Source organism: Corythoichthys intestinalis, chromosome 9 (genome assembly GCF_030265065.1).
Source record: "Corythoichthys intestinalis isolate RoL2023-P3 chromosome 9, ASM3026506v1, whole genome shotgun sequence".
NCBI classification, from domain to species: Eukaryota; Metazoa; Chordata; class Actinopteri; order Syngnathiformes; family Syngnathidae; genus Corythoichthys; species Corythoichthys intestinalis.
The window spans coordinates 1216107-1335006 of record NC_080403.1 but is presented as its reverse complement, the minus strand read 5'-3'; the positions used below and the strand labels follow the sequence as shown (position 1 = coordinate 1335006).

General features: G+C 40.5%; 2 protein-coding genes and 1 long non-coding RNA gene across 7 annotated transcripts; all 3 read left to right on the top strand.

Annotated features, from left to right (window-relative positions):
• The first annotated feature begins 16707 nt into the window (after positions 1-16707).
• On the top strand, positions 16708-18215 carry LOC130922062 (P2Y purinoceptor 1-like). Its single transcript, XM_057846561.1, has one exon. It carries the CDS (start codon positions 16764-16766, stop codon positions 17799-17801), a length of 1038 nt encoding a protein of 345 aa, XP_057702544.1. The 5' UTR covers positions 16708-16763; the 3' UTR covers positions 17802-18215.
• Positions 18216-40442: 22227 nt separating this feature from the next.
• LOC130921994 (uncharacterized) lies at positions 40443-43588 on the top strand. Of its 2 annotated transcripts, XR_009064440.1 has the most exons (4): positions 40443-41046; positions 41116-41177; positions 41558-41661; positions 42837-43588. It is a non-coding gene; the product is annotated as an uncharacterized LOC130921994 (long non-coding RNA). The 2 variants fall into 2 exon arrangements; XR_009064441.1 differs by lacking the exons at positions 40443-41046; positions 41116-41177 and having other exon boundaries at positions 41202-41661; positions 42837-43021; positions 43084-43588.
• A 9411-nt stretch (positions 43589-52999) lies between these two features.
• si:ch73-267c23.10 (serine incorporator 1) lies at positions 53000-117868 on the top strand. 4 transcript variants are annotated; one of them, XM_057845988.1, is made up of 12 exons: positions 53000-53020; positions 59680-59820; positions 81048-81209; positions 81438-81628; positions 85594-85670; positions 85755-85889; positions 85988-86157; positions 92494-92584; positions 101922-102123; positions 102273-102497; positions 110511-110618; positions 117234-117868. In XM_057845988.1, the coding sequence occupies exons 2-12, from the start codon at positions 59782-59784 to the stop codon at positions 117367-117369; spliced, it is 1536 nt and encodes a 511-aa protein (XP_057701971.1). In that variant the 5' UTR covers positions 53000-53020; positions 59680-59781; the 3' UTR covers positions 117370-117868. The 4 variants fall into 4 exon arrangements, with proteins under 4 accessions (XP_057701971.1, XP_057701972.1, XP_057701970.1 ...); XM_057845989.1 differs by lacking the exon at positions 53000-53020 and adding an exon at positions 57601-57691; XM_057845987.1 differs by lacking the exon at positions 53000-53020 and having other exon boundaries at positions 59574-59820.
• Positions 117869-118900: the final 1032 nt, after the last annotated feature.

Genomic DNA, 118900 nt, shown 5'->3' with positions numbered 1-118900 from the left:
CCTTTCTCGCACACACCATATAACTGTTTGCATTACTCTAACACACTTAATATAATCAATCAGGGAATAGTACCGTTTCTCATATGTACTGTAGGATTGTTTGTACTACTCTAACACACCTAATATAAAATAAATAGCACACCATAGTTCAATTAAAAGAAGCAGAATAAATACACAACGCCATCTTATCAAAGAAGCCCAACGGGTGCATCACGAGTAAGATTGAAGCACCACCTCTCGCAATCAGTTCTCCCGGCCACTCCAAGGACAAAGAGCAGGGCACCCTGTCCTAAAACAAGTAGCGACTTGCCCAGCCCGGATAACAAGTTGATAGCGGGCGCTTGGGACGTCAAGACCAGCGTCGGTCGCTGTGGCAACCACGTCTCAGCCACGAAGGATGACGCACGAACCTAACCAAAGCCGGCCACAGAGGGATGATCCCAAGACAACACCCAGCCACACATTCGGCCCGGCCCACTCCACCGCAACTTTAAAAAAGACTGGACACTGAGATAACAAACGGTTCGCTGCTCGGAAACATTGCTATGTAGCCGTTGTTTTGACGACCCTGGATCCAGAAATGCCTGTTTTCGGTGAGCCTTCTTCAGACTTTAGGTACATGGAGTCAGTACAAAGGGTAAACACAAGAGGGGAATGCACGGAATATTGGCCCCCACCTGTTGGCTTGCGGGAGCGGTCTCAGCGGAGCACCGTTTCTGTTCGGCTGTCGCCTTTTCTGCGACTTGGCGGGGGGGCTGAATTCCTTCAATACTTAATCACTGATTGAGAGTGCCTCGGTGCCTTTATGATAATGTGTTTCCCATCAAGACTTCCAACGCAGTTTGGAAAGTTCCATAGCAACCAGAAATCTGCTATGGCTGCCCACTGGCTGGTTGTAGGACACGGCAAAAAAATCGGACAAAACGCTGGACAACACAGCTTGCTGGCTTCCACCCCCGATACTAGAATTTGCAATGTGACTGCCAGTATCTGTGCAGCATCAACAGTTGGACAGACCACCTCAACAAACGTCTTCGGTGTCGCCTGTGCCTTAACATTTGTATGATCAACATTTGTATGATCAATTTTGATGAGCTGAAGATCCACATTCAAGCGTTCCATCTCCGCTGGCATTGCTGTGTAACCGGAAGAAAACTAGAGGACGTTGACAAGAGGCCCCTAAAACCATACAAACATCAACACCACACCCCTCTAGTGGCTTGTTGGTGAATTACAAAGCGGCACATTCCCTTGCCGCAAAACTATCGAATGCTCATTGATGCCGTAGGGTTTACATCGCACCGCAGACGCATAACTCAGGCTTTACTGTAACAAGGCATACATGACGAACTGATTTTCATTCAAAATTGTATATTTTTTAATGATGTGCAAAAAAACATACATACAAAACATACACGTACATACATTAACAAAAAATAAGTACAAATGACTTAAAATATGCACAGTAAAATGGAATATATTTTGAATATAACGCAAACATTGACTTTTTTTTTTTTTTTTTTAATGTTCCATTTATTTTATTATGCTTAAGGAACACATAAACCTTTCACATTGGAAACATCCAAATGTTCTGTTCATTTTTCTGGGGTCAGGCACTATAGTGTTAACATGGAAGATTTTTTGAACCTCCACACCCGTGAAAATAAAATGAATGTCTTCAGCTCTTTCCTTTCTCCTAAAGAGCTGATCAATTTTCCGTTGCATTACCCTTTTTTATTGCATTAATTCAACAAGCTTGATCTTGTTTTCTTTTTTGCTGTCCCAGAAAACATGGGCATTTGAACCAATCAGGGCTAACTATCTATGCTGATCACATGTCAGTATGTCAGCTGATTGAACGGACAACTGGAATCCAGGCTAGGGAGGGTGGTTAGCTTAGCGCACTCGTCAGACATACGCTGAGAGAACTCCGTGCTGTCCGGGCAATAAATAAATCATAAATATTGGTGGAAACGGATGATGTTACACAAGCACTTTATTAGGCTTGTTGTTATCACTTGTGTATATACTAAATCCGACGTTCGTAAATTGTTTTTTTCTTGGAGATGCATGTGTGGAAGCCGGGCATTTTTGTTTGTTTTTTTTCTAACTTGGAGGTTTGACAGTTGCCGGCATAGACAAGTGAAAAAACAAGTATTGGCACTCCTTTTGCGTGCCTAAACCTGTTATTCCAGAATAATCTTTTGGTCGTGAAAAATATGAAAATAACAACAATCCGGCGTATCACTCAATAGCAATTGGTTGTGTGAAGGAAGCTTCGTCATCCACTTGACATCACATCAATTCCTAATATGGTGGCACGCATAAAAACTGACCATAGGGATAATTTCTTAAATTAAATGTCTAAAATCTTAGAGCCCTGTATTTTTGGAAGAAGAAACAAGCAGAAGCTTTTAGCTTCTGATTCTATCAAAGGCCTCTGATTGGTCTGTTTGCTTGATGAAATTGTATTTGTCTGTTTGATAAAGTTTGGTGACTTTTCAAGCATGTTTATGTTCTCAGAATTACAATTCTGTATGGCAAATTATAAATTTCTACGGATACAACTCGCACCTCACAGTGGTGCTCAGGACCTAATAATAGTAAATGCCGATTGGTTATATCACCTCAATTGCTTTACTTAATATATTTAAGACAGGTGTTTATGGGAGAGGAGATAATTTCTCTCTATAGACAGACAGACAGTGCATAGGTCAAATTGTCCCATAAACAGTAAGTGAGGCCTTACATAACAGTCAAAATCATAACAGTAGGAATGTTAGGCAGTTGGGGTTCGATATGACAGTTATTTTATGGTCTGGTTGCCATTTTAGAAAATCAGATTCCTCTTGACCTCAAGGGAGAGAGCAATCTCCACAGGCCTGTGAATAAATCTCTCTGGTATTAAATCTGTTAAATACTGAATTGCAGTTCTCCATTTTGGCACTAACAAGCATTCAAGAGAAACGAACTGGGAAAGGTTCAGGTGGAACCTAGAAGTGTTTATGGACATGTATATACAATGAGTCCCCATGGGAATATGCAATTCGGCAATCGCGAAATTTACCATAGATTTCAATGTGTTGCACAGAATCAAAACAGTCCGCGCAATGCTGGCCATGGTAAAGAATATTACATTTTATCTGTAGATTTCATCAGGGTCGCGAGACATCGTTAAATAGCATAGACCAGGGTTCACCAAATCTGGACCTCGATGCCATCTATCCTGTCGTGTATTCCACGTCTCTCTCCCCTAACACACCTGAATCAAATGATTATGTCATCAGCAACCTCTCCAGAAGCCTGATAATGATCCTGATTATTTTGATTCAGGTGTGTTGGAGGAGGGAGACATGGAAAACACGACAGGAAAAGTGGTACTGAGGTCCGGATTTAGTGAACCCTGGCATAGACCTTTTATTTGTAAAATAGACTAAATAAGTGCAAAAATGGAATTTTAATCTTTGGCTGTGGAAGATATGTATTAAAATGGGGGCTTTTTCCTGGACAGCGTGCTCATCCGTGTCATTTCATACGTTTGCAAAGGGACGGTAGGGACATAACACAACCAACTTTTCAGGATGGTCAAATTGTCTTCAGCAACTCTTAAGTAACCTTATACAATGAGTTCAGTTATACAGGTAATTTAGATTGTCCTCTCAATGAGTGAATTATTTTCATTATGTTCAGACTTAAATTTACCCCACCCTTTTCACTTGCTGAATGTGTCGGCCATCAGCAGCCACTGTTAATTAATGTAAAAAAAGATGTTAATCGTGTGGAGGTGGGGAACAGCCACAAATTTTGCTGCTGAAAGTCCGACCTGCATCAGAGTTAGCAAAGCATTAAACTGTGTGAACTTGCTAACCTGCAAAACCCGAGTAGGAAGATGCTTAGTGTATTCTCTTCCTGTACCTTTAACGTTAATTAAACTGTGAGAAATGTAGTGAACTCTGTTTTAAAATGTAGAGCCAGCAAAACGAGAGCAAGAAGCTGCTTAAAGAGAGAGATGTCCCATCAGTGCTGCAACTACACGCTGAGCAATGAATTTGTAGCATATGGGCGTAACAGCTATGAGCAGTCAAGTTTGGGTCTCTGTGTGTAATGTGAGTCTGCGCGCGGCACTGATTATAGCAAGCAAGAGAGAGTTCACTGCTACACTCAGGTTGTGTTGCTAAATCCATATTACCAAGTGTCGAGAGTAACCCTGTCTTGTATGTTGTTAGATCCAGTGTGCCTACGTCAGAGTTGAGTAAATGAAGCCAGTTGTACTGTTTGTAATCTTGTTGATGAGACGTTACTGCTTAGCATGGTAATCTAGTTAGTGATTATGCTACTCAGTGTCTTAAAGGCCGATTTATGCTTCCGCGTCAGACCTGCGCCATCAAGGTAGATCCGATTTACGACCCTCCGCCGTTGCCGGACGTGCACCTCCAGAATTTAGTGACTTCACGTCACGTCGACGCATATGACTTGGCGGAAATGGACTGTGATTGTTCCGCTCAGACTGTTGTTTCCGGTTCAGCTCGAAATCACCGTCATTGTCAAACATGATTTTGCTACACGCAAAATTGGACCAAGCTGACATGACATCAGTATCAACGAAGTACGACAACTTCTACAATGTCTCGTCAACACATTATGAAGATTGCCAAATGGCAAAATATTCGTGGGAGGAGATTGCTGAAAATGAGGGCTTTGCAGACCTCGAACTAAACGCTGGAATCCGTACTCGACGCCAGTTTGAAGCTAGCCGCCACAGCTTGCTGGTTTCCACCCGAGGGTCGAACTCTCTGTGCGGCATCAAAAGTCGGACAGACCGTCTCGAAACAGTCTTCTGCGTCGCCTGCGCCTCAACATTTGTATGATCAACACTGTTCAATGTTGATGAGCTGAAGATTCACATTCAAGCGTTCCATCTTGCATTGTTCATTTATTTTTTTTCTCGTTAAACAAGAGCTAAAATGTCTGCTTCAGAATAAAGGGAGAACATTGCTTTGCCCCAGTATCCCGCAAAGTAGTGATAGAGAGCGGCTTTGTTAATTCTAATTTTACTGAACCTTTTGAGACAAAGGGTCAGAAATCGGCGTCTTCCTGGTGTTTTGGTGCAGCTAACTTCATGCTAGGAGGAGCGGATTGTCTAGTCTGAACTGATGCAATTGAGGATGGTGGTTTGGTGCTTTTGGATTCTTTTCAAGTAGGGACAGGAGCCAATCACATGTCCCTGCTCATGGCAATAAAAACATTCGTGAGTTTTTTTTTTTTTTTTTTTTTGCCGAAGAGAAACCGACAGGGTTACAGCAATTAGTTTTAGGGGATCTGGGTTTTCGATCAACGGGAGCCGAATCACGACGAACTATTTGAGCAGACATGTGTTTGTGTGTCAGAGCAAATTCATCTGGCAATACTGCGGCATCAGTAAGGCAGATGGTTTTCTGCTCATTCAAACAAACGACAATTCTCTCAGGAAGACGATTCTAAAATTCTTCCATAAATACAAATTCACGCAAATTATCACATTTTTAATCTTGTTGGCACAGCACCATCTGTCAAACAAAGTGGTTCGCGAACTCTACATATGTTTGGGCGGCAGTTTTTTCATAATGGCTAAATTTTTGTCGATATGCTTCTGGCACTAACTCATTGTGAAAGTCACTGTCCTTCGAGCATATGTCTTAAATCAAACTGTATTTTACCGACAGGGAAGTTTACACTTCATTGGCTTTAACGACAAATCTGCATTGAAGAAATAAGGGCCACACAGTTAAGGCCACTTCCCTGTAGCTGCAACACGTTCACAAACATGTGCACTCGGAAAGGCGGAACTAATGCGATGTGCCAGCTAACATCAAAACCTTCGTGGAGCATACCGGTAAGTGGTGACTGTGGGACTGACTGTAGCAGCCGCACTCGCTCTAGTTCCAGAGCTTACACCCCCAGACTCATGGCTTCCACCTACAACTCCTTGTGTCTCACCTCCACCTCTTTTATGTAAAGTGTTATTCTCAGTTCTTATGTCGTCATGGCAGCCTGAATTGGGGAGGTACGGAGAGGGGGAATACCAGACACAGCACCTGGTCCCTCTATCGGGGCTGGCTCACCAATCAAACCCCTATCTGATAATACGTCAAACAGGAGCGCACGTAGCTCAGGCTTCTTGAGCCACCTTTCAGAAATAGAAATAAGGGACACCCCCCTCGCGCCCAAAGTCTTACAGGCAAAAAAAAAAAGGGAATACCCAAAACTCCTAAAATGCATAGAAATGTATCTATTTTTAGATGAGAAAACGGTATTGTGCACTATGTGGGCATGGCAGTTTCCTTGCAGCAGATTTTTTGTTTTTACTGCAGGTTAGTGAAAACGTAGTTGTGAACACCGTAATTAACATTTGTGTTGTCAGCACTGAATGCGGTCATGTGATCCATTGACAAGCCAAATTTCTCAAGGGAATGTTCCAGGCGAGCTATAATTCCAGCAGCTGACTCTTCTGCATTCTCTATAAAGTTTAGCATTTCGTTGGCGACCCCAGACTCTGGGCTGAAGTACTGGACAGCAAGGGGAAACATCTTTCTGCTCAATTTATTCGAGGCATCGATCTGTATGGAGAATGGGGTGAGTGACGTTAAGATCTTGAGCACATCACCCACTGCCTTTGGACCCAGGACTTATTTCAACAGTGCTTCTTGCTTTGTTCCACCCAAAGTCATTTTGTTCACCATTTTGGAATCACATAGAATCTTCTGATTGAGCTTGTGTCCACTGTTGTTGCTCTGGCCATGTTTTACTGTGTGGTATACCCAGGGCTGGCCCAGCATATACGCAGACTATGCAGCTGCTTAGGGCCCCTGACCACTAGGGGGGCCCCAATCTGGAAATTGTTTAATTTATATTCTATTTTGTTTACTACAGTTTGCTTTATTTGACTTCTGTGAGTTTTGATACTTGATTACAAGCTTAAAAAAATTAAAATTCTTCCTTAACTTCTTTCTTTCCTCTTTTAGAAAAATGTTTAGCACTATCTACTGTAAGTACTGACAATCATTTGGGGTGAGAGGTTTGAAGTATGCAGTGCAACAAAATCTGATTAATATACAAAATATGGACGTATGGGTTGGATTGCATGTATGGGTTTCACAGTACACTGTGACAAAATGGCGGGCCAAAATTATGGGCCCCTTTGCATTATTTTGCTTAGGGCCCCCAAATGACCTGGGCCGGCCCTGGGTATACCTGTGTCACCTAAGCTGCAGTAATTTAGAGGGTAGGAGTGGGATGATGTCAAATTATTGCTTTAATTTTGGTGTCACTATTATTCAATCAATAGATAGTATATATTCTAGGGCTGCAGCTATCGAATATTTTAGTAATCGAGTAATCGACTGGAAATTCTATCGATTAACCGAGTAATTGGATAAAACAAATAAATTTTTAGGTGAAGAGCAATTATAAATATACAGGTACATGAGAAAACAAGACATTTCATCTAATCTTGAACCATTTTCAGTCAATCAATGTCTTTATTTTCGATGTATATTGTTGAAAACAGCCAACAATTGCATCTCAGATGTAACTAGAATGAAAAAAAAAAAAGAGTAATTCACTGCTTTCACTCAAAAAACCTTTAGACCTTATCAGGAAAAAAAAAATATATATATATATATATATATACACATATATACACCTAAAAATGCCTTCACGCTTGATAACACACATCACTTAAAAGTTAGGATTTTTTCCCACGTGTTTCAATTGAATTTCTCTTTGTGTCAAGCCATTTTTAAGTTCTAGTTAAGTTTTAAGTTAGTCTAAACTTTAAGTCCTGATAGGATTTTGAGTTTTTGCGGTGTTCAAAATAAATGTATGATACAGGCTGTATTGGATCACATTAGGGACTAGTGCTACTTGGTGTTTTATCCAGCAATGACTACTGAGCTAAAATTGATAGTTAGCATTTTTGAGTTTTTATTTTACATCCTCATCACTCCACAACGCTATGTTATGTTAAAGACACGTTAGCCACGCATCGAAAGTGGTCATAATTAATAGAAACCTAGCCCTCCGCAGGGCTAACGTTACGTGAGCTAGTCACAGTAACGTTAATCTAATTTATTAGCGCTTTAGCGCTCTACTGCTTTAAGATGGCGGCTGTTTACTAACGCTGCCCAGACGCGGCCGAGTCTGTCAATGTGCATCTAGTTCAACACACATGTGATCTCTATGAGACTCATCAGACGCTACCTGCTACCAATCATCGTGCGGGCTAGTATTTAGCAACGTCGGCGTCGTTTGTAGGGGCTGTCGGCTGCAGTAAGTTGTTTTTTTTTGCTTCTTCCTCTATGCACGAGACATCAGCGCGTTGTCCCGCATTAAAAGCAAAACGTGATGATTAGAGCTGTCAAAATAAACGATTACTCGAGGTGAATAAAATTACTCGGATCAGTTTTTAAACTCGAGTTACTCGAGTTGCTCGAGTATTCGTTTCAGCTCTAATATATTCGCAGTAGGACTATATACTCACAGTATTTATTTGCTGTTAATCTATCAGAAATAATTCTAAATGAGGACTATTAGTTAGCATAACAAAATAAGATGTTCTTTATGGGTACCTAAATTCATTCCATATTGATTAATAATAAATGCATGATTAAAAAAATAAAAAAAAGAATCAACAGTCCAGAAAATAATCAACCATAGTTGCAACTGAAATAGCCTAGCTATGCAAGATGTATGAAGGTAAATATAAGTATAACCTATATGTCAGGGTTCACCAAATCTGGACCTCGATGCCATCTTTCCTGTCGTCTTTTCAACGTCTCTCTCCCCTAACACACCTGAATCAAAGGATTATGTCATCAGCAACCTCTCCAGAAGCCTGATAATGATCCTGATTATTTGATTCAGGTGTGTTGGAGGAGGGAGACATGGAAAACACGACAGGAAAAGTGGCTACCAGGTCCGGATTTAGTGAAGCCTGCTATATGTCATCCGTATACAAGAGCATAACAACATACCAAATCAAGCTCAGGGGGATGTTTCAGGTACAAAGAATTGTGACAAAGGTGCCTGGCTCCTCTGGGATCTTATATTACTTTTGTGGAGGTCCCCTGCAGCATGTTGTACACATCTGTCACACCTCCGTGAGAGATTGAAAAAGCTTTCCTGCATGCTTGCAGTTCGCTTTATAATCATCGTCAGTGACTGTCGAGCCACGGGTTACCCTCTTCCCACTCCAATTGTTTTTGGAGACGTTTCCTCTTTTTAGGACAAGGTGGGGTGTCCTGAGCGTCTGCTGTTGAAGACATCTTTGTTTTGAAAACATGCGAGGCGGTGCACTGATCAGAGCGAGCGAGGTAACTAGGCTACGAACCCGGAAGTGGAGCGCAGCGCAGGGCAGAAGCACGCAGTCAGACAACTATTTTGCTGTCTTTAATATTTCCTGCTTTTTATTTTGTTCAATATTGTTGGCTCAGTCTTCACTTATGAGCGCGGGTGTGTGTTTGTGTGTGACATACGTGCAGGTGCTGGGCGCACCGCCGCCCGTCCCTCCCCGGAGCCGCGGGTCGCCCCATGGGACATACAGAATAAACTGTGTTCCAATACGGAACGCAACTTTTAATTCCCAATTACACAACAATTCCGTATTTCAAGGGACGGGTGACAAGCCTAGGTGGAACAGTCACATCAAAAGCGTGTGCAATTAGAACAAGATCGTCCCTTTTACATCACCCAAGAACCTGTACAGTAGGATTGCTTTCAAAATCCTCTACTTTAAACTCCATAGCCGCCACCACCACCACAAAGAAAAAAACTGCCAACCAAAAAGCAGACAACGAGGCAGAAAACAAAAGGACTCACCAAAAGGGCAACAAACGATGAAAAAAAGGCAACGGACGAGCCCCCAAAATCATGTTACGGCGAAACAGGACGCAACATGTGTCGGTGCTCCTCCCGTCAAACACTCACCCAGAAAGGCCAGCGAATTCAGAATTTCTAGAGAAGTTTCTCTTTATTTGCTTCAGAGGGAGACATGCACCAAAACAACAAACAAAATAATCTAACAAAACCCTTCGTTCCCTAAGAAAAAGGGAAATTAAAAGACATGTCACTAACCTAAGTCCTAAAAAAAAATAACAGGAGAAAACTATACAACAAAAATGGTTTCTCCCTCTTACGTTACTGCTCTACTATTTACACCATATACAAGGGTCAGCCAAAGAGAGAATCACATGAGCGCTGGCATTTCTGAGTGGTGGTATGCCTGGAGAGGAGGCAGAGTGCTTGTGGCGAGCATGTTAAATAGGCCAGGAAGTTCACACCTTGGCCAATCAGGTGGCACTAATCTGGAGCGGCTGAACAAGTAACACTTGCACCTAATCTATTCAATCAGCAACCCAACTCATGTTTCACAAGAAAGTGTTGACAGGCCAAAAACACACATGCTGCTGCTTTTCTTCTAGTAAACAGCCTGGTGTAGAAGGAAAGAAGGCTAAAGCATGTTGTGACTTTACACTTGTGAAACCAAAGACCTATTAGGCTAGGTTCAGACTGCAGGTTGTAATGCACAAATCTGATTTTTTTTGTGTTTTTCCGACTAGAGTGAGGGGAACTTTCTGTTCAATCGGGTTGTTTGCTGTGGGGGAGGAGAGTGATTGTGCCACCGTCACTGCGTGCTAAAATGCTTGCGCAACTGCATGCATGTCACAGTAGTATTGTTAAAATGAAAGAAATGGCAAGAAGTTATTTTTGGTGGCCAGGATTAGATAAACAGATCGAAGAGACGGTAAAAAATGGTTCATCTTGCCAGAAGATTCGTAACAATCCACCTGCAGCCCCACTTCATCCTTGGGATTTTCCTCAGGACCCTTGGCACCACATTCATATTGACTTTGCTGGCCATTTCGAAAATCGAATGTTGCTGGTTGCTATCGATGCTCATAGTAAGTGGCCAGAGGTAGCTATCATGAAATCAACCACATAGGAAAAGACAATTGAGAAGTTAGGAGAGATGTTTAGACGTGTCGGAGTCCCTGCGCAACTTAAGTCAGATAACGGGCCACAATTTGTGTCAATAGAAATTCAATTCAATTTTATTTGTATAGCCCTATATCACAACAAGGTTGTCTCAAAGGGCTTTGCAGAGGCAATATGATACACAGTCAGAAACAGCAGATGAAATAAATAAAAATGAAATAAATAAAGGTCAAGTCCTCGGCATCCCCCATCCTTAGACCAGTACTTCTCAAATAGTGGGGCGCGCCCCCCCAGGGGGGGCGCAAAGAGATCCCAGGGGTGGCGCATGTGACCTCGGGGAACATGCTTTTTTTTTTTTTTTTTTGCCGTACTAGAATAAAGTGTACTTGCACATCCACTCAGTGGGTGGCAGTGGCGCTCTCATTTTCAAAGTGCGCGCAGTATTTTTGAAGTAAGCAAGAGCACACAGAAGAGAGATATGAAGAGCTGTGCGCCGTTTTCCGGCCGGACTCACGCAGCGACCCACTGTCTTCTCCGGTTCTCACATGTCCGCCCGAGAAGTGCCATTTTTGGCTTGGGATCGTCACGACGATTGCCCTCACCTACGGTTCTCCCTCGGCCGCCGAGCTTTTTTCGGGCCGTTTGCCTTTCGGCTTTGACATTTAATACAGTGGTAGATGAGGAAAGATCACTGTTTACTGTGTCTAAAAATGATTATAGCGGACAGCCGGAAGCCAAATCAATTAAGACGCCACTTAAAGACATTGGACCCCAATGTCATTGATAAGCCGCTTGGTTGTTTTTCAGCAAAAACGTGCCGAATATTGCCAACAATCGTCCCACTTTGTCAGTGTTATATCAGTAAACCAGTGAGCACTGTTAGCATGCTCAGTGCAAAATAACCCCACACCATTGCAAACTGGAGGTGATACTGTGGGCAGCAAAAATAAAAACTGTCCTTCTGTCCAAAGACACTCTTTTTTTCTTCTATTCAGTTATGTTTTTCGGTCAAATTTTTTGGCATATTTTCCTCATGAGTTAATCTTTCTAATCAACCTGAATTAGTTATTATTTACTGATTTTATTACATTTTATTCTTCATTATCAAATGGTCAAAAATGTACCTTGAGTGTATTTTTACAGTTTGGATGTGACTTTTTTTTTTTTTTTAATTCAGGCAAATTGATGCACATTAAGTCTTTTCTGTTACAAACAAAGCAATGTTAATAAATTTATACTTTATAAGTTGATCTGTTATTTTCTCTAATAGAAAAAAGGACACAATGTGAGGCAGAGGCGTACTTATAATAGTAATATTATAGACAAATGATACTATTTACAGTGGCGGCAGAGTTTGGGGGGGCGAGAAACATTTACGTCTTCCTTGGGGGGGGCGTAACAGAAAATAATTGAGATGCACTGCCTTAGACCCTCCATGTCGGCAAGGAAAAACTCCAAAAACTCTTTAGGAGAAAATGAGAAACCTTGGGGAGTACCACAGTCAGGAGAGATCCACTCCCAGGACGGATAGACAGGATGCACCAGGACTGCTAATGGGAATTAGCAGACGGAGTTACAGTTTGTAAAAATGCAATGGAGTAAGGGAACAAGAAGAGGTCCATCTAGCCAGATGAGACGGGGTGGGGCAACGAGGACGTCCATCCACTATCCACCGGATAGTCAGGAGGCTGCAGCTGAAAAATAGCCCCTCCCCAGAAATGGTTGAATTCCTGCAAGCCAATGGGGTTCAACACATCAAATCGGCTCCCTATCACCTGGCAACCAACGGCTTGGCAGAGAGGTTTGTGCAGATCCTCAGACATGCTCTCAAAGCATCACAAGGGCAAAGAACACTCGATCAGAGACTACACGAATTTCTCCTCAAATACCGAACATCTATGCATGCAACTTCCAAGGTATCTCCAGCGTGCCTAATGTTTTCTCAAGCGCTAGGTAGTGGCATGGACCTGCTGAAACCACCAACCCTGAGAGACATTGTTCAAATGGATCAATGGAAAAAGTCAAGTACAGAGACTTGCATTCCAACACCCGAGTTTTTCCACCTGGTGACTCTGTGATGGCCCAGAGTTATCAGAGTAAGGAAAAATGGGCCCTTGCAACCATCATTGCTCAAACTGGGCCTGTTTCCTACACAGTTCAGACAGCTGATGGTATTTGGCGTCGCCATGTGGATCAATTGTTGGGAAGACTAGACACTACTCCAGAACTGTCTATTGATTGTGATGATTCTAGCAGTGTAATTATACCAGAACTTTCTAGCTTACCAGATGTGCCAAAAATACCAGAAATGTCTAGTTTACCGGATGTGTCAAAACCAAATAATCCTGCTGTAATTTTGTCTAATTCAAACCAACGCACAAACAGAACCTGAAAAGGTTTCCACAAGTGGAAAATCTGAAGTGACTGTTGAATGTTGTTATCCTGCATGTGACAGGCGACCGCCCACTAGATTGGATTTTAAGTAATATGTAAGATGGGAAAAGCAGGAGGTTCTTTTGTGTTTATTTGTGGGACATGTTATGTAAGGGGGGAGGCGATGTAACATATTTATGTCACACTGCTGTTTGCCATAGTGTGCACTTCCTCTTACAGTATAAAAGGAATTTCTGTGATATGTCAGAGGCACATACGCTGAGAAGCACGCTGAATAAAGGAGTGTTGTTCCATTCAAGTCTCGGCCTGACATGTACTTAGATTAAGGAAGTACGTAACAAAAAGTTGACGGTCTGAACGGGACAAGTCGCATAGAAGTGGATCATTTCAAATCCGATCTGGGTCACTTTCGTATGTGGTTTAAATCCGATCTGTGACACATTTTTCCAGAATGTCGCGGCAGTCTGAACTGTCAAGTCTCTCAAATCGGAATTCACGCAGCAATTACGTCAGCAAAGAGTGAGAGAGAAGGTAGCGGTGCAGCTGTGCGTTAGCGCCAAGCTTGCCTTGAACATGGCCCGCTTGACAACAGTCATAAAAAAATTAATTGCGTTTAGGATAAGCCTGAGAATGCTCGATTTTCTCTCTGCTCCATATGATCCTGAAAGAATTGGACCGCTTGGATGTGTGTGGAAGCGATCGTGTTATATAATCAATTTTTGAATCCCGCACCATGAAAATGAGTGACTTCCGGATTCAGTCTCGGGTTTAGGACGAATGTGAATGTGACATCACCTGGGTCAGCATCTCACGATATAGCATTGCTTTATAGCAGGGGTGTCCAAACTGGTCCTCAAGGGCCGCTGTCGGTCCTGGTTTTTGTTCTTACCGATCGAGCACAGACCATTTAACCAATGAGGTTTCTGCTAAAACAAGTAGCACCTGACTACAATCAACTGATTACACTTGTAAGACACCAGATTGGTGCAAATGTGTCATCCTGTTTTGTTAGAAATCCAGCACCCACTGCGACCCAATGTGGAATAGTTTGGGGACCCCTGCTTTACAGCATGCAGATGGACTGCGGATTCTGCTGATTTTGTGGATTAATGCGTTTATTTTTCGCATCACGCCAGCCAAACGGCTGCAGAAAATTGTTACTGCACCAGGGAGAGGCGTGTGACCCTTTTTGGATTTCAAAAGGTTCCACTTCACCACGGATATTGGCCAAAACAAGTCCTACTACTATGGGACCATTGGACTTACGAGGAAGTGAGTAAACATTGTATTTTGTATCATGTCAAACACTGGGATCATGGTACACGTTTTAATACTGGGGTGGCTTGCATTTTGTGGCTAACATGCTCCTTTTCTACCGACAATGGCACTCGGCCAACAACCGACAGCCTGTCGAACATCCCCCCGCCAGGAGAGCACTATACTCGGATTATTGCCCTCTTTGTGTGCCCGGCGTTCTGTCAAATTTTCCACCCGATCAGAAATTGCAACTTTGTGTTAAAAATGGCCATGAATATAGCGATTACAAAGTAAACACAACAAACTAGCTGCACGTCTAGTTTCGCCGTGTAGTTAAGCATAAATTTACGCCATATTCGTGTTGACCATGTAGGCAGCTACGCGCTCCTCCGACGTCGGCCAGTTTGTCCGGCGGTAATTCTCCAACTGCTTCCCCGGCAAACATGCTCTCCTCCCGCAGTAGGTGACGAGTTGTAACATGCTCGCCGCCGGGCGGGTTGCCAATCGGCAAAGACAATCGACAACCCCGCCGCCATGTGATATGACCCGGGTAGTTTTGAGTGATTTTTCGCTTCGAAAGCCGAAAATAGACTTTGAAACATCATTCGGTTTGGGTTGCATGTCGGCTAGCTGTCACGCCCCCTTGTTTGTTTACGATCTCCGAAGCCAGGCCAGGAAAATGACAGAAGCCGAACTACTTCCGGTGGCATAAAATATTGTTCGGGAGGTGCGACAGTAAAGGAAGAAGTCGACAGTTTTGACGATTATGAATAAATGCATTTTGAATATTTCATATTCCACTTAGCACAAGACTATTATTTGTCATGACCGTACCATTTATTTAGCAATTGGGGAAAAATAGTTTGATAAAAAGAATATCCTGTAAAAATTTTGGAGTAGAGCGACTGAAACAATGACATTTTGCGGCTCTCTTCGTTGCATTTTCCTCGTTCTGAACAATTCCCTCTCGATGGGCTGAATTCTGAATCACATGAAACCATGACCCTGCCGTCGTCATCCTCCTGTTGGGGACGCTAGAGCCCTATAATGGTAGGCGTGGCTAAACGACAGATTAAAATACAAATTTCTCGTCATCTGCGCTTTGCCAAATTGTTGTATATAGTCGAATCGTCTCAAAATATGATTCTGATTTAACACTTTTTTTATCCTGTCGTACGCACTTTAAATTATATTAACATACTTACATACATACTTATTACCTCGTCCATGATTAATTTATGATTATCTGAAAAATGTATGCATAGGCTGCAAATAAAAAAATACTTTAAAATAAATAATGTAGATAATAAATACATTTTAAATAAATGCAAGTCATCAGCCAATCAAACGTGCATCTGAGGGGTAAAAATGGACCGGCACATTCAGCAAGTGAAAAATATCAGTCTTAAGATAAGGCACAATTCAACACAAGGCAATTCAAAGTGCTTTACATCACATGAAGATCATAAAAATCACATTAAATCAACAGAATGTAAAAACAAAGACAATCGAATCAGGAAATAAAATCATACATAAAAATCGCATTTAATCAAGAATAGAATAAAAAAACAAAATTAAAAAAAAAATACTATTACTACTAATAATAATAATTGAAATCAGCAATGGAGATAAAGCACAAGCGGAATAGAAAGCGAATAGATTGAAATATATAGACAGTTATGGATATGCTGTGCTAAACAAAAGCGTTTTTAGACCTCATTTAAAGGAGCATACTTCAGATAATGAAAATAATTCACTTAATAATGGTAGGGTCAATTCTATCTTTGCAGCATTTGGGAAGACAAAATTTCACACAATTACCTATATAAATGAACGCATAGTATCATGCAACTAAAGTTGCTTAAGAGTTGGTGGGGACAATTTGAATATCCTGAAAAGTTGGCAGTGTTATGTCCCTACTGTCCCAATGCAAACCTACGGCCTTGATGGGAGGATACCTACAGTACTTGAAAGAGTAAAAGAGGTGTGTTCAGTGAAGCGTCTTTCCTCTGATTTCCACGCCTACAGTTCAGCAAAGATATGGGAGGGAGGGAGTCATTTTGCTTTCACTTTTGCTTGGACTTGACTTGCTCCCCAGCTCTTGTAGGCTACAGCCTGGATTTATTTAACAATTTAAGATCATGTTTGGACACTTCACTCGACAAGGATTCAACAACACGCCCGGAGCAAATAGTTCCGCCTGCGATATCAATCTGAACTTTACGCACGGGTTTCTGCCACCTGCCTTTATTGTCGTTTTTGTGGTCGGCACGCTTGCCAACATCTGGGGCTTGAGAAGCGTGTGCAGCGGTTGGAACAGCAAGGGAAACATCAACATCTTCATGCTCAATCTGGGGCTGGCGGACCTGTTGTATTTGTTCACCCTTCCTTTCCTCGTGGCATACTATGCGCAAAACAGCTACTGGCAGTTCGGTCAGCCTTTCTGCAAGCTGACTCGCTTCTGTTTCAACCTCAACCTGTATGGCAGCATTGGGTTCCTGACTTGCATCAGCATCTACAGATACTTGGGAATCGTACACCCAATGAGAGTGATGGGGAGAATCACCAGTCATCACTCTCTTGTCATCAGCGCCCTGGTTTGGGCTTTGGTCATTCTTCAGATCACCCCGGACATGTTCTTTGACAAAAATGATGCCAAAAATCCAAATGCCTGCTATGATACGACCGCTGATGAATGGATCCGAGAATATCTGCCTTACAGTGTTGGATGGACAGTCATTGGATTTGCCATCCCATTAGTTGTTATCGTACTGTGTTATAGCCACATCCTTTGGGTTGTTGCAAAAAACTCCAACGTTAACCCTCTGCTAAAGCAGCGCTCCCTAAGACTCGTGGTCATTTTGATATTATTGTTCGCCATCTGTTTCATCCCTTACCACATGCTCCGAAATGTTAATCTCAAAACCAGAATTTTGAAACAAAAAGGCATCTGCCGCGACAGCTTCCGCAATGTATATATTGCGCACCAAATCAGTAGATTCCTCGCCTGTCTGAACAGTGCTATAAATCCTCTGATATACATTGTTGGAAATGAGGATTTCCTGTTAAAGCTTCAACGTCTAAGTGAGCGGGCTAGGATGTCTTTGGCCAACCTGACGCATATGGTCATGTATCGCAAAACATCTAATATGGACACGGATTCGGCGACATGTTCGTGAGATGGCAAGCTTTGCTTTGCATTTAAATCTCACCACTGTATGGATCGAAGATTCCTTGAAAGATTATTTTGATAGATCTAAGTGTCTGTATGTACCCTCTCAATTAATTTTAATTGGATATTAGCTGTAATGTCTTCAAGGAAGATATTGAGGGAGTTAGAAAAAGAACTGTTCCTCATCAACATATATTAACTCGGCAGTCAATCAGTATTCAAGCAAGCGGGTTAAAGTGTATTGATGTTTACTGTAAGCAGCACCTTTCTTTGATTAATGGTTTACTTTCAACAGATTTGTTGTTTTTTTTTTGCTCTGTCCTGTACATTGTGTGTTTGTGCTACTATTTGAATTCCCGATAAAAGATGTCACAAAATGTCCTCACTAATAAATGCACTTGTAATTTATTTATTTGTAAATATACTCCTATCCATACTCCTAAAGCTGTCGAGTAGTGAAGCAAAATGTTTGTCGATGTACCTCAATACTTCAGACAAATACAGTATACCAGGGGTGGCCAACCCTGGTCCTTGAGAGCCGCAATCCAGCTTATTTTCCATGTCTCCCTCCTTTAACACACCTGAATCAAATGATCAGCTCATCAGCAAGCTCTGCAGTTGCCTGATAACAATCCTGATAATTTGATTCAGGAGGGAGGGAGACATGGACAACAAGCTGGGTCGCGGCTCTCGAGGACCAGGGTTGGCCACCCCTGCAGTATACAGTGGTATGAAAAAAGTATCTGAAGCTTTTGGAATTTCTCACATTTCTGCATAAAATCACCATCAAATGTGAGCTGATCTTTGTCAAAATCACACAGATGAAAAAACTGTGTCTGCTTAAACTAAAACCACCCAAACATTTATAGGTTTTCGTATTTTAATGAGGATAGCATGCAAACAATGACAGAAGGGGGAAAAATAAGTGCAGTGTATCACAAAAGTGAGGACACCCCTCGTATTTCTGCTGATATTTAAGTATATCTTTTCATGGGACAACACTGACAAAATGACACTTTGACACAATGAAAAGTAGTCTGCGTGCAGCTTATATAATAGAGTTAATTTATTTTCCCCTCAAAATAACTCAAAACGTACATCCCTAAATGTCCAAATTCAGTACTGCTTGTCATTTTCCCTCCAAAGTGTCATGTGACTCATTACAGGAGTGCTGTCATGCATTGCTACAGAGATTGAAGAAGTGGGGGGTCAGCCTGTTAGTGCTCAGACCATACGCCGCACTCTACATCAAATTGTTTGACATGGAGGAAGCCTCTTCTGAAGAAATCCCGCAAACAGTTTGCTGAAGACATGTCAACAAAGCACATTGATTACTGGAACCATGTCCTATGGTCTGATGAGAAGGGCAGGCTTTCTTGTGTGCCGTCTTCAGAAGAGGCTTCCTCCTGGGGTGACAGCCATGCACACCAATTTGATATAGAGTGTGGCGTATGGTCTGAGCACTAACAGGCTGACCCCCCACCTCTTCCATCTCTGCAGCAATGCTGACAGCTCTCCTGTAACGAGTCACATGACATTTTGGAGGGAAAATGACAAGCAATGCTCAATTTGGACATTTAGGGATGTATGTTTTTTTTTCAAAGGGGTGTACTCACTTATGTTGCCAGGGGTTTAGATATTAATGGCTATATATTGAGTTATTTTGAGGGGAAAATAAATTAACTCTATTATATAAGCTGCACACAGACTACTTTTCATTGTGTCAGTGTTCTTTTGTCAGTGTTGTCCCATGAAAAGATCAACTTAAATATCTGCAGAAATGCGAGGTGTGTACTCACTTTTGTGAGACACTGTAAGTGAACCCTCTGCCTAAGGTGACTTAACGAGCAATTTAAACTAATTTTTACCAAACAATTTAAGTCAGATGTGTGCCCAATCACTGATGAGTGGTTTAAAGCTGCCCTGCCCACTATAAAACACGCACCTGGTAAGAATTGTCTTGATCAGTGAGCCTGATGTGCATCATGGTTCGGTCAATAGAGCTGTCTGAAGACCTGGGATCAAGGCTTGTTGATTTGTATAAAGCTGTGAGAGGATACAAAACCATCTCTAAAAGTCTGGATGTTCATCTATCGACAGTGAGAGAAGTTGTCTGCAAATGGAGTTTGGCACTGTTGCTTCTCTCCAAAGAGTGGCAGTCCACCAAAGATGACACCAAGAGTTAAAAAAGAACCCTAGAGCGTCTGCTAAGGACTTAGAGAATTCACTGGCACGGTCCAATATCTACAGTGGGGAGAACAAGTATTTTATACACTGCCAATGGGAAACCCAGTGTATCAAATACTTGTTCTCCCCACTGTATGTGCACACATCAATTATATGTAAAACTATGGCCAAGAATGGTGTTCATGGGAGGACTCTACAGAGGAAGCCACTGCTGTCTAAAAAAAAAAACATTGTTGCTTGTTTAATGTTTGCAAGTAGGCACTTGGACTCTCCGCAGAAGTTTTGGCAAAATATTTTGTGGATTGATGGAACCAAAGTTGAATTGTTTGGGAGTAGGACACAATGTCATGTGTGGGAGGAAAATGGAACAGCGCACCAACATCAAGACCTCATCCCCACCGTCAGGGCCTGAACAACTTCAATCGTTAATGGAAGAATGAATTCAAAAGTTTATCATGATGTTTTGCTGTTGACAGTTGAAGCTAAAAAGAGGATGGATGCTGCAACAAGACAATGATCCAAAACACAGAAGTAAATCAGAATGGTTTCAGAAGAAAAAAATACACGTTCTGGAGTTGCCACAAGATATTAAATGTGATGGTTCAGTTACTTATCCCCCCCTTCTGTCATTGTTGCATACTGTCATCATTAAAATATGAAAACCAACAAATGTTTGGGTGGTTTTAGTTAAAGCAGACACTGTATTTTCATCCGTGTGATTTTGACAAAGATCAGATCACATTTGATGGTGATTTTATCCAGAAATGTGAGACATTCCAAAAGGTTTAGATACTTCTTCATACCACTGTATAAATGAATATAAATTATATGCATGTGTGTGTGCGTGTTTGTGTGGGCGGGGGGGTGCTAGTTAGTAACAGCAATTGAATGAATTTCTTGTAAAGTATGTAATTACTGGAAAAAATCAGACCAGTCATCCATTCTGTTGAAATGCAACAATGCTGGCGCCAAGCCAGTAGATTGAAACAGGACGTGAGACAAAGTCACCAACAAGGCACTAATTCCATACGAAAGTAATTAGAATAATATTAGCCTTATTTTCCAAATGGTACATATGTATAAAATGTGCTTCAAAAATTTAGCAGACATCAGTGTGTAGTGTGTGTATTTTCATATTGTTTCGTACAATATTTCTGATATCTCGTAACCAGTGTTGTTTTGGTCAACGATGACGATACCAAAAATATTACATCAACAAACAATTTTTTCATGACGATGATTAGACAATAACGAGCTAAAAACATGTTCGGGAAGCAAAAACATAACAATGCAAATGCCAGTTTTCATCTGATGAGAACGAGACCAAAATGTGCACTAATGTCCGTTCACAATGTGTGACGTTTTACATGTAGTTAGCCTGCATTGTAGGTCTGGTTCTGTCATTTGTGACATGCCCCCCCTCCCCCTTAGTTCTGGTAACTACCACTTGTCAAGTCGAAAATGGCATGTGAGCACCAGACTCAAGTCATATTTTCGACTGGGAAGGAAGGATTTTATTATGTTACCCGAGATGGGACGACCTTTTACTTTTCAAAATGGCGGCGCTTTATCCTTAATTTTCAGGTTTTTTGTTTTTTCTTTGTGTCATATACAGTGGGGAGAACAAGTATTTGATACACTGCCAATTGGTTTTCCCATTGGCAGTGTATCAAATATATATACATATATATATATATACATATATATATATATATATATATATATATATGGCGGAAAACACTCAGGTGACTTGAAGTTCCGCTCTGTGACCCATAATTTGGCCAAATTTCAAAATTGTCCTACATGCATGTGTGATAATACATCATTGGAAAGCTTAAAATCTGAATTTTCAGGAGCAAGAAAATTTTTGAACAGGAGGGCATTTAAAGAAAAAAAAAAAACATTATTTTTTCAAACAGCAAAACCCTAATTGGAGGTGAGAGCACTCGAGAGCATAATTATAGATGCCATGATTATAATGAGGTGTTATCGCGTAATTACCTTGTTTCGATCCAAAAACTCCCTGTAGCATGTATCATCGAGTGTCAAGACACAGATGTGAACGGCCACAGCCGGATTTTTGGGGGATTTTATGGGTGAAACATGGTAATATAACAAGGGTCGCGATGCAGAACTCAAACATCGAGGGGTGGTCTAGATGTTCTTTTTCATATATTTACCCTTTTAAACATTTTTTTTTTTCAATTTTTCTTTGTTGGGACCGATTATCATCCAACATATCGGAGAAAATGCGACAGTAACAAAAAAAAATAAAATAAAATTAAGCCATAGTTATGAGGTAGATATCCATGACTTATTTACAGACACCATTTTTTTCCATTGTGATGTAATTTGTTTAAAAGTTTTAAATATGCGAGTGAATAATTTTAAAAGTCAATTTTTTAAAAAACGAAATATTAGACATCAAATAATGATTCTAAGATAAAAAATGACAGACATTTAGAATAATAAATATAGTTACTTACCATCTTTTTATGGCTGGGTTGAAACAAAAGCGGTTGGGCGATGTCTGTAAACGGGGGTTTCCAGGGTAAAACGGACAAATTAAAAATAGTTCAGGGCCTAATGTGCCATGAATCTGCTATGGCAGCATATAGACATATTGTTCTATCAAACACATCAGTTCTTTTGACTTAAAATGCAGCAGTTTTTATCATCTAACATATCGGGGAAAATGCGAGGGTTAAAAAAAAAAAATACAACAAAGCGATAGTTATGAGGTAGATATCCATGACCAATTTACAGATGCTATTTCTTCAATTGTGACATAATTTGTTTAAAAGTTTAAAATATGCAAGTGAATAATTTTAAAAGTTTTTCTTAAAAACTAAATATTAGTCATCAATTAATGATTCTAAGCTAAAAATGATCGACATTTCAAATTATAAATATACTGTAATTACTTACCTTCTTTTTGCGGCTGGGTTGAAAAAAAAGTTTTGCAGTGTCTGTAAACGAGTGTCTTCAGAGTAAAAAGAACAAATTAAAAATAGTACGGGGGTATAATGTGCCATGAAACTGCTATGGCAGCATATAGACATATTGTTCAATCAAACACCGCAGCTGTTTTGGCTTAAAATACAGCAGTTTATTTTAAAAAAGGGGTGCAAGAGCAGAAACTGCTTCTTCGACCTTGTCTGTGTTTTCCGCCACATATTTATATATTTATTTCCAAATCAAATACATTTAAAATATTTTTTAATATATTTATTTCTACTCCCGCTGCTGAAAAAAATTACAAATACTATACACGGACGCATGCACATACACACACGCACACAGACAATCTCACTCTAAATAATTTTCATAAATTGAGACCTTGTTTATAAAATACAAGTAAAGAGAATAGCATACAATTATACTGTATTTCGTGGATATACCCAGAACAGCCACAACATTATGACCAAGTGATCAAACTTTCTGCAATCACAAAAGCTTTGTTCAGAATTCTGCTATTGCCAGAGAGGTATTCCTTCACAATACAATATTTATTTTTGGTCCAATTTGACAGAGAATCTGAGATTCTGAGCTGAACTTGAGAATTTGAGGGTTTGAGTGACTCAAAACTGTTCCAAACTATGCAGTATAGTTGTTATCTTAGGTTTTGGTCTCAAAATAGTTGGTGGTTCTGTTTAATATTTTTTGCAATACATTGCGCAAATTCTATATCAAAAGCATCGAGGAATGCTGAATATGGGAATCAAAATCGACTTGGATGCATTTTTTCAGTGTCCGCCCTTTGAGTGTAATGTTCCACGGAGGATTCTTTAATAGCATCTCTCCAGAAAAACATGATCACAAGCTAATGAACATCTACAACAGATGCCTCTTATTAAGGAAATATCAAGGTCATCAGTCCAATTAGTAGTCTGAAAATAACCCAGCCTAGTGGGGCTGCAGGATTTGAGGCACACATTTAGAGGGATTGTTTGTGTAAATGTATATTCTCCAATATTATTGTGGATTATTACATTTAACAAGGACCCAAATGCAGGATTTCTCAGTGAAAAGTGTTCAAAAGGTGGCAATAAAAAAAAATAAAAATAAAAAAAAAATAGAAGGGGCTGTTCCGTATTGTATTACATGAACATCCAGATTATTTTTTTTGTCAAACTCGATTTTTCGAAATCGATTACGATTTCTTGGCAAAATAAAAAATAATGACGAAAAAAGTAATGTTGGACTATTTTCTATTTAACCTTGTTTTTTCTTTATTAGAACTGAAAGTGCCAGTGAATTTAACTCTGTTAATACACACAGAACAACCCCTTGGGATTAAGAGCATTTTATTTATACAACAGACTCTAGCTGTGTTCTTAATTGAAGGGATGATGAAAAAGTCAGTCTGTAAACCAAATAGTCTGTCAGCAAGTCAGTCTGCCAACCAGCTAGCAGCCAGTCAATCAAGTCAGTCAGGTGAAGCAGGGAGGCAGCCAGGCTCAGGTTGATGTTCTGTCATATTTCTCTCTGGACTTAATGATTCGCGCAAAACTGTCACTCCATAATAACAATATGCAAGGTGGCAATCACCTTGTTTAAACAAACACATATATGCACCCGAGTGAAGGTAATAAAAAGAATGATCCCTAAGTTTATGACCACCTCATCTTTACAAATGACATCAGGTCAAACACATTAATAGGCCAATGAATAATGTGCATATATCGGAGATTCAATTTTGAAATGTAGACTTATGCATTTTGCCAAAATATGTTATTGTATTACAACAAACAACAACATGTTACGCTTTTAGTAACTGTAATCTAGAAGCAGCAATCCTGACAGGAAAACAAGACAGAGGGACAGACACGCACGCGCATACAGTGGGGCAAATAAGTATTTAGTCAACCACCAATTGTGCAAGTTCTCCTTCTTTAAAAGATTTAAGAGGCCTGTAATTGTCAACATGGGTAAACCTCAACCATGAGAGACAATGTGGGAAAAAAATACAGAAAATCACATTGTTTGATTTTTAAAGAATTTATTTCCAAATTAGAGTGGAAAATAAGTATTTTTCCCCTACAAAGATTTCTGGCTGTCAAAGAGGTCTAACTTCTTCTAACGAGGTCTAACGAAGCTGCACTCGTTACCTGTATTAATGGCACCTGTTTTAACTCATTATCGGTATAAAAGACACCTGTCACTGTGAGTCCAGTCACACTCTAAACTCCACTATGGCCAAGACCAAAGAGCTGTCGAAGGACACCAGAGACAAAATTGTAGACCTGCACCAGGCTGGGAAGACTGAATCTGCAATAGGTAAAATGCTTGGTGTAAAGAAATCAACTGTGGGAGCAATTATTAGAAAATGGGAGACATACAAGACCACTGATAATCTCCCTCGGTGTGGGGCTCCATGCAAGATCTCACCCCGTGGCGTCAAAATGATAACAAGAACGGTGAGCAAAAATCCAAGAACCACACGGGGGGACCTAGTGAATGACCTACAGAGAGCTGTATGCAAACAAAGACAGAAGGGGGAAAAATAAGTCAGTGAACCATCACATTTAATATTTTGTGCTCTCCCTCCTAAGCAGCAATAACAGACGCTTCCTGTAGCTGCAGATCAGTCTGGCGCATTGATCAGGACTAATCTTGGCCCATTCCTTGCAACCAAACTGCTGTAGTTCACGCAGATTCCTGGGACGTCTGGCATGAATCGCTGTCTTTAGGTCATGCCACAGCATCTCAGAGGGGTTCAAGTCTGGACGGAAGAAAAAAAGTCATTCTAAAGTTGGTTTACTTCTGTGTTTTGGATCATTGCCTTGTTGCACCATCCATCCTCTTTTTAGCTTCAACTCTGACAGACAGCCTCGGGTTTTCTTACAAAACAGCCTGATAAACTTTTAAATTCATTCTTCCATTAATGATTGCAAGTTGTCCAGGCCCTGAGGCAGCAAACAGCCCCAAATCATGATGCTCCCTCCAGTATGCTTCACATTGGGGATGAGGTGTTGATGTTGGTGAGCGATTCAATTTTTCCTCCACACATGACATTGCGTGTTACTCCCAAACAATTCAACTTTGGTGTCATCAGTCCACAAAATATTTTGCTAAAACTTCTGCGGAGTCTCCAAATGCCTTTATGAGAACATTAAACGAGCAACAATGTTTTTTAGACAGCAGTGGGTTCCTCTGTGGAGTCCTCCTATAGACACCATTCTTGGCCATAGTTTTACAGATACTGTAGTTGATGTGTGCACAGAGATATTGGACTGTGCCAGTAATTTCTGTAAGTATTTAGCAGACACTCTAGGGTTCTATTTTACCTCTTTGAGTATTCTGTGCTGAACTCTTTGGCGTCATCTTTGGTGGACGGCCAAACGCTCTCCATTTGTAGACAACTTTTCTGACTGTCGATAGATGAACATCCAGACTTTTCGAGATAGTTTTGTATCCTTTCCCAGCTTTATACAAATCAGCAATTGTTACGTCCCACGGACGGCTCGCTATGGGCATAACATAAAACAAGTCACACGTGTACAATTGGACACAAATCGATGTATTTACACAAGCAAAAAGTAATACAAAGTACGAACAAAGCTGGCTTCAGGGTAAGCCCAGGCCAAAACAATAAACAAAAGAAATCTACACCTGGGCTGCGTTGCGTTCCAATCACAGTTTGAGTTGCCCTCGCTCACTTGCCCTAAGCACTTGCTATGACGTCACACGGAGGCCACTTGGAGGGCGGAGGGAAAGTGGGCGGAGGGGGAGCGAAAGACGTAAATGGAACACACCTGCCTTCGTTCACTCACAGGCAAGAAAATCATGAAGAAATTCTTCATTGGGGTGGCCAAATGGGGCCACTTAAAACCTTGAGGTGGCACACCAAAAAATAAAAGCCATAATTTCAGGTTTTTACTACTGTATGTTGTAGGAGTAAACAGGCCAGTAGAAAACTGTCAGATTGACTTAAGGACACACCTACTGATATACTTTTGTTGATTGTGTTATATTGTATTTTGTACACTATTATATTGTGTTAATGCGCATAGTCCATAATAGACTAGTCAACATTTTGAGTTCTGCAGCTACTACAATTTAACGTTACACTAGCGCGTGGGGTGGCCAACAAATTCATTGGGGGGAACCGTGGCCAGGCCTGGCCACCCCCTGGTGGCACCATTATTCTACATTGCACAAAATGCACGGCGACTCATGTCACTAAGCCGGAGACGTATTCCGCGCTTGATGGCAATACGTCGGTACCTGGGAATTATCAAATTATTAGTTTTGTATCAAATTTTATTTGAGCAATTCTTTATTTACGGTATTTGTCCATACCTTATAATTTGTAGACAAATTTGTTGTTTAAATGCATTTAACCTATTTGAAGTTTAGTTTAAGTCTCTCCCAATGCCATTTGATTGACAGACCATTCCTTTCATTAAAAGCAAAATAGAAAAGCGAAATAGGAACAAAAATATATATATATTTTTTTTTTTTTTTTTTTTTTTTAGGGCAAAAGTGAAAGTCAATAAAAAAGTTACTTGATTATTATTTATTCATTTATTTCTCTTTATATTTATCATTCATGTGTTTTTTTTAATTTTGGCACTATTGTGATTTCATACATTCTGCCATAACTGCCACATACAGTTTATTTTTTATATTTTGATTTTTTAACAGCAATGATGAATTTTACAATTCGAAAAGCAGTTTGGTATAGCATTCAAACAACGTGCTGGCAGCTTAATTCATTTTGTTCTTCTTTGGTGGTATATATACAGCAGCCAACGGTGTTTGAGCTTCATTATCACCACCGCATGGACATATTTTCCATGCACCATTGCAATGCATTGTGGGACACAGGGAGCTCCGGAGTGACAATCGTTTTTCACTCGATCACTGAGCCCTCTGAGGGTCCATCTCACCAAGTTCACTTTGTTGTTTTGGGAATTGGAACGGCCCTTAATATGGCGGCAGGGATTCCCCCGGGGGGCGGTGGCTAGGGCAAGTGAGCGAGGGCTCATTTAAACCGCGATTGAAACGCAGCCCTAGACCCCACCCGCTGACTAAACCCTGATCGTAAAAAGGAAATGACAAAAAGACAGCCTCTACCCTGGTTTCCTACACTAAACAAAACAGGAGAAAATGGGTTGAACAGAAATGGCAGCATACCTCTTCCGCTTCCGGTGATCTCTATGTACAGTGAGAACAAAAAATGATCCTCTAACGAACAAACACAACAGACCTCACCGAAAAAAAGCTGGAGTGTAACTAACAAGTGATTAAATGCACAATGGCGAGCAAATAGCTGGCGAGGAGGACGGCGGCACGAATGCAGTCAAATGCAAACTCCCTGAGAGTTTTGAACTTTTGAAGTTGGCGGCGTCCTTCGGTGGCCAATCAGCGGCGGCTCGACGTCTGCCCATTCATGTGTTGAGCAGCACACGTCACGCTGGGAGGGGAGGCAGCCAGCTGGCATAGGTGATGGTCAGCTGACTGGAGCTTCTCAAAATAAAACAATTAAATGGCCAGGGCTATCACAACAATCCTTGATCGCAGGTCTTCAGACAGCTCTTTTGACCGAGCCATGATGCACATCAAACAATGCTTCTCATCAAGACACTTTTTACCAGATGTGTGTTTTTTAGTGGGCAGGGCAGCTTTGAACAGTGATTGGGCACACACCTGACTTAAATTGTTTGGTAAAAAGTGGTTTCCATTGCTTTTTAAGTCTCTTTAATCAGAGGGTTCACTTACTTATTTCCCCCTTCTGTCTTTGTTTGCATGTCATTATAATATGAAAACCTATAAATGTTTGGGTGGTTTTGGTTAAAGCAGAGTTGTTGTTTTTTTCATCTGTGTGATTTTGACGGTGGTGGTGATTTTATGCATAAATGTGAGAAATTCCAAAAGCTTCCGAAACTTTTTCGTACCACTGTTGCTCATCATATCTCCAGTGCTCTTTGCTGTCTGCTCTTGTTTGGTTAAAAAATATTGTCTGGATCTGAAAATGAGGGCGCCACTGCCACCCACTGAGTGGGTGTGTAAGTAGTACACTTTATTCTAGTACGGCAAAAAAAAGTATGTTTCCCCGAGGTCACATGCGCCACCCCCATGGCTCTCTGCTCACCCTGTGGGGGTGCGCCCCACAATTTGAGCAGTACTGCTATAAGTACATCATAAGATAATACACTAAGTCATGGCATTATGCAATTTGTGTCCAAAGTTGGCTGGGCAAAAGTAGCACAATTGCTGGTAGCCATGGTTGTTGTTCTTCTTCTTCTTGTTTAAGACGGCCCGAGCTCGTGGGAGGAAGCAGAAATGCTGAGGTAACTATGGCGGTTTTGATAAAAAATTGTGTGGTTTTGAAAATGGAACGTAACCATTTCAATGTTTTTAACATTGTTTCATTCAGACAAGTCAGTTTTGGTTCTAATTTGATTAATCAAAACAGCCTTATACCAGAGCAATGGCTGGAAACAAAAAACTATAAGTGTAACCAACAAAGTAATAGAAAAAGCACTGGCTCCAACATAAACCTTGGCAAAAGCTTACAAAAGGATGTCACACGATGTACTGACAATGGACAAGGGCAGACGCCAACTATTTGCACCTGGGTGGAAACAATCAGCATGATTAGGAAACATAAGGGCAGGAAGTAAAAGTGAAACAAGAAGGAACGTAACTAACAAATTCATAGCAGGCAAGCCTACATTAAAAAAAAAAAAAAAAAAAAAAAAACTGTGAAACCCGAATATAAATGACGAGAAATTAGTCTCGACTTCAAGGAAAATGTAGCTTTAGTTCACTATTATCAAGAAAACAACCATTATGCAAATGTGATCATGTTTTCGTATCACATTTTGTGACTTACCGGAATACATTTTGCTTTCCCTTCCTAATATTTTGTAGTACTTTTTAAATAAAGCAGTGCATTATGGGAAACGTGTAGCTTCACTGTCCAGGATCTTTGATAGTACTTGTACTTTGCACTTCACTTATATTTATCCTGCCCTACTTTTAAGAGTGAGTGAACCTTTTCAAATGCAGGGCAAGCTGATATGCGTGCATTTTATTTCATGGCACGTTGTCTGTGGGCTGTATGAGATAGGCTTTCTGGTGCCACCGACTATCTGTACGATTCTTGTAGTGTTGTCAAAAGCCAAATGAAAATTGATTTTTTTTCTTTTGGGAAAGCTTGACACACAGTTTGACTCTGAAACTGAAACTGCATTGAATCAATCACGACTTCAATGAGCAGGATGTCTTAAATTGTTGATTTACCTCTGTATATGCTTCATCAGGTTATGCTCAAAGGACTGCCCATAATTCTTTTCCAAAGTAAACGGAAATAACAGTCTGTCAAACGCATAGGCCATCCTGGCATGAATGCAAGGGCGTGGGTTTGCTTAGGGACGGTACAGACAAAACCCTACCAACTTATTAGGATGCGCAAATTGTCCCCACCAACTTTTAAGCAACCTTATTTGCATTATATAATGTGTTCAGTTATATAGGTCATTTAGACACTCTTTCCATATGTTGTAACGGTTGACCCTACAATTATTAAATGAATTATTTTCATTGTTCAGACTTACATTTACCCCTTTTTAGCTTGCTGAATGTGCTGCTCCATTTTTTCCCCCTCAAAAACACGTTTGATTGGCTGATGACTTGACATCCACCCACCCCCGCCTCTCGCTGTACAGAATTATGTTACATGTCTACATGCCACCTCCTCTGCCCTCTTCGAAAAGGAGGCATTAATTTTCAGCCAGCATCCGCTGTAAGTAATGTGAACAGTCATTGCTGCGAAGGTGGGAAACGGTGGGCACCACTAATTCTGCCTGCATCACAGTTTAGCGTCACCATTACATTAAACTGTGAACTTGCTAACCTCAGTAGGAAGCTGCTTCAGGAGAAGTATCCTCCTGTACGTGTATTGTACTATGTTAACATTAATTAAACTGAGAAATATATTAAACTCTGCTCAGCTGTAAGAAATGTAGCAAACCAAGGTTTACACCTTTCTCCCCAGTTTTCATTTTTATTTTGCTAATGTCAGAATGTCCAAAGTCCGGCCCGGGGGCCAAATGCGGTCCGTGGTCAAATTTCATCCGGCCCCCAGCTTCTGTCACAAAATCAATAACATCTGGCCCACACACAGACTTAATTAAGCAACATTACCCAACCCTCGCAGTTCAAATGGATTCGACATCTAGCGCCTTTGCGTTAAGGTCGTATTAAACTGACTATTTTGCATTCTATTGAACACTGTCATTAAAAATATGTCTCTGTGATGATGGCTCTGACTTGATTCACTGTGAGAAGTAGTTAAAAATGCTGACAGTGATGCAAGCAACTTCAACTGTAACACGTCTTCATCCGTCCACACAAAGAAATGTCGTTTCTTTTCCACAGCTATTCTTTTAGTATGTGTATCTTGAACCCCGAAAATTTCCGATCCTGGTTCAGAGGTAAACCACATGGACGATGATGCAACATATGAGACTGCTTCTTTTTGTGGATGCATAGTGTGCGCAAATGCAGGCGTGCCTTGCAGAAGTGTGAGGGTGTCATAAACCCTCAATCGTAGATATAAAAAACTGTGAAATACAATGTAAAAATGTATTTGTCCTAGCGTTGACGTAGTCTAAAGGCTGGTTTATACCTGACGCATCCATGTAGTCTGCACAGCTTCAATATGACATCACGTCAGCACACTTTCCGCGTGGTGCGCGGACGCACCGGATTTCCGTACCGCGTACCTGCTGCAAATTCTAAACCGCGCGGATGCATGGCGTACGAGCTGCTATGGGGGAGCGAGTGGAGCAGGCTTAGAGGATTCATCAACCCCAATGAAAAAACTTGGCAGTCGAACTAAAGTGAACTGAAGTTGACAAGTACAAACCAGTGTTGATTTATTCAACGATGACGATAATGATAATATTTCGTCAACGAACAATTTTTTTCATGACGAAGACGTGTCGGGATGATGACGTGCTAAAAGTGTGTCTTGGGGGATGAAAACATAACGAGACGCATGTTAGTTTTCGTCTGAGGAGAAGGGAAAGATAAAAATGAGTTTCCGTCATAAGTTCACAATGTGTGAAATTTTCTTATCGTATGGTGGTTGAAAAAGTATCTGAACCTTTTGGTATTTCTCACATTTCTGCATAAAATTACCATCAAATGTGATCTGATCTTTGTCAAAATCACACAGATGAAAAAACTGTCTGCTTTAACTAAAACCACCCAAACATTTATTGGTTTTCATATTTTAATGAGGATGGTATGCGAACAAAAACAGAAGGGGGAAAAATAAGTACTGTAAGTGAACCATCACATTTAATATTTTGTGGCCCCCCCTTTGGCAGCAATAACTTCAACCAGACGCTTCCTGTAGCTGCAGATAAGTCTGGCACATCGATCAGGACTAATCTTGGCCCATTCTTCTCTACAAAACTGCTGTAGTATAGTCAGATTCCTGGGATGTCTGGCATGAATCACTGTCTTATTTAGGTCATGCCACAGCATCTCAATGGGGTTCAAGTCTGGACTTTGACTTGGCCACTCCTGAACGTGTATTTTGTTCTTCTGAAACCATTCTGAAGTTGATGTACTTCTCTGTTTTGGATCATTGTCTTGTTGCAGCATCAATCCTCTTTTTAGCTTCAACTGTCTGACAGACGGCCTCCGGTTTTCCTGCAAAACATCCTGATAAACCTCTTAATTCATTCTTCCATTAATGATTGCAAGTTGTCCAGGCCCTGAAGCAGCAAAAAGCCCCAAATTATGATGCTCCCTCCACCATGCTTCAAGGTGGGGATGAGGCGTTGATGTTGGTGAGCTGTTTCATTTTTCCTCCACACATCGTGTTGTGTGTTACTCCCAAAAACTTAAAAATTGGTTTAATCAGTCCACAAAATATTTGGCCAAAACTTCTGTGAAGTGTCCAAGTGCCTTTTTGCGAACATTAAACGAGCAAGAATGGGGTTTTTTGACAGCAGTGGCTTCCTCCGTGGAGTCCTCCCATGAACACCATTCTTGGCCCTAGTTTTACATATAGTTGATGTGTGCATACGGTGAGATATTGGACTGTGCCAGTGATTTCTGTATGTCTTTAGCTGACACTCTAAGGTTCTTTTTTTTTACCTCTAAGTATTCTGCGCTGAACTCTTGGTGTCATCTTTGGTGGAGAGTCACTCATTGGGAAAGGAGCAACAATGTCAAACTCTCTCCATTAGTAGGCAACTTCCCTGACTGTCAATTGATGAACACCCAGACATTTAGAGATGGTTTTGCATCCTTTCCCAGCTTTATACAAATCAACAATCCTTGATCGCAGGTCTTTAGACAGCTCTTTTGACCGAGCCATGATGCACATTAGACAATGCTTCTCATCAAGACAATTCTTACCAGCTGTCTGTTTTACTGTGGGCAGGGCAGCTTTGAACCACTCATCAGTGATTGGGCACACACCTGGCTTAAAATGTTTGGTAAAATTGGTTTCAATTGCTCTTTAAGTCTCCTTAGGCAGAGGGTTCACTCACTTATTCCCCCCTTCTGTCTTTGTTTGCATGCTATCCTCATTATAATATGAAAACCTATAAATGTTTGGGTGGTTTTAGTTAAAGCAGACACTGTTTTTACATCTGTGTGATTTTGACAAAGATCAGGTCACATTTGATGGTGATTTTATGATGAAATGTGAGAAATTCCAAAAGGTTCAGACACTTTTTCATACCACTGTATGTGATTGCTTTTGATGATGTGCGGACGCTAACAGTTACATGCTTATCATTTGTGTGGATTGTTATTGCTGTATCAGCAACTACAGTAGTTATAAACGCAAATTGGAATTGCTGTTACTGAAGATGAAACTAATTTCAATTTTATTTTAGTTTCATTTAGCAAGTGTTGATGTCATGAGCAGCTAAATAAAGTTAGCAACTGACATCGTCATTTCAGGGCTTAGCTCGCTGTCTAACTAGGACTTAGCACCAAGGTCTTGGCGAGGACAGTACAATGACGTATAATACGTGGTTTTGGATAGTTATTTTGAGATTTGGGGTATATTTAGGAGGTACTTAAAGGGTTCATTTCGATTGACACGGAGGTTCGGGTTACGTCGCCAGCATAGGAGCGGAACTCATTCGTAACAAGGAGACACACATACATACATTTACTAGTATTACAATAAATAAGCTATACAGTGGTCCCTCAATTACCACGGTTAAACGAGGGCGCGAAAGTCGATCCACGAAGTAGCGAGGGATCATTATATATCCTGAACATTATGGGTGTTCATCCTAAGAAATATCATTACAGTACTTCTTAATGCTTAAAGCACCCACCTGTGACCTGCTTTTACATGTGGTTGCACCGTTTTTTTTTTTTTTCTGTTTTGTATTAACTAATTTAGCATTTCCTTCCCTACTTCTTCATTCGTGTGGCTTCCTGCTTTGCGGCTGTACCCAAACGACTATCACTTTTCACCTCACTTGTATGAACGATTGCAACGTTAATACAATTTATCAAGCATGCAATAAATTTATTGAAAATGCTAAACTGCCCATATATGTTAGTCAAAAAATGCACTGTACCAAATAGGGAAGCAACTGGGGATGTTCCTTTTCACTCACGATTCACAATTGTTGGGGTTTCAGACACTTATAATGCACTTATAATTTTCCATATTCAGGTTAACGTACCTTCCTGTATATTCAGGCATTCCATATTTAGAACTTGTTCAGACTGGCAACCAAAATCCAATTATTAGATGATCTAGATTGAAACTGGATGTCTGTAGTATGTATGTATTTTGTAGTTTGAATAGTCACAAAGCACAGAAATCTGATTTTTGCGAGATGGATTGAAACCACATACGGCAAGTAGTTTGTCATATCAGACACGGAGAAGAAGGTTATCAGTCTGGACAGCTCAGATAGGTTTTTGACTGTCGGTGATGTCACTCCATGCTGGATGACACCTTTTGTGTGTCAATAATGTGGCCCAGACTGAACAGGCCCACATCGGATTTGGACACATGCTAGAAATAGTGTGAACAGCCAGTCCTAAAAATCAGATTTGAGGAGGAATGCCATTGGAATCAGATATACCAGCAGCCTGAATGCAGGCGTGGTTTTGCTGCTTACAAACCATAGCAAAAAGTATGGAATCACCAGTCTCGGACGACCACTCACTCTAACATTTTATTATGTAGAACAAACTCCGATAAAAAGCTTGAAAAAATAATGAATTAGTTCAAAGTGCAAGTCCTTGGCATTCAGAAACACTAAAATACATGAATATAAAACATTGTGGTGGTCAGTAAATGTTACTTTATAGAGCAAGTGCAGGGAAATAAATTAAGGCTGTCAAAATTATCGTGTTAACGGGGGTTAATTAATTTTTTAAATTAATCACATTAAAATATTTGACGCATTTAACGCACATGCCCCGCTCAAACAGATTAAAAAGACAGTACATTGTCATATCCACTTGTTATTTGTGTTTTTTGGGTGTTTTGTCACCCCCTGCTGGCGCTTGGGTACGACTGATTTTATGGGTTTCAGCACCATGAGCATTGTGTAATTATTGACATCAACAATGGCGAGCTACTAGTTTTTGTTTGAAAATTTTACACATTTTATTAAAACCAAAACATTAAGAGGGGTTTTAATATAAAATTTCTATAACTTGTACTAACATTTATCTTTTAAGAACTACAAGTCTTTCTATCCATGGATCGCTTTAACAGATAATGTTGAATGTTGATAATAATGTTAATGCCATCTTGTTGATTTATTGTTATAATAAACAAATACAGTACTTATGTACAGTATGTTGAATGTATATATTATATTAAATTATTTATATTATTTCTATATAATATGCTGTCTTGTGTCTTATCTTTCCATTCCAACAATAATTTACAGAAAAATATGGCATATTTTATAGATCGTCTGAATTGCGATTAATTACGATTAGTTAATTTTTAAGCTGTGATTAACTCGATTGAAAATTTTAATCGTTTGCCAGCCCTAAAATAAATATAGAATCACTCCATTCTGAAGAAAAAAAATGGAATCACTCCATTTTGAGTAGAAAATGCAGACACACCCAGTCAATTTCATTTCCCTAATTGGGCCCCTGCCTCAGATTAGATCTGCTTGTCAGCAGTTAAAAACAGTGCGGTTATCTCACCTTGGAGGGCTGCTGGACCAAGTGGATTCACACGAATCATGGCTCCAACAAGAGAGATGTTTCTTGAGACCGAGGAGAGGAATATCAAACTTCTTGAAGAAGGTAACGCTACATGTATGGTTGCCAAAGATGTGGGCTGTTCACAGTCATCTGTATCAAAAATCTGGATCAAGTACGAACAACATGGTAAGGTTGTTAAAGTTAAGCGTACTGGTAGACATCCAAATGTCATGACAAACTAAAGGTCATATGTCTTGAAAACAGAAGATGTACAACAAGACAAATGAAGAAATGGGAGGAAGCTGGAGTCAAGGTATGTGACAGAACTGTGCAAAATTGTCTAAAGGAAATTGAATTTTCATACAGGAAAGCCAAGAGGAAACCATCATTGACACTTAAACAGAAAAGAACAAGACTGCAATGGGCTAAGGAGAGGCAATCATGGACCGTGAATGACTGGATGAAGGTTATTTTCAGTGATGAGTCAAAAATCTGCATTGGACAAGGTGATGATGCTGGAACTTTTGTTTGGTGCCGTTCCAGTGAGATTTACAAAGACAACTGCCTGAAGAAAACATCAAAATTCCCTCAGTCCTTGATGATATGGGGCTGTATGTCAGGCAAAGGCACTGGGGAGATGGCTGTGGTTAAATCTTCAATAAATGCACAAGTTTACATTGAAATTTTAGACAGCTTTCTTATCCCTTAAATTGAAAATATGTTTGGGGATAATGAAATCACTTTCCAAGATGACTATGCATCATGCCACAGAGCTAAAAGTGCTAAAACATTCCTTGGAGAAAGACTCATCCTGTCAATGTCACGGCCTGCAAATAGCCCAGATCTCAACCCTATTGAAAACCTGTGGTGGAAATGGGGGAGGGGGGGGGGGATAGTCCACAGCAAGGCTCCGACCTGCAAGGGTGATCTGGTAACTGCAATCAAAGAGTGTTGGCACCAAATTGATGAATACTCATCAAGTCCATGCTTTAGAGACTGCAAGCTGTCATAAAAGCCAGAGGTGGTGCAACTAAATACTAGAGATGTGTTTTGATTGTTATCTCTTTGTTTCCCATGATTCCATACATTTTACCTCAGAATGGAGTGATTCTATATTTTCCTGCACTTGCTCTATAAAAGTAACATTTACTGACCACCGCAATGTTGTTTATTCATTTCTTTTACTGTTTCTGAATGCTAAAGAGTTGCACTTTTGAACTAATTCATTATTTTTTTCAGGCTTTTTATCTGAGTTTGTTTTACATCATAAAATGTCTGAGTGAATGCTCGTCCGAGACTGGTGATTCCATACTTTTCCCTAGAGGTTGTACATAAAACTGCAGTTAAAGCTGTAACAGATTCCTCTGTAACTGGTGTTACTTCGTACATCTATGGGGGGCCGTTAGGGACATAATTCAGGATTACCTTTCACACACACTAATCAAACGTTCTCACACACTCTATTGAAACATTTTCTGCGCATGTATAGATGTGAGATTCTCGCACGCATACATGTGATATTCACGCACACATACATACGAGACGCGTGCACGAATACATGTGAAATATTTTTTGCGCGCGCATATATATGAAATCCTTGCACGCTTACATGTGAGACCCGCGCGCGCATATATATGAAATCCTTGCACGCTTACATGTGAGACCCGCGCGCGCATATATATGAAATCCTTGCACGCTTACATGTGAGACCCGCGCGCGCATATATATGAAATCCTTGCACGCTTACATGTGAGACCCGCGCGCGCATACATATGAAATCCTTGCACGCTTACATGTGAGACCCGCGCGCGCATACATATGAAATCCTTGCACGCTTACATGTGAGACCCGCGCGCGCATACATATGAAATCCTTGCACGCTTACATGTGAGACCCGCGCGCGCATACATATGAAATCCTTGCACGCTTACGTTTGAGACCCTCGCGCGCATACATATGAAATCCTTGCACGCTTACATGTGAGACACTCACGCGCATGAATGTGAAATCTTTGCGCTTATACATGTGAGACACTTACGCGCATACATGTGGAATACTTTTTGCGCACGCACACATGTGAAACAATATTTTGGGTGCCATGTTTGTACTACATGTCGAATCCATTTTGACTGGGAGTGGATGGAAAGGAAGATCGGATGTCTAACACTGTCATTACCAGCCGTGAAGTTAAAGCTGGCAGTATTTTTATGCTCCTAAATGTTTCCCATTCAGAAACAGCTCTAACTGTCAACACGTTGCAAAAATGAAACCTGGATGGCTCAGGGTGCGTCATTGAGATTCGGCGTCTGTTGTTGTACGGCTGGCGCTGCATTAACTTACCATCACTTCCAGCGAATGTCGACGGAACGTGGGTCCAGAGCATAGCTGCAATCAGCACGAAGTACCGCAAAATATTTGCATAAATATATAGAAATAATGTATATATATACACATACATATATACACACGTACACTATACAGGGTGATGAAAAAAGAATGGGCCAAAACCATTGCGGTAAATTGGGGGGGCAATAACTACATTGACACAAGTATTGTATATTTTTGTTTTTATTTCATGCTTTACAAGTGCTCAATGTGACCACCAGCAGCATCATGGACAATCAAGCCGATATGACTTAATTCGTTAAGATTACTTACTTGTTAAAGTAAAAAAAAAAAAAAAAAAAAAAGTAAGTACTTTATTTAATTAAAAATTTAATAATTTCAGTCTATTTCAATAATTTTGAAATGAATAAATGCGTGATGATTTTGGCACATTGATTTTTAATCACCCTGCACATACATCATATATATATATATATAAACATATTATATACATTACATACATTCACTATATAAAATTATGTACACATAATATGCGGTCAATAAACTATACTGCGACATTTTATTCATAAACTGTAATACTGTCTTGCATCTGTGAATAAACACACAATTTGCACTTCAGCCTCCAAGGCATATTTATTTGGCAATTGGAAACGAGGTGGGGGGGGGGGGGGGGTGCAACACTTTTATTTTTTTTTAATATTTCAAAATACAGTTCCAATGGACTTCTTCAAATTTGAAATTTTACCTTTTTCATCAATCATATGCAAACTGATATTGACTATCAAACCATACTCGGTGTAGTAGCTAAAGTTAAAGATACATTTTTATATACATACTCATTAACTTAAGTACTGGGGATGGGGCAAGTTAGTAGCTCACATGTCGTTTACTGAATTCTCATCTCAGAAGCGAAACAAACATTATTTCTTTTACACATTTTAAACAACAAACCAACCAAAACAATACTGCGCTCAAACCAGTGTGGTATAAATAAATATAATAAAAATTCTTTGTTGTTGTGTGGGACATTTCCAACACCGTATATCCAGGTCTGCTCGCGTTGTCGTAGAAGAACTGGTTCCACGATGCTAGGCTAGCTGCAAAGGCTACCCCACGATACATCGGCGTGCCCGGGCATCTGTCTCGGAGTGCCCGCGCGGCGTGCGAGAACTATACCACCGAGCCACCAATACTTGCAATGGAAGACGGGCGGCACGCTGAAATGAATAATCAAAGGGAACACAAAGAAACAGACGAGCATTGGCACCCACATCGTATTCATACCGTCATTGAGTGACAATTCATCCCGCGCTTCCTTGGTCGAAATCGACAAGAAACCTGGATTCGTCCACAATAGCGTCCCGAGGCCTCCATTTCAATGGGCCAAACACCGGAGGAACAGTCGACGCCCACGTCAATTGCGTCAGAAGCTACAATGTAGCTTATTGGTCAAACTAACGTCACCCCCTCACGATTTTACAAAATAAAAGCAGGCACATTATGTTAAATAGGAAAAGGGTGATTTTACACACACAAAAAAAGGTCCACGACACATATTTAGATGATATATATGTATTTATTCTATTAAGAATGTTGCCAAGCTTGAATGATGCTTTATACAAGTAAAAATATATCGCTTCCGCCGTAAATACGTTTATTTTGAAAAGGACCAGTACTGCTTCCTACTATAAAATGCCTCGTATACTATCTACTGAAATGCCGTGCACTGTCATTTGTGAGATGCTCTTCTACACACAAGTGAGATTCTGTGCAGTCTCATAACTGAGAGCCTCTTATACACACAAGTGAATAACCTCTCACACATAAGACTGAAAAATATCTCACATTCCTTGGTCAAACTTGGTATAAATGCATGTGAAAACATCTGTACAGATACGTATGACTTAAAAAGCTATCAGACATAAGTCTCGGTAATTATAAGTATCCACATTGATGCATGCCATTGAATTATAATAAATTGAATGGTTGAATAATCAAGAAAGCAAGATATTTTCATTAGCACATATATTTTAAGCTTGATAAAGATAGATCTAAATAAAGTTTAAGATTTTTTTAGCATTATTGAATAAATTATATTGTGTGTTTTAAACGTGGCATTAAAAAACAACAATAATATTACATTTTATTTTTAGGTGTCTGAATAAATATGTTTCAAGATGTTACTTGGCTGAGATTGTAAGGAAGTCCAAAGTATTGTGCGGCCTCATCTACATCAAATTATAATCGATATAAGGGTCAGCAGGGATGAAATCGAACTACATATTCACACACATTCAGTACTAGCCTACATTCTATAATGAAGTGGAACACTGATAAAGGTATAGTTTATGGTTTTTATTTAAAACTGTATTTTTGATGACTGCTGTTAGTTAAAACGTCCACTAGATGGCATTATATGATCTTGCATTGCACTAAAACCAGGTATATGAGCGTTGCATTTTGGGAAATGAAGATGCTATGAACGCTAATGGAGAAAACGCTAACGCTAGCGCGACCTCTTTCAAACCAAAGAAAAACTGGTAATGGTTTCGAAAAAACGTATTTCAATTTCATGTACGCGAATCCATAAAAGGTTGATTTTGTTGCAGACGAGTTCCAGACTGCTCTAATCAGCGAATTACATCTGAGTTCTGTGTGATTCAAGTGTCTGGTGAGTTGCTATGCTGTATGCTACTATGCAAGAGGATATGTCATAGACACGTTTTCCTGTAGAGTTGAGTTACAAGATATTGTGTCTTTTCTTTGTCTAAAAAACAATTGGAGGAAATTGGAAATATAGTAAGATGTTATTTTTTCAAATACAAATAAGTTAATGTTGTATGTTGATGCATTTTTGGAAAGTATTATCGATAGGTGGGCTAGTATCAGTCACTGTACAATTCATGAACAAATAGTTAAATGTGGGAAACGACCAATTTTGACCAGTATTGTAGGTTATACTTGCCATGCTGTACATTCTATGGTTGGTTGAAAATTAAGTTCTTGATATGCAGATTGTTTGTTTTTAATTGCTGGATCTACATCTGACAGACAGAATTGATGTCAAGGAGGATTCGGCCTGATTCAATGAGGGATTGAGGACCAATTTTTTTCAACTTCAGCCAACTGTTGGAGCATCACCCAAAGCAGATAAGGTCACCTTCACTACAAAATTCTTCACACAATATACAGTCACACTATCCCGATAGTACACACATACACTGAATAGTACAACAGACATTGAGGCACAGCAGCAAAAGACTTTGAAGGGACTGTTCAAATTCAATATTTTTTATTTAGATAGTTTGTGTATATTTTTGGGATTATATGATTTTGTGAGTTCTGTAGTACTTTGAATAAATGTTGTTGTTGTATTTTCTTACTAGCTGCCCTTGCTCCTTGAGTTGAACCTGTGTATATTACTATTCCATACTTAGTAACATCAAAACAAAATTCTTGTTCACATAAGCAAAAGAAATTACTAGTGGGATGAGCAAATTATTGCTTGGATAAAATATTCTATCACATGCATTAATAACAATAGCAATTTATCTGAAAACTACCAGACTTGCTTTTTTTTTTTTATTACATTGTAACAAAGCTATCTGTGACAAGTCTCTGTCTTTGGTTTTTAAAAATTAAACGTTAAAAATATCCTTTCCAACCCTAAAAAAAAAAAAAAAAAAAAAAATCATGTTATGTCTTTACAAGTTTTTGTTTTTTTCACCAACATATCAATACCTCTGGGGTTCTAAGTGGCCTTACCTTTTTGAAAATGTTTCTGAATATTCATAGGAAATGTATTATCTTTTAAAAAGTGTGCAGCAATGTATAACACCAAATCTTTCCAATCATTTTTTTCCTGGATAAAACTGTTAAATGAATCTAGAAATGATAGTGTGTATTTCTCTATCATTTTTTATACCGAAATGTAATTTTTGGAAAATTCTATTATTTTTAGCATTACTTTCGGGAAAAAAAAAAAAAAGACTTGTGTAGTTGTGTGAGGTTCTCAGTTATGATTGTGCACGGTATTTTAGTAGACAGTGTAAAAGGGCTGCATATTACGATTCATTATTGGGCCTTTTCCAAATAATACGTTAGTGCGACAGAAGGGATATATACAGTGGGGAGAACAAGTATTCGATACACTGCCAATGGATTTTCCCATTGGCAGTGTATTTACTTGTATGAAGGATCAGTCAAGTTTGGCAATATTCTTAAAAGTATAAATACATACATAATATAAATATGGGTCATGGACCTGTTTATTTTTGTATAATCACCTTTTTTCCTCTTTAACCTAATTTGCCTGCTTTTATTTTCTAAGGTCGTGGAAGAAAAGACGTTAGTTTGACCAATAAGCTACATTGTAGCTTATGACACAATTGAAGTGGGCGTCAATTGTTCCTCCGGCTTTTGGCCCATTTAAATGGAGGCCAGTATCCGGACGAGTCCAGGTTACCTGCTGATATCGACAAAGAGAAGCACAGGATAAATTGCCACTCAGTGACGGTATGAATGTGGGTGCCAATGGTCGTCTGTCTCTTTGTGTACCCTGTGATTAATCATTTCAGCGTGCTGCCCGTCTTCCATTGCAAGTATTGGTGGCTCGGTGGTAGAGTTTTCGCACGCTGCGCGGGAACCCCGAGACTGATGCCCGGGCACGCCGATGCATCTTGGGGTAGCCTTTGCAGCTAGCCTCGCATCGGGGCAACAGTTCCGCTACGACAACGCGAGCAGACCAGGATATACGGTGTTGGAAATGTCCCACACTACAACAAATCATTATTTTATCCACACTGGTTTGAGTGCAATATTGTTGTGGTTGGTTCGTTGTTTAAAATGTGTAAAAGAAATAATGTTTGTTTTGCATGTGGGATGAGAATTCAGTAAAACGGCATGTGAGGGACTAACTTGTCCCCCCCCTCCACAGTACTTAAGTTACTGAATATGTATATAAAAATGGATCTTAAGCTACTATACCGAGTGTGGTTTGATTGTCAATATCAGTTTGCATATGACTGATGAAAAAGGTAAAATTTCAGATTTGAAGAAGTCCATTGGAACTGTTTTGAAATAATAAAAAAACCCATCCCACCTTGTTTCCAATTGCCAAATATATATGCCTTGTAGACTGAAGTGCAAATTGTGTTTATTCACAGATGCAAGACAGTGTTAAAGTATAAGAATAAAATGTCGCAGTAAGGTTTATTGACCACATATTATATGTACATAATATAATTATATATAAGGAATGTTTGTATATATAATTTATGTTTGTACATATGATGTATGTGTGTACGTGCAGGGTGATTCAAAAACAATGTGCCAAAATCACACATTTATTCCTTTCAAAATCATTGACATAGACTGAAATGATTAATTAAATTGTTAATTTGATAAGAAAGTCTCTTTATCAAGTAAGTTAACAAATTAAGTCATATCAGCTTGATTGTCCGTGATGCTGCTGGTGGTCACATTGAGCACTTGTAAAGCATGAAATAAAAACAAAAATATACAATACTTGTGTCAATGTAGTTATTGCCCCCCCAATTTACCGCAATGGTTTTGGCCCATTCTTTTTTTATCACCCTGTATAGTGTATGTGTGTATATATGTATGTGTATATATATACATTATTTCTATATATTTATGCAAATATTTTGCGGTACTTCGTGCTGATTGCAGCTATGCTCTGGACCCACGTTCCGTCGACATTCGCTGGAAGTGATGGTAAGTTAATGCAGCGCCAGCCGTACAACAGCAGACGCCGAATCTCAATGACGCACCCTGAGCCATCCAGGTTTCATTTTTGCAACGTGTTGACAGTTAGAGCTGTTTCTGAATGGGAAACATTTAGGAGCATAAAAATACTGCCAGCTTTAACTTCACGGCTGGTAATGACAGTGTTAGACATCCGATCTTCCTTTGCATCCACTCCCAGTCAAAATGGATTCGACATGTGGTACAAACATGGCACCCAAAATATTGTTTCATATGTGTGCGTGCGCAAAAAGTATTCCACATGTATGCGCGCGCGGGTCTCACATGTAAGCGTGCAAGGATTTCATATGTATGCGTGCGCGGGTCTCACATGTAAGCGTGCAAGGATTTCATATGTATGCGCGCGAGGGTCTCAAACGTAAGCGTGCAAGGATTTCATATATATGCCCGCGCGGGTCTCACATGTAAGCGTGCAAGGATTTCATATGTATGCGCGCGCGGGTCTCATATGTAAGCGTGCAAGGATTTCATATATATGCGCGCGCGGGTCTCATGTAAGCGTGCAAGGATTTCATATGTATGCGCGCGCGGGTCTCACGTAAGCGTGCAAGGATTTCATATGTATGCGTGCGCGGGTCTCACATGTAAGCGTGCAAGGATTTCATATGTATGCGCGCGTGGGTCTCACATGTAAGCGTGCAAGGATTTCATATATATGCGCGCGCGGTCTCACATGTAAGCGTGCAAGGATTTCATATATATGCGCGCGCAAAAAATATTTCACATGTATTCGTGCACGCGTCTCGTATGTATGTGTGCGTGAATATCATATGTATGCGTGCGAGAATCTCACATCTATACGTGCGCAGAAAATGTTTCAATAGAGTGTGTGAGAACGTTTGATTAGTGTGTGTGAAAGGTAATCCTGAATTATGACCCTAACGGCCCCCCATAACATCCGCCACACAGTGGCACAGCTGTACTCCCAGTGAGAAGTGGTTGAACTGGATTTTTATTTTGTGCAATAAACTGCACTTGTGGAACTCTGCTCCCTTTTTCCTGCTATCTGAAGTCAAATGCCATTCAGCCTGCCATGCTACGTGTTACAAAGCGCAAGATGAGGCAGAGAGCATTCTGCCTCTACACTGTAGTAAGCTAACATAGCACCATTTAAAAAGTAACGACATGCTAGCTGTGTGAGCAGCAAGTACCTATAGACAAATTAGCAGCTTTTACAGTCAGTGATGTTGCACTGTTTTAATATGATAAACCCCCTCCCCCAAAAAAGCGCTCTGTTGCGACCTTTATGTCAGGGATTTCCGGCAAGAAATTCTAGCGTTTTTCATTCCTGCAAATTTGTAGTTCTACAAATAATACAAAATATTAACTGCAGTTTATTTCTTTGCATCTGTTAATCAGCGTTTTACTAAAAAATTAATAATCTCACGCCCCCCCCCCCCCCCCGAAAAATATTAGTGTTGTTTTATTACAAAAAAAAAAAAGCTGACATATTCTCCATGAAGTTGCCAGAATATTAGTTTAATTCAATAATCAGGTAACCTGTCATTATTAATTTAAGTACGATCATAAATCTGTGCGTTTCCCCCTCATTGGTAGAGAGCTCGCTCCATCAGTGCGTACGCATCAGATCCATTCCACTTGTTCATATAGAGAACGCCCACATCACTAAAAATCCAGGCCGCGTTTTCCATGTGACTTGCTCGGGCCGGCGCTGTTTGCGTGTGTACCACAGGTCCACAGTAGACCGTGAACGTGAATAGATGGAGAAAGATTGACATTAGATGGATTCAAGAAAGTGAGTATTTATCACTGCTGGGAGTGACAGTTAGCTCCAACCCCCAGCTAACAGCAGAAAGTCCCATGTAATTACTAAACCAAATGCTTCGTGTTTGACAAATCAAAACCTGGCTTCCACACTACGCACAATCCCTGCGCACGTCTTATCTTTGTTTTGTGGTCAAAAGTTACATCCCAGCGCGCTAAAATAACACTGCTACATAGCTACTGCTAGCTAGGGTTAGGGTTAATGCATTGTGAAGGTCCAGGTTGTTTATACATGTAGTGGCCAGAAATGGCACAACAACATAATAATTTAATACATGCAGGTATGTTCCGAATAAACTGAACAAGAGGCTAGGACTGGATCAAAACAATGTATTTATTTTGAATAAAAAACAAAAGACCGAAACGGGAAAGTGCATGTGCAAGAAATCCTAGTTAGTGGGGCTGGTATAATTTAAAAACAAACAATTTTAATAATCAGTGGCCTGCTTAAAAGAACACTGGAAACACTGCAACACTACAAGCCACTTTGGCTAAAATCACAGCAAACGCCAGCCCCACAAATTGCACAATCCCATTAACTTCATAAACAAATAAATAAAAATTAAACTCTTAAAATACTAATTAGAAAGGGGAAAAAAACAGTGACACATGCCAGGGTCCTATTAGATTAAGCAGAAATCATTAAGGCATGTACACAAACTTAAAATACATTGCTAAAATACCTCGAATCGAGGACACACTCTTTACTGATGAGGCCAAACAGGTGCCTGGATGCTAAAATCGAATGCCCAGATTAAGTTAATAATGACTGTGACAACAATTTCAAATAAAATATTACCTTCTGCTATGTCTATAGTGAGCATAGATCCACCGTACGCCACACGCAGCAGTCTTTGGCGTCCGAGCTAACGCACCTGAGGTGAATTGCTCCTGATCATGGGCTTGCCTCTAGGAAAGTGAGTCAGCGCCCCTTGCTGGTAGCTCTCTTTTTAACTGTTCCCCTGGGGCGCTTACCGCCACAAGGTTTTCCCGAAAGCCCTAGTGCCCTTCCCACTACATTCGCCCTCATTTTAAAAGGTCACTGTCCCAGTGACCCATTACAGCCAAGGTCTAAACATTGACTGGACGCTTAAGTGATTGGCTGCATGTAGCCCCTGTAGATGAGGCTCTACGGTAGCAGATGTTTTGTTTACAGATTTTGGGAGATGGAAGGGATTACTATGCTGCCCTGCTGTACTTCTTTTGGGCCGTGAATGTGATTGATCTGGTTCTACGAGTGCCGCCCTGGACCCAGCCTGACCCAGTCCCTCATCTAACTCGTGCGATTGACTGCCCTGACGATGGGCCCCCAGTCTCTGCCTTTCCTGCTTCGGCACAGAAGAAATGGGTGGTGCTTGGCTATTCTGGCACTCTGTTGCAATCAAAAATATACAGTCTTCTGAATCGCTGTCTTCTTTGTGGTTTAGGGTCAGCTGATAGGGTTGATCATCCACCAGACCATGATCAGGTAACTGTTGATTTTGGATACTTGGCGACATAGTGGTTGTAGGCAGCACTCTGAGCTCTGACCGATGAAGGTTCTCTTCTTGTCCAAAGGCATCTTTTGGTCGAATTTTATAAACGCGTCCTTCTTTGTCCAAGTTTTTCAGTACCTCATACACGACTGGGTCCCACACATCCTGGATTTTATTGCGCCCAATGGGGTGACTTTTCTTGTATACCAGAGTACCAGGAGCGAGGATGGCGTTTTCCGTCGGATGATAATTTCGATTTCTTCGTTCTGCTGCTTGCTGGAGCTGTTCGGTCACATGAGAGTAGATTGAACTCAAGTTAGTTTGGTGCACATCCATCCATTCTTGTACTGACCTGGGCATTGAGTCTTGTGATGTTCCCAGCAAAAAATCCACTGGTAGTTGGGCCTTTTGTCCAAACATGAGTTCATAAGGCGAATATCCAGTTGACTGATGTTCTGTTGTGTTATAGGCAAAAAGCACTTGGGGTAAATGTTTTGGCCAAGTTCTTTTTTTCTCTGGAGGGAGGGTGCGCAGTAAATCATGCAAAGTTCGATTAAATCTCTCGCATTGTCCATTACCCTCTGGATGGTATGGCGTGGTTCTACTTTTTTTCAATCCCATACAGGTGACAAAGCCTTTTTAACAGATCTCCAAAACTCTTTCCTTGATCACTGAATGCGTTTTGGGACACCGTAGACATAGAACCATCTTTCTGTGAGCACTTTGGCCACTGTACTTGCACGCTGATCGGGTGTTGGATATGCTTGTGCAAACTTTGAAAAGACATCGGTGACCACCAGTACATTTTCTCGTCCATCACTAGCCTTTTCCAAAAGAGTAAAGTCCATAGCAATGACTTCTAATGGTTTTGATGCTGTCAGTCCTCCTCTAAATGTGCGGACCTTTGGTTGTACTGCTTTGGCCAGCATGCAACGGTTACATTCTTTGCAGTATTTTTCGATGTCCCGCCCTATAAAAGGCCAAAAACATCTGTCGGACAAGGCTTGTAGTGCGTTCAATGCCTTGATGGCCGTGGTCGTCATGGAGGCCTTTAAGCACTTCAGGTTGCAAGCATTGCGGCAACAAGAGCTGAAGAACAACTTGTCCCGCTCCCGGAGTCTGAACTTGACGATACAGAATGTCCTCCTTTGCTTTAATCCTGTTCCATTGCTGCGCCAGTTTTCTCACCGCTTGCCCAACCTTTGTCAGCTCTGCTTTGGATGGGGGACTTCCTCTTTTCCAGAATTGCAGGAAGGGCCCAATTACTGGATCGGCAGCCTGAAGTGCCAGCAGATCAGCCTTGGGGCGTGATGGAAATGCCCCAATGGCTTTACAGGTCACAACATGGGGAACTGCAGGCAAGCTTAGAGTCTCTTGTCGAACTTCATCGGGCACCTTCATGCCGCTAAAAAGGGAAGACTGATCTGAGGGGTGTTGTCGTGATAAAGCATCAGCATTGGGATTACTTGGTCCTGGTCGGTACTTGATTTCAAAGTTGAATACTGCCAGTTCTGATGCCCACCGCTGCTCCACTGCTCCAAGCTTGGCTGATTGCAGATAGCTCAGGGGGTTATCTGTGAACACGACAAATTTAGTACCCAACAAATATTCTCTAAACTTTTGTGTGACTGCCCGTTTCAATGCCAGAAATTCCAGCTTTCTTGAACTGTAATTGGACATGTTCTTTTCTGTGGGTCTCAGGTCCCTACTCGCAAATGCAATTGGTCGTTTTTTTCCATCCTGGTCTTGAGACAAAACTGCTCCTAATCCCATATAGCCGGCATCAATCTCAAGGACAAAGGGTTTGGAAAAATCGGCATATGCCAACACTGGTGTGCTCACAAGAAGTTTTTTTAGTGTCTGGAATGCATTGTCACACTCACTGCTCCAGCGATCACCGATGCCTTGGCCATACGACTTCCCTTTCTTCTTGGTGCCTTCCATTTCAGCCACGAGTCTGTGGAGGGGTGCAGCATGCTTCGCAAAACTTTCCACAAACTGCCGATAATAGGACGCAAACCCTAAAAAAGACTGGAGGTCTTTACACGTCAATGGTTGAGCCCATTCGGCCACTGCGCTGATTTTAGAAGGGTCAGTGGCGACACCGGAAGCTGAAATTATGTGACCCAAATAGCGGACTTCTGACTGGAAGAAATGACATTTCTGAAGCTTTAATTTCAGGTTGTTCTTTGCCAGGCGTGTCAGTACCAGACCCAATCGCTGTAAGTGCTGGTCAAAAGTTGAGGAAAAAAATTACAATGTCATCCAAGTACAGCAAAGGTGACTGGAAGCTCTGGTCACCAAAAATGTGTTCCATCAGCCTCTGAAAGGTACTAGGAGCATTGCATAAACCAAAAGGCATACGGTTGAACTCAAAAAGCCCAAATGGAGTGCAAAATGCAGTCTTTGCCTTATCTTTCTCTGCCACTGGTACTTGATTGTACCCACTTGCCAGGTCCAAGGTGGAAAACCACAGGGCACCGGTGAGCGCATCTAGAGATTCTCCAATCCGCGGCAAAGGGTATGCGTCCTTCGTCTTCGCATTAAGCAATCTGTAGTCGACACACAGTCTAATCTCTCCAGTTTTTTTAAAGACCACGACAATTGGTGAAGAATATGGGCTGCAACTTTGACGCACGATACCTCTGCCCAGGAGCTCCTGAATGTGAGTTTTCACCTGGTCATATTGAGAGGAAAAAGAAAGAAAAAACTTTCTGATGGTTGTGACCATTGACCCAGTGTCCAAAACTCACTCCTCCCATGCTGACTTCCACTAAAGGACAGTCCCCTATGAGTAGAGATTGAGTTTCCCCTTGTGAGCCTTCAAGACCCCTTTCTGGTGCTTGGCTCTCTGCGCCAGAGGGGCCTAGTTTTCTGAAATCTGAGCAGCCGAGCCCCCTACTTGAGCATGCGTCCCAACCCGAGTCCCTTCCACGTTTTGTAAAGCTGTAATATTTACTCGACAGAATCTAGCAATATGGCCCCCCCGATTACAACGGCGACAAATTGGTTTACCATCTGCTTGGAAGCGATTAGCAGTCGGGGCTGCATTATTCTGAACGAGTGAAGGGCGTTGAGCAGTGACATGCTTCATAATAGTATCTAACTGAGCCTGTTGTTTGCGGAGGCACTCTTATTTCAAAAATCTCGTCGCGAGGATTAGCTGTAACTATGTTAGAAATCGCTTCCGAACTTTCCACAGCTTGTGAGAATGAGTCACACGAATATGAACGAGATTTAGTTTTTCCGCTTTGTCTACTTGCATCTGCCCAAATGAGGGCAACATGTCGAAGTCCCATAAATGTAGTGGCTGGGTGACGAACAACATGTTGCTTCAGCTCTCTGCGCAAGGTGTCATCAAGTACATGTTCAATAAACTGGTCACGCAAAAGCCCATCAGCATTAGACACACCACCAGGCGTTTTTCCTATCGCAATGTCCATTAATGATTTTAGGGCATGGGAATAGTCACGCAATGATTCGCCTTCTCTTTGTGTACGTTGAAAAAATTGCAACTGTGAGGCAATATAGGTTTGAGAGCAACTATAATTTTCAGTTAAAATAGCAAATATTTTTTCCGGTGTGTCACGACTTGCTACCGGGTGAAAATTTACCTCGGCTTTCGCATTGCCTTCCAAATGATCAGTGATAAATAGCAATTGTTCAGCTCTGGACATTGGCCTCACCTCCAGGCACCTGCGCACCTCCTCAACCCATTGTTCAATTGTTACCAAATCATTAGACATTTTACCTGTAAACTTTGGGCATTTACGTTCTCTCGGTACACAAATATAACGAGGGTTCACCACATCATATTGATGGCTGTTACTTGGTCCCGCAGGAGGGTTGTCAGACCGCGCCGCTGCCGTCAGCTGAGATTGCTCATGCAATTGCTCTCTCAATTGTTCATTGGCGATCTTCCGTTGTCGCAGCTCCTCCATAATGGCCTGTAGATCCTCCATGCCACTCTGAGCCCACGTCTGTCGCCTCGAAGAAGTTGGTGAACAACTCTAGAGCCCTCGTTGCCACCGGCAGGTCACTGTTTTTTCCCCACCCAAACAATTTATGTCAAAACAACACTAATAAAACAGCCTAGCCTCAACCCTGCCAACAACACCAATTATGTAGTGGCCAGAAATGGCACAACATCATAATAATTTAATACATGCAGGTATGTTCCGAATAAACTGAACAAGAGGCTAGGACTGGATCAAAACAATGTATTTATTTTGAATAAAAAACAAAAGACAGAAACGGGAAAGTGCATGTGCAAGAAATCCTAGTTAGTGGGGCTGGTATAATTTAAAAACAAACAATTTTAATAATCAGTGGCCTGCTTAAAAGAACACTGGAAACACAGCAACACTACAAGCCACTTTGGCTAAAATCACAGCAAACGCCAGCCCCACAAATTGCACAATCCCATTAACTTCATAAACAAATAAATAAAAACTATAAACTCTTAAAATACTAATTAGAAAGGGGAAAAAACAGTGACACATGCCAGGGTCCTATTAGATTAAGCAGAAAACATCATTAAGGCATGTACACAAACTTATAATACATTGCTTAAATACCTCCTTGAAGAACCGAGGACACACACTTTACTGATGAGGCCAAACAGGTGCCTGGATGCTAAAATTGAATGCCCAGATTAAGTTAATAATGACTGTGACAACAATTTCAAATAAAATAATATTACCTTCTGCTATGTCTATAGTGAGCATAGATCCACGGTACGCCACACGCAGCAGTCTTTGGCGTCCGAGCTAACGCACCTGAAGTGAATTGCTCCTGATCATGGGCTTGCCTCTAGGAAAGTGAGTCAGCGCCCCTTGCTGGTAGCTCTCTTTTTAACTGTTCCCCTGGGGCGCTTACCGCCACAAGGTTTTCCCCAAGGCCCTAGTGCCCTTCCCACTGATACAGTTAAGTCTTTTTCTTACAACTATCTTTGGGGTGACGTCCTTCAAATCTGGGGCATCAGTTGTGTTTCTCACTTTACGCATAGATGAGTACAGGAGCTGAGCTCATTCACGCACAGTACAGGCTGAAAGTTTGGACACACCTCATTCAATGGAATACAAATGAAGGTTCAAACCCCAAATGGCGAGAGTGTGCAAAAAAAGTAATCAGAGCAGAGGGTGGCTACTTTGAAGATACTGCAATATTATACATGTTTTTAGTTACCCCCCCCCCCCCCCCTTTTTTTTTTTTTTTTTTGCTAAGTACATAATTCCGCATATGTTTATTCATAGTTTTATTACCTTCAGTGAGAATTCACAATGCAAATAGTCATGAAAATAAAGAAAACACACACAAGAAAACTTTTGGCCCGTACTGTATCATTATCAGCAGTGGGTGGTCATAATAATACACTAATCATAATCACTCCACCACCTTTATTTACCTGTAGGAGTCAGCGCAGAGGGGAAAAGAGGGTGAGAGGGGAGAGACCTCTATTGTCCAGGTGAGTAGGAGAGTAATGATTAGAAAGTGGAGAAATCCAAGAAGATGATTATACATAGCAGGGTTCACTAAATCCAGACCTCGGTGCCACCTTTCCTGTCGGGTTTTCCACATCTCTCTCCATTAACACACCTGAATCAAATGATTATGTCATCAGTAACCTCTCCAGAAGCCTGATAATGATCCTGATTATTTTTTATTCAGGTGTGTTGGAGGAGGGAGACATGGAAAACACGACAGGAAAAGTGGCACCGAGGTCCGGATTTAGTGAACCCTGATATATAACATTCACACCCCTCCTCCCAAATACACACACACACAGACACACACTAGCATTTTTCAGGGTTTGAAATTACAGACATTTTTGTCACATATGTGCCCAAAATGTAATCTTGTGGGGGAAAGTCATGGCATTAGCTTCTCTGATTACACATACAATGCCTTGCAAAAGTATTCGGCCCCCTTGAATCTTGCAACCTTTCGCCACATTTCAGGCTTCAAACATAAAGATATGAAATTATTTTTTTTGTCAAGAATCAACAACAAGTGGGACACAATCGTGAAGTGGAACAACATTTATTGGATAATTTAAACTTTTTTAACAAATAAAAAACTGAAAAGTGGGGCGTGCAATATTATTCGGCCCCTTTACTTTCAGTGCAGCAAACTCACTCCAGAAGTTCAGTGAGCATCTCTGAATGATCCAATGTTGTCCTAAATGACCGATGATGATAAATAGAATCCACCTGTGTGTAATCAAGTCTCCGTATAAATGCACCTGCTCTGTGATAGTCTCAGGGTTCTGTTTAACGTGCAGAGAGCATTATGAAAACCAAGGAACACACCAGGCAGGTCCGAGTTACTGTTGTGGAGAAGTTTAAAGCCGGATTTGGATACAAAAAGATTTCCCAAGCTTTAAACATCTCAAGGAGCACTGTGCAAGCCATCATATTGAAATGGAAGGAGCATCAGACCACTGCAAATCTACCAAGACCCGGCCGTCCTTCCAAACTTTCTTCTCAAACAAGGAGAAAACTGATCAGAGATGCAGCCAAGAGGCCCATGATCACTCTGGATGAACTGCAGAGATCTACAGCTGAGGTGGGAGAGTCTGTCCATAGGACAACAATCAGTCGTACACTGCACAAATCTGGCCTTTATGGAAGAGTGGCAAGAAGAAAGCCATTTCTCAAAGATATCCTTGAAAAAGTCTCGTTTAAAGTTTGCCACAAGCCACCTGGGAGACACACCAAACATGTGGAAGAAGGTGCTCTGGTCAGATGAAACCAAAATTGAACTTTTGGGCCACAATGCAAAACGATATGTTTGGCGTAAAAGCAACACAGCTCATCACCCTGAACACACCATCCCCACTGTCAAACATGGTGGTGGCAGCATCATGGTTTGGGCCTGCTTTTCTTCAGCAGGGACAGGGAAGATGGTTAAAATTGACGGGAAGATGGATGCAGCCAAATACAGGAACATTCTGGAAGAAAACCTGTTGGTATCTGCACAAGACCTGAGACTGGGACGGAGATTAATCTTCTAACAGGACAATGATCCAAAACATAAAGCCAAATCTACAATGAACTGGTTCAAAAATAAACGTATCCAGGTGTTAGAATGGCCAAGTCAAAGTCCAGACCTAAATCCAATCGAGAATCTGTGGAAAGAGCTGAAGACTGCTGTTCACAAACACTCTCCATCCAACCTCACTGAGCTCGAGCTGTTTTGCAAGGAAGAATGGGCAAGAATGTCAGTCTCTCGATGTACAAAACTGATAGAAACATACCCCAAGCGACTTGCAGCTGTAATTGGAGCAAAAGGTGGCGCTACAAAGTATTAACGCAAGGGGGCCGAATAATAATGCACGCCCCACTTTTCAGTTTTTTATTTGTTAAAAAAGTTTAAATTATCCAGTAAATGTTGTTCCACTTCACGATTGTGTCCCACTTGTTGTTGATTCTTGACAAAAAAATTAAATTTCATATCTTTATGTTTGAAGCCTGAAATGTGGCGAAAGGTTGCAAGATTCAAGGGGGCCGAATACTTTTGCAAGGCACTGTATGTGCCACAAGTAAGTAACAGATACTGTTAATTACACAAACTAGAGAAGCATCACATGATTTTTCAAAGGGTGCCAATACTTTTGTCCGGTCCATTTTTTGAGTTTTGTGTAAAATGATTGATTTTTTTTTTTCATTCTCTTGTGTTTTTTCATTGCAAGCAAAATAAATGAAGATATTACTATCAAAGCATTTGTACAATGGTACCTCGACATACGATCGCTTCGACACGATGTTTTCGACATCCGACGTAAAATTTGACTCGCTATTTGTTTCTACGACATGCTCTAAATACAACGATCTATGACAGCCCGCAAGACGGACGCATGGCAGATCTCTTGTGAGCGAAATCAACATGGGTTCCAACAATGCTAGTGCAGGTGGTGAAAAAAAGGTGATGCTTTCCATTGCCAATGACAAAAGATATGATCGCAAAATATGAGCGTGATATGGCTCACACAACAATACAGCCGTAGACGGTCTATGACGGTCCTCCTCCGTTCGCCAGTCTTTATAAGTTAAGGTGGCAATTATTATTTTGGCAACATCGCCAAAGAAATCGCCAGCTTCGTCAGGTTTTAAACATTTATCCCATCAACTTGTGCCTACTGCCTATGCGCTCCCCATACGCATAACATGCACTGCGCGTAAGGGCACCAACTCTGCCTGAAGGGGCACACAAAAAAAATCAAGTTTGTAAAAAAATCCTAAAAAATAGTAATTGTAATAATAACAACAATAGTATTTAAAATAAAACTTTGTAAAGCCTGATAAATGCAAGTAATACAAATATAAGTAACATAGGCTCATTATTTACTAGTGTTGCACCGATACCATTTTTTGGCCCCGATACCGATACCTGGCTGTGCAGTATGGGCCGATACCATACCGATACCACCCCGTTTATATATATATATATATATATATATATATATATATATATATATGTTACCCCCCAAAGAGCTACATAATTGGATGTGAAATCATTGCTATCAAGTCTTTGTCAGGCTGTTGCTTACCTTTGCAAAATAGGAAAAAGACTAGTACAAAGTATAATACTAGCCCAACAGTAAGAAAGTAAAAATAAGTTCATAATAATAAACTCTGAATGAACTGAGTAAACTTTTTTTAAACCTCTCAAAGGCCAAACAGTGCAACTTTCATGAAATTATTGTCTCATTCTGCTGCTGGTTCGATTGTGTTTTGTTGCTGGGCTGTTAGTGTGGGCGTTCCTGACGTCGCACCTGAATCCAATGCGGGCTCATCAACGCAGCATTTAAGCACGGGTGAGCTCAGAGAAGGCTGCCGAGATATTTGCTCTGCTGATCGCCATTTGACATCTCGCACTATAGTCTCGCTACATTTGCTTGTAACGCCCCTGCATTGGGTTTTTTTTCTGTTAGTGTGCTGCACTCGTTTGTAACCTCTACCCTGTGCAGGTATTTGAGTGTTTTTATTTTGGCTTTTTGGCTCGCTGCCGATCGTCTTAGTTAACCTTCGAGTTTTTAGTATTGAGCTCCATCGACCTGCTGTCACGGACTCCTTTGTCATTTCTACTATCCCGCGATCGCGTGTAATTTTTTGTTTGTAATTAAACCCTTGTACGTATCCCCCGCTTGTTGTCAGCTTCGAGGTCCAACCTTTTTCCCGCATTTGCGGACGCTAACAATTATAAGTAATAATAATTGACCACAGCATCCCGTCTCTCTATTAGCCTCCTTTTTTCGGGTGGGGGGGAGGGGGGAGAGTCCCTTATTTCTATTTCTAAAAGGTGGCAACCCTACTTTGGAAACAGGTCCCAAATTACTGCGGCATTTCTTTCAGTAAAAGACAATAAAAGTAAAGTAGACGTAGTAAACTGACCAGAGATTGTTGCTCCGGTCCTGCGCCCTTCCTCTGGAGAGCAGTCCTGCTCTTGCAGGCTCAAACTCGTGTTCGTTCACGTTTCGTCTTCAAATGTTTTATAAGGTTCGAGGTATTGAAACTGGCCGATTTAACTCCACATCTCGAAACTTTCAGGCCGCAAATCTTGCATGCAGCCATTGATTTTAATTGACGGGATTTCTATTTTGAAATATTCCCCGACCGCAGCCATGTTGGCGGCGCCGACATAGCGGCCTTGTCATTGGTCAGGAGTGGCTATTGGCCCGTTCTCATTGGTCTGGAGCAGGCCAATAGCGATTGCTGCTTGGTGTTCACGTGTCATCACACAACACAGAGACAAAGTGTAGTGAGCGCCAGGAGAAAAAAAAAGGCTGCAGTCAAATGTTATAATAATGGACCGGTAAATGGTCGCAGGCTTTGTTGGTACTCGCCGATACCGATACGACCATTTTGGGCCGGATCGGCGCCCCCTGCCGATACTGGTATCGGTATCGGTGCATCTTTATTATTTACACAAAAAAAGAATCTCCTGTGCGGCCCTCTCGTCAGTCTACCTCTGGTGCCCCCCCAATTCGCTAGTGGTTTGCTCCATTATGCTTCAGTCGCAAATTTGGCAGAAGTTTATTCTTGAAAGGAAATGTTATCGAAAAGACAACAAGAGTCGGGGGCGGAAAAAAGGAAGAGGAAAAAGCAGCGAGATGGTGCCCGCGCATCACTTGCAGGTAAGAATGTTATTATTATTATTATTATTTTTTTAAAATAATTGTTTATTTACTATCAGCTACGTTTACATGACTACAATAATCTGATAACTGGGAATAACCAGGTAATGACAATAATGAGATTTGACGCATTTACGTGCACTTCAGTGATGTGATAATCAGGAAAAAACTGGTTTACATGTTAAGTCAATTGTTCGATTTCTCTCCAAGTACATGACGTAAAAATCTTGGTCTTAGCATAGGCCTTCCTCCATGTTTACCAAAAACCCATGCTTGCTTGAAGTTGTCCCACTGAACCTCTTCAAATGCGAGTGAGGCGATTGCGTTACACAAGCTCGCTAACTGCAGAGTAGGCCCATAGGCTGAAAGCGAATCAGTTTGGCGTCCCTAAGGCCTCTCTAGCGACATCCGTTTTTCCATTTGTACACATGCTCAGAGATGTAAAATAGCGGTGTTTATCAGATAAAGGATAGCGGATCATGCTCTTTACATGACCACTTGAATAATCTGGTAACTCCAGAAATAGGGTTATGATCGGTTAATTAGTGTGCACAACCACAAAAAAACACTCCAAAACGCTGTGGTGGAAATGATGTGACTTGCAAATTCATTGCACAATGAAAATTAAATGGAATGTTACGAGACATACCGGTAGTGGTTTTATGCAACGACTATGTTGATACCGAAATTTTTCCATTAGTAAGAAGCCGTAGTCATTTTCGAGAGGTTCGGAGGCCAAGAGCGACATCGACTGGTGAAACTAATTAGAAAAAAAAAAAAATCATAAAGCTATGTAGATTTCCCCTTTCATATTCATTGTTTCCACATTATGTCCAGAATGTTTATATAGTGCCCTATCAGTCCATGTCTATAAAGGTATAATATTAAAGTTTTCATGTATCTGTGGTGTAAATATGGGCCTGCATAATACTATAATTAATTTAGAAAATGTTTGTACCATGGTTCAAAACAATATTTCACCATATAATCCCTGAATGTTTTGTCTTGTATTGGTGGGTGGGGGGATGGGGGGGGGGCACAAAGCATTTATGCCTAAGGCACCAAAATTGCTTGCTAATACCCTGGCCTAGTGTGATGTCCCCTTAAGCAAATAAACAAAGTGAAAATGAAACTTAAAAGGCTCACTATCAAGTCAGCCGCGCGATGCGTTCAGGACTTCAGGTACACCACGCAAACACATTTGCCACCCGTTTTATTACATTATTACAGGCATTGTTATTAGTATCATTGCTATTATTATATTATTATTCCGATTTTTATTTATAATGTAGCTGTTTTACTCCTTGTAATTGATACTTCTCTGTATTTGCTATAGTAACATCAATATTTATTGAGAATTTAGTGTAGGTTTTCGGGCTGTGGAACGAATTAATGGAATTATAATGTATTCTTATGGGAAAATCCTGCTCGACATTTCGACTTACAAACAAGGTCCTGGAACGACTTTGTATGGAGAGGTACCACTGTAATTGCAATCATTTTCTGGGAGAAATTGAGCATTATCTGCATCAGAATTGCAGGGGTGCCAATAATTTTTGGCCAGCATTGTATATCAAGAGCATTACATCTGCAGTGCCTAAAATTTTTTTATTAAAATATACATATACCTGTAAGGGTTTTTTCTTCTTCTTTATTATTACTATTATTATTGTAATGCTTTGGGGAAAAGGGAAACATGTTTTATATGTATCTCCTTTAAATGCTGTTGAATCTGAATAAATACATTGAACACACACTAAAATAAATAAACTCTATCTCTACTGCACGGATTTTCGATTTTCGCGGGGGGTAGGGCTTCTCATTAACCGCGAAAAACGAGGGATCACGAGCCCTCTGGTATTCTTCCGGTAGTTCAATTTAACGAAGCGCGACGCCGGCCAGTGACGCCCCACATGATGGCGCTTTAAAGTCTACTTACAGAAGGCATTGTTTAAGCAAGCTGAGTGTCCCAGTTCCACACCCTGCAGGCATTCGAGCTCCCGCGTCAACTGAGATCCATCCTGGGAGCGCAGAAGCGAAGTTACCCGAGGACGAAGAAGGATTGCACACAGCATTGACAGCTGACCATCATGGGGTCTGCCTTTGCGCTTCTTCCCTGCGCCAGTATTGTAAGTAACTTCATCAGTTGCATTGTAAATACTTGACGTTGACTTAAATAACAATGTGAAGTTGCAACAAGCAACAAGTAGCTCACGGTCAGACAGTTGGTATATGTTCGAATACGGTACGCATCTTCTTTTGAGTCCTTCCGTACGGTTTACACGGTAAATATCTACTGCTTGCTTCTTAGAGCTGAGTGAAAAATATAAAGTGTCGGTCATTTGCTCACACGTGATTAAATGGCTTAAGCTTTGTCGCATTTGTGCAAGAACACGCACGTCAATATAACATTGGCATGACATCCCTAACACAAGTATACATTTATGCATGGTAATGTAAAATGTTGTAAATTACGCCATGAATTCATGGAGAACATTGAATGACAATTCGTCTCAGACTCCAAAAGAAGTATTGTTTGCACAGATCATGCGTTGTTATAAAACAACGACCCCCTCACCACCACCACCACCTTTTTTATGTATGACTTAATATGGCTCTTAGGTTTTTCCTCAAACGCTAATAAATACGATTAGCCCTTCTGTCCTGTGTTATTTGGAAGCTCACCCAAAACAAAACACATGACTTTGTCAATTTGAGAGGAATAAACTGGTTCAGTTTGGGACATGAAATAAACTGGTTCAGTTTGGGACATGAGCGTCGAGTTGGTCATGTGCTGGCTACTTGTTATCTGGAACACACAATAACGGTGTAACCACTATAAGCAGCTAAGCTGGCCCTGTCTGGCTGGCAAGGTATTAACTTGCTGAGAATCTCTTGAGGCCTCTTGACTCCTCAATGGGAAGCTATAGAGAACGCATTGCATCTGAAGTACTCACACCGTTATTTATGTATACTCAGGGGTGAAAGTGGTTAGAATTTGTTGCCGGAACTCCCCGACGTGAAGGTCGCCACGGAGCCAGAAATTGTATTTATTTATTTATTTGTTGGAGGGTGGGGTGGGGGTGGGTCAAAACTACTGAAATGCAAAGAAAACTGTTTTGGTCAGTTATTTTTCTAACACATACAAAAACTGATTTTAATTCCAAATTGTATTTTTTCAATGATTTGCAAAATAAAAGTTAACAAAAACAGCTATAACCCTAACCGCCATCTCATAATTTTCTCTCATTTCCTCACATACTAAATGCCAAATCTCAATTTTAACTACTAATGAACATAGGGTGTGTATTAAAATTGAAGATAATGTAAACATTTACTTTTGTTGTTGTTTTTTTTTTTAAATAAAGATATCAGTAACATACATTCAGAAAAATAAGTACAAATGACTTATATTATGCAGAGTGAAATGGAATATATTTTTAATATATTTATAATATGTTTTATATATATATATGTATATATAGTGTATTTTAATATAAGTCCAAAGTGCATTGACAGCTAAGATGTTCTGAACCTCCCCATCAGAGCAAATAAAACTAAATATGATAAATAAGCCACCTTAACTCTTTCCTTGCCCTTTTTTTGTTGTTGTTGTTTTTTTTTTTCTTTTTTTGCTGTTTCAGAAAACATGCACATTTGACACATCAGTGGCCTATACTACGAACCGAGTACAACCTCCCCAGAAGTAATCCAGTTTACCATCGGGTAACCGGAGTTGACAAAACCTGGTTGTCTAGTTTGTGGTCAATCGGTGCTACGACGCTGATTATGAGGTTGATTAGTCGAACCTGTGTCAACCCAGTCAGAGTTACTGCGCGTTCACATAAAAGGGGGCGGTGACCAGAGTCAAACACTACTTGTGACGATGGCACGGGCACCTTACTTCACAGAGGAGGAATGCGCGATGATCATGCGGAATTATGAGGAATTAAAATCCACCCTCACCGCGAAATCCAACACCGCTTGGGCGAGTAGAGCGCAACGGGTCTGTTGACAGCGAATTTACAGATCGTGTGATTTGTGAGTGCGTCAATATGCCAGTTTACTTATGTCCATGAAAAGAAATAAAGCCTGCTGTCAGGACAATAAAATAAGATTTGGTACATTAACACTAAGAAATAATTGTCACGCATCACCACACGAAACAGGATGATTGTATGTTTAGTCCCCTTGACTGTACGAATACGTATGTTCTTTTTTTTAGTTTGGGCCTAAAAAATCCAGCCCGACCCGACCCGAGTCCGATCAAGAAACTTGATTTGCAGGCCCTAGCCCGACAACCCCCCCCCCCCCCCCCCAAAAAAAAATTATGTTATATTTGTGAGGACTCAGGAGAAGAAGGAAATGCGGGGATGCCATGCGCTGTTGCGTAAATAAAAGCCCGTCTTTTGTAACGATTTTTCACAGTTAAACAAGACTGTAAGATGCATATTCAATAAACTTTTATATTTGTGCGTCTGTCCTATCAGTGGATTTGACATTTAATTTAATCTCGAGTTGGCAGAAAAAAACGCAAGTTTTCTCAATGTTTAAATAGTCTACATATTTCAATGATTATTATAAATGCATCAATTTGAAGCGTTTCCATACCCCACTCCGAATCGCACGGCATACAGTGTTCTTACGCAGATATTCAGCATCACCGATGGAATACATATATTGTCCCTGGCGAAAGAGCGCACGGACAGGCACACACAATTTGCGCGGTTGTGAGGGCCTGACTCGGCGGGTTACATTAGTGACGTCTGCCTAGATCAGTTGGCACAGGTAAAGAATTCCCTCAGCTGAAAATCTATATCTTTCATGGAGAACATCTTCCGGGTACGCCAGCGCATTCTGGCGGTCCCGAAATACCCGTGCCCTCCGGAGAGAGCCCCTCACAATCCGCGCGCCAATGTCGTATGGGTCGTCCAAGTACGCTGTCATTGTCAGGAGGACACGTCCGCGGAGGAGTGCTGTTCAAATAGAGCGTGGTTAATTGGAATCCTGATGTTAAGCAAGATCTAACTCTGACACGACCAGGTTTGGCGTGTGGCGTGTGTTGCCATGGCAACACTTCTCGGTTCCAACATATCCACCTTTCGTAGTCTCGCATAGCCGCGAACTTACGTCGCACGTGATAAAGTTACTCTCGAAGTTACCCTGCTAAGACAGAAAACCGGCTTCGTAGTATAGGCCACAGAGCTAACTATCTCTGGTGATCACTTGTCAGTATGTCAGCCAATTGAACGTTTAAATGAGTCCAGGCATTTTCCTTTGCTGTGTGCATTTGCACATTAACGTGACTCGTCATCGCCAGACTAAGATAACTGCAGCAGCTTGGGAAACCTCCATGCCGTCCGTGGAATAAAATAAATAATAAACATCGGTGGAAACGGATTACACTACACAAGCACTTTATTATGCTTGTTGTTAACATTTGTTTATGCAAATCTGATGTTGGTAGATTTTTTCTTCTTCTTGGAGATGAAATGCATTTGTGGCAGCTTTGTATTTTTTTTTTTTTTTACATAGCGTTTTGACAGTTGCGCCCTGAATCTTATATCGGAACTGCGTTCCTGACCGTTCCCGCCCACTTTCACCCCTGTGTATACTGTATACAAATTAGGAGTTGACTGATAGTGAGGCTGAGATAACTAGTTGACTGCATGTGTTTAACCCTAGGGCGTAGGTTTGGTCTTAACATTGGTAGGAACGATATAACAGATGTAACCTGCATGTACACTTTTTTGCTGGGGACGGGACATTAATTAGTCCAAACATATTGGGTGAACGGGGGTCAGGGCCAATGTTCCCTCTAATTTTTCATGTGTCGGAGCAGACACACAAGCTCTCTGAGCACACTGCGGACCACGGTGAGATGTGTACCCTTGGGCCACACATTAATACCACGCCTGTTCAAAACCCTGGATCATAGCGAGTTACATGGCAAAGAATGAAACTACAGCAGCAATTTTCATTAGTTTACTTTTAATATAATTGATTTGGTCCACATAAAAAGAAAAAGACAAAAAATTTTGTTGTTCATGAGATGTGTACTAAGTTATATGTGAGAGTCCACTTTAACCATAGGAAGAATCCTGCTTTGGCCTGGGTAAGGTCCAGTTGTGGCATAGATGAGTTAATAAATAAAACATAATGAACAACCACAATGGGAGTACAGTACAACAAACTGACACATTAAAACTGTTCAGACAATAAGGACAATCAAGATTCCTATTCTGAGTGTTTGAGCAGCTACACGGCAAAAACACACCTCCTTAAAACTAGTTAAATTCCCTTGTGTTCAGTGTAAATCTACTAGAAATACATGACATTATCAGCCAAATTTTAGTCACTTAGATATCCTGAAATAAGATTATTTTCAGCCAGCTATTTTTCTTAACAGACTTATTTTGAGATAAAAAATATATATATATATAATCTTAAAATAAGATTGTTTGTCAGAGATTCAATAAAAATATTGTTGAGAACATTATTTGAAAGCAAATTCTTCTTGATTTATGAAAAAACTTTTAGATGTATGGGCTTAATAAGAATAATAATAATTTTACTAGGGTTGTCAAAATTATCGCGTTAACAGGCGGTAATTTTTTTTTTTTTAATTAATCACATTAAAATATTTGACGCAATTAACGCACATGCCCCGCTCAGATTAAAATGACAGCAGTGTAATGTCCGCTTGTAACTTGTTACTTGTTTTTTGTTGTTTGGTGCCCTCTGCTGGCGCTTGAGTCTAAATGATTTCATGGGTTTGGGGAGTGAGCATGGTGTAATGACATCAACAATGGCGAGCTACTAGTTTATTTTTTGATTGAAAATTTTCCAAATTTTAATAAAACGAAAACATTAAGAGGGGTTTTAATATAAAATTTCTATAAGTTGTACTAACATTTATCTTTTAAGAACTACAAGGTTTTCTATCCATGGATCGCTTTAAGAGAATGTTAATAATGTTAACGCCATCTTGTTGATTTATTGTTATAATAAACAAATACAGTACTTATGTACCGTATGTTGAATGTATATATCCGTCTTGTGTCTTATCTTTTCATTCCAACAATAATTTACAGAAAAATATGGCATATTTTATAGATGGTTTGAATTGCGATTATTACGATTAATTAATTTTTAAACTGTAATTAACTCGATTAAAAATTGTAATTGTTTGACAGGCGTAATTTTTACTTCACGTAGGAGGAATACAGGACAGGTTTAAAATGATAATAATAAACAGAAAAAAATCTCACTCAGTTTCACCGCTTGCTCTTCTGATTGCACAAACTCAGCCATTCCATCTTAGAAGAACCGTATTTCTTTTTTACATTAGCTTGATGAGTGTCGTAATGCTGCCCATTCCTTTCGCCATGATAAAGGGTATGCATTTGCGTCTCAGCTGCACGTTGTTAGCTAGCTAACCCGCATGGTGCGTATGCACATATGCACAACACTCAATGCTATGATTGGCTGTGTAGCGTAAGTAAAGTGAACTGTATCTTATTATTGGCTAGACACCTGTTGCTCCTTGATTTACATTGCAAAATGGTACAGAAAACAATTTTGTTGGTCTAATTAACTAGATTATATGCGTTCTAAAATTAGATATTAATTAATAGTCGCGCTACTCATAGTCGCGCTTGCGAAGATTGGCAGCGGAATGTTGCTTCAATAAATAAGCACAGGAGTCTAGCTCTCTTTTCACAACCAATGGGAGCGTCGCGTTGCCGTATGGAACGTACCAATAGGAGTGTCACACTGACACATTACAGTGGCGCCGACAGTTGTCCAAGTCACGTTGCCGTATTGAACGCACCAATAGAAGCGTCGCATTGCTGTATCAAACACACCAATAGGAGTGTCCCGCTGACACACTACTGCAGCGCTGACAGTAGTAGTGATGCTACAATATGTTTATGTTGAATTTTATTTTGTGCGCTGCACAGATTTTCTTGTGCACAGAGTATGTTCAAGCAGTGCGCGATTGCGCACGCGCACAGCTTAGAGGGAACATTGCTCAGGGCTACATTTGTCATGACTATTAACCTACTGTAATTAATTGATAGGCTAAAGCAGTGGTCTCCAACTCGGCCCTCAAAAAAGCCCGCTGTGGGTCGTGGTATTTTTTCCTGCCGATCCAGCACAGATAGTTGAACCAATGAGGTTTCTGCTAAAAAAAGCAGCACCTGACCGCAATCAACTGATTGCACTTGTAAAACACCAGATTGGTGAGAAAGTGTAGTCATCTTGTTTGGTTGGAATGAAATCCTGCACCAGCAGTGGGCCTTTGAGGACCGGGTTGGAGACCACTGGGCTAAAGGCCAAATTATACTGGATGCATGTGTGGTACGAATCCGCCAAGCTCCGAGTTGACTGCGTGCTCCACAGTACGTCAAAAATAGGACAAAACATAATGACTGCGCACAACAGCGGTCCGGCAGCTCCGTCCTGTTGTGAGCTCTTGCGTGATTGCGCTCAATAATGTGGCATTAAAAATAACGACAAATGCAGAGTCTGTACTCAACAGAGAAGCAGAGACAGAGGTGGACTTATTTGACTGAACATTTTTTCCCGATTTTTAATTTTTTTTGCTTTTACCATGGGTTTGTGACACCCTGACCACATAACAACTGGTTCTCTACTATTTAATTACTATTTTAAATTACATAACTTGCGTAACTCACGTCCATCCTCATAGCTTAGGCTATAGCGTTCCATGCAGATTCCTTTTTAAAGTTATCCTTATAAAAAGGATCTTCTGTTTCGTAAATCACTTTGTGACTCTCCACCTCCATAATGATTCGTTCATGTTCGCTAGTGTTTAAACCGTGAATAAGCGTAACGGGTACACGTAGGTCCGTAGCGGAGCGTGGAAACCTCCCTTCCGATTCTTTCATGTAGGGACGCTGACGGCTGCGCCGTTGGCTTGGGCTTTATTGGCGCAGTGGTTAACGTCCCTACCTGCCAAGTGAAAGCATCGTGGCGTGCGGGTTCGCGTCCCGGCCTGGTGGGAGCGGATCACGGGGCGGTGCTGACACACCGGTTACATAAGCACCTGACCTGTTAACTTCAGGCCTGGCTCCGCCCATTTTGACGGATGATTCTCCGGAAATATAGAAAATTGCCCTAACCATCCGGCAGGCTCCGGCGCGGCGGAGCTTGTCCGCAGTCAATCCATAGCACGTATGCAGCCTGTATAATTTGAACAATATGATAGAATGGAAACGGATAGGCTCCACCGCTACATCTTGGTGGATCCATACCGCACACGCATCCGTTAGCTCTAAATCAGGGTTTCTCATTACGTCGACTGAGATCGACCAGTCGATCGCGGCACCCCTCCACCCAAATGTTTTTTTCATTATTTTTTTTAATGTAAATAGTTAATTATGATTATGTTGTGTGTATGTTGTGTTGTGTGAGCAACATATGACGTTATGCACCCCCCCCCCCCCCCCCCCACCGCTGTTAAAGGGATCCACGGATAGAGAGACTTTTAGTTCTGAAAAGATAAAGGTTATTATGAGTTAAAATAATTTGATATTGAAACCCCTCTTGATATTTTTGTTTTTATACAAAAAAGGTCGAAGGTAAAATTAGTTTAACTAGTAGGTCACCAATGTTGTTTATGTCACAGGGCCGTGAAGTCACATGGTTACGCTGCCAGGCTTCCAGAGTATGACTTTAGCGACATAATCACGTCATCTGTTCAGCCCTATCAATTTGAACCTGAGAAGAACATTAATGAGCATGACAGCACTTTTGATATTTGACAAAACGAGCAGCAAAAGCAAAATGAACAGGAAAGACGGGATGAGACTAGGCGAGAGTGGGGGGGGCGAACAGTGTTCTGCAAAAAATGTGCTACACTGGCGAAACGTCTTACAAAGAGGTGAATTTGACGCCGAAAGTACTACTGTGCGCTTTCAGCTTGTTTTGTTTAGATGCATACGGACAGAACATACTAAAGATGCCTTAAGAAAATACTTTGATGAAGTAATATCAAATAAGGGTGGTTTAAATATGCTACGTGACTCATGTGGTCAACAGATTAACAATCTGCTCTAAAGCTACCACAAAAAAAGCATGCAAATGCAAAAAGTATTTTGAGGCAGTGAAAAGGTAATAAAAGACTAAATAAAAACACAAATAGTAAGTACTTGCCGCTTTTAGCAAGAACAAGGGGTAAATGTAAGTCTGAACATAATGAAAATAATTCACTCAATAATGGTAGGGTCTTAATCCTATCCAGAAGACAATCTAAAAGACCTACTATATAACTGAACTGAAGGTTGGTTGGAAGTTGGTAGGGACAATTTAAGCTTCCTGAAAAGTTGGTCATGTTACTGTATGTCCCTACCGTTCCTATGCAAACATACGGCCTTGGTTGAACCAAAGTGAAGACAACACAAGTTGGTCTTTGTTTATTTTTATTTGTGTTTTTTTTTTGTTTTTTTTTATGCAGATATATCAAAAAAGCGGCACACAGCATGGCGCATAAGAGCAGAATAATGGCAATGTGTGCTCTTTAAAGGAGCAGTATGTAAGATTTGCACTTCAATCATTAATTAAATGGCCCAAATATTTTAATGGACATTTAAGAAACATGTTTTTTGGAAATACTTCAAACATTTCTCTCAATGGTCAAGCCGAGATTTTTCCATTTCAAAGTCTATTTTCAGACTGTAAAAGTTGTTATTGTTTTGATTCTGTGTTTACAACGGATGTCCTTTAATCCACCAATCAGCCAATTACGAGATAAGTTCTTTGTCTTCATCCAGGTTGCCAGAGCTCTGTAAGCTTTGTAAACTAAGGTTGCAAGTACAAGGATTATTTATGCATATATGTCATGCACTTGTTCTTCAAGTCAGTTTGCTTATGCTACAAGAACATAACGTTAATGTTAATTGTACAAATACATGTATTTACGTGTACTTAAACCACAAGTAGATGTACTACTTGTGTGTATTTGTATTACAAGCAGATGTATTTGTTTGTACTTGTACTACATGTCATCATACTAAAAGCACATGGATTTGCATGTACTTGTATTACAAACACATGTACTTGCGTGTATTTGTACTACAAGTATGTGTGCTAACACTAGAAGCACATCTACTTGTGTGTACTTGCAATCACATTTAGTTCAATTGCATACAAGTAAATGTACTTGTACACACTTGCTCTACTATATGCAAGTGTGTACTTGCAATCACATTTAGTTCAAGTACACACAAGTACATGTGCTTCTACTTGCATATACTAGTGCTACATGTCCGTGTACTTGTGTGGACTAGTACTACGTATGCTAATACTACAAGCACATGGACCTGCGTGTCCTTGTATTACAAACACATGTATTTGCGTGTACTTATATTATCTGTACTTGCATATACACATGGACTAAATATCTGTGTACTTGCGTATAATAGTACTAGGCATACTAATACTACAACAACATGTACTTGCGTGTATTTGTACTACAAGTATATGCACTTGTGTTTACTTGTACTACAAGTCCGTATGCTAATACTGCAAGCACATGTACTTGCGTGTACAGTGGTATGAAAAAGTATCTGAACCTTTTGGAATTTCTCACATTTCTGCATAAAATCTGATCTTTGTCAAAATCACACAGATGAAAAAAGCAGTGTCTGTTTTAAAAAAAAAAACACCCAAACATTTATAGGTTTTCATATTTGAATGAGGATAGTATGCAAACAATGACAGAAGGGGGAAAATAAGTAAGTGAACTATTACATTTAATATTTTGGGGCCCCCACCCTTTGGCAGCAATAACTTCAACCAGACGCTTCTTGTAGCTTCGGATCAGTGTGGCACATCGATCAGGACTAATCTTGGCCCATTCTTCTCTACAAAACTGCTGTAGTTCAGTCAGATTCCTGGGATGTCTGGCATGAATCGTTCTCTTTAGGTTATGCCACAGCATCTCAATGGGGTTCAAGTCTGGACTTTGACTTGGCCACTCCAGAACGTGTATTTTGTTCTTCTGAAACCATTCTGAAGTTGATTTAATTCTGTGTTTTGGATCATTGTCTTGTTGCAGCATCCATCCTCTTTTTTTAGCTTCAACTGTCTGACAGACGGCCTCAGGTTTTCTTGCAAAACATCCTGATAAACTTTTGAATTCATTCTTCCATTAATGATTGCAAGTTGTCCAGGCCCTGAGGCAGGAAAACAGCCCCAAATCATGATGCTCCCTCCAGTATGCTTCACGTTGGGGATGAGGTGTTGATGTTGGTGAGAGGTTCAATTTTTCCTCCACACATGACGTTCAGATTCATATTCAGAGTTTATTTGTCATTGTCAAGATAACAACGAAATTCAGATTGGAGTTCCAACAATAATACTATGGGTTAGTTTCAATTAAAGTGCTTGGTGCAGAGCAATATAAAGGTAAAGTGTCCCCAGTGCCCCCACAATCCCAACATAAATAACAATAAATATTGATAAATTTACATAACCATTCATGCCCCCCCCCCCCCGCACCCCGCAGTGTCAAGTGCGTATTAATGACAGTATAGCCATAGCAGCAATTTCAGTGTACTTGTGAATTCAGCAGTCTTATCGCCTGAGGGTACAGACTGTTTGCAAATCTTTTAGTACGGCTGCTCATTGATCCGTACCTTCTACCTGAGGGTAGAAGGAAGAACAGGCGATGTTGCGTGTTACTCCCAAACAATTAAACTTTGGTTTCATCAGTCCACAAAATATTTTGCCAAAACGTCTATGGAGTGTCCAAGTGCGTTTTTGCAAACATTAAACAAGCATCAATTTTTTTTTTTTAGACAGCAGTGACTTCCTCCGTGGAGTCCTCCCACTAACATCATTGCTGGCCATAGTTTTACATATAGTTGATGTGTGCACAGAGATATTGGACAGTGCCAGTAATTTCTGTAAGTCTTTAGCAGACACTCGAGGGTTCTTTTTTACCTCTCTGAGTATTTTGCGCTGAAATCTTGGCGTCATCTTTGGTGGATCGCCACTCCTTGGGAGAGAAGCAACAGTGCCAAAGACTCTCCATTTGTAGACAACTTCTATGACTGTCGATTGATGAACATATAGACTTTTAGAGATGGTTTTGTATCCTTTCCCAGCTTTATACAAATCAACAATCCTTGAGCGCAGGTCTTCAGACAGCTCTTTTGACCGAGCCATGATGCACATCAGACAATGCTTCTCATCAAGACATTTCCTACCAGGTGTGTGTTTTATAGTGGGCAGGGCAGCTTTAAACCACTCATTTGTGATTGGGCACACACTGACTTAAATTGTTTGGTAAAAATTGGTTTCAATTGCTCTTTAAGTGTCCTTAGGCAGAGGGTTCACTTACCTTTTTTTCCCCTTCCGTCATTTTTAATGCCATTCTCATTAAAATATGAAAACCTATAAATGTTTGGGTGGTTTTAGTTAAAGCAAACACTGTGTTTTTCATCTGTGTAATTTTGACAAAGATAGATCACATTTGATGGTGATTTTATGCAGAAATGTGAGAAAATCCAAAAGGTTCAGATACTTTTTCATACCACTGTATACTTGTACTACATATCTGTGTACTTGCGTGTAATAATGCTAGGCGCACTAATACTACAAGCACATATTCTTACATGTACTTGTATTACAAACACATGCACTTGCGTGTACTTGTACTCCAAATACGTGTGCTAACACTACAAGAACATGTACTTGCATGGACTTGTATTAAAAACACATGTACTGTACTTGTGTGTAATTGTACTGCAAGTACGTGTACTTGTGTGTACTTGTACTACAAGTATACCGACCAGCACAGCAAAGCTACCCATGCAATTACTTCAGAAATAGCATTTTGTAGTCACTGATTGAAAGACAGCATTGGTATAATAACGCAGCTTGATTCTTCATCGCGAAGCACTGTTCTGGCAGCCCAAAAGGGAAGGAAGCGGGAAGGGGGTGCATCACATTTTAAACACAAAGTTTCGATTCTCTAAGTTTCACTTTTGATGAGGTTAAATTTGATACCTAACTGGAATTTTCCACTGACTTTCGAGCAGCCCATCTTCACCAACAATTCAATATATGGTTACATTTCACAAAGTGAATATACGAGGCATGACACTTCTATTGAAAGAAATTTTAAACAGAATAGCAGTTGTGTACTCAATGAATAAATAATGATGACAATAATAATGATTCGAATGGTTTTTAGATGATACATTGAATGATAACCTTTATTTTTTATTATTTAACCGTAGTATTGTTAGAAATATGCCCACATTTTTGCTAGTGGGACAAATTTGAGCTGTGATTTAAGTTAGCCTGAAAATACTAAACCTTTGTGGTATGGTTAGGGTGACCCCTTCCATAAGGTCCAAATGGGGGACATATTTAAAAAAAAAAAAAAAACAAACATCAGACTTGAGGGGTATTTTCATCAACAATAAAGTATTGCATGGTTTATAGATCATATTTGTGTACCTAAATAGTAAAAAATACAAATTAAATCCAGTTGTTGTTTTTTTTGACAATTTATGTATTTTACGTACCGTGTTTCAAATTGCAAATCTGCCAAAATATCCTGTGTATTCTGCTATGTTAATGTTAATTAAACTGTGAAATATCATGAACACTGCTCAGCTGTAAGAAATGTAGTGAACCAAGGTTTACCCCCTTCTCCTAATTTTCATTTTTATTTTGGATAAGTAGTCTTAAAGCAGCCCAAGAGAGCTATCATTTTTTGTTGAGTTTGGCTGTGGTTGTTGACAAAAGCAGTAGTGTTTTTCCTGAAGGAAGGCTCCATTTTTATTTATTTTTGTTATTCCCTGACTAAGAAGTTTTTTGCTTATATTTAATTTATTTAGACAGACAATTTTGAGTGGTATTAAGACAAATGTTTATATTTTTGTTTGCATTCCTGGATAGTTAAGCGATGATTAACAATTTTGTATTTCTTTGTATGTTAATACACAAATTTGTGTTCAAATATTGCAATTTAAATTTGCTAATAAAATCCCAGACCTTTATTCTGGAAGTTTTCAAAATGTTTCTTTTGTTGTTTTTGAAAGGTTTGAATCGAACGGTGTATCACCTGAACTATTCCAGTGCTTCAAGTAAATTTTACTCAAATTTCTTGAAATAAAAAAAATAGCTAGCTGAAAATAAGATCAACAGGCTTATTTTAAGAAAAAGGCTATATTTAATCTTTAAAAAAAAATGTTTGTCTGAAATGTTACTAATTCAAGAATAGATATTGTTCAAAACATTATTTGAAAACATTTTTTCGTTGATTTAGGTGAAAAATGACTGACTTTTAGATTTTTGTGCCTAATAAGAACAAATGGAAATATTTACTCAAAGTAAGTGGAAGAATCTGATACATTAATCTGTTAACTAGCCTTTAGAACTCAAAACAAAAAAAATTATTCGACTAAATTTAAGAAAAAATATCAGATTAAGACATACTGTAAATTTGCTGTGTGAACGTTAGTATAGGTCAATACAGATTGATTGATTGATTGATTGATCGATTGATTTTATTTTATTTTATTTTATTTTATTTTATTTTATTTTATTTTATTTCGTTTAGCCTATCTATTAAATAGGTTCTTATTGGTGACAAATGTAGCTGTGGCCGCCATTCAGCCAGTCTGTTTGGTCTTCTTCATGTCCCGTCCCCAGCAAAAAGTGTACATGCAGTTTGTGCTGTTATATCGTCCCTACCAATATTGAGACCAAACCTACCCCCTTGATTTCTGTAGGGCGGATTATACAGTACAAGGATACTGAATTAAAGACATGAAATCACATTGGTTTCACTTAATTTGATATATAATGTAGGAATGTATGCAGTAGGGCTACATTATTATCTCCACGATTGATTCAATGTGACCTTCAACAGTCTGATGCTAAGACAATGACTCAGTTTGTCATCTAGTGAATAGTAATACAGCTGTGAACTTTCCTCTTTTGTGTTATATGGGGATCTTCATTATCAGTACACAGGAATGTCAGTCTTTAATGGTCAAGGTCAAAAAAGGAACAGAGAAAATTCGATTTATCCTGGTTAAGCTACATTGAGATGTTTCAGTAGAATCCGTTGATCCACAGCTAGCTTTCAGATGTCTGTTTTTCAGGGGATTTCTGTCTTGTATTTTACATGATAATGTGGAGTCGATCCATTGGGATGTAACAACATTTCCCAGTATTTATAAAATTAAGACTCTAAGGTTTGTAAGAATATCAACTTACTGGTTTGGTTTGTATGGTTGCACATGTTCAGGTATCAAGTCCTCTATAATTGGGACTTGAAATTTTTTTTACAAATGGGTCTAAGTACAATTAAGTAATCTTCCAAACATAATGGTATGACCCTGGCAAAAAATGAATCGATTCACTTGGGACTTATTCAGATTTTAGCAATAAATAAAATGCTCTATTTATTACGATTGGCAAGGTATAACATTGTCTGATTTAGTTGTTGTTAGGATTCAAAATGCAATATGTTACCACTAAAGATTTTCTTTTACATTTTCAGGACATATCAAGACCTAAGTTAGATGTGACTGTCACCAATATCTTTATTGACCTTTAAAGACCTTTGGAATTGGGCCAAGAATAGGCAAAACTCATAATCGAACTTAAAGTGGTCAGCAGACCAGTAATGACGCAAATGAATGTTCCTGTTTTATGTTGTTAGGTTTGACCCAATGCACTGTTTTTAAAAAAAAATTTTTTTTTATTATTATTAAACCGTACACATGGAGTCCTAGAGTGACGAATGTGCTCCGTTCCTTCGAGGGTGACTGTTGGGATAAAATAAAACTGCTCCTTCAATTTTACTCGATGTACATGTACAGTGGTACCTAGGGATGGGAATCGAAATCCGATTCCAATTCCGAACCGGATCCTAGTGTTTCGAGGCCTCGACATCACAATGAAAAAAGCCTTAACGATCCCTTTAACGATTCCTAAAAATGCGTATCACGTGACGTGATGTGTCTTGTTGTCCAGACGCATGAAACAGCGCCAAGAACCACTCGCTCCAAAGTTGAGGAGGGTGAAAATGAAACGTTACGATGGTTTAGCACGAGCATTGCAGCCGTAAACAACAATGACAACACGTAGATTCAAACGCTCAAAAGTGTGTTTTCACGTCACGAGGAAAAATTACAACAAAGCGACCTGCAGTCATTGCAAGGTAGACGGAATACGACTGTACTGACCTCACCGAGACGCTAAGGCTCAGGCCTGGCTATACAGCTCGCTAAACTCCCAAATGACGATGCAGAAGACGTTGGTATAATTTGCTGACTTTATTCAACCATCACTTGAAGAGTGAAACGAAAAATAGAAATAAAACAAATCAATTTCATCCCCAATAACAAACAGGTTCGCATCAACGTAAATCAGCGATGATTAGCTGCTAATAGCGTAATAACACAAAAGGTTAGCATGCGTTCACTAGCATTACCACATCATTCAAACCACTACACAACTGGATTTAAGTGTCCGATCGTGAGTGGAAACACACAACAACAACACAAAAGATGATACATACAGGCATTGCCTCTGTAGATATTTTACAAACATTAACAAAGAACGTAGGCTCGTAGCAGTGTTTCCCTCTCTCACTAACTCACTCACTCGAGTCGCTTGGATGCTATGTAGCTGCACTTGTTCTTCGCGTGTAAGCGCGCTGTTCTTCACGCGAGCACGTTCTTCTTCGCGTGAGATAGCGCAAGGGCGCCCCCACTTGAGCGTAAAAGCACACTAAAAACTAAAAGGCATGCATTTCAATATAATGGTAAATAATACACGTTAACACATATTGCCAAAGGCAGAACAACAACCTATCAACCAACCACAGCGCGAAAACCTACACTAAATCCTTAGCCTGCGATCTTAAATAGCATTAGAATCATATTTTGAGACGATTAGATTATATACAACAATTTGGCAAAGCGCAGATTACGAGAAATTAGTTTTTTAATCTGCCGTTTAGACCCTGCCTGTTACTATAGCGCTCTAGCGCCCCCAGCTGGAGGATGACGTCGAATGGGTCTCGATTTCATCTCATTTAATATTCATCCCATTGAGGGGGAATTATTCAGAACGAGAAAAATGCGACAAAGAAAGCAGCAAAATATCATTGTTTCAATCGCTCTACTCCAATATTTTTACAGGATATTCTTTTTAGTATTTTTCCCCAATTGCTATATAAATGATATGGTCGCGAAAAATAACGTGCTAAATGCAGTATGAAATATTAAAAATGCATTTATTCAGTACGACATGGCAAAATTACTCCATAAAGGTCAAAACTGTCGACTTCTTACACCCTCCCGAATGATATTTTATGCCACCGGAGTTAGTTCGGCTTTTGTCATTTCCCTGCCTTCAGAGAGTGTAAACAAACCAGGAGGCGTGACAGCTAGCCGACATTTTAATGCGAACAGAGCGGCGTTTCCAAGTCTTATTCTCGCCTTTCGAAGCGAAAAATCACACAAAACAACCCCGGGTCATTTCACACGGTGGCGGGGTTGTCGATTGTCTTCACAGATCGTCAACCCCGCCAGCGGCGAGTAAGTTACAGCTCGTCTTTCCCGATGCTGCGAGCAGGAGAGCTCGTTCGTGGGGGAAGCAGCTGGAGAATGACCGCCGGACAAACCGGCCAGAGGAGAGCGTAGCTGCCCGAGCCCAACCCGAAGATAGTGGTCTATTGCTGGGCACACAAATAGGGCAGAGCGGGCTAGAAGTCTGGACGAACCGCACGAGCATAAGCCGAGCATAGCGCTCTCCCGGCGGCCACGCAAAGAGGACCAAGGGGGGTGTGTGACAAGCTGCCGGTCGTCGGCCGAGTGGCCTTCTCGGTGGACAAGGAGCATTGTCACACACAAAATGCAAGCCACCTCCTTATTAAAACGTGTGTCATTATCCCAGTATTTGACATAATACAAAACACGATGCTTACTCACTTCCTCCTAAGTCCAATGGTCCCACAGTTGTCGGACTTGTTTTGGCTATTCTCCACAGTGAACGGGAACTTTTGAAACCCAAAAAGCCTCACACGTCACTCCCTGGTGCAGCAACCCTGCAGCACATTTGGCTGGCGTGATGCGAAAAATAAACGAATTAATCCGCAAAATCAGCTGAATCCCAGTCCATCTGCATGCTATAAAGCAATGCTGTATTGTGAGATGCTGACCTAGGCGACGTCACATTCGCATTCCTCCTCAATTCAGGAAGTCACTCATTTTCATGGCGCGGGATTAAAAAAATTGAATAAATAAAACGATCGCTTCCACACACATCCAAGCGGTCCATTTCATTCAGCAACATAAAATACCGTGTGAAATATGAAATAAACATGCTTTTTACTGTCATAGGCACTTTAATAAATGCTGCTGGTACTATTGCAAATAGCCATTACACAGAGCAAAATAAATAAATTATGTATAAAAATCGGAATAATAATATAATAATTTGGGCTGCCAAACGATTAAAATTTTTAATCGAGTTAATTACAGCTTAAAAATTAATTACTCGTAATTAATCGCAATTAATCGCAATTCAAACCATCTTTAAAATATGCCATATTTTTCTGTAAATTACTGAACTGTTGGAATGGACAGATAAGACACAAGATGGATATATACATTCAAAATACAGTACATAAGGACTGTTTGTTTATTATAACAATAAATCAACAAGATGGTATTAACATTATTAACATTCTGTTAAAGCGATCCATGGATAGAAAGACTTGTAGTTCTTAAAAGAAAAATGTTAGTACAAGTTATAGAAATTTTATATTAAAACCCCTCTTGATGTTTTCGTTTTAATAAAATTTGTAAAATTTTCAATCAAAAAATAAACTAGTAGCCCACCATTGTTGATGTCAGTAATTACTTACACAATGCTCATGGGTGCTGAAGCCTATAAAATCAGTCGCACCCAAGCGCCAGCAGAGGGCGGCAAAACTCCATAAAACACAATTAACAAGCAGTTCACTGTACTGTCATTTAAATCTGTCTGAGTGGGGGGAGTGCGTTAATTGCGTCAAATATTTTAACGTGATTCATTTTTAAAAATTAATGCCCGTTAACTCGATAATTTTGACAACCCTAATAGAAATAGTAATAATGATAATAATACCTGTAATAATGTAACGAATCGGGTTCTAATGTGGCAACTGTGTTTTGCGTGGTGTACCTGTGACAGGACTTTTTACTTTCACGTTTCATGTTCATCTGCCCGGACAGCAGGCATGTTGTGTTGCACAAGTTCCGACATAAATGATTAAAAACCTGACGAAGCTAGCGATTTTTTGGCGATATTAACACAATAATAATTGTCACCTTAATTTATAAAGACTGGCTAACTGGCTAGGACCATCGAGATCGTAGACATTCTACGGCTGTATTGTTGAGCCAGTTCAAGGACGCGCACATTGAGCTCATATTTTTCTATCATTTCCATCTCCATCTTCACTTCAATAGTAAGTCTCACCTTTTTCCTTTTTTCACCACCTACAAACCACCTGCACTAACATTCTTGGGAACCCATGTTGATTTCTCTAACAAGAAAATCTGCCGTGCGTCTGTCCTGCGGGAAAGCAAAGAAACTGCGGTGCTGTCATAAATCGTCGTATTTAGAGCATGTCGTAGAAACAAATGGTGAGTAAAATTTTACGTCGGATGTCGAAAAGATTGTGTGTCGAAGCAATCGCATGTCGAGGTACCACTGTACTTTCATACTTGTGGTATAGTGCAATAAACACTCAGCCAGACGTGGCGCTACATTACTGTCTGTCATTTTTTTGTACAAGTGTGTAGACGAAGTAAATGAGGAAGTGTTGAACAATTCAGGCCGCTGCATGTTTTATTTGACAATCCACTGCAATCCTTCTACATATACAGTGAAGAAAATAAGTATTTGAACACCATGCTATTCTTGTAAGTTCTCCCACTTAGAAACCATGGAGGAGTCTTAAATTTTAGGTGTATGACCACTGTAAGAGAGATAATCTAAAATGAAAAATCCAGAAATCACAATGCATGATTTTTTAACAATTTATTTGTGTGATACGGCTGCAAATAAGTATTCTACACAAACTCGATAATCTAATAATCAGTTTTAACTGTTTCATCACATTTTAAGTATATGTCTACGAGGCATAAAGTAACAGCTGTGAGTCACGTCAACACTTGAAATTAATATCTCAAGCCCCTCAGTTAATGCAAAATTGACCCAAAGGAGTGACATTTGTTTCTGTTATGTTTGCGCTAGATGTTGGGACAGCCCTTTGTTATTGAGAAAGTTGGCATTCTCTGTCAGCCGCGCGAGAGTTGGATACGGAAAAGCTGCGAGTGACGTCATCACTCAAAATTAATATCTCCATATCTATAAAACGATAGCAGCTTAAGCAAAAAATTTTACAGCACAAACATAGCATAAATGAATGTCACATTTTGGGTCCCTTTTGCAATAAATGGGGGCCTGCATGACATCATCTCTCAAATATCTCAATATCTCAAAAACTATAGGTTTTTGCTATAGTAATTTTTTCCTGTTTTGTAGTCACTCCCTCCATTATGTCCATCATGTTTAACTCTTTTCACTGCCATTGACGGCGATAGCAATGATATTCCCTGCCAGCCATTCCCTGTTCAAATGGATTGGATGTTTATTACCATCACTGGCAGTGAATGAGTTTATAATAATAATTTGAAATGTTTAGTGTGATGTAAGGCTTTGACAGTTAATTGATTAATTTGATTGAAACCAATTATTAAATTACTTGCTAAGGAATTTGATAATCGATTTTTGCCGGCAGCTATGAGCAGTCCCGTTTGGGTCCAGTGATTACAGTAAGAGAGAGTGAGTTCACTGCTAGTGTACTACGCTCAGGTTGGGTAGCTAAATCAATAATTTTACGAATTGTGGAGAGATTGTCTTTTGTGTTGCCAAAATGAAGGCGATAGTACCTTTTCTCGTAGGCACCCTTTGTTTGTATTAGTGTAACATACCCTATATAAAATAAATAGCACTTACGTATACCATAGTTTAAGGAAACCAAGCAAAATGTAGGGCATAAAAGATACACGACGCCATCTTATTACGGAAGCCCAACGTGTGCGTCATGAGCAAGATTGACCCACTAACTCTTGCAATCAATTCTCCCGGACAGTCCAGGACAAATGGCGGGGCGTTCTGTCCTAATACAAGGAGCATCGGAGAACGCCTGATATCCAACTGACAAGACTCCAAGAGCCCCACTGACACTGAGGTGGCAAAATCCACATCGTCGTTGCCCGAACCACAGTAACTCCTGAATCCTCCTGTCCAATCCACAAACAGACAATAATTTCAAACACACCCTTCTTTCTGCCCACGGCCCGCCCCGCGAGAGCCATCAAAAGACTGCATGTTTAACTAATCGTTGTCATTTTTTTCTCGGGAACCTTTTGTTGACGTATGATAGAATGACCTTGCCTCCCCGCCTGAGTGTTTCTTTTTCGCCTTGCCGTTTTGATCTCAGTCGACCTGAATAAATTGTCAACTTGTTTATGGGGAGCCTTCTTTAAACCTTGAAGAATGTATACTGTATGTTTAAATGTAAGGACTGGAACTTATATGTCAGAACTTAAGGACTAGGGGTGGGAGTAAATAAATTATACTTCTTCTCACTCCTTTTTGAATACTCATATTTTGTGCTTTTCTTTTATTTGATTATTGTCACTGATTATTGGTACTTATTTATTGAATATTCAAAATAAACATGTTCAATAAAGTTACAGTGTGCCCCCGTCAGAGGTGGGTAAACCAAGCCAATTGTATTGTTGCTATTCTTTGATGATGAGACTTTACTACTTAGCACAAAGTGCTACGCTAGTTAGCGATGATGCTAATCAGTGTCTTAAGTGTCTGTATTGTGTTTTAGAGAAGCATATTAGCACTTGAGTTATTGTTAGATAGTAAAGTTGTCTATTTTTTTATATAAAGAAACCACACACATAAACTCATTCATATAACAGTCTCCTAAAGAAACCACACACATAAACTCATTCATATAACAGTCTCCTTTTAACACAAGCTCCAATTCAAACTGTAAATTGTCATTGAGAGAGTGCTTTGAAATGGACTTGGATTCTATTTATGAACAACTGTTTGATAAAGAAAACTGATTCATTACAGTCTGCTTCCTCCTTGTTCAATTTTGTTTTTCAGTTTTTTTAAAAGAAAACAAATAAGTCATTGACACAATTTATATCAGCACTTTGCCCACAGGATGAAAAATATCACTCATCAACAATTGTTCCTACAATTTGTCCTCTAGGTGCCATGTCTGTGCGGCAGTGCTACATGTACAGTGTCCAGCTGTTGCCCAAGTTGCAGGAATTCCACGGTGACCAGAATGATTTACGCTTCGATCCTGCTGATTGGGACCATCGTGGCCTGCATCATGCTGTCGCCAGGGGTGGATAAGCAACTTAAACGGGTAGAAATGCTGTATTCTATTTCTGTAATCCTCAAAGTATGAAAAAGAATTACCACCCCCTTCTGAACCTCTATTTGTTTAACGGGTTTTCAGGAAAATTTATCACTCCTAAAAGTCGTTAAGATCCTTGAGAAGGACATAGGCTGGACTGAATCCAAATATTTAACGAGCCAGCGGCCTTGCTGATAAGAAGATGCCTTGATTTTTTTTTTTTTTTTTTGTCTTTAGATACCAGGCTTCTGTGCAAATGAGACAGGTTCTCTAGATGCCCTTCAAGGTAATGTTAACTGCGAAATGCTTGTGGGATATAAGGCAGTCTACCGTGTCTGCTTTGGAATGAGTCTGTGGTTCTTCGGATTTTCCATTCTCATGATTAACGTCAAGAACAGCAGAGAACCCCGCGCTGCATTACACAATGGGTGAGTCCTATTTCAGAGATGTACAATTAAACACGAAATACAACCAGTGGATTTCAGTCTCCAATCCATGTAGGCCCATTTTATTTGCCTGGCACGGCCAGACTGTTCTCCCTGTGCCATTTACCATTTACCATTTTTCAAACACTGAGAGTATAGTCTGGGACCCAGCCCATTAACGGCCTCTCGAGCAAGTACAAAATCAATCGACAAATCAGATTCGTTTATTTGCGTGACGTGTTCTTAACGAGCAACGTCACTGTTCCGCGTCGGAAGTAGTCTCCACAACAACACAGATGGCGAACAGGAGAGCCGAGAATATGTTCCACGGTAAAATCAGTTTTAAATGACCAAAAACACATCGACACAAGTCATTGACAACAGTCTGTCTCGCGCTAGCCATGTTGAATAAACTCTGCTCTCCTCGTATGTTTACTTCCACGCGCAAGTCTCTCGTCCCGCCCGTCGCTGATTGGTCCACTCCGCTGTCTGTTTGGTGTGGCTTGCTCCGCCCTGGAAATTTATCCGCTTAATGGTGGCCAGACTCAATAGCGGGAACAGCGGTGAGTCTGGAGTACCAGGCTACCATTTTATCATGCTTGTGTCGTTTGGTGAGGTTATATAATCTTAAAACAATTCAATGCATGAATTATGATAACCCAAATCTAGATTATTTTTATAACTGTAGGAATGATCAGAAATAAAAACCTAGCACCCACAATAGTGAGCTCTGTCCATGAAAGGGGTCAAATTTTAAAATGGTTAATAAAAAAAACTGTTAATAGATAGATTAGAGTTGCAACAACAGTTCAATGTTGACCGACTATTCTGACGATATTCGAATAATCTTATCATGTATAATTCAAATCTCATTTGTGTCAGCAAGCAGATGCAGCTTATATAATTAGACCTTTTTTTTTTTTTTTAAACCTGTTCTGTTCAGCTGTTTGACATTGAGAATGGAAGTCGAAGTGTCCAGTTGGTCTGAACAGTATTAGTGTTTCAGATTGAGAGTATGACATACTCCCATTGTGAGCAGTCAACATACCTTGTTTATTATGACAAAGCAGCGAACAGGAAGGGGTTACGGGGGAAACAAGAAAAGAAACAGAAACAACAAGAAATACATTGAACGCCTACACTAACTATGAATTTGTTGGTGCTATTGTCAGCTAGATGTATTTCCGGTTGAGACCATGTGGGGGGCCTTTTGACCAAGGAAAGAAGGGGACGGGGGTGGGGGAGTCTATAAAATAAGTGATCGGGAAGGGTGGATTGTAAACAAATTAGCTCTGTGATCTAGAAACCAGTAATCGTGCGAATCCCTTGTCAGTGTAAGCCCATTGGCAACCGACCCTACGCCACCCCATCGCCAATCCGGGCACCGGGGCCCCCCCACCCGAGCGCACCCAACCACGTCCAGCCACGCGCGAGCCCCACCAAACACGCAACGGCCCCCACCCAGCCAGACCAGGGAGGGAGGCGGGGCGGTGGGGGGGCAGCGCAGCCCATCCCTCCTCCCGCAGCCCAGCAAATGAGCCATCATTACCGCTCGGGATCCAGGGTGGTCCCCATCAACCGGCCATCAGGGATGGGAAAAAGGGACGCACCACCAACCCTACGCTCACCCCCGTCCGCCCACCCGGCCCAAGAGCCACAGCCGCAGCCCGCCCAACCAGCACGGCACGCCACAGGATCCCCAACGGCCCACCAAGCCCAGGGCAGGGCAGGGTCCCCCGCCGGAGCAGGCGACACCCAGCCGACACAGGTGTCCAGCCAGCGGCCCGCAATGGAGGCGCAGGGCGGATACCAGGCAGACAAGAGAGGGGAAGGTGGAAGCAGGAGAATGCCGATGAGCCGCCGCGAGATCGGAGGCCCGACCTCCCACCACTCCCGCGGCCGGCAGCCCAGGCAGAGGGGAGGCCCCGCCCGGGGAGCCACGCCATAGAGAAAAAGTGTAAGACCCACCTACCACCCTATTACTGTGGATGCCAGGTCCCTGGCTGGCAGCCCTTACCCAGTACCATGATAGGATTGTGTGGGGAGGGTAGTGCAATGTATGCATTAAAATAGGACAGCTCGGCTTGGGGCATTGGGACCACTGCATGGAATTTTTACCCAGCCACCCGTCCCACCGCCCTTTGCTGGAGCTCCCCCGTGGAGTAGGATGTGTGTGGTGCGTTAAAAAAGGTGCGGGAATGGCTGGGCCTGCCGTATATAATTACACTTTTAATGGTTTATTTTCAACTGAAAGCACGAAACATTACTACTGTAGGCCGTCACCAACCAAAGCAGTTCGCCAACTTCTCCACTCCTCCCTCTCTCACTCAAGTCAGACACGCGGTGCGTTTAGGGACAGCCCAGAAAACAGAACTCAACACATCAACATTGCAATCTGAAGCATGTGTGCAACCTGATTTGTTACTTTACTGTCCTTATTTTTAGGTTACGTGAAACGCAAGTTGCTGGTTGGTGACGGAACACAAAAGTGCATTTGGCGATGAGTAAGGCATTTTTGCATGACAGTTTAACTCAGTACTTATCAAATAGTGGGGCGCACCCCCCCAAGGGGGGCACAAAGCGATGCATACTAGAATAACGTGTAATTGCACATCCACTCCGTGGGTGGCAGTGGCGCCCTTATTGTAAGAGTGTGCGCAGTGTTTTTGCATTAAACAAGAGCACAAAGCAAAGGGCAGGATATATACGAGTAGTGGTATTAAAAAGTATCTGAGCCTTCTGGAATTTGTCACATTTCTGCATAAAATCACTATCAAATGTGATCTGATCTTTGTCAAAATCATACAGATTAAAAAACAGTGTCTGCTTTAACTAATAGCACCCAAACATTTACAGTATAGGTTTTCATATTTTAATGAGGATAGTATGCAAACAATGACAGAAGGGGGAAAATAAGTAAGTGAACCATCATATTAAATATTTTGTGGCCCCCCTTTGACAACAATATTTAACAATATTATTGATAAACAGACGCTTCCTGTAGCTGCAGATCAGTCTGGCACATCGATCAGGACTAATCTTGGCCCATTCTTTTCTACAAAACTGATTCAGTCTGATTCCTGGGATGTCTGGCATGAATCACTGTCTTTAGGTCATGCCACAGCATCTCAATGGGGTTCAAGTCTGTGGACTTATACATGGCCCTCCATAAAGTGTATTTTGTTCTTCTAAAACCATCCTGAAGTTGATTTAGTTCTCTGTTTTCAATCATTGTCTTTTTAGCTTCAACTCTCTGACAGACGGCCTAAACTTTTGAATTCATACTTTCATTAATGATTGCAAGTTTTCCAGGCTCCTAGGCAGCAAAAAAGGCCCAAATCGTGATGCGTGACCCTGCCGACGTCATCCTCCAGCTAGGGACACTAGAGCGCTATAATGAAAGGCATGGCTAAACGGCAGATTGAAAGACAAATTCCTCGTCATCTACGCTTTGCCAAATTGTTGTATTTAGTCAAATTGTCTCAAAATATGATTTTAATTCACATAATAATGCTATTTAAGACTTTCTTTTTATTCTGTCATAGGCATTTTAAAATGCATCAAATAATGTACCGTATTTTTCCGCCCGATAAGACGCACCTAAAAGCCTTCAATTTTCTCAAAAGAAGACAGTGCACCTTATAATATGCTCCATTTATATAGGTCAATATTGGCTAGCCATGTTATGACATTCACTTTAGTGCAGTTCCATCTAGTGGATGCATTATGCAACCCCAACCATACTACTACTATTGCACCTTATAATGCAATGCGCCTATAAATGAAAAGAGTTTCAAAATAGGCCGTTCATTGAAGGTGCGCCTTATACTCCAATGCACCTTATAGTTTGGAAAATAAGGTAAATTAAATTTCTTCAAATGTAAAGAACCCTTTCACAAGACTTTTGCCAGAGAAGCTGTGCTTAAAGAGAATGCTGTTATATAATCTGTGAACAATTTTCCCCCCAGATTTTGGTTCTTTAAGATTATTGCCTTGGTGGGAATTACACTTGGTGCCTTTTACATTGATGGGAATTTTAAATATGGTAAGATTATGTGTAAATGATCATAACTCAGACTCCCAAAGGTACTGTGTATTCTCAATGTATTGTATGCTTTTGCTGTTTTAGCTTTTGTTCTGGGCTCTGCTGGAGCCTTCTTTTTTATTCTGATCCAGCTGGTCCTGCTGGTCGATTTTGCCCACTCCTGGAATGAGTCATGGCTGGACAAAATGGAGAATGGCAACTCAAGGGGTTGGTATGCAGGTGAGCAAGACTCTGGCCATCAAACTGTAAATGAATGTTCACATTTACAATATACTTTTTCATCTTTGCCTACATACTGACTTTTTTTTATTCAACAGCCTTGTTGGTGGTCACAATCACAAACTACACCCTATCATTCGTTGCCATTGTGCTGTTCTTCGTCTTCTATACCAAGCCCGATATTTGCGCAATTAACAAGTTCTTCATCAGCTTCAACATGCTGTTTTGCATTGTCGCTTCAGTCACTTCTACTCTTCGTAAAGTACAGGTAAAACACTGCCTTGAAAATTGGAATGGAAGTTATTCCTCAAAAACATTACTTGCCTAATTTTTCGTGGAGTATTGGCACGCATAACCATTCACACCACCACATATCTATCTATCTATCTATCTATCTATCTATCTATCTATCTATCTATCTATCTATCTATCTATCTATCTATCTATCTATCTATCTATCTATCTATCTATCTATCTATCTATCTATCTATCTATCTATCTATCTATCCATCCATCCATCCATCCATCCATCCATCCATTCATTCTCATTCGCGCATTTTCTTTATTTTCATGACTATTTACATTGTAAATTCTCACTGAAGGTAATAAAACTACAAATGAGCACGTGTGGAATTATATACATAGCAAAACACTCTTACCATTGTCTTGTTGAGTTTCAAGGAGAGTCACCTAAAATGTTTTTTTACTTCACAGGTATGCTTTTTCAGGGTTGATTAGTGTAATTTATTGCTTTATCAATGGGGCTGGGACCTTGCACTGAATGAACTGTGTCCAAACATTTGACCTGTACTATACTGTATATGTACTGGACTGTCTCAGAAAATTAGAATACACAATATTCTAATTTTTTGAGACAGTCCTGTGTATATATACAGGACTGTCTCAGGAAATGAGAATACACAATATTCTAATTTCCTGAGACACAATATTCTAATTTCCTGAGACAGTCAGGAAATTAGAATATTGTGTATTCTAATTTCCTGAGACAGTCCTGTATATATACACAGGACTGTCTCAAAAAATTAGAATATTGTGTATTCTAATTTTCTGAGACAGTCCAGTATATATACTAGGGCTGTCCCAAACGACTAATTTTCTCCCGATTAGTCAGCCGACTATTTTTACGATTAGTCGACTAATCTAATAATTTAAAAAAAAAAAAAGTTTTTTCTTTTTTTTGTTTTCTAATTTAGCAATGACATTTTTGTTGACGCATATCAATTCACAAAAAACATATTGGAACACTTAAATTATTTATTAAAGTACAAATAAACACGTAAATAACAATAATAAATCACAAATAAACAATGAGTTCAAATGCTGATAGAATTAACTAGAGTAGCATCCCGATTGAAAAGATGGTCTCTTAAACTGATGGTTTACAACTTTCATTCCATCCTTGATGTAATCACACTGTAAAAGCTACGGTGCACACAAATAAAACAACACAATTAGAACGAAATTAACGAAAACTTTTCACCTTTTTCCTTATATCAATGAATTGCTTATATGAATTGCCTTTACCTTAATTTATTACCTTATCATTGACAATCTCTCCCTTAAGTGCAATCACTGTATATACTGTATATATTTATGACCTTTTAACCTTATATAAATTTCTATACCATAAAATAAACCATAACATGAAATAAACCTTTCAGTTAGCATTAAGAACAATACTAATGGCACTTATAGGCCCGGCACTTATAGGCCCATTGTCAATGAAACATTATTATTTAGTAAGGCGACAGCACCCTCTGGTGTACAAAAAATGAAAAAAAAAAAAAAATTTACAAACTGGGTTACGGCGCTTGAGGTGTTTATTCACGGCCGATGTGCAGCCAAGCTTGGCATTGAAGAGACAGGACGGAAGAGTGTACGCTCCTTTGTTTCTTTGTTTTGTTTTGTTTTGTTTTGGACACTCTGGTGTGCTCTTTTGGCTTTGTGCCGCTTTCCCCGCTTGCATACAGAGCATCCGACATTCTGAACTTTCCGCGCATATATTTTTTTAACCTTTCATTAACCGTCGACGGGATGTTGTGCTCGTCGACGGATTTACGTCATCGATGACGTCGACTATGTCGACTAGTCGGGACAGCTCTAATATATACAGTACATATAGAGTGGTATGAAAAAGTATCTACTAAAACAGGCATGCAAACTTGACACCTTTCGGCGAAATTTCGCCGTTTTGAAATCAAAATGGGTCATTCTTCTGAATCACGTAGATCCGAGGAGAAAGAAAATGGGGCGGGGGGGGGGGGCGGTTGTCAACGAGCGAGTGAAACCGTTAACTTCAAAACCGTAGTCAATGCTCAAAACTACACTCTAGTCCAGGGGTCCCCATCTGCCGGGCCGCAGACCGGTTCCAGTACGCATTTGCTACCGGGCCGCACAGAAATAATAATTTAATAACGACCGCATTCTGGCCGAATTAACCCTGTGCCCCTGCTTAACACACCAATATCCCTGTCTACTCTAGATATAATGACGGGATAGATTAGAATGTCGTCATAGAAATCCATTGATTGGACTGCTAGCAGAACATCTTGTTTGTGTATATAATATATCTATGTGCGCTTGTCCTCGATAATAACGTATTACTAGGCCGCGGGCGCAGCACATTTGTTCCCGAAATAATTAGCCCCCATACGAGCGAAGATGACTGGAAAACAGACGTCTTTGGAGATGTTTTTACGGCGAAAAGGGCACCTGATGAGCCAACAACCTCGAAGACCCACGAACGGCGAAGGAGTGGATTCGTGACCCTTTTGTGAATAAACAGAGTGATTCGAGCATGTCTGTGCTACAGGAGGATCAACTTGTAGATATCGCAAATGACGGTGACCTTATTAAACGTACATTTGAGACAACAACTCTACCGAGGTTCTGGATTAAAGTCTTTCCGTAATATCCTGACATCGCTACGAGAGCATTGAAAACCTTGCTGCAATTTTCAACATTGTATCTTTGTAAAGCGGGCTTCTTAATTAATGCCTAATGACAAGGCGAAGTCGTTAATGGTGAGAGCGGTGTGCTGTTTTTGTGTGCAGCTAACATGGCAGGATGTATCTGTGGAGAACTTTTCTACAAGTCCTTCCATGATCAAACGTAAGTTAATATTCCTTTCTTTCAAGAAAGTGTGCAGTGTTTACTTTGGAATCGCTGGATTTGCGCATTTTGCGGCTATGTTTAACGTTACGCGCATGCGCAGAACCACATCGTTGCAATTTTTGATGGGTTGCAAAATTTGTCAAAACACTGGGTCGTGAAAAAAAGACCCAAATAACACCGGTCCGTGGTGCAAAAAAGGTTGGGGACCCCTGCTCTAGTCCGATGACCTAGACCTATCACAGCCACTCTCTTCTCGTGACAACAAATGACTGACAATAGCGAGAGATGGGAGTACAGCTGTTCTCTGCTTAATGCAAATGGGGCATACTGTATATTTTATCATTTAGATTTTGTATAATTTGCCACTTAATGTGTCTTATATGTTCTGATTTCAGGATGAGAGATTTAGACTTGTATATGTTTAAATTAGTTAATATTAATAATTATGTTTACATTTTAATATGCTTAATTTATGTTTAAATTATTATGTACTGTGTTTAATTCGAGATGTGTTTGGTTGCACTATGAAATGCACTTTTCCGCGCATGTCGTGTGTCCATGTTACTTTGTCACCTTTTTCACCCCTAACCAGTTTGCCTGCCTGTAAAACCACCCAAACATTTATAAATTTTCATATTTTAATGAGGATAGTACGCAAACAATGACAGAAGGGGGGGGGGAATAAGTAAGTGAACCCCGCTGCCTAAGGAGACTTAAGGAGCCATCGAAACCGATTTTTACCAAACAATTTACGTTAGGTGTGTGCCCAATCACTGATGAGTGGTTTAAAGCTGCCATGCCCACTATAAAACAAACACCTGGTTAGAATTGTCTTAATGAGAAGCATTGTCTGGTGTGCATCATGGCTCGGTCAAAAGAGCTGTCTGAAGACCTGCGATCAAGGATTGTTGAGTTGGATAAAGCTGGGGAAGGATACAAAATCATCTCACAAAGTCTGGATGTTCATCAATCGACAATCAGAGAAGTTGTCTACAAATGGAGAGTGTTTGGCACTGTTGCTTCTCTCACAAGGAGAGACCGTCTGCCAAAGATGACACCAAGAGTTCAGCGCAGAGAGGTAAAAAAAGAACCCTTGAGTGTCTGCTAAAGACTTACAGAAATCACTGGCACAGTCCAATATCTCTGCTCACATCAACTATATGTAAAACTACGGCCAAGAATGGTGTTCATGGGAGGACTCCTCGGAGGACGCCACTGCTGTCTAAAAAAAACATTGTTGCTCGTTTAATGTTCGCAAAAAGGCACTTGGACACTCCACAGAGGTTTTGGCAAAATATTTTGTGGGCTGATGAAACCAAAGTGGAATTGTTTGGGAGTAATACACAATGTCATGGGTGAAGGAAAAATGGAACAGCTCACCAACGTCAACACCTCATCCCCACCTTGAAGCATCGTGGAGGGAGCATCATGATTTGGAGCTGTTTTGCTACCTCAGGGCCTGGACAACGTGCAATCATTAATGGAAGAATGAATTCAAAAGTTTATCAGGATGTTTTGCAGGAAAACCTGAGGCTGTCTGTCAGACAGTTGAAGGTAAAAAGAAGATGGATACTGCAACAAGACAGTGATCCAAAACACAGAAGTTTAAATCAACTTCAGAACGGTTTCAGAAGAATAAAATGCATGTTCTGGAGTGGCCAAGTCAAAGTCCAGACTTGAACCCCATTGAGATGCTGTGGCATGACCTAAATAAAGCGATTCATGCCAGACATCCCAGGAATCTGACTGAACTACAGCAGTTTTGTAGAGAAGAATGGGCCAAGATTAGTCCTGATCGATGTGCCAAACCCTAACGCAGGAAGCGCTGGTTGAAGTTATTGCTGCCAACAAAATATTGCATGTGACGGTTCACTATCTTATATTTCCCTATTCTGCCTTTTTTGTGTGCTATTCTCATTAAAATATGAAAACCTATAAATCAGACATGTCCAAAGTCCGGCCCGGAGGCCAAATGCGGCCCTTGGTCAAATTTCATACGGCCCCCAGCCTCTGTCATAAAATCAATAACGTCTGGCCCGCAGATACACTTAATAAATTGGTCAGCAGTACTGCTACCAGCATATGGAATATCTTACACATTAAATGCTGCTCCTCATTTACCCACTAAAAGGCAGCAGCACTCAAAGCAACATTACCCCGTGTGACCCTTTACTCCCAATTTAAAATCTAAAATGGCGACAATCAACAACAAAAAAGTTGACTGCGACAGCCGACGATTCAAGGATTGGTGGAAATTGGACTATTTCTTTACTAAAATACGCAACAACTGTGTCTGCCTCATTTGCAGAGAAAGTCGCTGTTTTAAAGAGTTCAATGTGAGGCGATATTACCAAACAACACACGCTGACATGTACCACAAGATTACAGGGAAGATACGTAGCGAGAAATTAAAGCAACTTAAAGCTACCGGTAGGTAGTTTAATTGTTGTAATTATTCATTTAAAAAAATAATAAAGCAAATGTGTCACACGGAATGGCTTGCTAAAATTTGCTTAAATATATTGTTCTACGTAGAGCACGTCAGCCAAGGTCGGCCCCCCACATTTTTACCACACCAAATCTGGTCCCCTGTGCAAAAAGTTTGGACACGCCTGCTATAAATATTTGAGTGGTTTAATTAAAGCAGACACTGTTTTTTTCATCTGTGTGATTTTGACAAAAATCGGATCACATTTGATGGTGATTTCATGCAGAAATGCGAGAAATTCCAAAAGGGTGAGATACTTTTTCATACCACTGTACAGTGCTAGTGTGAAAGTGCCCTCAATGACAGCGCCTGTCGACTTATCCGTATTTTGCTGAAGCTGCACAGGGTTTTGTGTATATAAACATGTTAGTTATTCTTCCAAATTTTGCCGCATCGACCTGTAGGCTTTTCAGCCACGCTTCAGCTCCCTTTCATTCATTTTCATCTCAGTTGTCTGCGGGGCGGGGCGAGCGGAGCACTGAGATATTTCACTGGACTAGCAAAAATTGGAAAAATGAATGTGGCGCATGCCACGGCGAGAAACTTTTTCAAAATTCTTATTAAACAACGTCGCCGGCCCAAAAATGTGAGTGGGCCCACGGGGAATTGCCCAGTAGGCCGGATGGCCCGTCCACCTTTGCCTCTGCCTATGATGAAGTCTGTGCCAGTCTGCTTTCATTAACAACTATCACTATGCTCTCTGGACCGCCTCTAAGATGAATCATAGAGAAATAGAATTGTTTTTCTTGATTTAAATGCGTAAATAGCAATGTGACAAGATTTCCCAAAAATGATAGTTATGGCATGCAAAATACCGAGTCTGCTTGGAATGGCCATTTCATGCTGAGTAGGGGGGAAAAAAACACCAAAAAGCTTTTGAAATCGAATTATAATGAGGTTGTTTGTGTTACGGAGTGACAACCGTCTTTGACATTGCTTTGAAAAATCTTAAAAGTGTTATATTTTCGGGGGCTTTTCCAGGAGTCTCAGCGTCGTTCTGGTCTTCTTCAGTCCTCCATCATCACCCTGTATGTGACATTTCTAACTTGGTCTGCCATGAGCAATGAGCCAGGTAAGACTGTTTGCTGTTAAGAGGTTGTTTCAAAATTTGGCTCTGTGTGAGATCAGGGTTAACAACGACACAGCTGCAGAGGTGGGTATTTACTCCGCTACGTTTACTTGAGTAACATTTTGATAAAAATGTACTTCTAAACTGAGCCATACTTTTTACTTTTACTTGAGTAAATTTGTGAAGAAAAACAAACGCTACTCTTACTCCGCTACTTTGGGCTACACTCGCTTTACATTTTTCCTCTTTATTCTACATATTAGATTTGACTCTTTTTTTTTTTTTTTTTTTGCAAGCGATGCCAACAGTAGGTCTACCAGTGTCACCAATTACACGTCGCAACAAAAATCATCCAGGATGGCTCCATTATACCAATCAGACTCAAGCTTGCCGTTCGATGATCATGGCGGCCTGTTCAATAATGTGGTGTCTTTAAAGCACTGTAAAAAGTATTTGACATAGGGCGCTGCCCTCATCATGACTCGAAACCATGGAGTTTAACCTCTCTCCAAGGTTTTTATTTGTCACCGATTGACCACGGAAAACCAGAGATATGATACTTTTGATTTCATAATAAGAATAATGAAGGAACTATTCAGCTATTCAAACTAGGAACTATTTTCTCCACTAGAGGGCTCTCGTGGTTTTTGGACGAATGATGTTGCAGTTCTGTAGATTTTTTTCTCTCACTTGAATTCAATGATTTTTTTTTTGTATTTCTTTGGCCTAATGTAGTTATGTAATAGTACAGTATAATAATAACAGTTCATACAGATAACTTTATGATGAGTCTGAGACAAAAAGATTGTTTAAAAAAAACCAAATATCGTAAGCAGTTACTCACAATGTTACTCATTACTTGAGCATTCTTTTCACCAAATACGTTTTTACTTGTACGTGACTTCATATTTTTGGATGACCACTTTGACTCTTACTGGAATAATATTATTTTGAAGTAACGCTACTCTTACTTGAGTAAAATTTTTGGCTACTCTACCCATTTCTGCACAGCTGATATTAAAACATTAATTCCCAATTCTTACAGATTTAAAGCTGGAGGGGGTTAAGAAACAAAAATCAAGATCCATTCACGTCCTTACATTTTGTCAGGGAATAAATAGTTGAGGAATGAAAAACTGCTATGTCTACATACAAAACCGAATATGTACTGTTCCTACACATGCAGGGGTTCTCATTATGTCGATTGCGATTGACCTGTCGATCGCAACGCTAGTGTGGGTAGCTCAGGGTATCCCCCCAAAATTATTATTATTATTATTTTTTATTTTTATTTTATAAGTACACCGCGCAGAAGCATTGTCTTGCACTCTGCTGAAGTAACAACAACATTTAACTAATCTGACTAGAGGTTTGTGTACGCCGCCCTCTAGTCGTTGCTTGAATTAGTTTTTTTATAGTCTGAAATTTGGACTCATTTTGGCTTTGACTGCAAAAACTGAGGATTTAGAATCCTCCATTTAAGCAGGTTTTGACTAAAGCAGGTTTGCAATATAAAAAGACAAAATGCTATAATGAAATCCATATGTTGATCAAACATAAAACAAAAAAAATACTTGAGTGCTGGATGAGGTTTCAGGAATAAAATGATATAAATGTACTTATGCCCATTTTGATTTTTTTTTTTTCTTAAGTGATATACGTAATACTATTCTTCTAGTATCGCGATTAATCGTGATCAAATCAAATTGTGACCTCCGAATCATGATACGAATCGTATTACCAGGTATGAGGCAGTACACACTCCTAATATTTTTTTTTTAAAGATGTTCTTGCATCTGACATAAAATCTGACTTTAAAGGCCATTTCACACTTGATGAGCGCACACACCAAAGAAACAGGTGGAGTGCTATTTTGGCAGAAAGAAAGCCTTGATTAATGTGATCGCTTCCCTGAGCATTGGAACATTAAAAGTAGTTGTCATACAGCCCCACACTCAGCATTAATTATATCATGTAGCCGTTTGGGTGAAGAATAAACCTCAAGGATTAGCTTCAATCATCCATGTTTCGTCTGAAATTAGTAGACCCTTTTACACAGCTGCTATAATCTCCCCTTCCTCCTTAATATGAGCAAGGTGGGGCTTTCTTTTGCAACACTGAAACATACCTTCAAGTTGATGACCACTGCTTATTTGTGCATCTTATCTATCAAAACATGAAATGTTTAGATAGATGAGATGAATGTCTCACTATTTACTTCCTGAAATGCTCTTATTTTATGTTCCAAATGTGTTTGTGTTCACAAGCAGGGCTTGGTCTTCTTTACCTCCGTGAAGTTGCCCCCTTCATCAGATGCAAATTTATAGAAAATTATGTCATTCGTTTGTGCTAGGTTGTGCTCGTGTGCTGAAAAAATGTTGAGTTGCTATCGTTTTTGATATATTAACAATTCTTTTAGGGTGAGGGTTTAGGTTTTTATTGAAAAGCCCATTGTTCTTTCAACATACAATACGAAAAGATTTTACAGTTTTCTGTTGCTTTTCCTTTTTGCAAACAAAATGAAATTTAAAAAAAAAAAAAAAAAATCAAATCAAAACCAAAACAAAACCGAGGAGTAGGGAACCTATTACATCGCCATACTTTTCACATGAAAGAAATCATTATGTATTAGCATATATTAATCAAAATCATATGGTACAGGCTGAACATTTTCTGTCCATTTTGTCCACATCAAGTAAAACATGTCCAGTTGTAGTTTTAGTGCGTAGGAAATCCTCTCCATGATGAAAATCTCTCTAACGACGTTAATCCAGTCCTCTGTTGTTGGTCTTTTAGGTTTGAGCCACTTTCTTGTCAATGCTTTTTTTGCCTGCGGCCAATAGAATGTGGATGACTTTCTTTTCATTACAGCTAATTTGTTGCACATGTATTTTATATAGGTACATGGTAGCAAAGGACATGGGAATGTCAAAATTAAAAATCTTTTGGAAATGATAATGAATGTCCAACCAGTATTTTTGAATAACCACACATTCCTAGAATATATGGAAATGGTTTGCTCTACAACTGCTGCATCTCTAACATGCATCTCTAATCCCTTGATAGTTTTCCAGGACCGATGTAACAAAAAACCTCATTGTGTTCTTCCACTAAAATGGCTGTTTGACCTAGTAGTAATCCATTGTTTTACATGTATCACTCCATTCTTCTTCTGCAATAATAATCCTCCCTTCTTTTTCCCAATTCTCCTTCACATAATGTGTGCTCCCCCTTTACTCACCAATATGCTGTTATATAATTTAGAAGGTATTCTTAGGTGAAGTGATTGTGAAAGAATATTTTATTCATGCTTATAAAACACAATCATTAACTGCTTGCAAGGGGGCTGCACTTCGTGATTACTGTGTGCCTTTGGTATGCTTACTTGTGAAGACTGTATTATAGCATATTACACCATGCCCATATTTGACCATGTCTCAGTGCTCCAAATATTCCGTTGAACAATTACAATGGGTATCTGTTGACCACCCTATCAGAAAGTGTGCTTATGATTCACTCTTGTACAGAGGTGAAAGTGGCTAGAATTTCTTGCCAGAACTCCCTTGGCTCAATCACCCCCGTGATCTTCGTGAGCTTAAGCGGCTCAGAAAATGAATGAATGAATGAATGAATGAATAGGTTTTATACATGCATTAGGCTGCTGCATTACACTGGAACAAGGCATAAATGAGAAACTGATTTCCATTCAAAATAGTATTTTTTCACTGATTTACAAAATTCAATCTAAAACGCCATCTAATTTTTATATTTCCTTAAATTACAAAGCAAAACCTCAATTTTAACTATTCAAGAACATTGGATATACTTTAAAATTGAAGATAATATACTGTAAACACTGGCTTTAAAAAAAAAAAAAAATAATAATAATAATAATAATAATAATAAAGATATAAGTAAAAAATGTTTTGTTTTTTTTTAAGTGCAAATGACTTATATTATGTACACTGAAATGAAATATATTTTGAAGACAAAGCAAACATTGACTTTTTTTAATCATAAGGAAATAAATAAGTAGCCTTACATAAATGAACAAAAATAAGTGCACATTAACATGGAAGGTGTTCTGAACCACCCAAATAAAATAAAATAATACAAAACAAACTTAATCAACTCTTTCGTTTCTCTTAAATATCTGATCAATTTTCCGTTGCATTGCACCTTTAATTCAACAAGCTTTTTTTTATATTGTATATTTTTATTTTATTTGTATATTTTTATATTTATTTTTATTATATTTATATTGTATATTGTATATTATATTGTATATTGTATTGTATAGAGGATACATCTTAAGCCCGAACCCATCCCGATCCGACCCGAATTTCGGGCCAGGTCGGGCCCAAAATGTTAATTATTTTTGTTCTGTTATTTTCGTTCGGGTCAGGCCGGACTTCTCTCTCGTTAACTTTTTTTTTTTTTTTTTTAATATATATATTTATATATGTAAACTAAAACGATGTATGGATGTTAAACTAAGGAATATAAAAAAGGAGAGTGGGGCATGGAAAGGCTTTAAATTCATTGTTGAAGATGCTATACAGAAACCTGGGTCAGCTTCGCTGAATGTAAACGAATGTGACGCTTTGCTCTCATACAAGAAATATATTTAACAAACTTTTCAAGCGTTATTTCATTGTGTAAATGCATTTATAATGATCATAAAAATATGTAGACTATTTAAACATTGAGAAAACTTTTTCTGCCAACTCGAAGAGATTAAAATAAATGTCAAATCCACCATCCGCCTGATAAAATTGACACTCAAATGTAAAATATAAAAATGTTTATTGTTTAACTGGGAGAGTTTGTTACAAAAGACATAATTTAATTTTAATTCGTTATCTTTATGCACAGGCATTGTCACAAATGTGATCACACAAAACGTAACCACACATCGCATCCTCACATTTCCTCCTCCTCCTGAGTCCTAACAAATAAAACATAAAATTTGGGGGGGGTTCGGGTTTGGGCCTGAGAATCAAGTTAATTGATCGGGCCGGGTTGGGCTTTAACACCCGCAGGCTGGGCCGAGCCGGGCCGGGTCGGCTTCGGCTGGATTTTTTAGGCCCGATCTAACCCCTACTTACAGAGACACGCTGGGAAAAACTTTGGAGAGTAAATGAATGAATAATAAATAGAGGTGGAAAAGGATGACGCTACACAAGCTCTTTATTATGCTTGTTGTTAACACTCGTGTATGTAAATCTGACGTTAGTAGACTGTTCTTATTGGAGATGCGTGTGTGGCAGTGTGGAAGTTTTTTTTTTTTTTTTTAACATGGGGTTTTGACAGTTGCCGTCATATTTTCGGGATCAAAGCACCGAATGCTGGAACGACGTTCGGCCTGAAAAGTTCATCCCGGTACGCTGTTCCGCCTCGTTCCGACTCACTTTCACTCCTGCTCTTGTACCAGCTTGGACCAGCTCCGAAGGTCTCAACTCAAGATGTTTTTCAATGGAAAATCCCCAGCTATAATAGTTTTCAAGTTTCGTTTCATATTCATAGTAAGTCTTGTTTTGCCAACTGTATATAAAGACCTCCCTCGTATTGTTTCCTTGTACTTCTGTGAGATCACAGCCCTTGTCTGGACTACATTTTTACCCAAGATATCTTGTTTAGAAAGCCTTTGAAGAGAGAAAAGACAATTCTTGGCTGAGTCTACTCTCTTATCTTAGCTATTTGTTGATACTTGTCTTGGTGTTCAAAAGTGAACTTCCCTGAGAGTGATTTCGTTAGAGATATAAATGTTTGTAAAAAACCTTCAGCAAAATTTTTTGATGTTTTGATTTATGTAGTGCCTGACCTGTAAATACCTGAAAAAGTCATCGGAACCCAATCCATGTTTTTGTTTTAAAACTTCAAATGATTGAAGTGCCCCCTCGTGGGTGAATGATTTATAATCTGTTAATTCTTTTGAAGTCCAAAATTTGAATCTGTTATCATATTTATTGGGGTTGAATTCTGAGTCATAGGCGTACCATCTGTAAATTTTTGTTCCCCTTTCCAAATTGTATATTTTAATAATTTTGTTTAATGCTACAAACATAGCATCATCTTGTTTTCTCCTCAAGGGTTTAGGGTTGTCACATGCTCGATGGGACTCATACATGACTGCGTGAAATTAGACACACTCTAGTAGAAAATGTCGGTGTCAGAATTAGCGAATAGACAGCATAGAATAGGATGCCAACATACTCACACTCACAAGGGATTCACACAAATACTGGGTTCTAGACCACATGGCTGATTTATGTACAGTTCACCCCTCCCAATCACCTATCCCTCAGTACCCCCGCTCTCTTTCCTTGGTTCTCAGGGCCCCCACATGGTGTCAACCAAAACTACAACTACAGTGCCTTGCAAAAGTATTCAGCCCCCTTGAACCTTGCAACCTTTCGCCACATTTTAGGCTTCAAACATAAAGATATAAAAATTTAATTTTTTGTCAAGAATCAACAACAAGTGGGACACAATCGTGAAGTGGAACAAAATTTATTGGATAATTTAAACTTTTTTAACAAATAAAAAACTGCAAAGTGGGGCGTGCAATATTATTCGGCCCCCTTGCGTTAATACTTTGTAGCGCCACCTTTTGCTCCAATTACAGCTGCAAGTCGCTTGGGGTATGTTTCTATCAGTTTTGCACATCGAGAGACTGACATTTTTGCCCATTCTTCCTTGCAAAACAGCTCGAGCTCAGTGAGGTTGGATGGAGAGTGTTTGTGAACAGCAGTCTTCAGCTCTTTCCACAGATTCTCGATTGGATTCAGGTCTGGACTTTGACTTGGCCATTCTAACACCTGGATACGTTTATTTTTGAACCATTCCATTGTAGATTTGGCTTTATGTTTTGGATCATTGTCCTGTTGGAAGATAAATCTCCGTCCCAGTCTCAGGTCTTGTGCAGATACCAACAGGTTTTCTTCCAGAATGTTCCTGCATCCATCTTCCCGTCAATTTTAACCATCTTCCCTGTCCCTGCTGGAGAAAAGCAGGCCCAAACAATGATGCTGCCACCACCATGTTTGACAGTGGGGATGGTGTGTTCAGGGTGATGAGCTGTGTTGCTTTTACGCCAAACATATCGTTTTGCATTGTGGCCAAAAAGTTCAATTTTGGTTTCATCTGACCAGAGCACCTTCTTCCACATGTTTGGTGTGTCTCCCAGGTGGCTTGTGGCAAACTTTAAACGAGACTTTTTATGGATATCTTTGAGAAATGGCTTTCTTCTTGCCACTCTTCCATAAAGGCCAGATTTGTGCAGTGTACGACTGATTGTTGTCCTATGGACAGACTCTCCCACCTCAGCTGTAGATCTCTGCAGTTCATCCAGAGTGATCATGGGCCTCTTGGCTGCATCTCTGATCAGTTTTCTCCTTGTTTGAGAAGAAAGTTTGGAAGGACAGCCGGGTCTTGGTAGATTTGCAGTGGTCTGATGCTCCTTCCATTTCAATATGATGGCTTGCACAGTGCTCCTTGAGATTTTTAAAGCTTGGGAAATCTTTTTGTATCCAAATCCGGCTTTAAACTTCTCCACAACAGTATCTCGGACCTGCCTGGTGTGTTCCTTGGTTTTCATAATGCTCTCTGCACTTTAAACAGAACCCTGAGACTATCACAGAGCAGGTGCATTTATACGGAGACTTGATTACACACAGGTGGATTCTATTTATCATCATCGGTCATTTAGGACAACATTGGATCATTCAGAGATCCTCACTGAACTTCTGGAATGAGTTTGCTGCACTGAAAGTAAAGGGGCCGAATAATATTGCACGCCCCACTTTTCAGTTTTGTATTTGTCAAAAAAGTTTAAATTATCCAATAAATGTTGTTCCACTTCACGATTGTGTCCCACTTGTTGTTGATTCTTGACAAAAAAATTAAATTTCATATCTTTATGTTTGAAGCCTGAAATGTGGCGAAAGGTTGCAAGATTCAAGGGGGCCGAATACTTTTGCAAGGCACTGTAGCTAACAATAGCACCAACATACTAGTATTCATAGAATTCATAGAATTAATGTATTTCTTGTAGTTGTTTGTGCTTCTTCTGTCTCTCTTTTCTTCTGTTCACTGCTTTCTCCTAATAAACAAGGAATGTTGAATGATAACAATGGATGTATATCATACTCCCATGTGATACATTAAAACTGTTGAGATCAATCGGACACTCAGATCCCCATCCTCCGTGTCAAGCAGCTGAACAGGACGGGTTAAAAAAAAAAAAAAACTTTTATAGGTCAATCTAAGGTCAACCAGCCCCCCATTTTGATTTTTAAAAAATGGCTAAAAATGGTGTCAATCGTTTGTGCTACATCTGTGCCGGTTTATGCTGAAAAAGTTTTCGTTTGTGCTCTATCAATTTTGAGATATTGAGAAAATAATTTCGAATGATGACGTCACGCAGCCCCCCCATTTATTGCAAAATGGACCCGAAATGGTGCCATTCATTTATGTTATGTTTCTGCTGTCAAAAGAGTTGTTTGTGCAGCTATAATTTTATAGATATTGAGATATTAATTTCGAGTGACGCTGCTGACGGAGTGTACCAATTCTCTCAATAACAGAGGGGTGTCCCAACAACTAGTGCAAACGACTGGCACCCCTTGAGATATTAATTTTGAGTGATGACATGACTCTCAGTCCCCCATTTACTGCAAAATGGACCAGATGGGGTGCCATTCGTTTGTGCTACATTTGCGCTAGTTGTTGGGACACCCCTGTTATTGTAAGAGTTGGCACGCTCAGTCAACCGCAACGGAGAGCCTGCGATTGACGTCATCACTCGAAATATCTCAATATCTATAAAACGATAGCAGCACAAATGTAGCATAAACAAATTGCGCCATTTCATGTCCATTTTACAATAAATGGGGGGCTGTGTGACGTCATCACTCGTAATTAATATCTCAATATCTCAAAAATGATAGCAGTACAAACAAATTTTTTTACAGTACAAACGAGCACCAACGAAGCATCAACGATTGACACCATTTTTAGCTATTTTGAATTAAAGGGGGGGCTGGTTGACCGCAGATTGATCTATAAAAGAATTGTAAATATCTTAAAAATGATAGCAGCACAAACAAAACTTACAGCACAAACAAGCACAAAAGATTAACATCATTTTTATAGAAATTTGATGGCGGGCCAACTTCACTGAGGTGTCTTCTTTTCATGCTACACTGGTGTAAAAAGGCCTTTAGGATTTATTTTCATTGCCAAAATTATTTAGGCCTATATGTATTAAAAACAAAAATAATGAGGGACCATTTATAAGACACAATTGCATTAAGTTCCTTTTTTTTTCCACCCTCAGACGAAAATTGTAACCCTAGCTTGCTGAGTATTGTCCAACAGTTAGTAGGGCCAACAATGGCTCCTCTTGAAATCGAAAATCAGACTGCTGTGGTGATCATTAGCACAGAGGATCCCGTCCCCAATACACCTTACCTGCAGTGGTGGGATGGACAGAGCATTGTTGGTCTGACTATATTTGTCCTGTGCATCATCTACTCGAGGTAGGTTCAACTACAATGAGATTAAGTAGGAATACTACCCCTGGTGTGATTTAAAACAAGGCAAAGCAAAGTGTGGAAATAATATGCACATTCTTGTGTCTTCAGATTACGGACGATTCATTTTTCTTGTGTTAACTTGGTTTCCCCAGCATTCGCTCATCCAGCACAAGCCAGGTGAACAAACTGACCATGGCTTCCAAAGACTCTGAAATGCTTCCTGAGGACTGTAGTCTGGAATTAGCGGAGGAAAGGAGTGGACCAATGCGAGTGAAGGACAATGAACAAGATTTAGTCCAATACAGCTATTCCTTTTTTCATTTCATGCTTTTCCTGGCCTCACTTTACATCATGATGACCCTCACACACTGGTACAGGTCAGTAATGTCATTAAAACAGCTATCATTTGTATGTAAGAGTACCCTGAGTTTTATCATTTGTTCTATGATTGACATTAGTCATAGAATTGCTGTCACATTTTACACTGAAGGCATAGCAAATACAGAAATGGATAGACTTTCCATTAGCCTAAACAAAGAAAGCACGATACACTGTTAAAAAAAAAAAAAAAAAAAAAAAAAAAACCTATAGAGTTTACTCAATAAAATTGTGGTAACAATTTACAGTCAGTTTGATAGTGTAAAGTTTAGCCAATTTTACTGAGTAAATATTACCTAAATGCGTCAATAGTAATAAACTCAAATAATTTGGGTAAGGTTTACTTGACTTTTTGAAACAGATTATATCACTTAATACTTGTGTAAACTGTGTACTGTAGTGTATTTGTATTGTATTTTTTACTGAATGTGTTTTTTATTTTTGATAAATACTACTTAAAAAACGTAATAAAAAGTTAAAACGTAATGACTATTGTAGATAGTGATACCTGGCTGTGCAGTATCTGCCAATACCGATATGATTCCGATACTACTCCGTTTGGAAAATAAATACATTATATATACATATATATATATATATATATATATATATATATATATATATATATATATATATATATATATATATATATATATATATATATATATATATATATATATATATATTAGGGCTGTCAAAATTAGCGCGTTAGCGGGCGGTAATTAATTTTTTAAATTAATCACGTTAAAATATTTGACGCAATTAACGCACATGTCCCGCTCAGACAGATTTAAATGACAGTAGAGTGTAATGCCCACTTGTTAATTGTGTTTATGGAGTTTTGCCGCCCTCTGCTGGCGCTTGGGTGCGACTGATTTTATAGGCTTCATAACCCATGAGCATTGTGTAAGTAATTATTGACATCAAAAATGGCAGGCTACTAGTTTATTTTTTGATTGAAAATTTTACAAATTTTATTAAAACGAAAACATTAAGAGGGGTTTTAATATAAAATTTCTATAACTTGTACTAACATTTATCTTTTAAGAACTACAAGTCTTTCTATCCATGGATCGCTTTAACAGAATGTTAATAATGTTAATGCCATCTTGTTGATTTATTGTTATAATAAACAAATACAGTCCTTATGTACCGTATGTTGAATGTATATATCCATCTTGTGTCTCATCTTTCCATTCCAACAATTTATTTTACAGAATATATATATAATTTACAGAAAAATATGACATATTTTATCGATGGTTTGAATTGCAATTAATTACGATTAATTAATTTTTAAGCTGTAATTAACTCGATTAAAAATTTTAATCGTTTGACAGCCCTAATATATATAAATATATATATAGAATATATACAGTATATACTATATACTGGACTGTCTCAGGAAATTAGAATACACAATATTCTAATTTTTTGAGACAGTCCTGTGTATATATACAGGACTGTCTCAGGAAATTAGAATACACAATATTCTAATTTCCTGAGACAGTCAGTGTATATATACACAGGACTGTCTCAAAAAATTAGAATATTGTGTATTCTAATTTTCTGAGACAGTCCAGTATATATATATATATATATATATATATATATATATATATATATATATATATATATATATATATATATACACAGTGCCTTGCAAAAGTATTTGGCCCCTTGAATCTTGCAACCTTTTGCCACATTTCAGGCTTCAAACATAAAGATATGAAATTTAATTTTTTTGTCAAGAATCAACAACAAGTGGGACACAATCGTGAAGTGGAACAACATTTATTGGATAATTTAAACTTTTTTAACAAATAAAAAACTGAAAAGTGGGGCGTGCAATATTATTCGGACCCTTTACTTTCAGTGCACCAAACTCACTCCAGAAGTTCAGTGAGGATCTCTGAATGATCCAATGTTGTCCTAAATGACGGATGATGATAAATAGAATCCACCTGTGTGTAATCAAGTCTCCGTATAAATGCACCTGCTCTGTGATAGTCTCAGGGTTCTGTTTAAAGTGCAGAGAGCATTATGAAAACCAAGGAACACACCAGGCAGGTCCGAGATACTGTTGTGGAGAAGTTTAAAGCCGGATTTGGATACAAAAAGATTTCCCAAGCTTTAAAAATCTCAAGGAGCACTGTGCAAGCCATCATATTGAAATGGAAGGAGCATCAGACCACTGCAAATCTACCAAGACCTGGCCGTCCTTCCAAACTTTCTTCTCAAACAAGGAGAAAACTGATCAGAGATGCAGCCAAGAGGCCCATGATCACTCTGGATGAACTGCAGAGATCTACAGCTGAGGTGGGAGAGTCTGTCCATAGGACAACAATCAGTCTTACACTGCACAACTCTGGCCTTTATGGAAGAGTGGCAAGAAGAAAGCCATTTCTCAAAGATATCCATAAAAAGTCTCGTTTAAAGTTTGCCACAAGCCACCTGGGAGACACACCAAACATGTGGAAGAAGGTGCTCTGGTCAGATGAAACCAAAATTGAACTTTTTGGCCACAATGCAAAACGATATGTTTGGCGTAAAAGCAACACAGCTCATCACCCTGAACACACCATCCCCACTGTCAAACATGGTGGTGGCAGCATCATGGTTTGGGCCTGCTTTTCTTCAGCAGGGACAGGGAAGATGGTTAAAATTGACGGGAAGATGGATGCAGCCAAATACAGGAACATTCTGGAAGAAAACCTGTTGGTATCTGCACAAGACCTGAGACTGGGACGGAGATTTATCTTCCAACAGGACAATGATCCAAAACATAAAGCCAAATCTACAATGGAATGGTTCAAAAATAAACGTATCCAGGTGTTAGAATGGCCAAGTCAAAGTCCAGACCTGAATCCAATCGAGAATTTGTGGAAAGAGCTGAAGACTGCTGTTCACAAACACTCTCCATCCAACCTCACTGAGCTCGAGCTGTTTTGCAAGGAAGAATGGGCAAAAATGTCAGTCTCTCGATGTGCAAAACTGATAGAAACATACCCCAAGCGACTTGCAGCTGTAATTGGAGCAAAAGGTGGCGCTACAAAGTATTAACGCAAGGGGGCCGAATAACATTGCACGCCCCACTTTTCAGTTTTTTATTTATTAAAAAAGTTTAAATTATCCAATAAATTTTGTTCCACTTCACGATTGTGTCCCACTTGTTGTTGATTGTTGACAAAAAAATTAAATTTTATATCTTTATGTTTGAAGCCTGAAATGTGGCAAAAAGTTGCAAGGTTCAAGGGGGCCGAATACTTTTGCAAGGCACTGTATATATATATGTATATATACTAGTATGTACTAGTATATATATATAAAAAAAAAAAAAATCGTTGTCTCGCCCACCCGGTTGGTATGGTCTCTCCACTCAAGCTCGGGTCCTCTACCAGAGGCCTGGAAGCTGGAGGGTTCTGCGCAGGATCTTCGCTGTGCCTAGGATTGTGCTCCTCTGAACGGAGATGTCGGTCGTTGTTCCTGGTATCTGTTGGAGCCATGCACCCAGCTTGGGGGTTACTGCCCCTAGTGTCCCGATCACTACTGGCACCACTGTTGCCTTCACTCCCCACATTTTCTCCAACTCTTCCTTCAACCCTTGATATTTCTCTAGCATTTCGTGTTCTTTTTTCCTGACGTTGCTATCGCTCGGGATTGCTACATCTATCACTACTGCTGTCTTCTGATGGTTATCCACCACCACTATGTCAGGCTGGTTGGGCATCACCAGTTTGTCTGTCTGGATCTGGAAGTCCCACAGGATCTTGGCTCGGCTGTTCTCGATCACCTTTGGAGGTGTCACCCACCTCGACTCCGGGGTCTCCAGTTCGTACTTGGCACAGATGATCCTGTACACTATGCCTGCTACCTGGTTATGTTGTTCAATGTATGCATTGCCTGCCAGCATCTTACACCCTGCTGTGATGTGCTGGACTGTCTCAGGGGACTCTTTGCATAGCCTGCACCTGGGGTCCTGTCTGGTGTGATAGACCCCGGCCTCTATTGATCTTGTGTTTAGGGCCTGTTCTTGTGCTGCCATGATCAGTGCCTCCGTGCTGTCCTTCAGTCCGGCCTTTTCCAGCCACTGGTATGTTTTCCCCATGTCAGCTACCCCCTCAATTTGTCAGTGGTACACACCATGCAGGGGCTTGTCCTTCCATGATATCTCCTCAGGGTCCTCCTCCTTACTGAGCTTCTGTTGCCTGAGGCATTCACCGAGTAGGTCATCACTGGGGGCCATTTTCATGATGTACTCTTGGAGGGACGTAGTTTCTTCCTGGATAGTGGCTCTGATGCTCACTAGTCCTCGGCCTCCCTCTTTCCGCTTTGTGTAGAGCCTCAGGATGCTGGACTTAAGGCCGAGTTATACTTCTGCGTCAGACCTACGCCGTCAAGGAAGAATCGAGTTACGACCCTACGCCGTAGCCTGACGCGCACCTCTCGATTTTTGTAACCTTCGCGTCGCGTAGACGTGTAGACGTAGCGAAAACGGACTGTGATTGGTCCGCTCAGACTGTTGTTTCCGGGCGAAAACACCGCCATTGTAGAATAGAATCAAACATTATTTTCTACACGCAAAAATGCACCAAGCCGACGGGAGTATCATCGAAGAGCAAGTCTCGTCAAGAAATTATTATTGTGACTGCCAAATGGCAAGGTCGGCGATCGAAAAAATAAATAAATGGAAGAACCACCGAGACGTGTGTGTTCGGAATCGAGTGGCCACACGAAGCGGTGACACAGTCGGCCAAAAACTGCCAACTTTTTATCACTTTATGTCGTATTTTTGGTTGGTGCACTTCATCATTTACTGTGTACATATGTTTCAAGTATATGAAGAATAAAGCACAGATCTGGTGTCAAAAGAGTTGTTTTGATCTTTAATTTTCAATAACAGACAGTTCACACACACAATACATCATCACTGATTGAGAGTACCTCGGTGCTTTTTATGATAACCTTAAAATCAAGCCTCCCAAAGCAGTTTGGGAAGTTCCCTAGACGCCAGAAATCTGCTATGGCTTCCCACTGGCTGGTTGTAGGACACGGCAAACAGGCTGGAGGGCTTTGTAGACCTTGAACGCAGTGCTCGACGCCAGTTTGAAGCTAGCCGCCACAGCTAGCTCTCTCCACCCGAGCCTCTGTGCGGCATCAAAAGTCGGCCAGACCGCCTCGAAACCGTCTTCTGCGTCGCCTGCCCGTCAACATTTGTATGTTCAATATTTATTCAGTGTTGATGAGCAGAATATTTACTTTCAAGAGTTCCATCTTGCATTGTTTATTTTTTCTACGACTAGCGGAAATAAACAAGCATGCCCCAAAACCGTACAAACATAACGCCACATCCCTCTAGTGGCTTGGCGGTGAATTACAGAGCAACGCGTTCCCTCACCGCAGAACTATCGAATGTCGAATGACGCCGTAGTCGCTACGCCGTCACCGCAACGCGGGAGTATAACTCAGGCTTTAGGGTGAAACCCTCCGTGCATTGTAAGGAGCTTCCTTGTCTTGATGTCGGTAGCCTGCATCTCTTCCAGCGGCCAGGATACGATGCCGGCCGGGTATCTGATTACTGGTAGGGCATAGCTGTTAATGGCCTGGATCTTATTCTTGCCATTCAGCTGACTCTTGAGGACCTGCCTCACCCTCTGTAAGTATTTGGTTGTGGCAGACCTCCCAGTTGCTTCCTCATGGTTCCCATTTGCCTGTGGGATCCCCAGGTATTTGTAGCTGTCCTGCACATCAGTTACGTTGCCTTCAGGTAGTTCAGCCCCTTCAGTGGAGATCCCCTTCCCTCTTCTGGATACCATTCGCCCACACTTATCCAGTCCGAATGACATCCTGATGTCATTGCTGTATATTCTCGTGAGATAAATCAGGGAGTCGATGTCACGCTCGTTCTTGGCATACAGCTTGATATCATCCATGTAGAGGAGGTGACTGATGGTTGTTCCACTTCGGAACCGGTACCCGAAACCTGATAGATGGAGTAGGACGGATAGATATATATATATGGCGGAAAACACAGACAAGACTGAAAAAGCAGTTTCTGCTGTATTTTAAGCCAAAACAACTGTTGTGTCTGATAGAACAATATGTCTATATGCTGCCATAGCAGATTCATGGTCCATTAAGCCCCCGAACTATTCTTAATTTGTCCCTTTTACCCTGGAAAACCCCATTTACAGACGTGGTGCAACCGCTTTTGTTCCAACTCAGCCATAAAAAGAAGCTCAGCAATTATATTTATTATTCAAAATGTCTATCATTGTTAGCTTAGAATCATTATTCGATGTCCAATATTTTGTTTGAAAAAAATTGAACGACTTTAAAAAATTATTCACTCGTATATTTAAAACTTTTAAACAAATTACATCAGAATGAAAAAAATGGTGTCTGTAAAAAAGTCACGGATATCTGCCTCATAACTATTGCTTAATTGTATTTTTTTGTTACTTTCGCATTTTCCCCGATATATTAGATGATAAATAATCGATTCGAACAAAGAAAAACGTTTAAAAGGGTAAATATATGAAAAAGAACATCACCACCACTCTTTGATGTCTGCATCACGACCCTTGTTATATTACCATGTTTCACCCATAAAATTCCAAAAAAAATCCAGCGGTGGCCATTCACAACTGTGTCTTGACACTCAGTGATACATGCTACATGGAGTTTTTGGATCGAAACAAAGTAAGTATACGATAATAATTTGTTAAAGTCATGGCGTCTGTAATTCTGCTCTTCCGTGCTCTCACCTCCAGATAGGGTTTTGCTGTTTAAAAAACTTTTTTTAAATGCCCTACTGTTCAAAATTTTTCTTTCCCCAGAAAATTGAGATTTTAAGCTTTCATAATTATTACTAAATATCATAAATAAGATTGTCTAATGGTAGTCGTATGAAGCTACTGTCAAATAAAGTGTTACCAAAAAACATAACCAGCAATTATTGATACAACTGGAACAGTAACTGAAGAAATAATTAGTACACAACATGAATTTTGATTGTTATTTACATCTGTAGCGCTGCAATGCATGCGAGGAGGCATGTTGGACAACAACAGTCTTGACAGCAGGTTGCAGCAAATGTTGACTGTCTCCCCCTAGGGAGCAGTGATGATCAAATGAAGCTTCTTGAAGCAATGAAGCTTTGAACCAATTGACTGCAAACCTCAATGGCAGTCAATTGGTTCAAAGCTTCATGGTGGTTCATTTGATCTTATGAAAGTTGTATGATGCTGCCGTCAAATAAAGTGTTACCGGTTAATATCTTTTGGTGTAAATATCCCAGAATACAGTGAGAACAGCTGCGGTTTATAGTCCAGTGCGGCTTAGCTATGAGCAAATGTCGTATTCTTGTCAAATTTGGTGGGTGGTGGCTTATAGTCAGGTGCATCTTATAATGCGAAAATTACATTACTGCAAAATGGGACATTAAAGCAAAAAAATGAACTGCGGGGTACCCCAAGTCACACACACACGACAAAATGCGTGCAAGCATTTTAACTTTCATCGGACTTGACTTTTGGGCTGTAAAAATGGTGCCACTTCCAGAAGAGCCAGGCGCACAAATTAGCTGTCCTGGGAGGCGCCACTTGTCCCTTTGTGGTCTCCACTTCCAGGAATTATGCGCAACAAAGCGTTTGTATTTGATACTAGCCAAGTGGTGTGTGTGAAACATAGAAATTCATTATAAATGTGGGACGTTTTTTTTTTTTTTTTTTTTTAATCACTAATTCAGACATTTCCCTTCCTGTTTGTGAAGTAGGCATTAGCAGTGTTGGAATTTCGGTTTTCATAGTTATTGTAGCGTCCCAATGGACGTCTGAGAAAGAATATTTTATACATGCTTATAAAACACATAACTGCTGTGATACTATATTCATTTGTGAGACTGTATCCATCCAGGTTCGTGTGCTGTGTGCTGCACATATAGTCCTTTGAAAATATGATAATGGGTTTCTGTGGACTGCCTTATCTGATTTGACTCCCTCTTGTCCAAGGACGGGCTCTTGTCCAAGGACAGGCTCTGGATGTTTTTCTGTGGAAGACCACCAGATTTGGGCAATAATAACCTTCACTTATGTTTCCGTAAAAGGCATCGTTGCACAGTAAGCAACGCCCTTTCTTCAGTATAAAGAGGCTAAACTTTTATTATCACCTTGTACTCCTGCGCGGTTACAGGCTTGTCTGGACCGCATCATTGTACCCTTGAGATATATGTATATATATATATATATATATATATATATATACATATATATATATATGAAGTTCATTTGGGCCATTTATTGATACTTGTCTCGGTGTTCTAACAGGAACTTCCCTGACAACAACAATATACAGTGCCCTGCAAAAGTATTCGGCCCCCTTGAACCTTGCAACCTTTCGCCACATTTCAGGCTTCAAACATAAAGAGATGAAATTTAATTTTTTTGTCAAGAATCAACAACAAGTGGGACACAATCGTGAAGTGGAACAAAATTTATTGGATAATTTAAACTTTTTTAACAAATAAAAAACTGAAAAGTGGGGCGTGCAATATTATTCGGCCCCCTTGCGTTAATACTTTGTAGCGCCACCTTTTGCTCCAATTACAGCTGCAAGTCGCTTGGGGTATGTTTCTATCAGTTTTGCACATTGAGAGACTGACATTCTTGGCCATTCTTCCTTGCAAAACAGCTCGAGCTCAGTGAGGTTGGATGGAGAGTGTTTGTGAACAGCAGTCTTCAGCTCTTTCCACAGATTCTCGATTGGATTCAGGTCTGGACTTTGACTTGGCCATTCTAACACCTGGATACGTTTATTTTTGAACCATTCCATTGTAGATTTGGCTTTATGTTTTGGATCATTGTCCTGTTGGAAGATAAATCTCCGACCCAGTCTCAGGTCTTGTGCAGATACCAACAGGTTTTCTTCCAGAATGTTCCTGTATTTGGCTGCATCCATCTTCCCGTCAATTTTAACCATCTTCCCTGTCCCTGCTGAAGAAAAGCAGGCCCAAACCATGATGCTGCCACCACCATGTTTGACAGTGGGGATGGTGTGTTCAGGGTGATGAGCTGTATTGCTTTTACGCCAAACATATCGTTTTGCATTGTGGCCAAAAAGTTCAATTTTGGTTTCATCTGACCAGAGCACCTTCTTCCACATGTTTGGTGTGTCTCCCAGGTGGCTTGTGGCAAACTTTAAAGGAGACTTTTTATGGATATCTTTGAGAAATGGCTTTCTTCTTGCCACTCTTCCATAAAGGCCAGATTTGTGCAGTGTACGACTGATTGTTGTCCTATGGACAGACTCTCCCACCTCAGCTGTACAGCTCTGCAGTTCATCCAGAGTGATCATGGGCCTCTTGGCTGCATCTCTGATCAGTTTTCTCCTTGTTTGAGAAGAAAGTTTGGAAGGACGGCCGGGTCGTGGTAGATTTGCAGTGGTCTGATGCTCCTTCCATTTCAATATGATGGCTTGCACAGTGCTCCTTGAGATGTTTAAAGCTTGGGAAATCTTTTTGTATCCAAATCCGGCTTTGAACTTCTCCACAACAGTATCTCGGACCTGCCTGGTGTGTTCCTTGGTTTTCATAATGCTCTCTGCACTTTAAACAGAACCCTGAGACTATCACAGAGCAGGTGCATTTATACGGAGACTTGATTACACACAGGTAGATTCTATTTATCATCATCGGTCATTTAGGACAACATTGGATCATTCAGAGATCCTCACTGAACTTCTGGAGTGAGTTTGCTGCACTGAAAGTCAAGGGGCCGAATAATATTGCACGCCCCACTTTTCAGTTTTTTATTTGTTAAAAAAGTTTAAATTATCCAATAAATGTTGTTCCACTTCACGATTGTGTCCCACTTGTTGTTGATTCTTGACAAAAAAATTAAATTTCATATCTTTATGTTTAACACTCTAAATTGCCCGTAGGTATGAGTGTGTGCGTGAATGGTTGTATGTCTCCTTGTGCCCTGCAATTGGCTGGCAACCAGTTCAGGGTGTCCCCTGCCTACTGCCCCGAGTTAGCTGGGATAGGCTCCAGCACCTCCGCGACCCTCGTGAGGAAAAGCGGCATGGAAAATGAATGAATGAATGAATCTTTATGTTTGAAGCCTGAAATGTGGCGAAAGGTTGCAAGATTCAAGGGGGCCGAATACTTTTGCAAGGCACTGTACTTTCGTTGTCTGTTGCTCAAGATTTATTTCACTCAGAACAGGCGACCGTGTCAGCTAACGCGTTCAAGGACAACACGGAAATAATAGTGCTCACGAAACTGATTCAGACTAGCTTTTGACAGAGCACAGAATTGCACACTCTGTGTGTGTGTGTGTATACTGTATATATACAGTGCTATGAAAAAGTATCTGAACCTTTTGGAGTTTCTCACATTTCTGCATAAAATCACCATCAAATGTGATCTGATCTTTGTCAAAATCACACTGATGAAAAAAACTGCTTTAACTAAAACCACAAAAACATTTATAAATGTTCATATTTTAATGAGGATAGTATGCAAACAAGGACAGAAGGGAGAAAAATTAGTAAGTTAACCGTCACATTTAATATTTTGTGGCCCCCTCTTTGGCAGCAATATCTTCAACCAGACGCTTCCTGTAGCTGCAGCTCAGTCTGGCACATCGATCAGGACTAATCTTGGCCCATTCTTCTCTACAAAACTTCTGTAGTTCACTCAGATTCCTGGGATGTCTGGCATGAATCGCTGTCTTTAGGTCATGCCACAGCATCTCAATGGGGTTCAAGTCTGTGGACTTTGACGTGGCCACTCCATGTTCTTCTAAAACCACTCTGAAGTTGATTTACTTCTGTGTTTTGGATCATTGTCTTGTTGCAGCATCCATCTTTTTTTTTTTTTAGGTTCAACTGTCTGACAGACGGCCTCAGGTTGTCCTGCAAAACATCCTGATAATCTTTTGAATTCATTCTTCCATTAATGATTGCAAGTTGTCCAGGTCCTGAGGTAGCAAAATAGCTCCTTCCACCATGACTTACGGTGGGGATGAAGTGTTGATGTTGGTGAGCTGTTCCATTTTTCCTCCACACATAACGTGTGTTACTCCCACCCACACAATTCAACTTTGGTTTCATCAGTCCATGAAATATTTTAGCCAAAACTTCTGTGGAGTGTCCAAGTGCCTTTTTGCATTAAACGAGCAACAATGTTTTTTTAAACAGCAGTGGCTTCCTCCGTAGAATCCTCCCATGAACACCGTTCTTGGCCATTGTTTTACGTATAGTTGATGTGTGCACAGAGATATTGGACTGTGCCAGTGATTTCTGTAAGTCTTTAACAGACACTCTAGGATTCTTATATACCTCTCTGGGTATTCTGCGTTGAACTCTTGGCGTCATCTTTGGTGGACGGCCACTCCTTGGGAGAGAAGCAACAGTGCAAAACTCTCTCCATTTGTAGACAACTTCTCTGACTGTTGATTGATGAACATCCAGACTTTTAGAGATAATTTTGGATCCTTCCCAGCTTTATACAAATCAACAATCCTTGATCGCAGGTCTTCAGACAGCTCTTTTGACCGAGCCATGATGCACATCAGACAATGCTTCTCATCAAGACAATTCTTACCCGGTGTGTGTTTTATAGTGGGCAGGGCAGCTTTAAACCACTCATCAGTTATTGGGTACACACCTGACTTAAAATGTTTGATAAAAATTTGTTTCAGTTGTTATTTAAGTCTCTTTAGGCAGAGGGTTCACTTATTTTTCCCCTTTCTGTCATTGTTTGCATGCTGTCTTTATTAAAATATGAAAACCTATAAATGTTGGTTGGTTTTGGTTAAAGCAGACACTGTATTTTCATTTGTGTGTTTTTTTGTTTGTTTTGTTTTTTACACCTGTCCTGTTCAGCTGTTTGACACAGAGAATGGAAGTCTAAGTGCCCAGATTCTGAACAGTTTTAATGTTTCACATTGAGAGTCTGACATACTCCCATTGTGATCATTCAAAATACATTTTTATTATGACAAAGCAGCGAACAGGAAGGGATTATGGGGGGACAGAAGAAAAGAAATACAAGAGAAGAAAGAAAAGAAACACATACACAAACAACAACAAGAAATACATTGAACATCTAAACTAGTTACTAATATGCTGGTGCTATCGTCAGCGAGATGTATTTCCGGTTTACACCATGTGGGGGCCTATTGGCCAGTGAAAGAGGACAATGGGGGTGGGGGTGTCTATAAGACTATAAGCTAAGTGATTGAAAGGGGTAGAGTGTACACAAATCAGTTCTGTGATCTAGAACCCAGTAATCGTGTGAATCTCTTATGAGTGTAAGCCCGTTGGCGACCAACCCTACGCCGCCGCACCGCCAATCCCGGCACCGGAACCCCCAACCCGAGCATGCCCTACCACATCCAGCAGCACGCAAGCCCCACCGGGCGCGCAACAGCCACGCAGACGGGCGGAGGAACCACGCGGGCGCCAACCCAGGGCCACGGCCCCCACCCAGCCAGCCCGGGGAGGGAGGGCGGGCGGGGGGGGCTGGGGCCATGCGCAGCCCATCCCTCCTCCCGCCGCCCAGCAAAGGAGCCACCGCCCCCCCCCCCCCCCGGGACCCAGGGTGGTCCCCCGGGCCACCCGCGCGCCCATCAACCGGCCTTCAGGGATGGCAGGAGGGGACACATCACCAACCCCACGCCTACACCCACCCCCGCCCGAACTACCACGGGGCGATGCAAGATCGGAGACCCGACGCCCCAACCCACTCCCGCGGCCGGCAGCCGAGGCAGAGGGGAGGCCACACCCCGGGAGCCACGCCATAGAGAAAAAGTGTGGGACCCACCTACCACCCTATTACTGTGGCTGCCAGGTTCCCGACTGGCAGCCATCACCCAGCACCGTGATGGGGGTGTGAGGGGAGGGTAGTGCAATGTATGCATTAAAATAGGAGAGCTTGGCTTGCGGCAGTGGGACCGCAGCATGGAGTTTCTGCCCAGCCGCCCGTCCCACCGCCCTTTGCCGGAGCTCTCCTGTGAAGTATGATGTGTGTGGTGCATTTAAAAAAGGTGCAGGGATGGCGGGGCCTGTGGTGAGGAGGCAGCCATGAGGCTCCCCCCCCCCAACAGGTCCCAACCATCCCACAACCTTGGTGTGTGGTGCATTAAAAACAGGGGGGAGTCGGGCTGGGACTGTAAAGCCCCGTCCCAACTCTCCCCGGAGAAATGTATGAGCATGTAAGTGCCAGGGTGAAAAATATTTACAGTGCCGAAGTGAGAAGTGCGTGAGTTAAGAGGCAGGCTCCCGCGGGCGTGGCCCCGTCCACCAGAACCACCGGCCCCAGGGCGGAAGAAGCGTCAGGGCCCCGATCAATCCCCGCCCCAGACCACCCACGGCGCCTCCGCGACCGCCCACCCCCCTCCCACCCACCGAGCACCCACCCCGCACCCCGAGCGGGCGCCACACCAAGCGCCGGCGACCAGGGGGCGTCCACCCCACCGGCAAGGGACAGCAAGCCTCACACTAGGCCCCGCGGGCCCCAAGAGGCCCTGCCAACGACCCCGCCGGCCGGGGGGCAGCCGCGGCCGCCGCGGCCCAGGGAGGCGGACAGGGCCGGAAACAGACCAAGGGGAGGGAAGCGCACCCCCCACAACCCACCCCCGGGCCAAGAGGGGCGCGCGGTATGGCACCAGAGGGCACCTCCCCGGCACCCGGTACAGGGAGACGCGGCTCCGGCCGGGCGGACCTGGGAGGGAACCATGGCTGCCGCATACACCCCCCGGCCCCCACCCCAGCTCCACCCCACCCCGGCCGGCCGGGGAAGGGCCGCGGCCCCGGACCGGCACCGGCGCGGCCCCCCCACCCGCCCACGACACCACCGCGCGCCCGACGGGACCCCCCCGCACAGCCAGACGCAACCAGACAAGCCCCGGCCGAAAATCCCGGGGGCCAAGACCGGCGGCGGGATGGCCCAGGGCAGGACGCCAAAAAACTCCACCTGTAAAGCTGATAGAAGAAGAGGTTTATCAAACACCATTAGATGTATGCCAAGGACCAGTGAAGTGTATTATTTACGCATAGTTCCTTAATTGTTCCAAGTCTGATAAGTAATATATAGGGTGTTCCAAAAAAAGTTGCATATGATGCCCAGTAGCTGGAAACCAAATTGTCTATGAGTATCCTTGTAAAATAAGCCCATTGACCGACTAAACTGTGAAGGAAGAAAAAATTCATCATCTGTGTGGTTTTGACAAAGATCCGATCACATTTGATGGTGATTTCATGCAGAAATGTGAAAAATTCCAAAGGTTCAGATACCTTTTCATACTAGTAGAAATGACCATGTGGAAGGCCATTGCTCAAAGTATTTAAAGTATGGAAATAGCAAATTTATTGGGCCTCTGATAAAAGAAACTCAATGTTCGAACACAAAAAAAATGTTTTTTGAAAATATTTTGAAAATTACGGAACTCTCAATGACTATATAAATCCAAATACCTTATTGCCCTGCTGTATAGCATACGCACACCCACAGAAAAGCATTGGAATTTATTTTGACAGAAGAATATATACAGTACATGCATGTACTGTATGAATACAGTATATATGAATATACATGTTCCTAATCGTAAATGTTTACAATTTTTAAAAATATACCCAACAGAAAAATGCATCATTTTAAAATGTCTTTTCACTGGTTTTGGAAAAACTAACTGTATTAAAAATGTGTTTTTTGTTTTTTTTTCTTCTAGTCCAGATGCAGACTACACCATAACCAGCAAGTGGCCAGCAGTGTGGGTGAAGATCACCTCCAGCTGGCTGTGCTTGAGTTTATACATCTGGACCTTAGTGGCTCCCATGATTCTTACCAACAGAGACTTTAGCTGATCTGGAGTAAATTTTCCCTCACATTTTCATGTTGTGTCACATTTACCTAACGTAAGACGTACAACAACATATAACAAGTGTTCTATTGCAGCAATATTTCCTTTGATACTCGTGGACATTTGAAAATAACAGTGTTACTCATTCCAACTTGACACATTTTATGATTATTGCCTTTATATTATTGTTATATTTCATTGAAACTTTTTCTTTTTCAACTTTGTTACGAACAGTTAAAGATTGTACACGACAGTCAATTGTCGTAAATAAGTGGACACGTTTGTGAATATGCCAAACATTTACAAAATATGCTTGGTTTTATCGGTTGTGAAATGTATTACTTTTAACATACTAATGTATTCATTCACATTTATAAAAAAATAAACATTTGCTTCAATGTAAACTGATTTGTTAGAAAGTGGTAAATTAGTGTAAGGTGGATTCGTTTCCAGTGAGGGTAAGAGTCATATAGTAAACAATATACCGAGCCCTTAATTAGCCTAGAGTAAAATAATTATAACAGTGTAGTGATTTTAATGCAAACAGGTCGTTGATACAATAAACTATAACATGAGTGAACTATTACCTATTACTATTATTATTTGTAACCTGATCAAAGTACACATGTAGGACTTTTAATTTATTTAATTTTCTAAATATTGGTACAGTACAAATGCATAGTTTTGACTTTGTGAGTCGTCAAGAAGGTCCACTATTAAAATTTACCAACCTTGACCAGAATAAATTCAGAATTGTGGATTTACAGTACTACAAAAATGGGAACTGTAACGTGTAACCAGATCAAAATTCACATGTAGGCAGTGCTTATTTTGTAAATCATAAGGTGCCGGAAAGCAAAGTACATATGACAGCGCAGGGATGACGAGACGGGCACAGGTCCTGCAACATACGCATAAAAATGGTGCTGAAAACAACACACAAAGGCCCACTTGCCATGCTCTGGGACTTACAAGCCTCAATTTCAGATAATATCCATGGTATAAATGTTATGACAACAATTTACAATTTTTTAGGCTATACTCTGCACAGCACGGGCAATTGCCCACATAACCACAGCTGGGACTTACAGTACACAGTCAGCAATTAGTTTCTCAACAGGTCTAACTTGTAAAACAAAAAAAAACAAAAATCAGAGATTACAATGAATAACACAAACCTATTCTTTTGCGAGTTTCATCTCCCCCGTCTTCTCTAGCTCCAAAGTTCTCAACGCTCCACAAATTGTTCAGCCAAACCCGAATTTCCCATAAGGGTACTGGCCTGTTGCTCCGGCTGTTGGTGGTCCACATGGCTGACTGCTGGCGCAGTAGCTGGCCCCCACCCTGGTTGGTGCTGACCCAGACCAGCTCCTGCCCCAGCTTGGCTGGCTGTCCGTGAACCTGGGGGGCTGCATGCTGCGGCGCTAGCCTACTGCTGCACCTGTCCATTAGCATGATTGCGGTAGCTGCCCTCATCGCCGGTTGTTGCTTTTCTGACATGTTTTGAACCATCTTCCTTCTTTTTGAAAAAAAGA

Coding starts and splice junctions, on each gene's coding strand:
- LOC130922062 (XM_057846561.1), top strand. CDS start 16,764: ATGTTTGGACACTTCACTCGACAAGGATTCAACAACACGCCCGGAGCA.
- si:ch73-267c23.10 (XM_057845988.1), top strand. CDS start 59,782: ATGGGGTCTGCCTTTGCGCTTCTTCCCTGCGCCAGTATT. Junction 81,210..81,437: donor TGGATAAGCAACTTAAACGG/GTAGAAATGCTG, acceptor TTTTGTCTTTAG/ATACCAGGCTTCTGTGCAAA. Junction 102,498..110,510: donor ACCCTCACACACTGGTACAG/GTCAGTAATGTC, acceptor CTCTTGTCCAAG/GACGGGCTCTTGTCCAAGGA.